At 37.4% G+C, this 138,154-nt stretch overlaps 19 protein-coding genes and 1 non-coding gene across 26 annotated transcripts in view; 11 read left to right on the top strand and 9 right to left on the bottom strand.

Moving 5' to 3' along the window:
• The window catches only part of LOC137709721 (putative S-adenosylmethionine carrier 2, chloroplastic), a 4,460-nt gene extending 2,867 nt beyond the window's left edge, over nt 1–1,593 (top strand). For both annotated transcript variants that reach the window (XM_088696181.1, XM_068448701.2), the window contains 4 exons: nt 168–213; nt 503–623; nt 716–788; nt 1,085–1,593. In XM_088696181.1, the coding sequence (XP_088552307.1) occupies nt 168–213; nt 503–623; nt 716–788; nt 1,085–1,319 (475 nt within the window). In that variant the 3' untranslated portion in view covers nt 1,320–1,593. The remainder of the gene's footprint in view (nt 1–167; nt 214–502; nt 624–715; nt 789–1,084) is intronic.
• A 745-nt stretch (nt 1,594–2,338) lies between these two features.
• LOC137711471 (serine/threonine-protein phosphatase 7 long form homolog) lies at nt 2,339–7,927 on the top strand. The gene is made up of 8 exons (XM_068450718.2): nt 2,339–2,620; nt 3,403–3,660; nt 3,751–5,031; nt 5,114–5,219; nt 5,368–6,563; nt 6,762–6,908; nt 7,326–7,433; nt 7,560–7,927. The coding sequence occupies exons 2-8, from the start codon at nt 3,448–3,450 to the stop codon at nt 7,638–7,640; spliced, it is 3,132 nt and encodes a 1,043-aa protein (XP_068306819.2). The 5' UTR covers nt 2,339–2,620; nt 3,403–3,447; the 3' UTR covers nt 7,641–7,927.
• Nucleotides 7,928–11,550: 3,623 nt separating this feature from the next.
• Nucleotides 11,551–15,827, top strand: LOC137711024 (uncharacterized). Of its 2 annotated transcripts, none has more exons than XM_068450218.2 (4): nt 11,551–11,790; nt 12,276–13,438; nt 13,869–14,299; nt 14,606–15,827. In XM_068450218.2, the coding sequence occupies exons 2-4, from the start codon at nt 12,550–12,552 to the stop codon at nt 15,638–15,640; spliced, it is 2,355 nt and encodes a 784-aa protein (XP_068306319.2). In that variant the 5' UTR covers nt 11,551–11,790; nt 12,276–12,549; the 3' UTR covers nt 15,641–15,827. The 2 variants fall into 2 exon arrangements, with proteins under 2 accessions (XP_068306319.2, XP_088551514.1); XM_088695388.1 differs by lacking the exon at nt 11,551–11,790 and having other exon boundaries at nt 14,606–15,170; nt 15,291–15,827.
• A 411-nt stretch (nt 15,828–16,238) lies between these two features.
• On the bottom strand, nt 16,239–18,898 carry LOC137710654 (uncharacterized). The gene is made up of 5 exons (XM_068449738.2): nt 18,761–18,898; nt 17,804–17,957; nt 17,642–17,710; nt 17,163–17,269; nt 16,239–16,868 (listed from the first exon to the last, which is right to left on the bottom strand). Exons 2-5 carry the CDS (start codon nt 17,946–17,948, stop codon nt 16,449–16,451), a joined length of 741 nt encoding a protein of 246 aa, XP_068305839.1. The 5' UTR covers nt 17,949–17,957; nt 18,761–18,898; the 3' UTR covers nt 16,239–16,448.
• Nucleotides 18,899–19,823: 925 nt separating this feature from the next.
• LOC137711017 (presenilin-like protein At2g29900) lies at nt 19,824–21,668 on the top strand. Its single transcript, XM_068450209.2, has one exon. The coding sequence runs from the start codon at nt 19,950–19,952 to the stop codon at nt 21,273–21,275; it is 1,326 nt and encodes a 441-aa protein (XP_068306310.2). The 5' UTR covers nt 19,824–19,949; the 3' UTR covers nt 21,276–21,668.
• A 547-nt stretch (nt 21,669–22,215) lies between these two features.
• LOC148696111 (uncharacterized) lies at nt 22,216–25,298 on the top strand. Its single transcript, XM_088696205.1, has 3 exons — nt 22,216–22,675; nt 22,997–24,141; nt 24,611–25,298. Exons 2-3 carry the CDS (start codon nt 23,048–23,050, stop codon nt 24,828–24,830), a joined length of 1,314 nt encoding a protein of 437 aa, XP_088552331.1. The 5' UTR covers nt 22,216–22,675; nt 22,997–23,047; the 3' UTR covers nt 24,831–25,298.
• A 1,424-nt stretch (nt 25,299–26,722) lies between these two features.
• Nucleotides 26,723–30,184, top strand: LOC137711384 (replication protein A 70 kDa DNA-binding subunit B). The gene is made up of 12 exons (XM_068450619.2): nt 26,723–27,008; nt 27,218–27,364; nt 27,458–27,706; nt 27,804–27,981; nt 28,097–28,367; nt 28,446–28,548; nt 28,638–28,762; nt 28,868–28,946; nt 29,060–29,204; nt 29,326–29,486; nt 29,579–29,699; nt 29,807–30,184. The coding sequence occupies exons 1-12, from the start codon at nt 26,878–26,880 to the stop codon at nt 30,002–30,004; spliced, it is 1,908 nt and encodes a 635-aa protein (XP_068306720.2). The 5' UTR covers nt 26,723–26,877; the 3' UTR covers nt 30,005–30,184.
• Nucleotides 30,185–30,486: 302 nt separating this feature from the next.
• Nucleotides 30,487–34,537, bottom strand: LOC137711385 (glycerophosphodiester phosphodiesterase GDPD6). The gene is made up of 8 exons (XM_068450620.2): nt 34,354–34,537; nt 33,231–33,412; nt 32,932–33,115; nt 32,619–32,693; nt 32,083–32,192; nt 31,612–31,830; nt 31,340–31,495; nt 30,487–30,909 (listed from the first exon to the last, which is right to left on the bottom strand). Exons 1-8 carry the CDS (start codon nt 34,367–34,369, stop codon nt 30,679–30,681), a joined length of 1,173 nt encoding a protein of 390 aa, XP_068306721.2. The 5' UTR covers nt 34,370–34,537; the 3' UTR covers nt 30,487–30,678.
• A 1,979-nt stretch (nt 34,538–36,516) lies between these two features.
• Nucleotides 36,517–39,466, bottom strand: LOC137710421 (uncharacterized). The gene is made up of 2 exons (XM_068449437.2): nt 38,950–39,466; nt 36,517–36,869 (listed from the first exon to the last, which is right to left on the bottom strand). Exons 1-2 carry the CDS (start codon nt 39,464–39,466, stop codon nt 36,517–36,519), a joined length of 870 nt encoding a protein of 289 aa, XP_068305538.2.
• Nucleotides 39,467–56,652: 17,186 nt separating this feature from the next.
• LOC137711463 (mitochondrial import receptor subunit TOM5 homolog) lies at nt 56,653–58,113 on the bottom strand. The gene is made up of 2 exons (XM_068450709.2): nt 57,925–58,113; nt 56,653–56,947 (listed from the first exon to the last, which is right to left on the bottom strand). The coding sequence occupies exons 1-2, from the start codon at nt 58,009–58,011 to the stop codon at nt 56,870–56,872; spliced, it is 165 nt and encodes a 54-aa protein (XP_068306810.1). The 5' UTR covers nt 58,012–58,113; the 3' UTR covers nt 56,653–56,869.
• Nucleotides 58,114–59,013: 900 nt separating this feature from the next.
• On the top strand, nt 59,014–59,956 carry LOC137710536 (uncharacterized). Its single transcript, XM_068449584.2, has 2 exons — nt 59,014–59,246; nt 59,399–59,956. Exons 1-2 carry the CDS (start codon nt 59,076–59,078, stop codon nt 59,765–59,767), a joined length of 540 nt encoding a protein of 179 aa, XP_068305685.1. The 5' UTR covers nt 59,014–59,075; the 3' UTR covers nt 59,768–59,956.
• On the bottom strand, nt 59,957–64,968 carry LOC137710534 (nuclear transport factor 2-like). 4 transcript variants are annotated; one of them, XM_068449582.2, is made up of 9 exons: nt 64,487–64,968; nt 63,182–63,367; nt 62,196–62,499; nt 61,862–62,112; nt 61,603–61,774; nt 61,243–61,367; nt 61,092–61,154; nt 60,597–60,660; nt 59,957–60,511 (listed from the first exon to the last, which is right to left on the bottom strand). In XM_068449582.2, exons 2-9 carry the CDS (start codon nt 63,359–63,361, stop codon nt 60,261–60,263), a joined length of 1,410 nt encoding a protein of 469 aa, XP_068305683.2. In that variant the 5' UTR covers nt 63,362–63,367; nt 64,487–64,968; the 3' UTR covers nt 59,957–60,260. The 4 variants fall into 4 exon arrangements, with proteins under 4 accessions (XP_068305683.2, XP_068305682.2, XP_088551513.1 ...); XM_068449581.2 differs by having other exon boundaries at nt 61,092–61,157; nt 64,487–64,911; XM_088695387.1 differs by having other exon boundaries at nt 63,182–63,363; nt 64,487–64,664.
• Nucleotides 64,969–70,234: 5,266 nt separating this feature from the next.
• Nucleotides 70,235–73,336, top strand: LOC137710624 (uncharacterized). Its single transcript, XM_068449698.2, has 2 exons — nt 70,235–70,719; nt 73,060–73,336. The coding sequence occupies exon 1, from the start codon at nt 70,319–70,321 to the stop codon at nt 70,712–70,714; it is 396 nt and encodes a 131-aa protein (XP_068305799.2). The 5' UTR covers nt 70,235–70,318; the 3' UTR covers nt 70,715–70,719; nt 73,060–73,336.
• Nucleotides 73,337–83,125: 9,789 nt separating this feature from the next.
• LOC137709772 (transcription factor TCP5-like) lies at nt 83,126–85,629 on the top strand. The gene is made up of 3 exons (XM_088695385.1): nt 83,126–83,389; nt 84,021–85,273; nt 85,357–85,629. The coding sequence occupies exon 2, from the start codon at nt 84,121–84,123 to the stop codon at nt 85,252–85,254; it is 1,134 nt and encodes a 377-aa protein (XP_088551511.1). The 5' UTR covers nt 83,126–83,389; nt 84,021–84,120; the 3' UTR covers nt 85,255–85,273; nt 85,357–85,629.
• Nucleotides 85,630–94,572: 8,943 nt separating this feature from the next.
• Nucleotides 94,573–94,644, bottom strand: TRNAT-CGU (transfer RNA threonine (anticodon CGU)). Its single transcript has one exon. It is a non-coding gene; the product is annotated as a tRNA-Thr (tRNA).
• Nucleotides 94,645–98,670: 4,026 nt separating this feature from the next.
• On the bottom strand, nt 98,671–103,708 carry LOC137711060 (uncharacterized). Its single transcript, XM_088696159.1, has 8 exons — nt 103,690–103,708; nt 103,118–103,328; nt 100,551–102,388; nt 100,384–100,465; nt 100,229–100,295; nt 99,842–100,027; nt 99,675–99,735; nt 98,671–99,292 (listed from the first exon to the last, which is right to left on the bottom strand). Exons 1-8 carry the CDS (start codon nt 103,706–103,708, stop codon nt 99,123–99,125), a joined length of 2,634 nt encoding a protein of 877 aa, XP_088552285.1. The 3' UTR covers nt 98,671–99,122.
• Nucleotides 103,709–104,514: 806 nt separating this feature from the next.
• LOC137709845 (protein SPIRAL1-like 3) lies at nt 104,515–106,143 on the top strand. The gene is made up of 3 exons (XM_068448826.2): nt 104,515–104,644; nt 105,328–105,619; nt 105,879–106,143. Exons 2-3 carry the CDS (start codon nt 105,353–105,355, stop codon nt 105,963–105,965), a joined length of 354 nt encoding a protein of 117 aa, XP_068304927.2. The 5' UTR covers nt 104,515–104,644; nt 105,328–105,352; the 3' UTR covers nt 105,966–106,143.
• Nucleotides 106,144–106,323: 180 nt separating this feature from the next.
• LOC137709843 (uncharacterized) lies at nt 106,324–111,590 on the bottom strand. Of its 2 annotated transcripts, none has more exons than XM_068448824.2 (11): nt 111,144–111,590; nt 110,339–110,488; nt 109,732–109,899; nt 109,010–109,162; nt 108,714–108,866; nt 108,369–108,533; nt 108,098–108,253; nt 107,526–107,715; nt 107,190–107,397; nt 106,914–107,061; nt 106,324–106,751 (listed from the first exon to the last, which is right to left on the bottom strand). In XM_068448824.2, exons 1-11 carry the CDS (start codon nt 111,346–111,348, stop codon nt 106,702–106,704), a joined length of 1,746 nt encoding a protein of 581 aa, XP_068304925.2. In that variant the 5' UTR covers nt 111,349–111,590; the 3' UTR covers nt 106,324–106,701. The 2 variants fall into 2 exon arrangements, with proteins under 2 accessions (XP_068304925.2, XP_068304926.2); XM_068448825.2 differs by having other exon boundaries at nt 107,526–107,709; nt 111,144–111,490.
• Nucleotides 111,591–112,179: 589 nt separating this feature from the next.
• Nucleotides 112,180–114,291, bottom strand: LOC137710225 (uncharacterized). The gene is made up of 2 exons (XM_068449162.2): nt 114,082–114,291; nt 112,180–112,778 (listed from the first exon to the last, which is right to left on the bottom strand). The coding sequence occupies exons 1-2, from the start codon at nt 114,209–114,211 to the stop codon at nt 112,180–112,182; spliced, it is 729 nt and encodes a 242-aa protein (XP_068305263.2). The 5' UTR covers nt 114,212–114,291.
• Nucleotides 114,292–132,806: 18,515 nt separating this feature from the next.
• On the top strand, nt 132,807–135,140 carry LOC137710226 (cytochrome P450 78A5-like). The gene is made up of 2 exons (XM_068449163.2): nt 132,807–133,872; nt 134,394–135,140. Exons 1-2 carry the CDS (start codon nt 132,886–132,888, stop codon nt 135,006–135,008), a joined length of 1,602 nt encoding a protein of 533 aa, XP_068305264.2. The 5' UTR covers nt 132,807–132,885; the 3' UTR covers nt 135,009–135,140.
• Nucleotides 135,141–138,154: the final 3,014 nt, after the last annotated feature.

The following is a 138,154-nucleotide window of genomic DNA, read 5'->3' as shown; positions in this document are numbered from 1 at the left end:
TCCAGTTTCACCATGAGCCCAATCGTAATGTTAGCTATTGCCTGCTTACCCCCATCCATCGATGCACCCGAAACACAACACTGATACCGGTCCACACTTCACACTCAAATTATGGTCATAATGTTCTTGCCTAATTGTGGATTTACTTTTTCTTTCATTTAAAGCAGATACTGGTCCACACTCGCAAGGGATGTGCCTTTTGCTGGTCTAATGGTAGGTTGGACAGAGATCGCTTGCATATCTCACCCTTAACATTTGGCTGTTGCTGCTTAATATTGGGAAAATGGGTTTGCAACTCATAATAACAAATTTTAGTCGAGTAGGGTCGCAACTCTTAACATGCGTTTCCCGACACTGGTTTATTTTTTATTTTGCTGATGCTTTGGGCCTCTAAATGATTTAGTTGCCATTGTTTCTACTGTCGCTCTTTTCCTTAAGAAGTCCTGGTTCTACCAGTAGAATAATAGTGTATCGTAAATTTGATTTCATGTGTGCTATGCAGGTTATGTTTTACGAAGGCTTGAAAGATTTGACAGATTATGGGAAGCAAAAATACATACGGGATCCAAATTTCCATGTTAATAGTTCCGTTGAGGGGCTTGTACTAGGAGGGTTGGCTGGTGGTATGTACCTTGCTTATTTTCCATTGTTCTGTAATCGAGTTTAATAATTAGTATTTTCCGTAGAGTAATTTATCTTGCATTGAACTTTTTAGGCATCAGTGCATACCTTACCACTCCCTTGGATGTGATCAAAACAAGACTGCAAGTACAAGGATCAACCTTGAGGTATCGGTTCGGTTTGTGGTTACTTTTATAGGAAAACTAATGAAAAAAACTTGGAAAACTTTGAGTTTTAACGATAAGGACAAAATAAAGATTGGCATTTTAGTGTAAAAATATGGTTTTTCGTTAAAGTGAACAGTACCAGAAGCTTTTCGTCAAAGTTCCCTACTTTTATTGGTACTATTATTTTGAAATTACCTTCCAAACCCGACCTGGTACATGTGATATGTTCCGCACAATATTCATGTTCAAAATTTGTCTATGGTTTGGTTTCATTCATATAGTGTATTGAACGTTAGGTACAAAGGCTGGTTGGATGCAATTCGCAGAGTATGGAGGGCCGAAGGTGCAGCAGGGATGTTCAGAGTTAGCATCCCCGGGATTACGTGGGATATTCCGGCTTCAGCACTTACGTTTATGGCCGTGGAATTTCTCAGAGAACATTTCAACGAAGGATTGAGCAACGGGAACACCCGAGAAGTTGCTAGCATGTCAGTGGAGAAGAAGGGATCACCTTTACAAGGAGCCGCTTGAGAACTGGAACCATATGCACAACTTCTTTTGCCCATCATGTAGTTCTGACCAGATTTTCATTGTGCTTTCATGTAGTTCGTGTACGCACACATATAAATTGCATTTTTTTCCAGGGAAAAAGAATAGATTTAACAACGACCGCCACCAAACGTCGGGCCAACGGCTTTTAGATGATATTCTAGTGCCGTAGGCTTTTCCATTTTGCATATTTTTTTCGTTTAAAAAAATATGTATATTGTAATTTTTCAAAAAATGAATTAGAGGATTAGTCTTTGAATTAAAAAATCGTTAATATTGGTTACTAAATTTATTACAATGTACATGAGTGGTCTTTTTAGGGTAATTTTGTGAGAATTTCTGGCCCTTTTTTTGGCCCGCTTAAACTCTTGAGAGCCGAAGCTCTGATTCCACCTAGTGGCCAATTCAACCAATAGAGAAAGCAACCCTAGCCCAGAAACACAATAACCTTTTCATTTTACAAAATCTAATAGTATAAAAGAATGGGAGTATTTCTTTTATTTATCATTTTTATGCAATTAAACACTAAACTCATAAGACCAAAACCGTCTCAATCTGTATCTATATCCAACCCAAAACCGAATTAAATATATATAGAGCTCGTTTGCATGTGCTTTTAAAATGACTTAAAACGTTTTTAAAGAAAATATTTTTAGGTTTCAAAAACACTTTAAGTGTTTTCTACAAGAAGTATCAGTTATATGCTTTTTCAAATAAGCATTTTAAATGTTTTTCCAGGATTTACTAGCATTTTGACTACAGATTGTTTCTAAAAATATTTTTACTAAAAACGTTTTCAATCATTTTAAAAACACGTTCAAACATATTTTTTAATAAATATTTTTCTATAATTTTTAATATTAAATGCAATATATAAAACCCTATTAATATTAACCACATGATTGGTTGAGATTTAATCTCAGCCGTTGGTTTGAATGGAAGAAACAAATATCTGAAAGTTTCATACAACATTTCTTGTCTACTTCGAAGGACCACTCGACTCTCTTCCTCGAATTCGAAGTACACCACCTCACTTCTCACTGCTTTCTCCGTAGCGTAGCCACCACGCACCACCCCGGACGACTCGATCGCGCAGCAACCACCAGGTCCACCACCCCGACTCGGTCTGGTCGTTCCAACACGGCGTTTGTTTCTTCTTTCTTCACACCTCAGCGGCTCAGCCACCACCACGTACCCGTCCCTTCCACCATCTCCACACTCCATCTCCCAACCACCACTCCCACGAGTCCACGGCTTCTCTCCGGTCGTCACTGATTTGATTGGTAAGTCTAATGTCTACGAAGGGGATGAATTTGCTCGCATCAGAGTTTGTGAATCAGTGAATGAGAATTAGAGAAGGGGATTAACATTTTCGAGAGGAAATTGTGACAATGGTTCCTTATCTTTATCTTAGTTGGAGCAATTGTTCTTCAACTATCATCACTATTGCCCCCTTCAACTCATCAAAACGTCATCAAAACGTCTAGTTATGGACCAATAAATTTTTTATTGTGACTGGAACACAAATGGTACATCACGTGTTTTCATATAAATGGTTGAAAATTGTATTTTATAAGTTATTAACATTTTAGTACATATATTCTACAATTTGTATAGTAACACGTGATGTACCATTCCGTGTTTCAGTCACATTAAAAAAATTTCTCATATGGATCATCAACTAAAAATCAATTATAATTAGTCCCTCAATTTTAATTTAACGGAAGAAATGATCTCTTAACTTTATCTAACTAGAGCAATAATCATTCAAATTTTAATTCAATTGTGACAATGACCTTTCCAACGTAATTTATTTTGATAATATTCTGACAAAGTTGACGAAAATGACTATAGCTATATATTTTAACGAATTAATAAACCCTAAGTGTAGCATGGTTATTTCAGTATAACTTATTTTGACAAAATTTCGACGAAATTGACAAAAATTACTATAGTTACGTTTTTTGATGAGTTGAGATACCAATATTAATGGATTTTTAATTGGGTGATCGTAGAGGGACATTGATACGATTTACTCCATTTTTGACTTGTCTGTTGTTTGCAGCTGCTGCGTTGTCGCATACGACTGAAGTGCGGGGATACTTTCCATATGGATGCTGAAGGTTCTAGTGGTAAGAGAACCACTGCCTCAAAAGGGAAACGGAAAAGAAAATCGTCCACAGATGATGATGCACAGCTAGATTCTCAAACGACTGTATGGGGAGACAAGATTTTGAAGGATTCATTTCCTGGAGGTCCGGAGGATCCGACGGTGCTTAGGAGTTTCCCGAGCCATGTAGCTGCTGCTATTTGGCACAATGTGGTATGATGTTATGATTGTTATCGAGTTTTTGTTTCATTATATTATGCATATGTTTTGAGGATCATTGATAATTCATATTTGTACTTGTAGGAACGTGAGCCCCTTAGGGTGTTCAATCACACTAGTAAGCTCCAAGCATGGAAATTTGACCCGTTAGTATCTAACTGCAAGTTTTGGAGATATATTGATAGCTCAGGGTTGCGGCCGCTTATTGATTGCTCATTTAGGACATCTAATAAAATTGTTGTATCCGCATTCTGTGAGAGATGGCAACCCGAGACGAATACTTTCCATCTACCATTTGGTGAGTTGACAATCACATTAGATGATGTGTCCAACATACTAGGAATTCCCGTGGATGGTAACTCTGTATCTGTTTGTGATGATGAGTTGGACAAGTCTGCCCTAGCTAGTGAGTGCCATGATTTATTTGTCACTGCATTAGGAGTTACCGATGATGAGGCACGAGCTGAGATGGGTCGCTTCAGTGGTAGTGCGGTTACACTTGAATGGTTACGGCAGAGATTTCACAAAGTATCTGATGACGAGTCTCCTGAATTTATAGAGCGTGCAGCAAGGGGTTACCTATTATATCTATTAGGTTGCACACTCTTTGGGGATAAAACAGGGAATAGGATATCTCTCGTATACTTACATTTTCTACGGGACTTGAATAGTGTTGGGGGATATGCGTGGGGTGCAGCAGGATTAGCGTACTTGTATCGGCAATTAGGACTTGCTTCTAGACTTGGATGTAGGCAAATTTCTGGATATTTGACTTTACTAGAGGCATGGATCTACGAGCATTTTCACAAGATTGCTACCCCCCATGTTAACGTTCATTACTCAGAGGATCAGCCGCGTGTGCACCGTTGGACTCCCCGGAAGGATGCTGGGTTATCATTACAGCATTTGCAGGCAATGCGACAACGACTCGATCTTATGCATGATACTGAGGTTGTCTGGGATCCATATCATAGTCAGAGAGGACATCATATTCTACCAAGGGTGACATTCTATACCGGTCTCCTCAAGTGTGTGGATATTGTGGAGCCTTACTATGTTGATAGGGTTCTACGACAGTTTAGCCTTGTTCAGACAGTTCCCCGAGTGCCATATACCCCTTCTCGAGTTCAACGGAACACTGATACAAAAATGTACAAGGTTGTGCATAAATACCTTGATGGGATTTGGCAAAGGCGTGTGGATCACCTATTGGCACCCGAGAACCGTAGCAAGAAGGTTACAGCCCCATCAGACTGTGAGCCTGAGTACCATTCATGGTATCGTAAAATCACCCATCCATACGTGCATCACCCTGATCGTAGGTCTGCTGCCATAGGGCCGCATGACATAAATGATCCACATCAGGTAATTACTTCAACGAACCTTTAAAAGTACTTGCTAATTATGTTGTGAATAATAAATATTTATGTAAATATTGTTTATGTAGCGCATAGCACTTGCATTAGCCATCATGGAGCCTATTTTACAGTCTGGTCTTCATTGTGCTGGTGGACTTCACGAGGCATTTGAGCAAGTCCGGTCAATTTTGCAAGGTACTCTCGTTCAACCAAATGTCATTTAAATATTCGTGTGCATATGAAAGTGGTGCTGGAAGAAGACACTTTCTATTACTATGTATCCTGCAAAATTCCCAGATGAATTCGTCTATAAACATTCACATTTAATTTGTGTTTCGGTTAGGGTCTGAAGCAGAAATCGCACCAACAGCAGCAGCTGCAGCTGCTCCATCTGCATCTGCTGCTCAAGTCGTTGCAGAACCAGCAGCAGCACAAGACATTGCAGAACCAGCAGCATCTGCTTCATCTGCATCTGCAACTCAAGTCATTGCACAACCAGCAGCAGCACAAGACATTGCAGAACCAGCAGCATCTGTTTCATCAGCATCTGCAACTCAAGATGTTGCAGAATCAGCAACAGTTCAAAACGTTGCAGAACAAGTCTTCGGTTCGCCTTCTTCCTTCGTCAACAGCTCTGAATCCAAAGATAACTCGTGGTTGCCTCCGCCTCCTCCCAAAACTCCAATTGTCTGGCCCCCTGACGGAAAGCTCAGCCTTGAATGGGTCCAGAACCTCATGTCTGTTTTCGATTGGGCGTCTAGAAATCTTGACCCAAACCAATTTCCAGACGTGTTTCCTGTGGAGGTTTTGTACAGCTTGATCATCTGCGCCTCCAAGATTCTCCACAAAGAGGCAAATTGCATTGTCGTCGACCAGTTAGGCCCAGAATCCACTGTTGTCGTCATTGGAGGCATTCATGGTCAGCTGCACGATCTCCTTTTCCTTCTAAAGGATGCTGGATGTCCTTCAGAAAATCGATTATTTGTGTTCAATGGCGATTATGTTGATAGAGGGGCTTGGGGGATCGAAACCTTCTTGATTTTATTGGCGTGGAAGGTATTTTTGCCCAAGAGCGTTTATATTCTTAGAGGAAATCATGAATCCAATTACTGTACTTCCATCTACGGGTTCCAGAAGGAAGTATTGACAAAATATGGAGACAAAGGGGAGGATATTTACCAAAAATGTCTTGGCTGCTTTAAGTGTCTCCCTTTGACATCCCTTATTGGAAAATATGTGTACACTGCTCATGGTGGGCTGTTTCGCAGCACAGCAGCATACCTCAAGAAGTCAAAGGGAAAGAACAAAAGGAAAATATCTTTCGACAGTACATTGTCTCTTGGAACCTTTGAAGAATTGAACAAGGCCAAAAGAATGGTACTAGATCCCCCGTCGCAAGGTTCAAACTTGATCCCTGGTGACGTGCTATGGTCAGATCCATCCATGGATCCCGGTCTATCTTTCAATCAACTGCGAGGTGTTGGTCTACTCTGGGGTCCTGACTGCACCGAGGACTTTCTCAGGAAGTTTCAGCTGAAGGTATATAAGATGGAACCTGCACTTCATATTTTATTTTTCATACGAAGTGGGTGAGTCGAAAACAATATCTAGTTGCAACCCTAATATAATGTTGACAGCAAATAGGTTCTTACAACGGCGTATTTTTGTGTCCTATTTACGTTTACTTCCTTGTGTTGTATTTGCAATACTAAGATTTGGATATTGTTAAAACTACAGTTGATTATTAGATCGCATGAAGGCCCTGATGCACGGAAGAAGAGGCCAGGTCTTGGTCAAATGGATAACGGGTTCACCATAGATCACGTTGTGGAGTCAGGGAAGCTCATAACTTTGTTTAGTGCACCAGACTACCCACAATTTCAGGTTTGTTTACAATCTTTTGATGCATGTATGGTTATGTTGATGGGTTTTACATGTTTCCCTCTAAGATCGTAAACTCAATTATCCTAATTGTAACTCAATTACCTTAATTGTTAACTTTGGTAAGTTTTATACGTTTGGAACATTCTTGTAGCCTTGTAAGCAGAAATATCGACCTTTGTTATCTTGCTTAGTTGAAAGTTCTATAATTGGATGATTCCACCAAGGAAACTTCTGTACAGAAATCGTTTGTGTGATAGAACAAGAGCATGGAATCAATATAAAATATATAGATGCAGCGCTTGAAATGTGTGTGTGTGTGTAAACGCATAGCTGTTGACTTACGGATTTTATCATATAGTTTGTGCACCTTTTTTTCGCGTTCTGTAAATTGACACTAATCTCTTGATGCACATGCAGGCGACGGAAGATAGGTACAGAAATAAAGGAGCTTACATCGTTCTAGAACCCCCTGCTTTTGATAATCCTGTTATCCGTAGCTTCGATGCAATCACTCCAAGACCTCAGGTACTGTACTGGTTTTTTTGCTGATCCGAGATTGTATAAGTCCCTGTCCCTGATAAGTTTTTCTTTTCGTATTGGATTTTACTGATCCGAGATTTCATATCTCCATACTCGTGGCTTCCATTGCAGGCAACCCCCTTTTATGATTTTGAAGACTTATCTGATTCTGATCAAGAGTCGGACTCTGGGGCGAGGGAGACTACCCCGTGAAGGCCTCGGTCATCAATCGCCAATCGTACATTCATGATTTTGTTGCGTCTCTCTATTTTGGAAACTGCATTTTCTTTTGCCTTGCCAAAAGCCATTCCAAAATGTACATGGTTCATCAATGAGATTCAGAAACTTAGTTATGTTTAACCCGAAGAACACAAATTCGACTTACGACGGAGATTAGATGTACACTCCTTGCTAAAGCAAGATCAAAGTTCAAATGAACATATGGAAGCTAACTGGCCTGATTGAGGTTGGGTAGGGAGTTTAAATTTCTTTCCACAGAACTGCTGCTACTAGTCTGACTACTAAATTGAACCCGAACAAAAAAATGTCCGCGCACAGGGGTGACCGCAGCTAATGTCCGTGTATCATGTCCGAGCGCGGGGGTGACCGCGTTTAATGTCCGTGTGGATCAATTTTTTACGGCGAGGTGACCTTTTGTTGGGAGAATACCACACCAATAACCTGGCTGGATTGACCTTTATGTGTGATTCCCATTTCCAATCTTCATCCCTTGATCATCTTCCTCAAGTTTGATTTCCAGAGAAGCTCATCTCCGTACATACATGTGGGATGTCACGGTAAAAGCAATTCAAACAAATTACGCATTTTTTTATATAACAAGGCGTGGTTGAATTTGAAATACCATGACATTCCAATTGCGTGGAAGTTGTTCGCATTGGTCCTAGAATATTTAAAATTCCATTCACACTCAGATATCAAATATCAAAGGACAACAACCTGAATATTCAAGTGCACTTTTTTTTGACAACGTTATTAATTAAACAGTTGCTTTCTATCATTTTTATTGGTTTTAGGGTGGAAAGTGAAGCAATTTTCAAGTGTGATGTGCTGTACTAAGGGCTCCATCCGTGTGGGATTGCTTGGTCTCAAACCAATCTTAATGAAGTAAAGGCTCGTTTAAAAGTGTTTTTAAAATGATTGAAAATGTTTTTAAAGAATATATTTTTTAATTCAAAAAGCACTTGAAGTTCTTCCTCAAACAAACACCAATTAGGAAGCACTTTAAATGCTTTTTCAGAATTCACTTACGTTTTTTCTAAGAATTGGTTTAAAAAACATTTTCACTAAATGTGTTTCAGTGATTATTTAAGCACTTCCGAAGGAACCCCAGGAGTCTACCTTTTATGTCCCTTTGACATAATCTAATCTAATCTAATTCTATGTTGTCCTATAAAAGGAGAATACTTTTCTCACCAACTTCAGTTGATGGTGATGTTCACCACCTTATTTATTATCATTAAACGAGTTTAAATTTTAAGTTATATGTAGTGGATAGACACCAATTTCAAATTTAAATTCATCCAACAATGATAAAAATGGTGATGAGCATTATCGTCACTAAAAGGTGATGAGCAAAAATACACTTAAAAAAACTTGCATTTCCCCTGACAAAACAAAAGTTTGACAACCTACAACCTTTAGCCAAGTGTGGCATGTTTTTTTTTTAGTACATCAATATTTTTACATTAGGAGAGGGGGAGTTCGATTAAACCACACAATGGACAACTTAAAAAAAATGGTTGGTATTTATTTTCATAATTCTATCAAAACGCATGGTTTGGTTGTCGTTGGAAAGGGCAGTTGTATCCAAGAGAAAGGATAGGAAAGCCGACCAATTTTTTTTTACCATTTTTTTTTTTCTCAAACGATGAAGAAGTTCATGCCTGAAATTTACTATTAAGAGAGAGGAATTTGCATATCTTTCTAGGCTCATTTTGAAGTGCTTTTAAAATAGTTAAAGCTGTTTTTGGCGAAATTGATTTTAGGTTTCAAAAGTATTTTAAGCGTTGTTTGAAAGAAGCATTAGATAGGTGCTTCATGCATGAAGCACTTAAAATGTCTTTTTAGGGTTCACTTGAATTTTTTCTAAGGAGTGATTTAAAAAACATTTTCACCAAAAATGGTTTAAGTCATTTAAAAACACTTCCAAACCAAAATCAATAAAGAGAAAAATAGAGAAGAAAGATAGATGACTATCTATCGCATACCCTATTTTCCTTCTTTCTAATTGTTGTAGGCTTCCCGCTAATAAGGAGATTTGCAAAAACTCTTACCATATCATATTATTTCTTCGGCTCAGAGTATGATAGAATTGTCCAATTGCAGCCCGACGCGCTGCTCCAAAGGCTCGATATGAAAAACGACCAACTCTCCAACTTGTAGCGCCATATGTTATAATATAAAAATAGAAAGCGTAAGGAAAAATCTCTAAAATATCAATTTTGTTAAAGCATCTCAAACAACCTAATCTAATGAGGTTTTATGGCTACTTCTAAAAAAATAAAAAAATAAAAAAAAAAGCTCTAAGGTCATCTCTAACTAAAGAATGTCCAAAAAGCTCACTTTAGCCTTATAGTCATTCAAGAAATTATATTTTAATGAATAGTATCATGCCATATTTTATACCATCTCCAACCGAGATAGTCAAAGGGTCATAGGTCAAACATAGCCCTTTGACAAAAACTCATCTCAAACTGAGGAGGCCAAATGACCATGGGTCAAACATAATTTATTATTTTAATTGAATTAATATGGTTACTTAAATTAAACTACCATATTAAAATAAGGTTTTCGAACATTTAAGCTTCTATATTTCTTATCTTTATATAATCTCAATAATTTTTTTGGATAGAATTTCGAGTGACACTTGTCGCTAACGTAAGTAGCTCTCCAGATTTCTTATCATTATGTAATCTCAATAAAATTTTCGGATAGGATTTCAAGTGACAAGTGTCGCTAAAGTGAGCAACTTTCCATATTTCTTATCTTTACGTAATCTTAATAATTTTTCAGATAGGATTTCGAGTGCCATGTGTCGAAATGTGATTAGTTGTGCAAATTTTAGATATGATTCTTATTTATGTGACACTTCTTATCTTCATCTTCCAATGTTAATAAATTGGCTGCATATTGGGGTAGAATTCACACATCTCCAAACACCTTCACTTGTTTGAGAACGACCCTTGACACTATCTTTCGACACCTATCTATAAGCCATGCAAAGAGCTTCATCTTCTTTTCGGGTCCAATCCCTTCATTTCATTTCAGAAGTGGTCATTTGAAAATTATTGAGAAAATTAAAGGAAAGATTATTGGAAGATGTAAGAGAATAGAATGTGAAGAATTGAAATAAAATAAGGTAAGATAGTGTGGAATGGTGAAAAGCATGTGAGAAATGGTGTAGGAATGACTTAGGTATTTATAGGAAAATAAATAAATTTGCCCAAAAAAATATCAAATTCCAACGGTAACCTAATAGCATCATAACGTTAGCTAGCCGTTGCTAGCTAGTGTCATGCTAACGCCAGGTAGCCGTTGACATTCAAATGTGTTGAGATGGGGCCCTGGTAAAATGTCAAACTTGACATTTTGGCGCTAGAGGGCTGGGCTATAGAGCTGGCAGGCTAGTTGCTCTTGGCCGGCCCTTTGGCCGATTCTCCCATTTTTGGCCGGGTGGGGATCACAAGTCTTTTGGCCTAACTTTCGGTTTGAGACGGTTTTCATGTTAAAACAGGCTATTTTAGCCTTATGACTCTTTAGCCAAATTGGTTAAAGATGGTCTAACAGGCTAACTAAATGACAAGCTATCTTAATTTTGTGAACGTTAACTAGCTAACATTTAGTAGGAGGAGAGAGGGATTTAAAATTTTGATTATAAAATAACGTAGTTTGTGCGCTTGGGCCTGAGTTGTTAAGTTTAACAAGAAATAATACAAAAACATTTTAACTTAAGCCAAAATAGTTAGTACCGTTAGAAGTGCGGGCTAGCCAAACATTTGAGTCGTTTGGCTAGATAACAAAAATTTAGTCAATATTGTTGGCGAGCTCAAAACAATTGCGAGAGATGATATTATATTATCATCAGAAAATTAGATTATAAACCAATCGACGCATTTAAATTTCTTTTTAGAAAAAAGGTAAGAAAAAAATATTCCCTGGTTTATCAAAATGTAAAGGGGTTGGGTTTGTGGGGTGTATCGCTGCGTAGATAACAGAGCAAACGGGTGGTTTGGTTATTGTTCCTCCGGAGCATCCAATTTCTTCTTCAAAAGATTCAGAAAATCCCTCTACCAAAAGCTGGGTTTCTCTCAGATTTTCCTCACGAATTCACTGCTTCGTTAAAGTAAGCTTCTTTCTCTCGCCTTTTAATTTTATTTTCTCTCTCCTCCATCGCCAAGAAGACAAGAGCTCCCAGCTGTTTTCACCTTCTTGCCAATGGTGGTCTGTAAAATGGGTTTTCTGCGGCTATAAGAACTTGCTTTCAATTGGGTATAGCTCAGATTTTCGATATCTTGCCATTTCTGGGATATTATTGCGTTTTCGGAGATATTGAGGTTTGTTCTTTGATGAGCTCTCAGTGTAGGTTGCTGACTTGCTGTTAGTAATTGGGTAGGGTTTAGATTTTTGGCATTCATCGAAAGTGGTTTCTTGCTTCTGATATGTTGTTGTTCTTGTAGCTCTTGGTTGATTATATTGTGATTTTTGAGGAATTTGGCTCTGCAATCGGTTTATTGCTGCAGAAATTGAGGTTTTTTTTTTTTTTTTTTTTTTTTTTTGGGTTTTTGGGACTTGCGTATTAAGCCTATTCACTGTTTTGTTCTTCTTCAGAAGTAGTATCTTTGTTATCTTCCGGATTTTGGATGCTGGGAATTCTGTTCTGTTGAATTGGGCAGCTGTTTTACTTCCACAAATCTGTGGTTGTTAGTTCAAGTATGCATTTTCATAACCGATTGCGCCAAAACTATAAAGGGTTTTTGATACTTAAGTTGGAACATTTCCCTCCCGCAATGTGGGCAAATTCTTGGTATTGGGTTGTTGGTACTGAGAACTGAAAGAGAGGAAAGTTTTCTTGGTGGAATCTGGCTTCGGAAAGAGGGAACATATGGACTTGTGGGTTGTTGCAGCAGCTGCAGGTGCCGGATATTTGACTAAGTATTGGCAGAACATATCCAAGAATGGGGACAAAGATGGCTTGTTAAATTTGCCTTTTGGGGATGCAAATCTCGACAAATCTGAATCCTCAAGGCATCCTTTACACAGACTAGGACACAGAAAGAAAGTGGGTGATGATGTTTCTACTGATAGAAAAAAGGCTTCGGATGCTTACTTGTTAGAAAGTTCTTGTGGGACAGAAGTGGCTTCTACTAGTGGGTATGATGGTGAAAAGCTGGGAGACTTGGTTAAGTACAAGGATTGCAATGTACTTTCTTTATCACACATGTCACCGGTATACTCAGGAAATGAAAATGAGAATGGGGATGGGGCTTGGATAAGTCATGATATTGATGACAGTACTGGTGCCACATTGCCTAAATCTTCGAGTGGAGAAAGGGGTTCTTATCATGTTCCTCTAAAAAACAAAAGTTCTATTAGAACTAAGCGTTCATATGGGCATGTGATTAAGCCAGTAAATTCCTTAGAGAGTTGCCTTGTGGCTCAGTTATATAAAGAGCGTGCTGAAGAGGAACATGTGCTTACCCTTCCATCACCATCTAGTCCAACTATGAGACCATTTTTTGTGACTGATGGAAACCGAATTATCAGCAAAGCAAGTCGGGGTCATTTCAGGTCTCAGATTGGAATCGAGGAAAATAAGCTGCATAAGGAAGCCTACTTGGAAACTAATGAAAATGCATGTGGGGTTCCTCCAGAACCAAAACTTGGTTATTTGGATCTGCCCAAGAAGATGACAATTAAGACAGGAAAGGGGCGGCATGGAAAATTGAGCAGTGCCAGTAAATTGGTCAATGGAAAACACTTACATTCTGAAGGTAATCCTCTTCTCATATTGTAGGGGTAATTTTATTCTGGGGTAATTCTCAATATTTTCCAGATTTTTCTCAACTAGGTTCCACTTCATAAGGGTAACCTATCTTCGTTTTAGACTTTAGAGGCTTTTTAAGTCAGTCTCCTTGCTTAATTTTTTTTTTGTGTCATGTTCTTTCCTTGGCATATTCAATTTCTTAGGAAACATGGTATGTATTGAAAGAGGGGAAAATTCATATTCTCTGGTGTTGTTAGGTTGCCAATCAAGGGAAAAGTCATTTGTTTATATGTTAATGCTCTATTAAGTCAATGTCCCAAATGCATATATGACTCCAATCGTAAAAGCTGAAAATTCTGTTCACCCAATATCCATATTTGCTATACAGTATTTCTAACTTATCTCAGTTCATGTCCTAATGCTTTTCCCTTCATCAGGTTCACTGGATGGAGCAGTTCTTCTCTGTCTTGGGATTTCTATTGGCATAATATCTTCTTTGATAGCAAATAAAAGAGAAGTTGACAAGTTGAAAGATTTGTTGAAGCAGACCGAGAACTTGGTTCAGGATCTAGCGGAGGAACTCCAAATGAAAGATTCAGTAACAATGAAGGAAATAGCTAATGAGAATTATGGTGCACAAGATACTTGTGACAGCTCCGTTTTTGATAAGGCACCAAATTCTTTTTCTACTGAACAGAATAAGGACAAATATGATGGTAAAAATTCATATAACTGGAAAGCAGAAGAGAGTTCAGAGTCCATGAGTAAAATAGAAGCAGAGCTTGAAGCTGAACTTGAGAGGTTGGGGTTAAACATGTTAAACATGAACACTTCTATTCCAGAGAGAGGATCGATTGATGTTGCTGAGGTCAGTTATGTTTATCTTTGTATTCTTATGTTTAAGCAGCACATCTTTACATTTTAGTTTAGCTTTGAATTCTTTGTTGATTGGGTTCAAGTATCTCACTTTAGTAAATATTCGGCCCTTTTCCTATTATGTAAATGATTTTCTGCACTGAAGTTTCAGTTCTAGTATCGTGTCTTTCTAGAACACAAATGCTAATTCCATAGGACCCGTTTATTACTGGCTTTCTATAATTCAAATGCGTTTTTTGGCTTATGTAGTGATCTCATCAGATTCTTTAAGTGCTAACGGAGATGATAATTTGTGCAGCTTGACCCAGACTTAATGGCAGATTTTGCTCAAGGCGAGCTGAGAGCTGACTTGGTTGGTGGGCTATCTGTTGCCCAATCCATGTCAAATGAAGAGGCAAGCAGTACCTCTACAGATTATCACTGTGCAAACTATGCAGTTTCTCCCAGAGAGCTTAGCTTGCGTCTGCATGAAGTTATCCAATCAAGACTAGAAGAACGTGTCCAGGAGCTTGAGGTGTCTCTACAAAACAGCCAAAGGGAGGTCCAACTCGCAGATTTGAAGCACAAGGATTCTTGGAGAGACTTCTCAGACAATCACATACATTCCGGAATCCATGAGATTACAAATTCTGCAGAAAATTGCAAAACCACGGCAGAGCCTCTAGTCATGAACTTATCGGGAGAAGCTTTAGATGCGTACAACGAGGCGTATGAAGAGTTGATGAAGATCAGTGAATCAGATGAGGAGGATTCACCTTGTCTGATTTTTGAAACATTCGGTGCTCAGAACCACAGTCAAACTCAAAATGAAGAGGTGAATGGTTCCGTGGGGAATTTTTCTTTCAGTAAAGAGGAAACCGCAGGTGATGATTCACTTTGTCAAGCTTTTGAAACATTCAGGCTTCAAAGCCCCAGGCAAACTCATAGTGAACAGGTGAATGGTTCCGTGGGGAATTTTGCTTTCAGTAAAGAGGAAACCTTAGGTGAAAACTCACCTTGTCAAGTTCTTGAAACATTCAGGCATCAAAGCCCCGGTCAAACTCAAAGTGATGAATTAGATGGTTCTGTGAATCATTTTGATTTCAGTAAAGAGGAAACCATAGGTGATGATCTCCTTTCATTCATGAGCAAAGCAAGTATCTCGGATGAGGAGCGCATTTCCAGGGTTCAGCGTTCAAATAAATCATCTGTCAGTGGGGAGAACAGTGATGATTCCGATGCTGAGATGGAGAAACAGTTGATAAGGCAAATTGTGGAGAAGGCCAAGAAAGGTTCTCCGGTAGTCCTGAATGCACAAAGGTGGTTCCGGTCAATTGATGAGAACGAAAGTTGAGTCGAAAACAGGAATGAAGTTTTGCAGTGTATAGATTCATAGAAAATATGAAAATATAGAAGGTGGTTAGGTGTTCATTCTGTAGCTAAAGCTAATATGCCATTCGTTTGTAACGTCGTTGGTGTTTACCGATTTCCGAAGCTTATCGAGGCTTTTCGTTATTTAATCATCAGAAACTTTTCTCCAATATTTTCAGTTTTATGTACTCTCCTTCCCATTTCTGCCTCGCCTTCCTTGTTTCTGTCCCTTTTTCCCACTTTTATGAGTGAAGTCAAAAACAAGTGCAAGGGGAGTTTCTTCCTTTGTTACGGGTTTTTGGACGAGCCAGTGCTCTATTCTAAACTACTGTAAGAGGTTGTTTCAGTCGCCAGACGCAGAAAGCTGCAAAGAGAGTTTCAAACTTGAGTGCAAGAAGACGGCAAAGAGAGTTTCAAACTTGAGTGCAAGAATTCAACACGCCGTTTTTCTAACCGTTAACACCCCGGACAGAAATAAACAAGAGCTTGCAAATTTCACTTTCCTTGAACACTACCTGGATAGATTTGACAAGGTCCTTCAACAAGGTATACATTTCAAGAGGGCGAGAACGAGTCGACAGTTATTTCCACAATTCAAGGTCCTTCATTAACAAAGCACACAGAAAGGTGCATGAAGTTTGTGACAGGCAAATACGGCATAAAATGTAATAACATGGTTCAGAGAGACAGGGAAGGGAACATGAGAAGGATGTAACATAAACAAAAAAAATCTATTTGTAGCACTGCCGGAGAAGCAAACTAAATTTGCCCCTGAAATCTAATAATTATTATCAGGCCCTCTTGGCGAAGTCACCCGCATCATCATCGTCCCTATCGTTTCCTTCCAGTGGATCATCCAGGCCAAAACCAGTTTTGTTCTCTCCAAATGGAGCACTAGCAGTGCCAAAGCTGTTGTCGCCACCAACACCGAAGTTATCAGCAGTACCAGCACCAAAATTGTTGCTATTGCCAAAACCTCCACCCGGAGCATCATAAGTGTTTGCACTTGGATAATTACCAGGACTGTTGTAGCTTCCTTGACCATATCCAGTGTTTCCTCTTCCATAGCTGTCACCTCCGCTGGGTCCATAGTTACCATAATTATTTCCACCACCAGATCCATAACTACTTTGACCGTCACCGTAGTTATTATAGCTGGGGCGAGGCCTGTCAGTAGCATAATTCACCCTTACACGGCGGCCATGAAGCTCCTACAGAATTTTCAGACAAAATTTAACAGTTGCCAAGGTATATGAAGTAACAGTGAGAATACATAAGACGACTATACTAATGCAATTTCATGTGACAAAACAGGTTTTCTATTATTTTAATTCTGCAAAATTGAATGTTGAAAACCTGCTAGTATCAAAGTTTTAAATCCCAGACACTAATTCAGTACTCAAAAATACTCCTCAAAGTATATAGTAAACAAACGAATTCAATAAACCACTATTATCCAATACCATTTAACAAAAATAAGAAAGAATATAATAACAAATAACCACCTGCCCATCCAAGGCCTGGATAGCACTAGATGCTTCCTCGCTAGAAGTGAAGGTAATGAATCCAAATCCCCTTGATCTACCACTTTCGCGGTCCATGATGATTCTTGCTGCAACATTTATCAGGTCAATCAGCATCAATCAGTTTTCTTTTCATATTTTACAAACAAACTTGTATTGAAACTAAAATGTGAGTTATCATCAGACAATGCAAATAGAAAGATGGAGAAACATGACGTGACAACAGAGGTTCACAATAAAGAAAAATCAAAGGGATCATAAAATAAGTGAAGCCCACATCCACACTTCACCAAGCCTCATAAGCATTTGACAGTCATCTGACCCATTTGACAATCCCGTTAAAAGAAAGGCCACTGCAAGTCTGTGTATAATCTAATACATTTTTGCCTTAGCTTATAAAGTCGCACATGTCTAATTTTGTCTAGAAGTCCCAAAGTAACACAAGCAAGCTAATTACATACCCTCAACAACTTCACCATATTTTTGAAAAGCCTCTCTCAGACTCTGGTCATCTGTCTGGTACGAAATGCCTGCATTACAAAAGTGGGAGGCATCTTAACACAAATTCAAGCAACATGAGAGGAGGAATATCATATTTGGAAATATTGAAGTCCTGAAATCACCTCCGATGAACAACTTTGAGCTTGCCATGGATGACATGCATCTTATAGCTTGATGGATGGACAGTTTGAGAGGAGATACTTCAGACCTGATCTGCTTGTTTGCAGTCTGCCTAAGTATGCTCCCAATTTTACTTAAGAAAGCCATCGTAATCACCTAAAAGAAAGCACAAGCACACAAGCTTCAATAAACAAGTACATATCATCAACAATCATCCTGTTCTTTAGCACAAGTACCGCAAAGTGGCAGAACACTAAACATGTTATAATCATGTTAACGCAAAGTCGTGATTATGTACTATGCATAAGAAACCTTAATCTAAATTGTGTTTATGTATTACTTAACTAATACATAAGATTAATTAGAGACCTACACAACGATCATCGAAAATAATTTCTTCACCTACTTCTGAAACAAAACAACCCAATAAGAACGTGATGCGATCAAGCAGTTCCACACTTCAAAAGGGTTACAAAATCACAAAAAAAAAAAAAAAAATTAATAAAATTAAAAAAAAAAAAAAATTTCTTGGTTCTTAAGAAAGTGTAGGGAAATGTTTCAAATGAAGTTGATTATAAAAACCCATTTCGAAGAATCTCAAGCAGACAACTTTATTTCCACCCAATATTCGATAAATCGAAAAAATACACCCCAAAAATTTCCCACCACAAACACACACAGGTTCTTCCGTTCCGCAGCATCCATAAACCCCACAAATCAAAACACTAGAAACTACAATCACACACGCACAGAGATACATCCACATACGAATCGTATACAAAACCCCCACATGCAAATATCAAAAACCCTAAATCCCTTCCAAACAAAATAAACAAAAACCCGAATAAAAAAGCAACAAAAAAATGGAAACAAAAACCAAATCAAACGGAATATCGAAAGCATCGGAAGCATAACAACAACGGACGTAAGATCGGCGCGAGGGTTCGACGGAGATTTACCTTGTCCGGTTCTCACTCTGTCACTCTGCTCTCAGGGGACCGACTACAAAACCCTAAGCTTTCTGATTTCGAATAGGGTTTATGAGGAAAAGGGAGGAGTTGGATTATATGGAGAGCTCTGGGAGATCTGATCCGTCGAGGTTGGGGCCGAATTTACAGCCGTTGGATTTGAGCCGTGACGTTGGGGGTTTGTGGATGTCCATTGAGCGGTGCTGCCTCCACGTGGACGTTTGTATTTGGGTTGTTTTATGGTTTCTGAGACGGCCAGGCAAGCTATCTTTAAAGAGCCTCAAAATATCTGTGGACGAAGCCCAAAACAACTAAAGCCCATTCAACTTTTTTAGGAAGTAAATAATTTTGACGGATTTTTACATTAACGTTAAAGTGCGACACGAGTTGAGTTTTAATTAATTAGAGTTTAAATGTAATTAAGCATATGATGCAATCCTATTCTAAACTGTTTTAGTTTTCAACTTTTTAACATTATTGTCACTTTTTTTGTTTTAGAAATTTTAACTTGATTTTATTTGTCTTGTATGATTGACTAAACCATTACAATTGTTTTTCACATAAATATTTCCCCTTCTTTCACGTTCAAAATTATCATTCAAATATTTACTACTATTACCAAGGTATGCACCGATAAGTGCTCCCCTCGACTCAAACCCATGGTTTTGATGCGATCGCTCACCCACCTATTCTTCGAAACATGGGTGCAATGAGGTAGCACAATATCTTTGGTCAAGTCACTTATGATCAGTTGGGTCAAATTGATTCCCACCATTTTACGTCAACTATTTGAAAATTATTGACATTAGTTTGTTATTTTGCTTTATGATATATTTGTATTTATTTTCAATTGTAAATGAAACGTTTTATATTTGACACATGTGATGACGGGTTTGATTAAATTATTATTGTTCACTTGTTATGTCTTGGAAGATTTATAATTCAAAGTGAAATAAATTATGTAAATTGTAGGGAAATTAGTAAAAAAAAAACTAATGTCATTGTTTGGTTAAACCAGCAAAAAGTCAAAAAGATGTGCGGCTAAGATTGTTTCCCAACGCCATCGACCAGTCCAAGCAGCTCTTCCACCAAAACACCCGAGAAGCATTTCTCAGCCGAACTCTCAGAGCCGCGACCAGATCTCAAATCAAAAATCCCAAATTCCGCCCCAAGATCCGAAATGGATCCGATTATCGAACACCCAATGGCCCAAAACCCAAGACCCCCAACAATTCTCGAATCCCTGGGTGAAGAACTGATCAGAATCATCACTCCGGTCTCCGTCTGTATGCTGCTGGTGGTCCTTCTGGTCACAGTCCTAAACGACGACGCTTCATCCTCGTCGGAGACGGTGAACTCAATCGCCACTATTGCCTACGACGAGACCGCCTCGGACTCCTCCTGGGACAAATTCGTGGGTGCCCTCTTAAACGCCCTCGTTTTTGTCGCCGTCGTCACGGTCGTCACGTTCGTTTTGGTGCTCCTTTTTTACCTCAGATGCACCAGATTCCTCAAAATCTACATGGGTTTTTCGTCTTTTGTTGTTCTGGGATTCATGGGCGGAGAAGTCGCCCTGTTTTTGATTGAGGACTTTAATGTTCCGGTCGATTCGATTACGTTTGTTTTGGTGTTGTTCAATTTTGCTGTTGTTGGGGTTTTGGCGGTGTTCATGTCGAAAATGGCGATTTTCGTGACGCAGGGCTATTTGGTTGTGATTGGAATGCTGGTTGCTTATTGGTTTACGTTGTTGCCCGAGTGGACAACTTGGGTGCTGTTGGTTGCCATGGCATTGTATGATCTTGCCGCGGTTTTGTTACCCGTCGGGCCGTTGAAGTTGTTGGTGGAGCTCGCAATCTCTAGGGATGAGGAGATTCCGGCTCTGGTTTATGAGGCCAGGCCCGTGAATGCTCATGATTCTCAGGGTAATGCGGGTGAGAGGAGGGTTTGGAGAGATAGGAGAAATGAGAATTCGAGTAATGGGAATGAGAATCCCGGGTCAAATTCTAATGTCAATGTCGATCACACTTCAGGTTTGAATTCAAGTTCGAATCTTGGTGAGTTTGGCAATGTTAATAATGATTCGAGTTTGGTTAGAGCCGAAGAGGGGTGGATTCCAGATAGGGGTCAAGAGCTATCTGCCCCATTACTCGAGCGTGTAGCAAATGTTCAGCCTCGCAGGCAGGAAGATGTTGTGGCGAGTGAAAGTTTGTTGCTTGAGGGCATCGGATTGGGGTCCTCCGGTTCAATCAAGCTGGGATTGGGAGACTTCATCTTCTACAGTGTTTTAGTCGGGAGGGCAGCAATGTATGATTTTATGACCGTGTATGCGTGTTATCTTGCCATCATAGGTGGCCTTGGAGTTACTCTGGTACTGTTAGCTTTGTATCAGAAAGCTCTGCCCGCTCTTCCCGTTTCAATAATGCTCGGCGTACTGATTTATGTATTGACACGGCTCTTACTCGAAGTTTTCGTTGTACAATGTTCTTTGAACCTCATTATGTTCTAGAAGTGGAAGTTTTATTGCAGAAGATTGACAGGCAGCTGCAGAATGTATATGAAGCATCGGAGCATACTATGTGACACCGGTGATTTCTCGTTGCAACCGGTATATTTCTTTTCTGTGAACTGGTTGCACGTCCGGAATCTACATTGTTTCGTAAAGTTCATTTCAAATAGGGTAAGATTGTGATTTTGAAGTTCCATTGGAGTCCAACAACTGCAAGTTTGGGAGAAGGGAGGACGGCGTTTGCATCGGAGCATCGGAGGAAGCCGGAAGGCCTACATATGTTTGTACCAATAACATTAAATGTTTGATTGTTTGTTTCAGCTAGATTCAGTTGCATATTGAAATCGATGTTCATTGTACCTAGCACATAATAAACAAAATAATTAAAACGAATTCGGCCTTGTATTAAAATGACCTAGCACGTTCCTCCTTCGGGGACAATAATATAGCCACAACGGAGTTTGATCATTCAGAACATCATCGGAATGTCCAACATTAATACAAAGAAGTTCGTGGCACGGCGAGGGTTCATGAAAACTAGGTTTTATGATTGTTTTGGTACAATTTGAAAAATCGACTAAAAACCGTGAGTAATTTTCTTGACTTCTTTTTGCAAAACGCCCGATTGTTGGATTTTGCCAAAACCTTTTTCTTGCCGGAAAATAGTTTACGCTATTTGAAGGCGGTCTTGCTATTTATCTTCCCACATAAGCGTTTTTTATTGAATTTTTGGACTTAAAAACATAAAAATATAATAGGAAATACTAGCAAGGACCCAACACGATCCTCTCCGAATCATTTTGGTGAGGATATCGTCAATCATATTCATTCATCGTACATCATGAACGGATATGATTCACGAATCTCCGGAATCCTCGTAAAGAGAATCTGGCAAGGATCCGTATTTACCGAGGACTAGACCGTAGCCAAATCAACTTTAGGGTGACTGTCACGCCCAAAATATTTCTCTAAACGACGTCGTTAAGGAGACATATTTGAAGATTGTTGTGTCTACTTGCTCTAACTCCGGCCAGGACAAAAAGGGCAATTACAGCCTTGGATTGCAAGAAATTAGTTAAGATGAGACGCGCTTGGCAAATTAAGTTTGTCATTAGATGGAAAATAGAAAGAGAAAGAAACCCCTAAGTCTAAGCAACGGCCTTCTAATCCTCCTCCTCTGGTTTCTCTCACTCATCCCCCCGTCAGTTTCTTTTTTCGGGTTTTCGATTTTGTTTGTTTTCTTGAATTTTCGGTCTTACCCCACCATTGCTCGTAGGTTGGCATCGCTGCGAAACTGATCCTGCTGATTTTCAGGCCGGTAAGGATCGTCGTCGATTTTTCGAAGGCCGGAAGGTTGGCAGTCTCTCTAAGGGCACGTTCATTGGCATTTGGTTTTGCATGTAAGTTCGAAGTTTTCTAACGTGTCTTTGTTTTTAATCTCGAATTCAAATTTCATGAACGATAATTGCTGAGGTCTTTCCAAATCATGTTGAGCATGCAATTCGAATTTTCAATTTAGAACACATGTATGAAAGTGTTCAAATCTTAGGGGCAACGATCGTGGAACATATTGTGATTTATGGTTCATATCGAATCTATGGATTTGAGGTTTAATGTCTCTAACAAAAAAATGAAAACAAAAAACGAAATGGTTACTGGACGAGCCTACTTTTTTCGCACATTGTTGTCCTTATGTTTCTGTTTCGTTTTTTGATTCCCAGAAACCTGATGGTTTTGGACTGCACTAGGCGGAACCAAGACAATTTTTAGTTATGGGATCGGCAGATGAGGGAAAAAGGTTAAGCCCTCCCTCCTCTTCCCCATCCGCCTCGTTACCAACATTTTCGGACACTCTCCACGCAGCGTCCACCACGGAAACAGCCCCCAAAACCACAACGACCTTCCAACAACCTGATCAGGACAACAATGTTGTGGAAACTTCGGATCCTGGATTCAATCAGACAATATTACCAGGTGTGGAACATGGAGATGGAACAAGAGACAGCGATACGAGGAAAAGCCCTGCAGCTACAACTCCCTGTGGAGTTGATATTGCAGGCAAAGGAAGCAGCGGGTCAGGCAGATTAGACCCGTCCAATCAGTTGAATGAGTTGAGGACGGATCCAATTACCGCTCTAGGCGAAGCTAACACTTCTACCGTAGGAGAAAATTTAAGTTACTCTCAGGTATCTGATTGTTCCGAAGCCTTTGAATTGGGTGCAAATGCAGCCACTGACGAGGATTTTGCCGCCTATGTGGGCACAGAGCCCGCACAGGACGTGCAACCTAGTGATGGACTAGAAGGGTCACCTTCTCAACCAGCAGTTGATGCAAACGGTTCAGCAACACAATCTCCGCCAACGCAGGTGATGGAGAGGCCAGGCGACCCTGCCTCCTCACCGTATAGGATTCCGGATTACGTGTTTGCTAGGAACAAATCAACATCCCCAATGGAATGGAGCCCCGCTTCCAACGAGTCATTGTTCAGCATTCAGATGGGAAATATGAGTTTTACCAGAGACGAGATTAACTGGCTGTGTAAATCCGGTGAATTGGGTTTACCTGGTGAGGTAAGTTACTTGCCTAGTGGTCCATGCAGCATTGACTTCACAAGCAACCAGCCTCCGGCTAAGCAAACGGCGCAATCAGCGGAGAATGCTTCCAATAAGAAAGGCAATGTGAAGGAGGAGCCGAGTCTGAGGGCAACCGAAGCAAAAGCTGTGGAAACCATGAGAGAAGTTATAAGGGAAAATGCAGAAAGTCGTGAGAAGGAGAAGGCACCCACAGCGGGCGAGGGCGGCAAGTATCATTCGGCTTGCCTCTCTCATGTTTCGGATGGAAGTACAAAATCTTTCGCATTCCCAATGTAAGTTGCTGGTAAATGTTAGCAAAATTGAAATTGCTGGTAAATGTTCACAAAGTTACACTTGCCACTGCATTTTACGTCGAATCAGGTCTTGTAGTTGCAAACTGTTCCGACTTCAGGACATTCGTCATGTTGATTTCTTGTCCAAAGTCCGTCAAATTTACCTTCCCGTGTAACACGTATGTGACGGATTGGTACAAGGAATTAACAGAAGTTGATGAGTGTCCTCGCGTTGGAACAAATTGCAAACTATAGGGATCAAATTTGACGCAATCCGAAATACTGGTAGAAATGGAACTTTGTGCAAACTACAAGGACTAACAATGTGTTTCGAACAATGACGGGATTAGCTTGAAATACTATCGTTTGAACAATCTCATACGAACAAATACCTACTTGCATTGCAACTATGTCTTTTTGCTCATTTGCATGTTGAGCAAACATCTGAACATTTTTCTGTTCCATGAAGATTGGCAGGGGACGGAGACATAAATGTGTCGCTACGGGGAGAAGGAGCGAAACACAAGCACCAACCGGGGTCAAAGCCAACGTCACAGCAACAATCGCGGCCACAGACGCCGGAAGAAACACCGGAAGCATCGTCTCAGGCCTCAAAACCAACCCCAATTGAACCCAAGTGCAGATGGGGGCTGTCTTGCTTCTCTTGTTGCCCATCATGCTGTACTTAGCGAGAGTGGGGAATTCATAATTTGAATGTTGGGGTCTCAATGGTAAAGGTCTAAGTTTTTTAAGATAGAAACATAGCTCAAGCGCAAACAAACTTCAGTTCACCCATGGAGGCATTTCATGGAACATTTGGTGGGCTTGTTGCCTAGCAGTGTCACATACACCAACATATATCGACATTTGCGAAAGCAATTGACGAGTGCTGTCGAGAGTAATTATCGAGTGTTGTTGACGTAACTTGACTGCTATCGAGATATGCCTAGCATGGATTACATCAAACACTTAGTGGGCACAAAAGGGGCTCGTACCATACATTCGGAGTGTCCTGAAAACCTTCACATGATTATTTTCTGGCACCCAAGTGGTCTCAGAGTGGTCCTGATACCACTTTGGTCCCAATGTACATCCGCCCTATTGCTTAGAGGGAAAAGTTATTAACACTTGCAACAAAAAGAATTGAAAAAAAAAAATCTAGATTAGGAGTTTATCTCTTGTTGTTGTACATTATATATGGTTATACGTATTCACATATTATTTTCTCTCCTTGGAGTTGTATGTGAGGTTAGCATGTTTTTTTTGCATTAATAGAGATTAATTAAACTAATTATTTAGGTATTTCCAATAGGGAAAGTAAATATTTAATCCATGTTAATGCAAGACTTCATCATGTTCCAATTTATTGTGTTATTTTCTTGTAAATTCACATGGACGATTACATACATTTGATTTGGCAAAAATAGTTAACATACCTGCGTTTTTTTGTTTAACAAGAGATGATCTTATAGTGACTTTGTTACAGTAGTCTACATTTTTGGGAGCCGATAAGGCTCAAAGGCATTTCAGCCTTTCTCTTAGTCACCTCGTGTGATTCACACAACATCAAAAATCAAACTCAAGACGTGCCGTATGAAATACGCGCCTGAAATTTTACCATTAAAACATCTTGTGGTAGTTAATGTACGTGTGTTTAGTGTCAGCATGTATGCAAAGACTCGTTAATTATGAGGAGCCAAATAGTATTCCTAACAATATTCATGTTGTAATTTACCAAAAACAAAAAGATGAGTCATGTCAAAACAAAATTTCATTAACATATACGGTACAACTTTAATGCTGTAAACTTTTTCATCATGCAAGACGAAATCACTTATTTATTTCTTAAAACTAACAAAATGGACAAAAGTGAAACAAATATGAAAGTTTGAGGTCTACAGATATCTGTAACTAAATTAGAGGTTTAAGCTAATCAATTCCAATAAATGTCCGCAGATGGAGCTTTATCCTTCCTCACAATTTTGGAGGTGGATCTGTTACACAATTCTTTTTTATACAACTTTTGGCACGAGTTTTTATACGACCCACTCTATAATATAGTTCAACGATATGAACTGTCTATTTTTTAGAACATCATTCACAGATCATCTTTATAAAAAATTAGACATATCCAAATCCATTAAAAACATTATTGGTAATGAAGAAAATGGACGAATACGTTTCTACAAAGAAACCCTAAACCCTTAGTCCAACAATCATATGATTTCAGATTTGGATGATTTTTAGTAGATATAATCTTTGAGAAAAGATTTAAAATGTAAATAATTCAAATCGTTGAAATACACTACAACTTAGACCCCAAATTTTTTTTTAAATATTATATAAAAAAAAAGAGGTGCCTCGGATCTGTCTCATTACTCATTTAACAAAATTTCAATAAAACTCTAATTATCTTTTGGATCCGGTTGTCGAGAAAGGCCCACAATATTCAGTAACCCAAGCCCGTTAGCAGCAAAACAACGGGAGGGTAAAATGGTAAAAGAACGAAACGAAATCGAACCGGCGGGGGCGCCAAAAATCCAAACCAAAAACCCTCGAAACCCGAAATTGGCGCCAAAACACGTAAACATTTTTTGGAAGCCTTGCGGGAAATAAAAACGATTTCAAAAAGTCTCCCGCCGGAATAAAGTCGTACAAAAACCCCCGACTCCAACACGCAGACACTCTCATTTCACCATCTCTCCGCCTCCATACATTTTTAGAGAGAGAGAGAGGATGGCGAAGTTAGGGCCGACCCCAGATGCGATTTCGACCATCTTGGCGAACAAGTCGCCGGACGAGTCCGTTGAGCTGCCGGAGATCGTGGTTCAGGTCTGCGATCTCACCCCCAGGGGCAAGTCTTTCATGTGAGCTTTTCTCTTTCTTTTTGTTTTTCCTTTTTTGATTTCATTTGTTTCTGGGTTTTTAGAGATCCCTTTTTAGATCTGGATCTGGTTACTTTCTTCAATTTTTGGAAATTTAAGTTTTGGGTTTTCTGAAGTGATTTGTGATGGTTTGGAATGTGAAAATTTTGGGTGTGATCGAGGTTCTTGTGTTTTGGAATTTGGTGTTCTAGGTTTACTGCTACTGATGGAACTGCGAAGCTAAAGGGGATGCTCTCCTCGCGGCTGGGCCCCCAGGTCACCTCTGGGGAGATTCAGAATCTGGGTCTCATTCGCGTTTTGGGTTACTCTGTTAATTTCAATTCGAACTTGTCTGAAAAGTAAGCGATTCAATCTCTCTCCCTCTCTCTCTTTCTCTCCCTCTTTTGAAATGTTGGGCATGGAATGTTGAAGTTTTGTTTTGTTGTTTTCAGCTATCTGCTTGTAACAAAATGTGAGGTGGTTTCGCCTGCGCTTGAGGCAGAGGTGAAAAATGAGGTCAAAAGGGAAGATGTTGGGATTATATTGAATCCCAAGCAAGAAATAGTTTCAGAATCTGCTGCCCAAATTGTGCATGAGCAGGCTGGGAAGGTCAAAAAGGAAGATGTTGGGGTTATATTGAAGCCCAAGCAAGAAATGGTTTCAAAATCTGCTGCCCAAATTGTGCATGAGCAGGCTGGGAAGTAAGTGTTTTGGTTTTGCTGCCAATCAGTTGTGACTGTGTATTTGAATTTATGATTGTGTTTGTTGATAGTTTGATTTTGTATGTATTGATTTCAGTATGGCTCCGTCTGCGAGAATGGCTATGACACGAAGGGTTCACCCGCTTGTTTCCTTGAACCCTTACCAAGGAAATTGGACCATAAAGGTTCGTGTTACAAACAAGGGTACCATGCGTACCTACAAGAATGCTAGAGGTGAAGGTTGCGTCTTCAATGTGGAGTTAACGGATCAAGATGTAAGCCAAAGACTCATTTGGTTTTGTTGGCATTCTTATAGTTTCCCAAAAATAATGGCTTAACGTATGCGGTGTGGTGATTCTTATGTAGTGTTACTTGTTTATGTTGGTTTAGGGTACACAAATTCAAGCAACAATGTTCAATGAAGCTGCAAAGAAGTTCTTTGAGAAGTTTGAGTTAGGGAAGGTTTATTACATTTCAAAGGGATCTCTGAGGGTTGCTAACAAGCAGTTTAAGACGGTGCAAAATGACTATGAAATGACTTTGAATGAGAATTCTGAGGTGGAAGAAGCTAGCAATGAAGCAGCTTTTGTTCCTGAAATAAAATTCAATTTTGTGCCCATCGATATGTTGGGTCCCCATGTTAATGGAAAGGAGCTTGTGGGTAAGCAACCACTCCTTGAATTTGTTTTGATGTGTATTTTCTGCTTTCTCAATTACTCATATCTGCTTTATATCTCAGATGTTATTGGGGTTGTTCAAAATGTGTCTCCTACAATGAGCATTAGAAGGAAGAGCAACAATGAGAGTATTCCGAAGCGTGATATCACCATTGCTGATGAAACGTAAGCTTACTGAACTTCTTGTTCAGTAACCGACTACAATTGCCATATGTTAATACTGTACATTGAATCAATTTGTATCTGAACTGCAGAAAGAAGACAGTTGTGGTTTCTTTATGGGGTGAGCTTGCAACTGGTGTAGGCCAGGAGTTGCTTGACATTGCTGATCAATCTCCCATAGTCGCTATCAAGTCCCTCAAAGTTGGAGACTTCCAAGGTAGCCTAAAAGTTTATATGACAGTTAAAATAATTATGCATTACTGAACCAACATGAACACTCAAAGTTCCTGATATTAATGTACTCTTTTATATATTGTTGCAGGTGTATCATTGTCAACATTGAGCAGGAGCACAATACTAGTTAATCCAGAGTTGCCTGAAGCACAGAAGTTGAGGTCCTGGTAAGTTATTTTTCATCAGGATTTAGCCTTCTCTTTCTTTATCTCCATGTGTTATCTATGATCACATTTTCTTGTAACCGAAAAAAAAATGATCAAATTGCCTTAATTGTTAGGTATGATTCCGAAGGCAAAGGATCTTCATTGGCCTCCATTGGCTCTGGTATGAACCCATCAGCCAAGAATGGAGGAAGGTCCATGTACTCTGACAGAGTCACCCTGTCTCATATATCTGAAGACCCGTCCTTGGGTGAGGATAAGGTATAACCACTTTTTATCCATGGCTCTTAATTACATAAGAATCTTTATTTCAATAGAATTGAAAATCTTGAAACTTTATGAATTGTGGTTGTACTGAATATTTTCTTTTTGTCCTATGCAGCCTGCGTTTTTCAGTGTTAAAGCATTCATAAGTTCGATCAGGCCTGATCAGACAATGTGGTACCGTGCTTGCAAAACTTGCAACAAGAAAGTAACTGAAGCTATTGGGTCTGGTTATTGGTGTGAAGGGTGCCAGAAAAACGATGAAGAATGCAGTCTAAGGTAAAATATGGTTTGATATTTCATGATAAGGATGCTATTGGCGTTTTTATACAGATTCCCAACTTCTCATATCCATTTTGTTCTCTTTCCAGGTATATATTAGTTGCAAGAGTTGCTGATGTAAGTGGGGAAACGTATCTTTCTCTTTTCAATGATGAAGCTGAGAGGGTCCTCGGGTGCTCTGCAGATGAACTGGACAAATTGAAATCAAAGGTACATCTTTACAATTCAATTCAGTGTGCTTATTACACATGATTAACTCGACCATGAAATATTAGCAGCTGGTTTCTGATTTTTATAACTTTTACATTTTGTTTCAGGATGGAGACGAGAATGAATTCCAACAGAAGCTGAAAGAAGCAACTTGGGTTCCTCATCTTTTTAGGGTCAGTGTTACTCTGAATGAGTACAATAACGAGAAGCGGAAGAGGATAACTGCCAGGGCAGTTGCTCCAGTTGATTTTGCTGCTGAATCTAGGTTTTTGCTTGAAGACATATCGAAGATGAAGGTGTCATAAGTTAATGATTTAGAAGGATGAAGGATGAAGAATGAAAATGTTATCTAGGCAGATCTAACTTTAATCTCTCTGGCTTAGGTTTTGTATGTGATTTTCAGATCAGCACACGTGGTTTTTGTTGCATTCCAGAAAAATGCCTGATAGTGTTTATCTAGTTGTATAAATGCACTTCTTTTATAATCCTTTGTGTGATTCACATTTTTTTATGGATGCTGATAAGTTTGGTATGAATGATTTATTGACTAAAAGCGATATTACTACTTTAAACTAGACTAGAAGGAAGGGTTTGAACTCGAGATGGGACACTGGGTTGAAGAGGAAGATTTTATTGTCCACTTGGATTAGAAATTGTAAGTTTCACTCGACTATGGTCTAAAAGGTTTCAACTTTTGCACGCCCAAATCAAATCCGAAGTTAGAAATTCTGCAATCTGATGATTTTGAACAAATATGATTGAAATATCCAAGAACGAAATTTAAAGATGAAATATCCAAGAACGTCACTAAATTGCTTTAACTTGGGATGAAAGTAGACTAATGGCAAGATACTAATTGAACTGAGAAAAGAAACGAAAAACGATCTCCTCTAAATGAATTTTACAGGGTTGTAGTCTGCAGAAATTGCACTTATGTAGTTTAACAAGCTTAAATGATACCTAAAATGTACTTTCGATCTCACGCCTTCTTGTAGGAAGAGACCATTGATGCTATTTTGTGCAATAAACTTGATGCATTCTTGTCATTGAAGGAGGTCCACTCTTGAAAGTTATGTAGGCTTCCTGTGAAGTCTGTAAAAAGTCCATCGACAACTATCTCGTTAATCCAGTAATTGTACTCTGCGTATGGATCTTGATGAAAGTTCAAGTGCAGGAATGAGTTCTCGTTTCTGTACGTGTAGGGGTGCACCTGCATTGGAATTGAAGAAGATGTAAGAACACGATTTACAGGAATTACGTCCATGCATCTGCAGCATTCGTATTTCAGAAGATAAATCACAGAAAACCAACGTGGGTTCCTCATATTTTTAGGGTGGGTTTACAACACGATGTATCTAAGACACCTTGGTTCACCCCATCTACATTATTATACGTATCTTACAATCCATAACGAGGTTTTGTGCCTGAACAGCTACAAATTAGTCTCTTACAAAAGAAAATATTTATCTTTTGTTCTGTTCTACAGTCATTCAACCTTTTACTAGTAGCTCTCGTCCAGCATGTTACCATATTTTGGCTTCTCAAATTATAGCAGAGACAACAATGACGCCAGTGGTCAACGAAACAGGACCCGATTACCCCAAATCAAACAGACAAGTGTTTGCAGAGAAGAAATCTACCTGAAGGTCATGTGCATGGGCTCTGGAGACCAAATCGGTAGGTGTTTGCAAATAATTGTTTACTACAGGAACTATAGTATCTTTCCATGGTCCAATGCCCACCACATAATCTTTAATGTAGTCAAGGTAAGGATCCGAAGTAATTTCCCAATAGGACTGCACATCATAGATTTGAGGTCAGTCAGCGAGGAATACAAATACTGCAAAGTCAAAGGAAGAACTATAGTGTGTAAGTCGTCTACTGGGAGATAAATGCTAGAAAGAACACAAACCTGATTAGTGTCTTGCGTTGGAATAGTAACATCGTCAATTAAGAAGATCTTGGGCAAGTCTGTCAGATTTGATACGTATACAAGTGAAGTTGGAGCAAATGACTGGATAAACGCAGGTTGTTTCAACCAATCTTTTGATAGGTATGAACCCTTGTATCCGTACTTCTTAAGTGTCTCCACAAATTTGTCCTCAAACCTCTTACCATCTGCCCACTTCACCTGTCATAAATTAAAACATCAGGTAAGTGTTGTACAAAAGAGAAAGATATCCATCAGATTCAGCACCCGAAATGGTGGCAGAGATTCCATGTCCTGATGCTTTCTTACATAATTAGTAAGTGCGAAACTTGAGTTGTTTCCATCCGTTAATAAAAAAACTCTAGAACTAGACCGTGACAGATTAGAATAAAATAAAAAATGCTAATCACATTCTGTGAAACCATTATTTGTGGTAGCTTTCAGGATACTTACATGTTGGTTGATCAATACTGGATTTTTAATCTCCGGATATATTCCAACAACTCTGGGTGCGTCCAGTGCGATTGAAATGTACTCTTCAAAAGTAATAATCGGATATTTTCCTGAGGAATGCATCAGAGAAGTATATCTCAACCATCCTTATATTTCCATCTATATAAATGAATATCTTTTACTCAGAATTCGGAAACAAAACATATGCTTTTTAATGCAAAAAATTACGTAAGTGTAGCAATATTACATTACATATAGCACGTTCTATACAACGACCTAGGGAATTAGCACTGTGAGTCAAGTGGTGAGATGCGTCGCAGTAAAGCTTAAGCACATGGTCTATCTAAATGCTCGATCAAGCTCAAAACATAAGCTAACAATATAGCGCTCGCATGATTTTAAAGCCACAAGATAAAGCTATTAATGGTTAGAAATCTGATACTGGAATAAGGTCTCTATCATCAAATAGTCAGTAACAGAAAGTAATAAAAGATGCATGCTAAAATGAAGAGTTATTTACCGAGATAGGTACTCACCATTATATTGTTGATCCCGAAATGGGTATCTCTGCTTCACTCGTAATGACTTCAGTTCTTTTAGTGTAAAATCAACTGCATACAGGTTAAGGTAACTTTTAATTTCGCAGTTGGCGATAAAGACATCACAAAAAGTAAAGATAGAAGTATAAGAATTTTGGGAGTTGTGGTAAACTAACAAAACTTATCACTTGGGCGTTCAACCGTCACTTAGAAGATGGGATGTACAAAGATACCCATCAACACAATGCGATCAATGTTCAGTGAGATTAACGATTTAAAAAAGTGTTGCAAGCAGAAGGGCTTCACGTACCAGTAAAAAAACCGGTAGTGTTGATCCCTTGAACTTCATAGGTTCTTTTACGATCTGCAAATTCCTTGTGTTTGGCAATATCAGTTGTATCATCAAGGGTCACATCATGAAAGCATATAAGAACACCATCTTTAGAAGATAGGATATCCGTTTCAATGAAGTCTGCACCCTCTTCAATAGCTCTCTGCAAGAATGAATGTTTTAGTACCCGTGTACCGGGAACAGCTTTTCATCAAGTGAATGAAGCTTAATAAAACGCATACAATATGTAACTATGCCCATATTTAGTGAATTATTACCATGTATGCAGCAGCAGTTTCTTCAGGAATCTCTCCACTTGAACCTCGATGAGCAATGTTGTATGGACGAGAAGTTTGTAGAGGCTGTCTATTGGTGGCATCGGCTGTTTTGCTAGGAAGCGGACAGATTGGCCTTCCGGAACACCCAACAAGGAGCAGTAGGAACACGAGAGGTGCAAAGCCTGTCAAATACAACTTATGAGTCTTAACACTATACCATTATCATACATACAAACCGAAATAATACCATCGCCATTTGCGCTACAAACTAACCTGTGCCTTCCCATATTTAGAAACCAATTGGCTCATTCAACTAAAAACGCCTACTTATAAATAGTATTAAAAAAACAACCTGACATTACCCCTACATCAAACAAATTTGCTAAATTAGGAAACACTCAAGGCATATTTCAACTAAATATCAATTTCCCAGAACTGCAAAACTGAAAAATATACTCCAAAATCACCAAATTTGCTTCAAACAAATTAAATGCAAGCTTCCCCCGACGCGGAAAGTCCACCTGGACACCCGACTTTTGGTGTCGGCCAGCACTCCTCGAATTCCGGTATTCACCTGGACATCCGGATCGGGGTGTGCCAGCCAAACTAATCAAACAGACCCGGTCACCCAGATAAGCAATTGCCAGGGGCAAACAAGACAGAACCAATATCAGAAGTTCATCAACCACCACCAAGGAAACAAAGAATCAGACTTTTTACAAAATTCAACAAAACCCAGTAATCATTCACATAAAAACATTGAAAAAATCACGTCAACAATTAAAACTCTAAAAAAAGAGCAAAAAGTTCAATCTTTGGAGCCAATTTTGCAGCTTAATTTCTACAAAATTGAATAAATAAAAAAAAAAAAAAAAAACAGTAATCATGCATTCACATACAGATATTGAAAAACTCACACGATCAACAATTAAAACTCTAAAGAAGGAGCAAACATTTCAATCTTTGGAGCCAATTTGCAACTTAATTTCCACAAAACTGGAAGAAAAAAAACCCAGCAACCATTCACATACAAACATTGAAAAAATCACACCATCACCAGAAAAAAAGACTAAAACTGGAGCAAAAAATTAATCTTTGGAGTAAAGTTGGGTTGTTAGCTTACAGTGTGAGGAAGCCATGGCGTTTTCCCAGAGCTTCTCTCTCTCTGCCTGGTTCCTACAGTGTTTCTTAAGCTGCAGAGCCTTTTATTCCTAAGGTGGTGAAATCCTGTGGGACCGAGAGTTTTATAGCAAGGAGGGACCAGAGAATTTGGCGCCGTGGATCTAGCTGTGAACCAAGGATATTCCCTCCAACAGATGAGATTTCACCGGGAAACTGATTTTAAAAATTAATTTATGTCTTTATATAAACTAAACTTTTTAGGAGTACGAGGACAAATTCAGTCGCAAATTTATGGATCGGTATCGGTTGCTTTTGACGGAAATTAGTAATGGGTGGATGTATCTAATTCATTCATATTTTAGTCTAAATTAGAGAATCAATTTGAAAAAAAAAAAAATTTAAAATTCGAAATCTACAATGAGTTTTGACAAATTTTTAGTAGTGAGGTAAATATTATTGATGTTCATTATTTTGAGTTTTGACAAATTTTTAAAATTTGAAATCTACAATGAGTTTTGACAAATTCGTAGACATAGGATGAGTTTTCATTTTGCCCACTTTTATATTGATCTTTAATTTTTTAGACATAAATATCGACAATTTCATGGATATTTACGTATTGGACGGCGATACTGGCTGACTTGTTTGATGGACACGTGGAGTGTGGTGATTGGGGTTTTTGGTCTTTGATAGTTGCCGGTTATCTTACTTAAAACACCAGTTGGCGTTGACTGAATGGTGACTTGTCGTATGCGTCGTGGTATAGACTTCCGTTTGGAAATTGACAATGGGGAACGGAGAATAGTACAGAGACATTAAAATAACGGTGTTTTAAATCTACGTTTCATAATTTATGTTAAATTTTTTATATTATAATGTCATTTTCGCATTAAGGATCAATCACGTGAAGAAAATACATGTGGTTGGTCCAGTGATAGATTTGGGCACTTGGGATCGAAACCGAAATCGAAACATGAGCAAATTGGACTGAAAGTTAAAATAACGGTTTAGTTTTGGATCCTAATATTTAGAACCGAACTGCATAATATAAAACAACATTTAATTTAATAATTAGCAAATTAAGTGCTGGAGTTATAGTCTGTTATTTGGTGGAGTTCATACATGAATTTTGATTTGGATACTTGAATTTTAGTACAGTGGTTATTAGTTGCTGGAATTTTTGTTTCCCTTTTGATTTGGAAACAAACCAAGAGATTTCCTTGAATTTTGCATGGTGGTTATCAATTTGGTTTTACAAACTGTAAATTGTTCTTTCCCCGTTTAGGAGCCAAAAACAAACTGAAAAAACTATTAAAAATAAAATAACAAAAATTGAAAACCCAAACCGAAACAAGCTTGTAAAGTAAGCCCAATTTTTTAACGGGACTATAAGTTAGGTCTAAACTGTAACAAAAAATGTTTGAAATTGAACCAAACCAAAATCAAATGGTTCGGTTACTTCGGTTCCCACTGTCAAACCGAACCAAAATCGAAGGATAAAGTTTCCCACTTGTAAAAATTAAGAGAGTTTTAGAACTTTATTGGAAAAAAAAAAAAAAAAAGAGATGAAGAAGAGATCCACAGCATTAAAAACTCAATAAAGAAGAAATATAGAACCTTGAGATTTTGTTTAAGAGTTTAAATGAATGAGATCTAAAGGAAAGGAGAGTAGAAAAAATAGAAGAGAATCCAACTATAAAAAGGAAAGCCCTAACCAAACAAATTCAAGTTGGATATAGTACAAAACCAACAAGTTATGAAGAGACCGAAAATTTGTAACAAGTTAGGAGGGGATCGAAAGTATATATCCTTCACATCCATAAATTCAATGTCCCATGAACTAAGAGGTGCTGAACTTTGGAAGTATCGCAAAATCGACAAGTTACAAGGTGATCAGAAGTCCGCTCGATATTCTTTGTCCGAGTGCTTTGGCGGAACTATACTAATCAAGAGGCAAGCGTTCATGTATATGTCCAAATGCACAAGCTTCAACAACCACACTTATACAAGGGACTTTATATATTGTAATATACGGAGTAAACATCATCATAAAATTAGAGCTAATTGCTCAAATGAGGGTGCTTATATTTTAATTAACATTCAGTTCATTAAAAAGTTGATATCAGTTACATTCCTAAGGGGTGACGTAGCCACCACCGTCAACCTAATCAGAAGAAGGGCGGACAAATATATGCCGCAAAGGATTGGCGACTTCCTTTCCACCGCCATGCTTAATGAATTCGGCAGGGGAGTGGAAGAGGCCATGACAGACACACAAAATGTGGACCTCGCCATCACGGGCATATAATATTCCTTCTATCTGTCTTCCCCCTTCTCCAGTGGTTCTCACTGAAACCATATCGTCCCCATCATTCTGGGGAACACTTCCAGTGGAATGTTTGACCCTCTTTGGTGTACTTTGTGAAGGGCCAACCTCTTCTGTAGTGGCCGCTGTTACAGACGTGGCTACTGGTGTAACATTCCTTTGGGAATTCAACGTCTGAACACTTACCGCACCTGCATGGAATTTACACAAGTTCAAATCTTTGACGAAGAAAGTACAATCGAAGAAAACCATACGAATTAGGTGAATGTCACAGGTCAATGAAAGTAAAATCCTCTATTCATTTCAGTCTGAAACTAGCAAGTTGTCTCAAAATGTTATTGTTCTTATTGCTATATATATATATATATATATAATGACATGACTTGGCTAAAGTCATGAATGCATTCTTGTAAGCAATTGGGATAGAAATTCTAACGAGTGGTTTTAGAGTACTTGGAATTGACTCTGCATAAACAATTTATTTAACAGATGTTGAGGAAAGCTAGAACGATATGCATCATGATATTGTACACAGATTTTGTTGATTTGAAATTGGATAAACATTTATGAGACGTGGATACGAGTTTTATTTAGAGAAATCAATCAATCATGCATGTCCTTTACCCTTTACGTTTCAAGTCAAAAACAAGAAAGAACCGAACTCCAACATATGATCACAGAAACAACATGCAGATAACATAGTTGAGCAAGAATTTGAATATAAAAACCTATATGTTGTCTCAAGGTATCAAGGTTCAAGTTCTCCAGTTTAATTATGTGTCTGTGCGTGTAGATCTATAAATTCCGTATACATCTAAGAAATTTACATATTAGGCTGATAAATCGATGTTTCCACTTCAGAAATTGGCATATTAGGTTGATAAACCGGCTCAGATCTATATCCCAAACCCACCTGAACTGAAGGAAAACTATATTTTTCTGGATCTATTTGAATCTAAAGATATATATCAACAGATTTGCCACAATGAAACTATGAGATTTCTAAATTCTAAGACGAGACTTCTACAAACTAATATTCCAAAAATGAAGAGAGAAGAACAACAAAACTCTTTCATCAAGCATGGTCAAAAAAGTTATAGTCACAATGCTGAACCGGAAGTTAAAAAACCAGCAAGTATATATATACAGGGGAAGGAATTCCTAAACTGTTGATCAAAACTATTACTTTATGGTGAAGAGACCAACTAACTCCGACTCAAAACATGAACTATTTTGTGTGACTTGCAAGTTTCCATAACAGTAAAGTTTTGGAATGTCACTTACACATTAAGCGCAACAACACACGTAACCCGTAACTAGGCAACACTACATAAGAAATTTTTTTGACTTAATTACTAAAATGGACTGTAAAGATGAAAGTTTTGATTTTGATTAGCTTCTATTGGTCTTATATGTAACGTTGTCAATACGTTGTTGGATAGACTTTTATTTTCATTTCTATCAATACGCAATTAATTAGTTTTATTTTTCCATTTGATTCATTATGCGATACAGTTTGACCTAATTTTTGTCGGCACTCGAATGTTTCTCATATTCGATACTCGTGTTCACCAATCATTGCCATCTTTAACATCGTTGACTAAGCAAAAAAAACTATAAATTGTCTTTCCTCGTGGGCGCCGTAAATTGTCGTCTTTGCTTCCCTAGTTGTTATATCATTTTGCTACACGTTTCATGATCAATTCGAATGTACCAACTACTGAATCTTATCAATTACCCTAACTACCGAATCGTATCAATAACCCTAACTACCCAATCATATCAATTTTTATCTTTTATTCTTCACATCCAGGATTACGTCCATAACGAACTGTATCGATTACCTAACAACCAATCATATTAATTACCCTAACTTACCAAATCGTATCAATTTTACCCTAAAAACCAAATCGTAACAATTTTATCTAATTTTCTCTTCCACGATCCAATTCCAAAAGTTTTAATCGTGACCTTCCACAGAGAATTAGGGTTTTCTACTTTCATTTTCAATTAGTTAACTAGTTCCTCTTTAATTAGCTATATAACACACCATGCATATATCTACGAAGTACGAACTAAAACAGAAAATTATATAAAAAAAACACACACACAAACATATACTATCTTTTTATTTCAACAGAAAACACCATGCTGCAAAAATCATATGACAAGATCAAACAATCGCAACTTAATCTCAAGCTTAACATTAAAACGGTAAACAAAAGCGAGCATAGACAAATTATCAGATTTGAAGTTTGATGTGTGGCTTACCCTCTGCAGCACGAGACACAGTGAAATATCCCTCCTCTTTGTAATGATAGACTGTATCCAAAGCCCCGGCACCGTTAGAAGCACAAGACGCACTACACACCACCAGATCTGCTGGAGCTGCCGGAGCTGCTAAAGCCCTAGCCACCTCCGGCAAAGCAGCTGGTTGCTGGCTCATCTGCCTCTCAGCTATCTTCTGTTTGGTCTCCGGCCTTCTCAAGGCTAGAACGTCCTTGTGCCGGATCGCCAACCTGGACTCTGATGGAAGAGAGCTTGCCCTTGGAAGCCGTATAGCACGAATCGGAGCAGCAGCCATCTGCGGCGCCTTTTGGGTTTCTTGAAGCCTCAAGACCCTGGCCTCCGTGGAGGACCGGTCGAGAGGGTTTTGGTTGGAATTATCGGTGTAAATCCCGCTGAGAGAGATTTCCAGGTTGAGGTCCGGGATTTGGGAATCGACGGTGTTGTTTTGAATGTTGGCGTTGTTGGGTTGAGAAAGGTTGTCTTTGTTTGCGGCGGCCATTGCAGACAGGAACTGAGCAGATTGGACTGAAAAACGATTTGTATAAGCTTCTTCTGCAGCAGAAAAAAAAAGCTAAAGTTAGGGCAAAACATGAAAATTTTCATTGCATGGTTTTTGACAGGATAAATTATAAGTACAGAAAACACAATGAAAAATGTAGTTTGTGACCCAATTTTTGAAACTGCATGCAGCAAGAAAATGAAGAAGAATGAGAAATTCAAAAACCCAGTAACCCCAAAATTTAATCTTTGACCCAATTTTTAAAACCCAGAAACGGTTACATGGGATTTTAAAGTTACCATGAAAAATTCAATCTTTAACCGGAATTTTTAGAAAATGAGAGAGAGAGAGGGAGATGAAGCAAACCCAGAAAGGATTAGATGGGTTTTTGAAAATACCATTAAGAATTAGAAAAGAAAAAAGAGACAACCACACATACATACATACATACATATATATATATATATATATATATATATATAGATCTAGAGAGAGAGAGAGAGAGAGAGGGGAAAAAAAACCCAGAAAGGCAGGCTTACAAGGGTTTTGTGACAAGACTGATGCTCCTGCAACCAACTATTCTCTCTCTCTCTCTGTGCAAATACAGAAATGCAAACTGATGTGTGAAATTTGGAGCTGGGTAGGGGAGATATATATTCGAAATCGGTGAGGAAAAGGGTTTGAAGGTGTTACAGTTGCTGCATTTCTCAATCCCCACGTGGTTACAAGAGAGCACAGTGTTGTAATTAAGGAGAATGGTTCACATTTTCTACGGTTACTCTTTTCATATCTCTCTCTCTCTCTCTCTCTCTCTCTCATCAGCATTTGCAATTTGCAGCTCCATGACTTTGCTCCTTTCCCACCACCTGTGACTCATCTTAGCTGTTTCTGCGTTTTCCTCTTTCTCATATGGATTTTTGTTTGCAATTGTGAGGAAAAATGAGGACAATTTTGAAAACGTTCAGGATTATTGCCAGGGCGACTATATTTTTTGGGAGTAAGATTCTCTCCCCTCCTATTACCATCTCCTTCCATCCCATCCTCTCACACTCTTCTTTCTGTCTTATTCTCTATATAAAAAAAATTCAAAACAAAATGTAGACGTGACATAATCGCAACCGTTTAAATAGGAGGGGATACAAGGGGAGAGAGAGATAGGAGGGGAGAGAATTCTACTTTTTTTTTAGGGGCTTTTAGATCCAAGTCCAAAAACATAGATGATTTTTAGGAGTGAGTCCAATTACCTAATTATATATATTTATTTTTTTAGTGCTCATTTTATATTTTCTAAAAATATTAAAAATCAATTAAAATCTTCTAATATTATGCATTTTCAACCCCAAAAAAATATAATTAATATCATATAACAAAAAAAAAAAAAATATATTGACATAAATCTATATGCAAATCATTCTACCCTAACTCAATATGAATGTATATCATACATATAAGTAAGATATGAAACCTAACTAAAAGGTAGAAAAAAAACATAATATATCTACAAGCAAGACACATGAATCTTACTTGATTATAAAAAAAAATATGTCATATAGGTAGATAAATATAATTAACCTATGATATAGGTTGATTATAAAAATAAAAAATAAAATCTATAAATGGGGTTTAAAACGGGGTAAAGAACAAGAAAGAACAAAAAAAAAAAAAATAATAATAATCAAAGAGATATTTAGGAAGAAATTTGATTTTTATAATAAATCTTATCATTGAAGAGATAATTATTGATAATAAAATAATAAGATTTAAGGAATTGGACTTATTTTAATAAATTTGAATATTCCTACTATTGGCTCAAAAAATTGGACATATATCAAGTTGTTCCTTTTTTTTACCACTTTCATGTACTAGGTGATGTGGCAATTGACGCATAATCACATTTAATGAGATAAGCGCATTAATTAACATGTCATATACACATCACTTGTCATGTCACGTGATACCTGAATGTAGTAAAAAAATATGCAGGTCTTCCTAGCATTTCCCTTGTGTCCTAGCACATAATGCTATGGTTGTAGTCTATACGTGCCATGTTAATCTTTCTCGTCCTTCAAATAAGAGCAACTTATATAGAACGAGTTTACCCGTCACCATATATGACTACTCGTTGACAAAAACTTACACACATCTTTCTATCACTAGCACATGACGCTACGGTGGAAGTTACTTGTGCTATATAAATCTTTCTTGTTCTTCAGATGAGAGAAACTTGTATAAAACAAGTTCACCATTAAGCGACGTTTCAATCCAATATATCTTGTTATGAAAAATATTTATCCGCGACAATGCTTAATTGTGACTACGTGAAGATAACCCATTTTACATAATAGTTTTCCTTTAAGAGGAGTGGAAGGAGTGAAAGCTGGTACGGAAACATTTTTCTGTGTTGGCTTTGCAAGAGGGACTTGTAACGCATTTCGTAATTCCCGATGCCCTAGCAAAGCAATCCCCACTTGAAATTTCACTATTTTTAAAAGATTTGTTCACACTTGTTTGCACCTCTTTAGAAAACATTAAATCAAACTCTTTCAATTCAATTTAATCTTATCCATGAATTTTTTTTCACAAGTTAATTAGATTTTAAAATTTCAAAAGAAAAAGAAAAGTCTAATTACACAAAAAAGAATTTGAAACACGGTATGAAAGTGCTAAAAAATTGTCTGACCAATTAAACTAACTCAAATTTATTATATACCGATCAAGACGAGAGCTACCAATTGTATTTGACTCATTTAGCATCTCTAAAATCATTTTACTAATTAATTAGAATTCACAATTCTATAAATCTTTACACTTTGTGCAAGGAAATCCAACACCAAAAACTCGGTGAAGACTTTCAGATTAAAACCCGCGGCGAGGAATTGAGGGAAGAGTCTCTCTCTCAGATTCGATGTGACAAGTGTGGGCCATGCAGCAGCATTGCAGCAAGGTGCCAAGTCAGCGAGGCGGGACCTGTAACTCCCCACAAGTTGTAGGCCCAAGTGTTGCACCCCTCGTACGGACGACGTCGTGGGTTGTTGTGTCGGTGCGCTTCACTGTCAGGCTGCATGCACGGTGGGCCAAGATCTCGCATTAGGCGTCGGGAACACTCAGAGTCTCAAACCAACGGCTGCCAAGTGGAGATAAAAACTCAATGGGGGAACAAGGCCTTGTTTCGAATTTGCATGTAGAAGGGTGAAAACGCTTTTTTGATAGCATGAAGTGCATTTCAGAGAATAAAGAAGCTAAAGTACAGTTGGTTAAAATTTGTTAGTGTCCTTTTTGTAAATTGCTATTTCAGTTAAGGGTATTAGTGCAATTTGTTAGAAAGCCCAAGATTATTTATAACAAATTTGTTGTAATTATTCATTGTATTGAATGAAACAGTAATCCTTCAGTTTCTATATGGTATCACACCCGTCTCACCTCACGGCTCCCTCTCCCTCGATCCTCTTCGCTCTTGCTCATAATCTCTGATTTTCTTCATCAATCTTGCTGAAATTGTTCATCGTTCTTCTTTGATCACCACCTTTGTGCTGTTGATTGGTGTTTTTCTCTCTGCAATCGCCATGGCATCACCGTATGCTTCGTCTTCTCCATGTGAGTCGATGCAAGCTCTAAACCCTAATCCCTCAAATTCTTCATTCTTTTTGGATTCATATGCCTCTCTTATGATCCAAAACATTGGAAGCATAGTGCCAATCAAACTCAAACGCTTCAATTACCTCCCATGGTGTGCTTTATTTGCTCCTATTTTGCGCATATATAAGCTTCTTGGCATTGTTGATGGTACTGAAGTCTGTCCATCGCCTCTCCTTCCCGATCGATCTCTCAATCATGCATTTGAGATCTAGTATGAGAAATATCAGAACCTTCTGATCTAGTTGAACTCTACTCTATCTAAAGAAGTGATACCGTTCACATTTGACGTTTCGTCATCTCGGGATCTATGGCTCAAACTGAGCAGTGCTTTGGAGGAGTCTCTGATGCTCACATTCATTAGTTACGATCTCGTCTCCAGTCAATTTAGAAAGGTTCACAGTCGATTTCTAATTACCTTCAACAAATCAAGGAAATTTCTGATGCCTTGATGGCCGCCGGTGCTTCTGTCACTGATCGTAACCTAATTGTTGTTACACTGGCTGGTTTACCTGATAAGTTCGAGTCTTTCACTGAGTCAATTCTTTTTCGTATCTCAACCATTACGTTGGATGAATTGCACAAATTATTACTCACTAAAGAGTTGTCAATCTTTCGAAGGAAGAAACTTGCCTCCTCTAGCATCACAAAGCATTTTCATGCCTTTGCTGCTTCATTATAGCCTCCTCTCTTGCCTACACCACTGCACCATCAAGCCTTTGCTGTCCAGCCACAACCTTTTCGTGGTAATTACAGAGGCAATCATCGAGTAACCTACAAGGCACTGCTCGTGGACATTGTGGTAATTACAAAAGTAACAACTTCCGTGGTAACTATCAAGGCTCTCGTGGTAATTCTCAAAGCTCTTGTGGTATTATTTGTCAAATATGTGGATTAAGCAGTCATGAGGCTATTGATTTTTTTGATCGAATGAATCCAGATATCTTTGGCAGGGTTCTTCCTGCAAAGTTAACTGCTATGTGTGCTCATTTCTCATCAAAGCCCTTTCATTCTTGGATCATTGATTCAAGTGCAACCTCACACATCACCAATGATATTTCTAACATTTCATCTACTACTCCTTATCGTGGTGAGGACAAAGTCTACATTGGTGATGGTAAAAGTTTGAAGATTAACAACACTGGTTCTTTCTTTTTACATACTTTATCTACCACATTTAAACTACAAAATGTTCTCCATGTTCCCCAAATGCAACATAATTTACTCTATGCATATCAATTTCTCAATGATAATTACTGTTATTTGACACTTAATTCTGATGGATCCTTTGTAAAGGATCGTTCTACGGGGAAGACACTTTTGCTAGGACCGGTTAAGGGTAGTTTCTATCCACTACATTGTTCATCTTAGTCACCTCAATGCTATGTTGCTTCATCTATTGCCTTAATGAGTGTCAAAACACCAATTCGAGTATGGCACAGCAGACTTGGTCATCCATCTTCATCCATCTTCAGGCGTGTTCTTTCACAGAATAAGCTTGCACTTCAAGGAAGAACTTCATTGGACTTCTTTTGTTCCAACTGTGCTCTTGCAAAAGTCACAAGCAACCGTTTAGTAATGTTAGTTCTAATTCTTCTTCTTGTTTAGAACTTTCACATTATGATCTCTGAGGACCAGCTCATATCATGTCAGTGAGTAGTTATCAGTATTATCTGTTGATTGTTGATGATTTTAGTAAATACAGTTGGTTCTTTCATTTAAAGTTGAAACCTGAAGTGAATTCTATACTTGTTGAGTTCAAGAGTTATGTGGAAAATCTTCTTGGAAATAAAATCAAAGTTCTTCATTTAGATTTAAGGGGTGAATTTACTAGTCATGTTTTACAGTCAGTTCTCAAAACATATGGCATGATTCAACAATTTAGATGTCCACATTCACCTGAACAAAATGGTTGTGCAGAAAAGAAACGTTGTCATATTGTAGATACTGCTCGAACTATCTTGGTTGTTTCTAATGTTCCTCATGTTTTCTAGGTGCATGAATTTCCACTGTAATTTACTTGATTAATAAACTCTCTATTTCTGGCATATTGTAGTCTCCTTGGGAATTGTTATTTCATACTTCACCTGATTATAATAGATTGAAGGTGTTTGGTTGTAGTTGTTTTCCTTGGTTTAAGCCTTATACAACTTCAAAACTGGACATCAAGAGCAAGTATTGTGTGTTCTTGGGGTATAGTCTCCAACATAAGGGATATCGATGCTTGGATCTATTGACTCAGAGGGTATATATCTCTCATCATGTAGTTTTTTATGAATCTACATTTCCATTTCATCATTCTCAGCTCTCTTTCCTACAAGTGCAGCTTCTATGTCTACTACATCCATCCATGCTACTTCCCATATTGATTTGCAGTTCACTATTCCTCATTCTTCCAGGTTCGAGGCATCTTCCACTATTCCAACAACTACTCCAAATGCTGATTCTCGAGTTGGTTCACTATCCTCTATTCATAGTGTTTCCAATGCTACTTCATATGTTCCTTCTGTTGATGCACACGTTAATTCTCCTGCAACAACAATATATGCGCCAACTGTTGATTCATATGATGCTTCATTAGCTGCAATTATTAGCTTTAATGCTGCTGATCCCACTATCTCCTCCACTGCAACAAATATTCACCCTATGATTACACGGTCAAAAGCAGGGATATTCAAACCAAAGGCCTTCTCAGTAACCAAGCATCCTCATCCCTCTTCCATAGACTTTGTTCCATCCACTTATTTGCAGGCTTCAAAGCATGCTCAGTGGAGATCTGCTATGCAAGAATAGTTAAATGCTTTGCAATCTACACGCACTTGGACTCTTGTTCCCTCTTCTCAAAATCAAAATGTTGTTGGTTGTAACTTGTAAGTGGATGTTTCAGATTAAGAAACATCTTGATGGTTCTATCGAGCGCTACAAGGCTCGGCTCGTAGCAAAAAGGTTTCATCAACAAGAGTGCATCGACCATAAGGAAACCTTTAGCCCTGTTGCTAAGCTTGTCACCCCATGTTGCTAAGCTTGTCACCATTAGGATCTTATTATCTCTTACAGCTCAATTTAAGTGGTTTTTGAACCAATTAGACATTAGTAATGCCTTCTTGCATGTGGATTTACAAGAAGATGTTTTTATGCAGCAACCTTATGGGTCTTTCTTTCCTAAATCATGTTTGCAAACTTAAAAAGTCCCTATATGGCCTTAAACAGACTCCCAGAGTTTGGATTGACAAATTATTCCAAGTATTGCATTCTTTTGGTTTTCAACAATCATCATCGGATGCTTCTCTTTTTGTCTTACAAGCTCCAACCTTGGTTATCATTCTCGTCTATGTTGATGACATTTTAGTCACCGGCCCTAATGTAACACTCTATCAACACTTTATCCAGAAACTGAGCACTATCTTTCTAGTCAAAGATCTGGGTCTTTTACACCATTTTTTGGGACTTAAGGTGCACAGATCTTCTGAAGGCATATTACTACATCAAGGCAAGTACTTACTTGACCTTTTTCAGAAACCAAGATGGATGAAGCTAAACCAAGTTCAACTCCTTTAGGCATAACCAAGCTTGATCACACAGGTTCATTGTTGTCTAATCCTACAGAAAATAGATCCATTGTTGGTGCTTTGCAATATCTTACCTAGACTCGACCAGACATATCCTTTGCGGTTAACCAAGTATGTCAGTTTATGCATGCTCCACGAGACTCTCATCTTCAAGCTGCCAAAGGGATTCTCCGATTTTTAAAAGGTACTTTCACACATGGGTTAAAGTTCAAACCAAGAACTTTGCACCTTACTACGTACTCTGATGCCGATTGGGCAGGGTGTACCTTTGATAGAAGGTCCACCAGTGGTTATTGCATCTTTCTTGGTTTTAATTTGATTAGTTGGAGTGCCAAGAAGCAGTCCACAGTTGCACGATCTTCAACTGAAGCTGAGTACCGGTCTTAGCTCACACTTCAGCAGAAATCACATGGATATGTAAAGTTTTTAAAGATATTGGCCTTCCATTACCACAGATTCCTCATCTCTGGTGTGATAACATTTCTGCAATCTCTCTACCTTATAACCTTGTCTTCCATGCCCGGACTAAACACATCGAAATTGACTACCATTACATTCGTGAACTTGTTCTTGCTCACCTTATCAAGATTCAATATGTTTGTAGTCAAGATCAACTAGCAGGCATTCATACAAAGTCTTTGTCCCGGCACATATTCTTATATCTTCAATCCCAACTTTCCTTGGTCCATTTGATGGTTCCAAGTTCAGCTAGAGGGGGTGTAAAGAAGCTAAAGTATAGTTGGTTAAAGTTTGTTAGTGTCCTTTTTGTAAATTGTTATTTTAGTTAAGGGTATTAATGCAGTCTGTTAGAAAGCCCATGACTATATATAACAAATCTGTTGTAATTATTTATTGTATTGAATGAAACAGTAATCCTTCAGTTTCTATAGAGAAAAGTAATCCCAAACGTGTCATATTTTAAAGGGTAATACCATCCGCACACTTATTTTTACTTTGCACACTTTTTTCAATTTTCAATCGTTGGATATAATGAATTGAAGAAGACTAATGTAGGAGTTTTCAGTGTTTGCGTACCTCTCAGACAGCATCGGCAGTGTACCACCCATGGGCAAATGCCCTAACCAAAATGGCTCATACTGTGTCGTTCTCTATTCCAGGTACAGCCCTCTGGTTTGAACTGAAACTGAAAGACGGTATTAGAGGCCCCGCTGCCGAGAGAGATCCCCGGCCAGGTTGAGTTCTCGGTTCTCTGAATTAAGTTGCTGTTTTAGGGCATACACATGCAGAGGAGATGAGGAGGAACTGGTTACTTAGTAGGGCACTACAACTAAATCCTAGGCGGAACTGGTTTTGTTTTGTTTTTATTCAAATTTTAATTAATCTTTTATTTGTTTCATGGTGATGTGCATGGATTATTGGAATAGTCCAATTGTGGTTTCTCTATTCCAAGACAATTCTATCTCAGGTGGAAGAGTGTTAATTAGGACAACACAGTGCACTGGATTTATTGATTTATAAGCTATTTTCTATACCAAAATTCTTATTCTACACTCCTCATAAATGTAATTTGTTTTAAATATACTAATAACAGTTCCCACAAATTAGAGTATTCGTGACAACACTTTAACTTCAACGTGTTTTATAAATTTATGACAAGAACACTTCTAGAAAAGCGCTCATGAACAGAAGTTGTTTCTAGAGAAGCAATCCCAAACATGATCTAACCTTGTTATTATGAGAAACTTTGTATATTATTTCGTAAGTTTACTAATTCGCGTTTTATCGTCGATAAGCTTAATTTGTTATGAACTAGGATATAGATCAAGTTGTTATAACATGAGTGAATTAGTAATAACACGTGAAAGTAAGACAATCTAAGAGTAAGCAGCTCAAAATGATAAAGTTATCATTATGAGAGTTTTAAAACAATAGTGGAAAGAAAAAAGAAAGGAAGACGAGATACACAACATTAAAAACTCAATCAAGAAGAAATAGAACCTTGAGATTTTGTTTGAAGGAGTTTAAATGAATGAGATCTGAAGGAAAGAAGAGTAGAAAAAATAGAAGAGATTCCAACTATAAAATGGAAAGTCCTAATCTAAAAAAACTCAAGTTGGACATAGTACAAAGCCAACAGGTTATGAAGAGACCGAACATCTGTAACAAGTTAGAAGTGACCGAAGGTATATATGCTTGACATCCATCAATTCAATGTCACACGAACTAAGGTGTGCTGAATTTTGGAGCTATTGCAATATCAACAAGTTACAAGGTGATCAGAAGTCTGCTCAACATCCATTGTCAGTGCTTTGGCGGAACTATACTAATCAAGAGGCAAGAGTTTAATTATGTATATACATGTTCAAATGCATAAGCTTCAACATCCACACTTACACAAATTACAAAGGACTATATATCTGGTAACGGAGCAAACATCATCATAAATTAGAGCTAATTGCTCATATGAGGGTTTTTAATATTTTAATTAACATCCTGTTGGATAGAAAATTGATGTCAATTACATTCCTAAGGGGTGACAACCACCATCATCAACCTAATCAGAAGAAGGGCGGACAATTATATGTTTCAAAGGATTCGCCACTTCCTTTCCACCGCCATGCTTAATGAATTCGGCAGGTGAGTGGTAGAGGCCATGGCAAGCGCACAGAATGTGGACCTGGCCATTGCGAGCATAAAGAATTCCTTCTATTTGTCTTCCCCCTTCTCCGGTGGTTCTCACTGAAACCATTTCGTCCCCATCATTCTGGGGAACACTTCCAGGGGAATGTTTGACCCTCTTTGAGAGATTTTCAGGTGTACTTTGTGAAGGGCCAGCCTGTTTTTTAGTGGTCGCTGTTGCAGAGGAGGCTATTGGTGTAACATCCCTTTGGGAATGCAACGTCTGAACACTTATCGCACCTGCATGGAATTTACACAGTTCAAATCTTTGACGAAGAAAGTACAATCGAAGAAAAACATACGAAAATGAATGTCACAGGTCAAAGAAAGTCAAATCCTCTGTACATTTGAATCTGAAACTAGCAAGTGGTCTCAAAATGTTATTGCTCTTGTTGCTATATAAAATGGCATGACTTGCTAAAGTCATGAGTGCATTATTGTAAGCAATTGAGATACAAATTCTATCGAGTGGTTTTAGGGTACTTGGAATTGACTCTGCAAAAACAATTTATTTAGCAGATGTTGAGGAAAGCTAGAACGATATGCATCATGATATTGTGCACAGATTTAATTTGTTAATTTGAAATTGGATAAACATTTATGAGACGTGGATACGAGTTTTATTAAGAGAAATCAATCAATCATGCACGTCCTTTACCCTTTACGTTTCAAGTCAAAAACAAGAAAGAACCGAACTTCAACATATGATCACAGAAACAACATGCAGATAACATAGTTGAACAAGAATTTGAATATAAAAACTATATGTTCTCTCAAGGTATCAAGGTTCAAGGTTCTCCAATTTATGTGACTGTGCGTGTAGATCTATAAATTATGTATACTTCTAACAAATTTACATATTAGGATGATAAACCGACTAAGATCTATATCGCGACCCCGCCTTAACTGAAGGAATGGAAACTATATTTTTCTGGATCTATTTGAATCTAAAGATATCAATAGCTTTAGCACCATGAAACTTTGAGATTTCTAAGACGAGACTGCTACAAATTAATATTCCAAAATGAAGAGAGCAGAACAACAAAACTCTTTTATCAAGCACCGTCGGAAAAGTTAAAGTCACAATGGTGAATGGAAGGTGACAGGAAGTTAAAAAACCAGCAAGTATTTATAGGGGAAGAAATTCCTAAATTGTTGATCAAAACTATTACTTTATGGTCAAGAGACCAACTGACTCCGACTCAAAACATGAATTATTTTGTATGATTTGTAAGTTTCATAACAGTAAAGTTTTGGAATGTCACTTGCACTAATACATGTAACCCGTAACTAGGCAACACTACATAAGAATTTTTCTTGAATTAATTGCTAAAATGGACTGTAAAGATGAAAATTTTGATTTTGATTAGTTTTTATATTGGGCTTATATGTAACGTTGTTATATTATTTTGTCTATACGTTGTCGGATAGACTTTTACTTAATATGTTTCAATATGCAATTAATTAGTTTTCTTTTTCCATTTGGTTCATTGTGGGCCGGATACGGTCTAACCTAATTTTTGTCGGCACTCGAATGTTTCCCATATTCGATACTCGTGTTCACCAATCATTGCGATCTTTAACATCGTTGACTAAGCAAAAGAAACCTAGCTAGATCATCTTTCCTCGTGGACACCGTAAATTCTCTTGTCGTTATATCACTTTGCTACATGTTTCATGACCGATTTGAATGTACCAACCACTGAATCGTATCAATTACCCTAACGACCAAATGTTATCAATTACTCTAACTACCGAATCATATCAATTACCCTAACTACCCAATCATATCAATTTTCCCCTAACGAATTGTATCAATTACCCTAGAAAAATGCTAGGCGGACCAAATTTATAGACCATTTTTGTCGACCACATAATGTGGCGGTTGATGTTTGGACTCCTTTTTTAATGGTGTACATAAGGAGTCCAAACATCAACCGCCAAATCATATGGTCTACAAAAGATGGTCTAAATTTTTTCTCTTTATAGCATCACTCATTACTCTTACAATTACCCTAACTTACCGAATCGTATCAATTTTACCCTAACGACCAAATCGTATCAGTTTTACCTAATGCCCGAATGGTATCAATAACCCTATAAATACTGAATCGGATTAATTGCATGCACAACATTCTCTTCCATGAACCAATTCCAATACTTTCAATCGAGACCTTCCAAAGACAAATAGGGTTTTCTACTTTCATTTTCAACTAGTTAACCAGCTCCTCTTTTAGCTACCTAGCACACCGTGGATATATCTATGAACCAAACAGAAAATCATATAAAACACACACACACACAAACATATACTATCTTTTTGCTTCAACAAAAAACATGCAAAAATCGTATGACAAGATCAAACAATCACAACTTAATCTCAGGCTAAACATTAAAACGGTAAACAAAAATGAACATAGACAAATTATTAGCTTTGAATATTGATGCGTGGCTTACCCTCTGCAGCACGAGACACAGTGAAATATCCCTCCTCTTTGTAATGATAGACTGTATCCGAGGCCCCCGCACCGATAGAAGCACAAGACGCACTACACACCGCAAGAGCTGTTGGAGCTGCCGGAGCTGCTACAGCCCTAGCCACCTCCGGCAAAGCAGCTAGTTGCTGGCTTATCTGCCTCTGAGCTATCTTCTGTTTGGTCTCCCGCCTTCTCAAGGCTAGAACGTCCTTGGGCCTGATCGGCCGCCTGAGCCTTGGCTCTTTTAGGAGAGACCTTGCCCTCGGACGCCGTATGGAACGAACTGGAGCAGCAGTCATCTGCGGGGCCGTTTGGGGTTCTTGAAGCCTCAAGACTCCAGCCTCCGTGGAGGACCGGTCCAGAGGGCTTTGGTTGGAATTCTCGGTGTATATCCCGCCGAGAGAGAATTCCAGGTTGAGGTCTGGGATCTGGGAATCGGCGATGTTATTTAGCATGGCGGCGTTATGGGGTTGAGAAAGGTTGTCTCTGTTTGCGGCGGCCATGGCAGATAGGAAGTGAGCAGATTGGACTGAAAAACGATTTGTTTAAGCCTCCTCTTCTGCAGCAAGAAAAAGCAAAAGTTAGGGCAAGGCATGAAAAATTTGATTGCATGGTTTTTGACATGAGAAAATTAAAGATACAGAAAACACCATGAAAAATTTAATTTTTGACCCAAGTTTTGAAACTGCATGCAGCAAGAAAATGAAGAACAGTGAGAAATTCAGAAAACCCAGAAACCCCAAAATTTGATCTTTGACCAATTTTTAAAACCCATAAACGGTTACATGGATTTTTGAAATTACCATGAAAAATTCAATCTTTAACCGTAATTTTTAGAAAATGAGAGAGATGAAGCAAACCCAGATATGATTACATGGGTTTTTGAAAATACCATTAAGATTTCAATCTTAACCTAAGTTTTAGAAAAGAAAGAAAAAAGAAAAAAAAAAAAAAAATATATATATATATATAGAGAGAGAGAGAGGGGGGGGGGAGAGAGAGAGAGAGAGAGAGAGAAATGGAAAGAAAAAAAAAACCCAGAAAGGCAGGCTTACAAGGGTTTTGTGACAGACTGGTGCTCCTGCAACCAACTACTCTCTCTCTCTTTCTCTCTCTCTCTCTGCAAATACAGAACTGCAAAACTTATGTGAGAGATTTGGAGCAGGGTAGGGGGGGATTAATATTGGAAATCGGTGTTTGAAGGTACTACAGTGACTGCATTTCTCAATCTCCACGTGGTTCCAAGAGGTGAGCACAGTGTTGCAAAGAGACTGGTTCGCATTTTCTACGGTTACTCTTTTCATCTCTCTCTTTCTCTCTCTCTCTCATCAGCCTTTGCAATTTGCAGCTCCATGGCTTTGCTCCTCTCCCACCACCTGTAACTCATCTTAGCTGTTTCTGCGTTTTCCTCTTTCTCTTATGGATTTTTGCATGTAATTGTGAGGAAAATTGAGTGCAATTTTAAAAAGAGGATTATTGCCAGGGCGACTATATATTTTTTTTTTCATGTACTATATGATGTGGCAATTGACATGTATATATATCAACATTCAATGAGATAATCTCATTAATTAACATGACATATACACATCATTCACCATATCATATTACATGAATGTGGTAAAAAAATATTCATGTCTCTCTAGCATTTTCCTTGTGTTACTAGCACATAATGCCATGGTGGCAGTCTTCACATGCCATGTAAATCTTTCTTGTCCTTCAACTAAGAGCAACTTATATCAAACTAGTTCACTCGTCACCATGTACGACTATTCGTACACAAAACTTCCACACTTTCTCTCACTAGCACATAACGCTACAGTGGTAGTTGTTTGTACCATGTAAATCATTCTTGTCCTTCATATGAGAACAACTTATATGGTACGAATTCACCATTACCGTGACGTTTCGGCCTAATAATGCTTTGTTATGAGAAATATTCATCTATGACAATTCATTATTGAGACTTTACATGACGATAAATCTGCTTTATGTAATCGTTTTTCTTTAAGAGGAGTGGAAGGAGTGGAAGTTGGTATGGAAATATTGTTTCTGCGTTGGCTTTGTTTGCATTGTTATGAGGCACGTCTGAAGTGTAAGAGGAACTTGTAACGCATTTCGTAATTCCCAATGCTATAGCAAAGCAATCCCCACTAGAAATTTCACTAATTTTAATGGGATAATGTTATTCACACACATTTTTTTATCTCTCACACGTTCTTATCAGTTTTTTGCCATTAATCTTGTTTAATTCATTTGATCCGATCGGCGACCGAAAATTGAAAGGGACCAGGTGTGTAAGAAATAATAATGAGTGTGGATAACCTTTCTCCTTTTTAAGATATTTGTTCACACTTTTTGCACCTCATTAGGAAAAAATTAATTCAAACTTGTTCAATTCAATTTAATCTTGTCGAAAAAAAGAGATTTAGACAAGTTAATTAATTTTCAAAATAAAAAAAAAAAATTCTCTAATTTACACCCAAAAAAAAAAGGTTTGAAACACGGTATAAAAGTGTTAATAAATTGTCTGACCAATTGATCTAATTCAAATTTACTACATAATGGTCAAGACGAGAACTTTAAATTGTATTTGACTCATTTAATAAGTCTTTTTAGTTTGAAAATTTCATCGAACCCAGTTTCATTTATTCATTCAACAATAACATACCTTTGATATATTAAATTGTGAATTAAATCGTACATCTTTTCTTCTTCATGTAGCAATATTCAGAGAAAAAATTTTGTATTAAGGCACGCAATGTTAGTAATTATCAAGTTAAAACGCAATAGCGTAGTTCTAATTAGAAAAAAGGTCTAAAATCTCTAAAATAATTTTACTAATTAATTAAAATTCACAATTATATATTTTTTTTTGAACAAATAAAATTCACAATTATATAAATCATAACACTGTGCAACGAAAACACAACACCAAAAACTCGGCAATCGATGACTTTCAGATTAAAAACCAGCGGCGAGGAATTGAGAGGATTCTCTCACTCTGTTTCTCAGATCCGATGTGACAAGTATGCGCCATGCGGCATCAAGGTGCCAAGTCAGCGAGGCGGGTCCCGTAACTCCCCAACAAGTTGTAGTGTCCAACTCACCCCAGGAACGGACCACGTCATGGGGGTTGTTGTGTCGGTACTTCGCTATCAGGCTGCATGCACCATGGGCCAAGATTTCCCGCCATGCGCCCGGAGCACACAGAGTCTCGAACCAACAGCTGCCAAGTGGAGATAAAAAGTGAGGGGGTAGGATTATTTCCCGTCCTCTCATATTTTTCATTTTGTCTTTCTTCTTTTGTAAAAAATTAATATATAAAATGTTGACGTGGTTTAATCGTAACCGTTCAAATAGAAGTGGAGAAAAAATGAGGAAAAAAAAGAGACGAGACTCATACTCAAAAAACTCAATGGGGAACAAGGCCTTGTTTAGAATTGTATTTAGAAGGGTGAAAACACTTTTTTGATAGCCTGAAGGCGGCAAATCACTCTATTGAGTTGTTAATGAGTGCCCGTTAAGATCCATTCAATTTGATATCACCGTAATATAGATGTGAAATTGGTAGTGGTGATGATGGTGTAAGGTAAAATCAAACTAGCCCAATAAGTTGATTTATCGCCTACAGCCTTAAGTGCATTTTAGAAAAGTAATCTCGAACGAGTCCTATTTTAAAAAATGCTTGCAAAAATTGAGATTCTAAGTGCATACACAAAACCCACCAATTAACAATACGATTTGGTGGTGAGTATTTTTGAGATACTAAGAGCATATACGAAACCCACCAATTAATAATACGATTTGGTGGTAAGCAGTGAACTGCCTTGGTGGTTAAGACCATCTTCTTCAACTCAGTCCAAACCCTCATTCTCTCCTTAAAGTAGAAATATCGCTTGTATACATGTAAATGGAATATCCAAAGTTTGACTTCCTTGAATGGCGACAAATTTCTTCCCCCTCAATTTAACTTGGATTACCTATTTTTCATATTTGTAAATTGGCCCCATAATAAATGACCCAATGGGCCTAATTTATATGTTCTTCACCTTCTAACTCACTTGCAATGGCACTCGGACCACTCAAACCCCTAATGCAAACCCTAAAGCCCATTGAAGCCAAAGCCGACGCCAAAGATGAAACTATCTTATAACATCCAGATATTCTGTGTTCAAAATCTCATCCACCAATATTGCTTGTATCAAGCTTCTACCAATTTATGAGAGTCGTTCTCTCTTCTGAGAGTCTTTCTCACCTCTCTGTGTGAGGGGAGAGGTGCGTAGAGTTTTTACTCGAGTGTACACACCACCACCTTCTGTTTGTTTGCCTTTATTGGCACTATACTCGGTGGCATCTCCACCAGGTTCTTTCGTCTACTGGTTGCGATTGGCACGGGGTTGTTGCAGGTTGTAGGAGTCACCAAATTCTTCGTTTCTGGGCAGTGGCTGCTTGATGGCGGTTCGGGGCGTGGGTTTGCGCTGGTGTGGATGCTCTGCGGTGTTGGAGCACTGGTTGGTCGGAGTGCTGGACGGATTGTGATGGTGGCTCTCGACATTTCAGGCAACGGAGCTCTAGGGAGCTCTGTAGTTTTGTCTGTATTTGTCTTGGGCCCCAAAACTTGTTTTGGGCTCTTTTGTATGTACCATTCAAGTCCACTGTTTTGTTTTGTACTTGTGTAATTTGTTGACCTCTTTGTATCTTTGTTTGGCCTTGTGCCCTGGAATACAATGTCCAATTTTCCAAAAAAAAAATATATATATATATATATATCTCGCTTGTATCATCAAAATTCTATTCACCATCTAATGGTGAATAAGTTGCATGGAAAATCAAATGAATAAGCACTCGATAATCAGCCATCCAGTATATGAAAGTTGAGTAATTTCATTCATCTCAAAAACTCTCCAATAGAACCACATTCTTATGTTTTTGGAAACACATTTAGGTTACTAACATCGACACGATAAAAGTAAACAGGGAAATCCTGAAACTTAACAGAGTGCTAAGCAAATCTGCAAAAGCAACAAAAGGAACCGTACAGAACTTGCGAAATAAGATGGCCTACGACATATTGGTAGAGCTCAAATAGCCATCAGATCACCATAACTCCTCATTAGAAGAATCGATCCTGCAAACAGCCCTGCAGCACGCAGCAATTTCTGCAAGATAGACACACTTTTAATTCTCTTGCCTTATCATTTTCTAAACAAAAAAAAGATGAATTTATGACTTGTATGAGTGACATAACCATCCAGCATCTACGCAAAGCAAGTAAAACTCGCAGTTCCGAAAGAATAGAAAGGTTTATCTACAGTATAACAAGGCTAAAAATATATAAGGCAACTTTCCTCATATCTAAAGTATGTGAGGAAAAGCTTTGTTTGGCCTCAGGTACAAATTTTCCACCATACAAAGATCAAACATAAAAGAGACGGTGGGACATGCGTGACCTAAAAGCGCATCTATCGTTATAGGCAAAAGGCATCATAAATCGATTCGTAAATTATCCCATCCATGTACCATAATGTTAACTAAATTTCATGTCTTTCCTGATCTAACATAGAAGGCACATTTTCTTCCACTTCTAAAGTTCCTAAAACTAACATATTAAGCTTACGCAACAACAAAATGCACGACACGATCATACAACACTGATTAGTCATTTAAACGAACCGTTAGTAACCCCTGTACTTGAAAAACCAGCTTTCCATTAATAACTTCGTAACAATAGGCACATAACAGACTAAGTTTTTTTCTCCAATGCGGGATAAATCTTGTGCGATAGCTGCAGGATGCGAGTGGCCAATCAATCACGCAATACAGCTGGTTGCACAGCCACTCGCATCCTGCAACTATTACACGATGAGTCACACAGTGGAGGATTTCAACATAACAGAGGTCCCGAGAACATCCATGAATCGCAATCACAAGTCATTGTATAGCTATAACTTCTAATCCAAACAAATATAAACTTTCCCACATCCTATGGACAAAACATACAAAATCATATACATATATATGTAGGAAATTATGCAGAAATTGAAGCCAAAAGAGAAATTAAAACCAAGAGATTGCAGAAACAAATTCTTGAAGCTTCGATCAAAATTGAAAAGTAGGAGAGTATTTGAGAGATTACCATGTTAAGAGCCCACTTCTCCTCGTCGTGATACTGCGACTGCAAGAAAAATTTCGCCTTTTCAAGTGAGACGTTGAAGTCCGCCATTGATGTGTGGAGAAGGAGAAGGAGAGGGAGTTTGAGCGTTAGGGTTTAGGTTTGGGGGTTTCGAGAATTGGAGGGTGCTCGATGGTAAAAGAATGCGACCGTGCGAAATCCCGTTAAAAGGGAGAATGCAAGTGACGAAATTACCAAAACAACCCCACTCACTCAGTTACTCATTGCAAAATTAAAATAAATAAATAGAGCGGCATTAGTACTACTGTCTAGTAATACTCATTTCGCATATAAGTGAGCGGTTTTGAGTTTAATTTTTATAAAATGCGAATTTGAAATACATTATTATAGCTCGCCCATTATGAGGCATATCCCCTCCCCCACTCTTTAGTGTAAATAATATCGTCTGCTAAAAATAAATAAATAGATAAATAGGGTAATATAAAAAAAGGTTTGGTACCTGATTTGATAAGACGATTAGATGCCTAGTTGATCAAGTCAGTGTGTATGTCAGTTTACACTCGAGAATAAATATTTTTTATCATTTAATTCAAGTGGTTAAGAATAAAATATCGCATTGTAAAGATACGATCAATTTTGGTTTAACTCTCTCAACTTTAACTCATCAATTTTTCAGTACCTATGTTTTGGATTTAACAATTTAATACAACAAAACTGGGGAATCTAAGTTCAATGTTAGGTTGTCACAATTAAATCCGTCAAGAAATGATGTATCATTACACAAGTTCAAACTTTTTATAATATGACAAAAAAAATCAATAAACATACATTTTTCCCTCTTCCTACATGCCATTGTTTAATTTTATTAGTTGTTTTTATTTAATTTATTATTTGAGGACTATAAATCATGTGAAATTAGATTCAAATAATAAATATAAAAACAAAAACCCATTTTAAAGATTAAAAAAAGAAGAAAAAAAAAAGGTAGAAAGCTACTGTCTACCAGCCTCTCTCTTTCCATCCAGCGATCCACATAGTGACACGTATACAACGAACCTGATCTTCCTTGTCCACTAATTTAAGCCCAAACCAAAGCCTTCCTCAAGGATTCAATTATCGCCCTGAGAGACACTGACACAGAGCGTGGGAGAAAAATGGAGGCCGGAGCATTTTGCAGCAGCGCAGGAGGCGTGCCTTTCACTTTCAGAGCAGCGGCGGCGGCGGCAAAAGGGGGCAACTTTGCTTCTTCCCCTCCCCTCCTCATCCAATCCATGGCTGCCCAGAAACCCATGCCTTCAGCTACCAAAACACTTAGCTCCAAGAAGGTGGGTACTTTTCTTCTTCTCTTCGAAATATGTTTGTCGGGTTTTATCACAAAAAGCCTCGGCCATCGGTGGTATTAGAATAGAATTATTCGTTATATATATCGTAATTTCTTTGGTTGGTATTCCGACGTGGGATTGTTTTTGCATTGCAGAATTCATCTGTGAAGCTACTAACAAGGGTGGAGCAACTGAAGCTACTGACCAAAGCGGAGAAAGCCGGCCTGCTATCCACGGCAGAGAAGTCCGGGCTCTCATTGTCGACGATAGAGAAGCTAGGGTTGCTCTCCAAAGCGGAGGAATTCGGAATCCTGTCAGCGGCCACCGACCCGGGAACTCCCGGTGCGTTGTTGAGTTTAAGCTTAGGACTGCTGGTTTTGGGTCCATTTGTTGTTTTTCTTGTGCCGGAGGATTCTCCTTTGGAGATAGGGTTACAAGCTGTTGTTGCTTTGGCTGCAGTAGCTGGTGGTTCAGCTGCTTTTGCTGCATCAAATCTTGTATCCAGCTTGCAGAAATCAAATTGAAATTTGATGAGCTAGGTCTATCTTGGGAGAGAGAAAACTTGCTTGCACCGAGATGCCACAGTGACGATGTCCTAAGCCAGTCATGCACCATCGTGTGTTTTAGCTTGGCACTTATTATTTTGGCCCTTTTGTGTAAGTGTAACTGTGACTGCTTTAGATACATCTATGACAAAAATGGAGATGGAGAAATTTCATGACCAAAATAACATAAATATATAGATCTGGATTCATAGAAGTACATTGAACTAACACAACTTACTCACGCCGTGTAAGCTCTACGAAAATAATCTAAAGATAAACATAGGTTATCCAAAAAAGGAAGGGGAAAAAGCACGAATCTTCGCAGAAACTCGAAATTTAACAAAAAACCTAAGTTTCTAATAGCTCAGTACAGCTCTTTTATCCGACAAATAGCAATTGAAGGAAAAGGGAAGAAAAAGTGACCCTCTTGTGAGCAAAAAATTGTCTATCCGCCACCTTCTCTAAAAAAAACTTATGTAGGGGGAATGGCAATGCGGTTTCCCCCACCTTGACGCCCACCTCTTCCACCGGAACTCCCCCGCTGATAACCATCTGCACTACGTCCTCCCGAGCCCCTGGCTCGCCCAGAAAACTCACCCTGGTTTCTGAATTCATTCCTACCAAAGCTACGGCCGCCACCACCATAGTTCCCACGACCCCTGAAATTGTCATTCCGGTAGCCAGCTCTTCCTGAAGTGAACCTCCCTCTCCCACCACTGCTAACTGAACAACCAGAAGTTTCGTTAGCTTAGCATTATTTAAGAGGAGTTATCTTTTACCTAGCTACCTTCTATAAACCCCAGCTTACCTCGAGTTGAGGTTCTCTTTTCCTCAATCACTGCTGGGCGATCCCCGATGGTGATAGGTGAGGCCTGCAACAATTTTCAAATTGTTCAAAATTGAATAAAATACAATGATACAAGATACGTAAACATACAGTGGCTCCCACAACTATGAATAAACACGTTACAGTATGAGAATCCAATCAAACTGCACTTATATCCCAGTGAGGTTGTAAACACAAAACACACTGGAGATTATAATTTTCTATCACTCAAACAACAGATCTAGGATTCTAGGGACACCAGTAGATATTCACGAGGGACAATACCTCCATTTTCGACTCCAAATAAGTGTCCATGCTGTTTTTTATTGACAAAACAAAATGTCCTCGAGCCAATATAAATGACTCATAATATATCTACAGTTTTGAACTAAACGAGCCAAACTGTAACACTAATTGTATGCTAAAAACCAGGCCCTTGGAATTTGAGCAGTGGAATATGAAAGTGAAGCACATTACCTCAAGTGCACTTTGCATGGAACTCAAGCTTTCAAATTCAACAAAGCCAAAACAGAATCCTTGCTGCTAGAAAGACAAATATATGAACTGTAAGGTTACACCAAAAAATTATCAGTTGGATCAGGAAGTGAATTATACAAATGAAGAATACCTTACTACTCCTGACTTGGATCCCATCACGCTTAATAGGCCCAAACTTCTTGAACTCCTTCTCAAGTTGTCCTACCGTTGCATCATACGGCAAATTCCGTACATGTATGGAGTAACCTTCAGGTGCTGTAAAGAATAAATTGTAGATTAGATAATAACCCATAACACGAATAAGTTTGATCTTGCTGTTTGCATGACAATAAATAGCTAACAGATCATGCATCATTCATGCAAGAGTAAATGCAAGTCTAAAACTCAGGCAAGTGTTACGGTAGTTAACTGAGCAACCCAACCATTGAAAGATGAGTACTATTTTTGTTTTTTGAGAGTAAACAAAGGCAGAAAGCTGAGTACTATTTACCTTCCTCGTGAGTGTTGCTGCTTTCAGGGGCAGCATCACCTATAGGAGCTGATGCCTCTGGCGCAGGAAATGGTTTTGCAGGACCAGTGGATTGATGATCACTGTTTGCAGATACAGTCCTCACAGTGCGGGGAACCACGCGGACAGGACTGGCTGTGCTTTTCTCCAATAGCTGAAAAGTAAAAGCACGCCAAAATCAGTTGACACGAAAAGTAAAAATACTTTCTCCTAAAAACATCAACTATGAGCCTTAACGCACAATTGATGCATATGATTTCTTTGGAGCATCCTCCTGAGTTTCAGGGGCAGGATCAGGGGTTGGATCAACTTCTGCAAGACCTCTATTCTGACTTGCAAGAGCTTGGGGCTCGGGTTCCACAAGCTCATCTTCAACAACCGATCGTTCGTCATTATCTGAAGGATCACAAACTTCAGCACCATTATTGAGATCTTCTTCCTCAGAGGGAGTAGCAGGGTCCACCACAAGATGATCGGGAGCGTGAATAGGCTCTGGACAAACATAAAAGCAATTTGAAAATGACAGGCAAAGCAAATCACAAAAAGGTATAGGAAGAAAGAAAACTAATGTTAACCTGGTTCTGCTGTCACAATAGCTTCTGGAGCACTTTCATTGATGCCATTGACTGAGGCAGTATCAGTCGGCAATGATTCGTTGTCCTCAATATACCTAAAAACATCATTCAATACGTAGTACCCTTTTTCCTGTGGAGCTAGAAAGAATGTCTGCGCGAATTTTCTTCCCACGTTGTCCTTTCCAGTCAAGCATCCAGTCACAAGAACAATCACCCCTTTCTCATAAGACTCTTGAGAGTCTGCTGTTTTTATTTCTGCTGTATAGTCTCCATAATTTAAGGACTGAATTTTTTCACCTATTGCCTGTTCCAATAGATAGTGCAATGTTAACAAATGTAATATTTATCATCAATAATTATAATTTACAATAAAAATTCAGGATTCTCAATTCAGTTTATATCAAGGCCAAGAAGTGATGCATAATTTTTCGATTTTTAAAACAAAAAGTTTGGTCCCAAAAAGGTCGTGAATTTGATTCATTAAATGCCTCACTTTTTATACTGTAACATTTTCAACATGCAATATACCAAAACTTTCATCATTTCATGACTAAAGCACTGGCCATCTGAATCAGCCACCCAATCATATAAAAAATGTTACCATTTAGGCCGGTTATAATTGGTCCATACATTTGGAAGCATCAAATAGACATCCTGTCCATGTTTTTCAACATACACTTAAAGAAAAGTTTAATACAACAATGTATTTGGAAAAGCCGCCAAATTCATGTTCAACCATTGTAAAATATATATTTTTCTACATGCTTGCTAAAAATTAAACTTCTTTAATGCGTTAAAGTGAAAAACTGAATTGGAAATGTAAAGAAAAATGTTTCCCAATTCATGTTAAGCCATACAAAAATGAAAAGTCAAATCTCGAAACTTGTTATGAAAATAATCTTTCTGTGAAAACCAAACCATGAGCATGTTCCAGGCCTTGAAGTAGAAACTGTGTCGTGAACATATATGAAAGAACGAATACATACTTGCATGGTCGTCACTGTTGTCATATTGCCCTTGGTATCCGGCCTGCTTAGAGAGCTCGAATCCTGATAAAACCTATGCACTAGCTGTGGAGATTGGTGAAGAATATGGTAATATTGCTCTACGAAGGCATTGCCAACAAGTTGGGCACTGGGAGCAGGGGCAGGAGTCTCTTCCTGCATGACTATCTACAGAATGTTTAAAATCAGTACTTGTAGTAAAAGAACATATTGACGAAACTACTAAGATGTTAAAAGAAAATTACAATAACAAGAAGAGACCAAAAGCAAGAGATACATTGTGAATATCATATATGTAACAAGAGAATCAGCAAAGTAGCAAAGTAAAACTACAATATGAAAATCTTATAACCGGATAAGCATACAGGAGCATTGTAAGCGCCAGATTAGAGTGCAAAGGCTTTGTATTTGAGCTCATAAGTTAAATTACTATGTGCTAAATGCCTAAAACAGTTTTGGAGATTCAATCACAAGTACAATATCACAACCACACATTAGAATCATAACCAACCAATAAAACAATCAATACACTGAAAACATAAGACAGATTAAAGCAGTAAAAGGTCTAGTAAGATTTGATAATGAATATACGGGCATAACCAATGACACATTTGGGATATCGTTTTTGTAACAAGAGAATCAGAAAACTAGCAAAGTAGTCGCTACACTACGAAACTCTAATAACCTGATAAGTACGCACGACACGAACACTTTAAGTCCAAGTACTACAAGCACTTATAGCAAAAGGCTTTGTCTTTGAGCTCATAAGTCCAAGTACTACGAGCTAAACTTGTATCGAGTAACGAGTATTCAATAATAAATGTAACATCACAATAACACAAACCACACATTAGGAACTAAACATGCTCAAATTGCGGAAATTCGCAAACTGATTACAAGCAATTTCGAAAACCCAGAAGTATTTATTCATGTTATGGTAATCCCAATAAAACCCAAATGGAGCAGACCAAGTGAACTTGACCAAACAACAAAAAGGGTCATCTGAAAAACTGAAGCAGCCCAGAACTTAATAACCATATTGATAAACAAAACAATATCTAATTACAACCTCATGAACCCTAATTTAGAAAAATACGAACAGCACAGAAATTTATCAGCACCAACATCGAAAGCAATGATGAGATTTAATTGCGAAAACATGATATTAACAGATCAAATCACTATAATATGTTGACAAACAAATAAAATAAAATATGAAATTAACCAGCAGAAGCAGTAAACTGTAAACATAAAGAAAGTTGGATTCGAGAGAGGAATCTGGAGTACCTGCTTGGAAGTGATCTGAGCTTTAGAGAGAGAAAGAGATCTGTGGGCTGAGAGGAAGCAAAGTGAAGCTGCAGAGAGAGAGAGAGAGAGCAGTCCTTGTAGACAGGAGGGCAATAAAAAGAGAACAAATGGGAGAAAGATGCTCAAGAGTCAAGATGCCCATATTTGGTCAGATCACAAGAGAAAGAGTACCTTCAGGAATAAATAAATAAATAAATAAGGAAAATTGTTTTAATTTTGGAATTGTTGTAAAGTAGACATACAAGATTCGGTAAGTGTGCCTACGTCCTTAGGGTAGCAGTAGTACTTTATTTCATTATCTGAAATAATTAGAGTACAAAATAACACTCACTATTTTTTCTTTTCTCTCTAGCCTGGCTCACGAGTAATTTATTCTGCATCTCTCTTCTTTCTTCTTCTCTTCCTTTTCCTCCATAACTCCTCTTTCTTTCCTGTACGTTTTTCTCTCATCTCTTTCTTCTTCTTCTCACTTCTTCCTTCCTTCATTTTATAAGCAAAAGATTACTATAACAACACTATTTTTTACAAACTTTCCTCAAATGAATAGTGAAATAGTGTGCATGAATAGTAACTCATCTGTTTTTCTTCATATGAATAATAAATCATCTAATTTTTCTTATAGTGACAAACCATTTATGTGGGCCATCAACATCTCTATTAATCTTTACTAATTAATAAAACACTTATTGTCAACCAAAATTTTATGAAATTACTAGTTTAACCCTCTAATTAAAACAGAACATGAATAAGAAATATGGGGCAAAAATGTAATTTCACACAATCAAATTTTGCTGTTTTTTTTTTCAAAGCCTCACCTACATGTAATCCTAACATATATCTAATTATAAAAAATAAAAATAAATAATAAATAAAAACTTTCCACCCCACATTCTCTATCATTCTCTTCCTCTCTCCTTCTATTTCAAAATTAAAAATTAAAAATTTTCTCACACACTTTGTGTGTGCCCATATACTAGTATTATATTACAGCATGAATAAAATTATAATAAAGATTTTTTGGATCATTTAATTTCAAAAAAAAAATATCACTTAGTATTACGATGTACCCGTATTTTTTAAATTTAATTTATGAGGAATTGGCTGGCTCCGCTTATTTAAAGAGAGACGGATAGGCAAAAAGAGAGGAGAGAAATTGAGAAACGAAAGATGACTTTTTTGGCCACAAGGAGCAGCGTCGCCGACGGGATTGTGTGGTTGGGGTGCGTGGTTGTTGGCATCGTTTTGCCTTGGAGTTTGGATGGCTGTTTAATGCTTGTTTTCATTTGTTTTTTATGTTTTATTTTTGGTTAAACGATAGATTTTATTAAAGGAGTTTTTTGAAATAGATTCAAAGTAATTAAAAATTGGACCTATTTCAAAATGTAGTCTATAAAATTGGACTTATTTCAAATTTTCCTTTTATATTAAATTAGATGTTAGATTAGTTACCGATGAAGTTTGAATCCACATCATTATATAATAACTCAACATCTTACCATCATTGTGCGAAAGTATCACTTGCCTTTACTTTGTGATTTTGAGTTGGTCAACTTTTAACTTTTATAATTTAGGGATGGTAGGATAATTTACCAAATTTAGGGATGGTACAACGTACACTATTGACCCCTTTCTATTTTCAGTTTGCTTGGTTTTGTATTTACACTATATTTTTTACATAATTTTTTACACACATTTTCCTGAGGTCCATCTTATAATGCATTTTAAAAATCCGAACTGTTTATCTTTTAAATCTTCATATATCATTTAAGCAAAAAATTAGACAATTCAAAAATCATTAAGACATTTATTTATAATGAAGAAAATAGACGAATACGGTTCTACAAAGAAACCCTAAACTCTTAATACAAGAGTCATATGGTTTCAAATTTTGGCAATTTTTTGTAGACATAATCTTTGAAGAAAGACATAATAGATAGACATAATCTTTAAGGAAAACTAATAAAAAGGGCATGAAAACTTTGAATTTTAACGATAATGACAAAATAAAAGGTAAAGTGCATAGTACCAGGATTAACTTTTTAGTGTAAAAATGTGATTTTTTGTTAAAGTGAACAGTATCGAAAACTTTTTGTTAAAGTTTCCTAATCTTTAATGATAAGGTAATTAAGAACTAAGTCCAAAACTTTGGTAGATAGTAGAATCGAAGGATATTATATTTTTTGAGAACTTTAACAAAAAGCTCTCGGTACTAGGGGTGGGCACGGGCCGAGCTGGGCCCAAAATTGGAGGGATCGGACCGGACCCACTTGAAAATACAACGGGCCGGGCCAGGCCGGGGCGGGTTTGGCTATTTTGAAACTGAGAACTAGACCTAACCCGGCTCGTATAAAACGGGCCGATTCCTACGGGTCCAACAGGTACCCTTTTTTTTTTTTTTTCCCTCTCTCTCTCTCTAATTTTTAGTATCCCACCTAGATTCCCAGTCGAAAAGCCGCCGAAGACAAATCAGAAAACTGGATCCATCAGTAACCACGGCTTGGAATTATTCAAGAACAACAAAATAAGTAGACTAAATCTAAAAGTATACATCCGCGAGATTATGAATCACATGCATTTAAATCGGAAAACCTCAAAAATTAAGAAGAAGAAGAAAATCAACAATTGAGTAGTTAAAATAGCCCTACATATTTCTTCTTCAATTTTTCCTTGCTTTAACAAATTAACCTGCAACTCCTAAATATAACTATTAGTCTCATCCCCTCAAAATTACCAGAACAGTCGCACTAGCCCCATAAACCCTAGCTAAGCCTCCACCAACCACCCCAAACACTCAACCCAACTGCACCACCACCCCCAAAAGTGAGTACCTCGTGAATGACGACGGTGAGGTTGGTGGTGTTGGCGATGATGTTTTTGACTGTGCGCTCCAATCCAACTTTGAGGAAGAGCTTGAGGTTCTTCTCCTTCTCAGATGAGAGTTGTCATTCCCAGGCATGGCTGAACACAGGAAAGGAATCTGAAGATCGACGGACCTCCAACGACTGGAGGCGTCGAGATCTGGATTCTATAGGCTGGAAATGGTTGTTGAAACAAAGAATTCGAGGTCGAGGTCGAGGTAGAGATCAAGGTCAAGATCGAGGTCGAGATTGAGATTGAAAGAAGCCAGGGACTCGAAATGAGTGGGGACTCGGGAGGACTCTGGAGAATTCGATATAACCCATGTGGCTGTGTTAGAAATAAACGGTGGAGATTTAATCTCCTTATAATCAACGGTGGAAAAGGTTCGGGTCGAAGCCCCATTTTCTCTGAAATTTGTACCCGCCCCGCCCTGTTGTGAATTTACAATATATGTACCCGCCCTTACCTGCGGGTCCAGGACCCGTTTGCCCAGCCCTATCGGTACTGTTCATTTTAACGAAAAACCACATTTTTACACTAAAAGTCAATCTTGGTACTATTCACTTTACCTTTTATTTTGTTTTTATCGTTAAAACTCAAAGTTTTCAAGTCATTTTTATTATTTTTACTATATTTTTTTAGTGTTCTTGTAGTCTGTTGCCACTCTTTTGCTAGAGTGGCACAAGTCAAGATTCTTTCCTAATCTCTTCCATTCGGATCTTCTGAATTCTTCGATTTTTTGTGTTCTTCGATGGGTTCTGGCTCCGACTGCTGACCCACCACAACCACACCGTCATTTTCCGACCTCTAGTTGCCCAAAACTGGAATCAAGTCCTCCCATATAGGGAGAGAAGAAAGTGGCGAGCAGAAGAAAGAAGATGAGCAAAAAAAAGTTAATTAATTCTTGGCTTTTCATTTTCGATTGAATGGACATGATTGAAGGATCTAAAAAATCCGAATGGAAGGGATCCAGAAAGGATCTTATTTCGACTGGCACGACCACCTAAATAGTTCAATCATATTTAAGTTTGAGAAAATTGGAATCCTCCACTCTTTTTTTTACATAATTTTTATTAAATATTTGTTTCTTTTAAAATTTTGATTAAGATGCTTTATCTAATATCCACCTAATCATTTTTTCTTTTCTTTTATTTACATGTCATTAGTTTATTTTTTTTTAAATAAAAATGCTATATGTTGATTTTCCACTTTATCCTTTTAGTTGATAAGGGGAATTTTTTTGGCTTGTCAGAATTTATACCTTTTTTTGGGGATATTATTAATGGCTATTAACTAAATCACCAATATTATTAATAAATTTTGAATTTTTTTTTGCCGTCAGGGTTTATACCCCTTTTGTTGGCTCGTTCACATCATAAAATTATTATTGAAATATAAAAGTTGTTGATAAAAAGGATGAGGTTGGAGTGTTTGGACTGAGATTAGTGCTATTCGGTATGAGATATATAAATGCAAATTTTAAATTGAAATCAACTTGAAACGTACTCAGATCAATTTGAAACGTACCAATAACAACTTGAAACGTACCCATTTCACCTTGAAATGTTCAATAACAACTTGAAACGTACTGATGCTAAATTGAAACGTACCGATTCTAACTTAAAACGTACCAATATATCAGTTTGAAACGTATACTAATGCTAAATTGAACCTACCAATACCAACTATCCTTTAAAAGAAAATGTACCAATAAATTCTATTTCCCCAATGTACCATGGTACGTGAAAAAGATGGAAAGATAGGTAAAAAGTATGCTAAAACAAAAAGCATACCCTTTGATATGGATACTCATATCAAGAGGTGTGCATAAAATGAAATATGAAGGAAATGAATATGATCGACAAAGGAGAACGAAAGAGGGTTTGATCGGTCGATCGAGGAAAGCAATGACATGAAAAAATTGCTAATGGTTGTAGAAGAAGATAGCATGTTAGTTATGTGTATGGTGTGGAGTCAGGAATAAAATGCATGTTAGAAGCATAATTAGATCAAGTTTGGTGTGTTAAGATTTTTAAAACTAATCTACTACATTTTGGGAAATTTGGGATATTAACATGATAATTATTAATTAATTAAAGGTACATCATATGGCAAATCGTGTAATATGGCATTAAAAAGATGTCACTTATAAAATAAGTGGCATCTTAAATGTAGGAATAATGTTTAATCAAAATTTTGAGCATATTATTAATTCAAGAAATTAAAAAAATATGCACCTATATCAAAACTCCTCTTTAAGTTTTTAATTCGTTAAATTTTAAGTTTACTGATAAAACAATCAAGAACTAAGGACAAAAGTTTGGATGAGAAAGTTTAAGATTACTAAAAGAATTTTAAAATGATGAATTTTTTTTTTTTTTTTTTAGAATTTGTGAATTTTTTTGTTTGGTTAACTTAAAAGAACAATGAAATTTGAATACGGAATTTGTTATTTTTAAACTCTCACTCGTCACTCACATAAATTGAGAAATGACACTTATTTATATGAAATTTAAACTTAAAAATTAGAGATCCTAAATTTCAAGTTTATTTTTCCAAGCAAAAATTCTAAATTTTTATATTTTTGAATCCAAACTAAAGAATTTGTGTATTTCAATTTATAAACTCTTACTTTTGTCCAAATTTCAAGTTTATTTCCCTCATCCAAATATAGTGTTAGTGAGATTAAAATATCTGCAAAATTAATAACTAAATATGGATGCCACTCAATACAATGGATGACAAATTCAATACCAAATTAAGCTGTCTATTTTATAGCTTAATTGAACTAAAAAAAAGAAGAAAAAAACTAAATATGGGCATGGAAATTCTGATATTACGAATTTATCTCTAAAGAAGACACGTGCACATCGCGTAACTTCATTTTCCAACGAAAAAAAGTCCAAATCTTCGTCTCAGTATCTCGCCTGACCTGCATCTCAAATTCTTCCAATGGCGAAACCGGTCTCAACTGCCGCGTCATCCCTCTCCCAAACCCTAAAGCGCTACCTCAAGAAACCGTGGGAGATAACCGGTCCGTGCGCGGATCCGGAGTACAAATTGGCCGTACCCGGCGCGCTCGAGTACCGGCTCGAGTGCCCTGCCACGACCAAGGTCCAGGCATGCGTGCCCACCTCCAACCCGGAAACCGTATACGACATCAAGTATTTCGCCCGCGACCAGCGGCGCAACCGGCCCCCGATCAAGCGCACTGTATTGAAGAAGGCCGATGTGGAGAAGCTGATGAAGGAGAAGACGACCTTCGACGTCTCGGAATTTCCGCCGGTTTACTTGACCGATTTCGTTGAAGAGGATTACAATGCTCAGGGTGGAGGCTACCAGAAATGAATTGGGTTCGTTTTCCTCCTCCAATTTTTCATTAATTTGATAATTTAAGGGTTTAATTAATTTAATTTAGGGTTATTTTTTCGGGCATTGTGTAAATTGTGGAATTTTGTTATTTGTGCTTGAATCTTTTTGTGAAAATGTACTGATGGAGTGATATATGTGCAAAAGTAGGAGTCTTTATTGAGTTTTGGAATAGAATTGTGCAGGAAGTTTATCCCTTTAATTTTGTTAATAGCTTGACAGCAATGAGAAAGGTTTTTTATGTTTCGGGTTTTTCGCATTGAAGGTTGTTTTGTTGGTTTTGAGTTTGCTGAGCTTGTTTTAATTGTGAGTTGCTCAGGAAGTTTGTCTTCCGAGGCTCGATTGGTTAGGAATTGCTGCTTTCAGTGGCAGTTTGGCTGTAACTTTGGATTAGTGCAATTTCAGTTTCTCTAATACCGAATTAGGTTGTATTTTGCTTCACTGGACCTTTCCGGGTGCTCCATTGTTGTGGCTTTTATTGCCGTGGGAGACTGAAAATCTTCGATCCAATGAGTCTTAGTCGATACAAATTTGATATAGTAAATGCACCATAAACACTGTAGTTTACACCTTAAACCTTGAGGCATACTCAGTACCTGATTCGAGGATTGAAAATATGGATCTTTTGCTTGGCTTTGAAATGGTATACTGTTATATTTATCTTCCATTTTGGGAAAGTTAATTGAAATAACATATATTCTTTACATAGTACAAAATCTTTCGTCCATTGCCATGAGTCATTTGCCCATGGTTTTAGGATCATGTTGTCTGCATGGCTTGAAAGGCAGGCTGGAGGCCTTAGTGCTGATAACCTTGTATGTAGATAAAAAGCATCCATGGGATCTGACCTTTAGCTTCCTTGAACTTCTCGTAGCTAGTCTAACATCAATTTGTTGTGTATGCACTTCCTGAACCTTTATATGGATATTAGACAAGATACTGTGTTCCAATAACTTCAATCTCGTTGAAACTTCAATTTGTTTGTCGGCGATGCATCAGACAAAGTCTGCCACAATCCATGCTTTGGCTGGAGTTTTACAGGCATACTCTTGATATTTGGCTGTGGTGAGTGATCACACTTGGAATTATGTTTTGATCTGATGGAAGGGTTGTTAGGTTTTGGCTCGTCAATTAGTGTCCTTTTCTGTTTAGGATTGTTTTAGGGAAAAAAAGGGTGCACCGATTCTTCTCCTAAAAGGGCTAGGAAAGAATCTTAGTTTCCTTATTCAATTTAGATTAGAAATCCTAGAAGTCTATTTGGAATTGGAAAGGAAGTCTAATTTCCTATTCCACTTAGAATAGGAATTATAATCTGTAAAGGGCATGTAAACTGCACTCTATGCCTATAAATAGGGTGCGGCAAGGCTTAAATTTAAGAGAGGGAGAACTGTTGACAGCCAAGACAAGAGAGAGAGATTAGTTCTAGGGTTTTGCAAAAGTTCTGTAATTCTCTATTATTAATCAAAGGAGCGGTGATTTCTCTACCAACGGGACGTAGGCAAAAGTTCTTCCGAACCAGTATAAGTCTTGTGTGTTTCTAAGTTTTCTATATTTGCTAGTTTAGTCTATTGCCGTTGGTTACATTAAAGAACAAGGTCTAGTGTGTGGTTTTTCAACAAAGGTCCATGGGGATTTTTTTAGTTCCTTCGGGAAGAACTCATGGAAACATGCCATGGGGAGGACTAGAGAAGAAAAAGAATATTTTTGCTTATTTTATTCTTGTTTGGACGGGCGTGAAAGAGACAAAGAGAAAAGTCTTTAATTGAAGACATTCGAAAATTAAACCACAAAGTTTATTTCCTCTTCAAATGTGCAGATAAATCAAGTATTCTGTACTCATCTCTTCATTTCTATCTATAGTGAACCACCCATATGAGAGTAATTTTAAAAATTATTTGAATCCAAACATGCTATTACTGGAATGCCTGCTTTCCACAGCTGGTATCTTCCTTTGAATGATTTGATATTGAAATCCTCTGTAGGAATTGCTTTAGTTTCATGGACGTCCATAAGTTGACCGATACGATCTCTTCTACCGATGGTTCTCAATATCTTTTTAGCTATTTGGCTGCATCCTGGATGTGCTAATTTGTTTCCATAAATGATTGGGCCGTTGAAGATACATAGAGATAGAGGCTTCTACATGCTCTTTCCTAATTTTTAGTTTTTCTTTTCCCTGTTCCTCTCCTTGGTTCCTGTCATTGTGTTTGCATATTTTACATCCTTTGGTTTCTCAGGTTATGTACTTATGTTTGGCGTTGCTTGCTTATTGTTTCGTGTTTATATTGTATCAATGACTCTTAGCTTGTTTTGGCTTCTTGCAGGCTTACGGGATTCTGGAACAATATCTGTGTTATTTTGTTCCTCTCCTCGAACTGAAGAGATGCTGTTCATGTTAGCATGGATGTTTGTCTAGTCTCCTCACGTAATGAAATGCTGTGCTTGACATGAATAAGGGTACTTGATACAACCATTTTTTCCGATTTTGTTTGGCCAAGAATGTCTCTGTATAAAAACCAAATGCAACCGCAGTTGGGTGATGGATTACATTATCGCTTGTTTCTTTAACTTCTAAGATTTCTACCTGCGATAATTTTGCGATATCTTGTCTGTCATTGTGATTTTCTTTCCCTGATTGCAACCATATGAAGACTTAGGTTTAGGATTAGAACGAATATTAGCAAGCTTCTCTTATCTATACTGTTAATTTGTGATAGCCTAGAAAGGATGATCATGACACACCCTGTTTATCATTATCAGTGTAGCATACTCTACGCTGATGAGAGTTTCGTTCGAAGACTAAATGAATAAGGTTGTTATTAGAGTTAAATGCCTTAAACCTAAATTGCGAGGTTTGCCCGAACTCTGAATGTTCCATGGGGACCTCGCTTCTCATCCCTCTTTCCCTTAATCGTTAGTTGTTTCTAGCTTGTTTTGTATTCTGCTGACGTTTGAGAGAGGAAACTGCAATTGACATGGAAGGCAATTGAGTTTCCGGCAATTTGGCATAAACGGTAGTTAAACAAGTTTTGACGACAGTGAGCCGGAGTCTAGCTGAATGTCCCCGAGTGGATCAAGGGGATGAACATTTTATGCACCCATTGTTGTTCCAAGTCTACAAAGTGAGCCCCCTGGCCTCGTGGAAATCTTAATATGCATTGTTGTTTGTGATTCTTCCGTAGTAGCTCCAGGCCCTCCCAGATTTTGGAAGACCAGGGTTTTCCTGTACACCGGGATCTTTGGCTGATCAAATCTTGGTCATTGAACTTTTGGACGCACATCCAGTAATTCCGTTACCCGGGGCATCTAGCATTCCATTGCTCGGTGCAGCTATGCACCGGAGCATAATAGAATATTCGCACAACAAATGGTTATTGTTGTGATTGTTTAATTTCGACCTGAAACATTTCAGGTCTCCTTGATTGCTAGCTAAAGGCTAGAGCTTAATGCGGATGTTAATTAAAGTTCACCGTCATTGATTAAATTTAAGAGTCTACGTGATTGCCAAAGTTGGGCGACTTTTTGGTAATTAGATTGATTAAATCTTCACGGGCCACCCTACCCAGCTACTTAGTAGTTAATCCTAGTTTATTTCTAATTAGCGCCATAATAGCCAATTAACAGCCATGCAAAAAATCCCCTATCACTGTTCCTTGCAGCCGCATAAAGTGTTAATAGGCGTGATCAACAATTTTAATTAGCAAGTTGAAAGTGATGTACTTTTGCTGGAAAATATTAGTATTTAAGTTTAATATTTGGTTTTCTGGATTTAGTATAAAGGTTTTAATTTCTTACCTTTTAAAGTTAGGGTTAGTTTATTATAAATATCATGTTTGTTATTTCTTTGAGAATATGTTAATCACGTTGTAGCCTTTTGAAATTTTGTGACCGTTTCGGTATTTTTGTTTGTTTAATAATATTCTTATTATTTTGTAGTTTTATTTGTTGCACACTCTCATATTCAATTTGATATTAGAGCATGTTTGATCTTTCGGGATTTAATCTGTTCTTGATAGGTAACATGTTGTTTGTTTGATATTAGTTTTGAAAAAAAAAAAATTTGAATATATTTGCTCGGAACCACTCCCAGATCCCTGCATACCCGAAACCCCAGCCATTAACCGCCGCTTCAAACTTGCCGTACCCAGTTTTTCTGCAACCTGCCTCTGCTGTTGACTGAAGCCCAGAAACGTACCCACATCGCCGCCATGCCCACCATACCTGCCTATCGCCCAGATTGCCATCCACTGCTGCACTCCCTGTACACGCATCCTCGCCGCCGCCGCTGTCCCATCAGGCACAGAATCCGCAGGTGCTCCTGCCCACAGACCCATGTTCTGCAAACCAGCCCGTGTTTTGTAGAAGTCAAGGAAAGAAAAGAAGAAAAAGAAAAAAGAAAAAGAAAAAATGTTTGGTGTTTCGGCCCAGACGGGCAAAGAGTAAAAATGGGTTGTCGGCTGTTTGCCAGCCATTTTTTGGTTTGATGTCTTTGAGGCCCACATAAGTTGTTGGCTTATTTGAGATTGTTTTGTGATCATCATTCGAGTACTAAGAATTGTGACCACTCAAGTGATAGTGTTTGTGTTTGTTCATTCGTTGTTACAATTGAGATACAGAAATCTCGTCCGTTTAGTAACGGGTTCTTTTTATATTTTCAACACTAACCAGTCTGAATCAGAATCAGTTTGCCAGCCAGAATTAGCTTGCCAACAAGAATCAATTTGCCAATCTGCCAATCTAGTTAAGTTCGCTAGTCAAGTCAAGTCCAGTCAAGTCTAGTCAAGTTTGCATGCCTGCCAGTCTGCCTAACAGAGCTAGTCCGCATCTGCTTGTTTGCAAACTCATGTCGTATACCGCCATGAGTTTGACATGGGTGTTGGAAAATATTAGTATTTAAGTTTATTTTAATGTTTGGTTTTCTGGGCTTAGCCCGTTAGCATTAGGGTTTCGTTTTCTTTACCTTTTAGGGTTAGGGTTAATTTATTATAAATAGTATGTTTGTTATTCATTTAAGAATATGTTAATCACGATGTAGCCTCTTGAGATTTTGTAGCTGTTTCGGCATTTTCGTTTGTTTAATAATATTCTTATTATTTTGTAGTCTTATTCGTTGCACACTCTAATATTCAACTCTTTCATAATCCTCTCAGCTGCCCACGCAAACCTTTACTTTTGGGATGCACTAAGCCAAGTTTCGAGCTGTTGCAACTCTACCAAGTTTTGGTGCTTGCCTAGATTTCATTAACCCACATTTAGTGGGCTAATTAAATCTAGTAATTATTTTTTGTGCAAGCGATAGTGGTCAAGAGGAGAAAAACTTGTGTGGGCTTGGCATGTCACTAGACTTTGCTAAGTGGCATTACAATCCACTCAAAAATCACCACGTGACAAGTCTTAAATATAATTTTTTTTCTCATTCTTTTATATTTAAAATTCTCATAATTATTTTTTTCACTAATGAATATGCATCAATTTAATGGCTTATATTTTGTTCTCCCCCCCCCCCCCCCCCTTTTTTTCTTTTCCCAAATATTCCCTCCAGTTTATGTTGCAAGGCATGCCTGCCTTCTTTAACTTCCCAAACAATCTCATTGTGTAATATTATTTGATTTATCTCTTCAAATATGCTCTTTACGAAGATTGAACCCTTTCCTCATAGCATAAGCATTGCGTACTTGAAAGGCTTCAATGTCAAAATTCACCACCATTCTAATTTTTACATCTTAAAACTCCATTGTCTCAGCAGCAACCTACCAATTAAATTAAAAAAAAAAAAAGGGACTACCACATTAATAAAATACTCATAGTAAAGAACGGAAAAAACTATTGTACAAATAGGGTAATTCGTATCAACATATTAACCATAACATTGATTAACATTTGAGCCCAAATATTAGATTAACATGTTAATGAAAACAAATAAAAAATTAGGCTAACCCTAATACACCTATATATATGGGTTATTCATGTCAAGTTCACATGATCAAATCAAGTATTGTACAAATAACGAAAAAACTTAAAGATTATTGATTGATTTCCATGACAAAAGTTGGAGAAAGTGATTTTGTTTAGGGTACATAATTTTTTTTGAAGAACAGTGAGAGAAAAAAGTCGAAAAGACAAAGAAGTGGGAGAGAGAAGAAAGTGAAAGAGTCCTGCAACATAAATTGGAGGGAATATTTGGGATGGATAATCGTATCTTGCCATCAATTGTCCCTTTTAAAAAATAAAAAAAAAAGAAAACAAAAAAAATATCCATTAGATTGATGTATATTAATTAGTGAGAAATATAATTATAAGAATCCTAAATATAAAAGAATGGGAAAAAAAAAAAATTACATTTAAGACTTGTTACGTGGCGATTTTTTAGTGGCTTGTAGTGCCACTTAGCAAAGTCCAGTGGTAAGCCAAGCCCCACACAAGTTTTTCTCGGTCAAGAGAGAGACTTAATCAAACTCGGATTTTAAGTGCAAAAGGTCAGTAATCATCTTAATCCATTGAGTTACAAATCTTGCATAAGGTCACCACGCTTCATCATGCTCGTTACATAATTGACTATTATTTTGCAGCAGGATTAGTTTATTATTATATCCTATTATTTTACAATCATGCATTTATGCATTTCCTTGTTGGAAATCTTTGTTGGAAAGTGCTATTCACACACCTATTTTAACCTCTCACACTCTCTTGTTAATATGTTGCCATTGATTTTTTTCAATTCATTCAATACGACGGCCGAAAATTGAAAAAAGGTGTGTGAGAAGTAAAAATGAGTATTGTGAATAGCACTACCCTTTCTGGTTTCATGTATGTATCTTGTATTAAAATTGGGCTTTGTTCCTATGAATAATAATCTGAATTGCATCCAAATTACAACCCATTTCACCAAACCCTTCAACACTCTTATAATTAACAATATATTTGCATGCATGCTATATATTATAACTGACATTGTTTGTTACTTCACTTTCACCTTCAGGGAAGTTTTCATGTTGGGCAGACAGTGATGATAAGTCTGTTGGAAAAGCATTAGGCACGAGTAAGAGAAAAAGAAAGCTCCGTGCAATGTCTATGAAGTATAAATCAAGCAACAAGAAGAATATTGGGGTGTGCTATCCACACACCCCAAATTACTTCTCACACACCCCTTCTTAATTTATGTCCGTTGATCTTCTTCAATTCATCCAATCCGACGGCCGAAAAGTAGAAGGGTGATTGAGAAGTAAAATGGGGTGTGTGGATATCACACCCCAGAATATTTAGTGTACAATGATCACTGTTTATATTGTTGTCACTTACTGCAAAAGGTCTAAGGAGGCTCTACTTTTGACTTCACTGAGAGATCCAGTTCTCTTTTGGTCTGAGATGACAGAAGGGAGAATAATCATGGCAACGATGCACACCCTCAAGAACTTGTGCATCTAATCTATTTTTAATGATCAAGTTTTTATATATTTTATTATACAAGTGATATAGGATACATTGAAATTGAACATAAGACATCAGTGCTGGACGTATAAATACTTTCTAAGAAAATGCATCCACCTATTACTGTTTAAAGCAAATGAATTAGCATTATTGCATTGAATATAAATGAATAGGACTTGCTTAAGTGGTAGATTAGATCATTTTCCTACTTGAACTATAAGACTTATCCAGTAAATACCAAGAAAATTACCCTTAAACGTTATATTCCAAATATAATGCTAAGCTTTTTGTCATAGGAGTTTAGTATATGTATTTCGCTTCCGCCCTCCCACAAATATGGATTATGATGCATGAACTACCTTAATCCTTATTTTTACACTCTCTCTCACCACTTGAGCTAACGGTTAACCAAGTAGGCAAGTTCGCCCTCATAGCCGATGAGAAACTATAGCAAAATATATTGCATTCAATGTAAATCGATTTTGTACATAATTTCTATCCTAGTTAAGCCTTGATGGACTTTACCAATTGTCACGTACGTAAGAGAAGCGAAAATTGGACACTCAATTAAAGTTTATCAATTAGAATGACGCATTTAGGAGTTAATGTTGTCATGACTCTGCTACTTAAAATCTGACACGAATTAAGGGAACATATTTTCATCTGTACGTACGGTAATTAGGGTTTTGGATTTTTTGAATTGTTTTCTTGATTAATTCTATTATTCTGCACCTAAGTGCTTAACTATAAACTAATGCAGAAGGAGCATATTACACGAGAGAGAGAGAGAGAGAGAGAGAGAGAGTCGACGGTGAGAGTTCACAGGGCGAAATGCAGTTTACTTTCTGTTGCAGGCTGAGAGATTGCAGGGTTTGTATTATTTACAGAGACATGCAGTGGCAGAGAGAAAAGGAGAGCACGCATTTATTTTTGTTTTGGGGCCATCGTTCGCTATATACCTTATTTTTTCTTCCTAGGGTTTGGCCCTGTCACTTTCAGGCGTCAGAACGAAAGCACCAAGATGCTTGCGAATTAGATCAAATATAATCCCTTATATTTCACACTATAGTTTGAGGATAATATTGGAAAGGAGGACAATGAGAGGAAAGTCCTACTTTTTCGTTAACATTTATATCATTTTACGGTATAATAAGTGCAATTAGAATGGTTCATTCTCTTTGTTGTTATTTAAAAATTATCTGAAAAGTTTATTCAATTCGGAGAAGGTTTAAACATTCATATGTGTCATAAGATGGACGGTTATAGTAAGAAATGATGAATTGTCAATCTTTGTAAATTCATACGAATGATTAAGTAGCCTTCAAATCTAATAATTCTTTTTTTATTTTATAAAGATGATCTTAAAGTGACGTACACTAGAGAAAATAAACATTAGCGGCTATAATGTTTGAACTATAAAATACTATATATTATTGATTCTTCCATCTCCTACTTGGTTTTCTATCCACAGTCCCCCTCCCAACACACACGCAATACATATACACATTAGACATTAGAGTTTTGGATGGGTATATATGGACCATACTCGTCCTCTCTCTCTCTCTCTCTCTCTCTCTCTCTCTCTCTCTCTCTCTCTCTCTCTCACACACACACACACACACACACACACACACACACACACACACGCTAATGTTGTCATCATGACATGATAACTGAGATCATATTGGTGATGGCGACACATATTTTTCTCTTGAATGATATTAAGCATCAGTCATAACAGTTAATTTAATTAAAGCATGTTAATTATGTTGCATAATATTAATTATATGAAGTAATAAAATTAAAAATTCAATCATTTACATAATGTATGTTGCATAATATCATTTTTTACGAAGAAAAGTCGATATAGTATTCTTGAAGAACAGAAAATAATTCGTTTCATCTTTTTTGATTGAAATAATTCGCTATATCATAATATTCGTTTTAGTTATCATTTTCATCTTCATTTGACTGATGACGAATCATTATTATTCTAATCACTGTGAAGAAGCAATTAGATTCTTATCAAGTATCACTGGCTTTGGCCATTCCTTTTTGCAGCTCTGCTCAGATCTGCAGCTGCCTGCATATTATATATATATTTAAACAAATTAATATGGCAGCAGCAGGAAATAATTTTTACCCAAAAAGTGATCAGGAAATTTAGGGGTTCCTGAACAAAGTAAAACTGCAGTCTTGGTTGGAGGAGCAATGTCAATGTTGAATTTAACTCACTTGATGAAAAACCTGTAACTCCCTATTTAACTCACTTCTTCTTTTTTCTGCTACTTTAGGGCAGATATTCAGATAACTTATCTGCTCTCTGTGTATGATGAACTCTGAATATAGCTTTCGGTTTAATAACTTAAATTGTTCAACTACAATCTCTAAAATTGGTAAAATCCCTAAATAACTGCTGCCCCAGAATTGGGTTGATGCCAACAATAAAAAGCATACTAATTTTGAGTATAATATTATGTAGATCTTATCGTTATTCTTGTACTGAGGAGACAGGAGCCTTTGATATCACACACACATATATGAGGAGCTAGAGAAGGCTTGCTAGGGTTTATGTTTCTGCAAAAATATATGTTTATTTAAGTATATCAGTTTCAGAGGGTTTAAACCATATAAGGCTATGTTAAATGTTGCTTAAAAATTAGTTAAAATGGAATGATGATCAAATTGTTACTTATTATTATGGAGAAGTAAAATTATTTGTCTTGGCCAGATATCAGAGTGTCGGCCGGTTTATTTCTTGTCTTGAATGTCTGTAAAGGGAATGGATCCCCTCCTAATCAAATCACACAGACCGTTGGATTTTAATCCAATGCGTATAAATAGGAAGCCTTTCTAAAAGTTATAATAATTGTATCTATTTGATCAAAATCTAATGGTTCGTGTGATTTGCTCACGAGGCTTAGCCTGCTCAGGAGGGGATCCGTTCCCGTCTGTAGTAGGACTTCAGCTTTTGAACTGCAACTAGTACAGTACTCGATCTATATTAGCGTACGTTCTCAATTATTTTGTTGAAGATTATTGAGGTGCCCTTTTATGCACACATTTGTTGAAAGATTCCACTACTTTTCTTGATTATTGAGGTGCCCTTTTATGCACACATTTGTTGAAGGATTCCACTACTTGTCTTGATTATTGAGGTGCCCTTATGCACACATGTATATATGAAGATCTCTCTCTCTCTCTCTCTCTCTCTCTCTCTCTCTCTATACACACACACACACACACACACACACACACACACACATCAAACTGCTACTTGAAATAAAGATGCAAAGAGTAAATATATGTGCAATTACGTATATATTATTTTTCATTCATGTACGTTATATTAGCGAAAACTAGTGCAACTTGGGGTTGTGAAAATCTCACTGCATTCTGTAGATATGTAGTGGTCCAGTTCCCCTCTCTCTCTCTCTCTCTCGATGCATTCAGTGGATGCCTTAAAGAACCTGTACTTTGGTCCCTCCTCTACTCTTCTCTAAAGGGTCTAACCCTTCTATCCTTGCTCTCTAAATTGTACATATATATATATATATATGCTGCTGATTACGTACATACATACATATACATATACATACATACATATATATATATATATATCCCAACTGGTATACTATATACAGACGATAGCTTGCATACACCACAATTTTTGGGAGCCACATGACTGAAGATTACTGTTATGTAAGTATATATATAGCAAACTCTAGTATCTTACTAACTATTCAGACTTACTAATTATAAATATGCATGCCCCTTCTTAATCTTAAATTTTGCTCCACACAAAATGAAGAAGAAACTAAAACTGTTGCTAAATATTAAAAAATGAGTACTTACAATATAGTTTTTGGTGAAGGAAATGTTAGCAAGTTAGTAAATTTGGTTTATTATCCGTAATTTTGTTAGGTTATTTTGGTATTTTTATTAGGGTTTCTAGTAGAATAAAGTATATTAAGATTGCTTTCTTGCTTGTTGCTAGGGTTTAGTTTTGTTTTCTTGTTTGTTTCATGGTTTAAGTTTTTAAAATTCACATCTTGTACTTTTATAAGAATTACGTCTAGCAAAATGTAAATCTTTTCAAGTTGTGTAGTTACTTTGATAATTGTGTAGTGTTTTTTATTTTTGTTTGTAGAATAAATCAGATCGTTTACAATTTTTTTTTCTCTTGTATCATCCTTTGATTTGTCAAGATTCTTTTTGAAATATTGATATGTTTTATATAACTAAATCACTTATAGTACTATTTAGTTTATATATATATATATATATATATATATGATTTTTATATGAATATTGCACTACAAATTTACATGTAGGGGAAAAAGATCGAAGAAACATTATCTCCAAGGGATTTATATATAGATTTTTTTTTTCTTCTGCTTTCTTAATTAAACTGGTAGCTAGGCATGCCTTCTTCAATTGATGCTATGTGGAAAAAGCTATTTGTAGTTGCCGATAAGTGTGAGATGGTCCCCCTTCAAAATAAGCCAACATCTATACCTAGAGAACCTATTGCATAATATTATACGGTAAACTGCGACCAAACTTATTCATTAATTAAGTAGTGATGTTCAGTCTGTGGTATGAACAAATTGATGAAATTTTTATACTGTGGCTTGACAGATGGACGAGAAAGTATAGGTATCGTGAACACAAGTTATGTAATGTATAAATTTATGTGTTATAATAAGAGAGGACAATGGAGTTGATATGTCCTATATTTAGGACATTAGTAAAAACAAATTCACGTGTTATATTATATAATTTGAGTAGAATGATGATAACGCTATGTTGTCTTATTTCAGATACATAAAAGATTGCTCTAAATTAACGTGTTAGCATATTCAGATGCCACGTGGCCATAAATGTGCCATACCTTTTCCTTTTTCATTCCCATGCAATATGGTGTGGTAAATTCTAGTTAGCATCTTTTCTTTACCAAATGGTCGATTATTATTTCTGAAAGTTTATATTCTCTCTATCTCTCTCTGCAGCTAAGAGCCTCTAAGATGTTGGATTTGACAGGCAAATGAAGTACACAGCTTAGTAAGAAATTCAAGAGAGAGCATCATATATACTTTAGCAAGAGGTTTGAAATCGCACTGTTGCATCCTGTTGGTCTGTCCTACTTCTTCTGTTTCTTTTTAATAAGTTTTCGACATCCAAGAACTAAATCTCAGCTTCTACGACCTCGGTTTTCAATCTGATGTGAGTACAGTTCATCTTATGATCCTAATTATATCTTTCAAAATAGATTGATAAGAGGTAAAGGTAATTTAGGGTTTCCGGTAGTTTGAATTTGTATGATTTTGTGAGAGTAGATCAAGAAAAAAACCTCATTGCAAACTCTGATTTTCTACTAGCTTTTGCTCATCCTGTTAACTCTCAATTTTAAACAATTTATAAGCTCTTTAACTTCTTTGACGATTAAAATGGTTCAACTCATTAATCATATATATATGTGTGTATATATTTATCTTCTATAGTAGTTTGTGACCATTCTTTTTAATGCAACATCTGCTCAACTTCTCAGCACAATTTTCAGATTTGCATATGGAGGATCTCCTTAATAATTAGGGGAGCATATATATATATATATATATATATAGATGCAAATAAATACTAATATTGGAAACTTTGATGAGAAAATGTTTTCTTTCTCATCTATCGATCAGGAACTGAACAGTGATTAATTTAATTAGTTCATGAATCAATTTTCCATAAGATATAAACCCATATGGATTCCAAAAGAAATTAAGAATAATCATATGAATTCATGTAGTATATAACAGTTTATTATTTTTCCCCTTTTATTTTTATTCTTGTTTTTTTTTTTCAGTTGGATCTTTGGAGTCGAGCGATCGGAGAATTTCTTTCCATATCCGCAAAAAAGGAGCACTTGAAAGAAGGGCGAGATTACTATAATCAGAAATACTACAATGATAACAAATTCAAGGGACAAGGGTTTCCAAGCCAAGCAAGAGGGCCACAACAACAACAATAACAATGATGGGAACAACAATAGCAGCTTTCATAAGGCATCATCATCAAGTACTACTACTTCAAGGCAATGGTCTGGATTTAGAAATCCAAGGATCGTACGTGTTTCGCGTACTTTTGGTGGGAAAGATAGGCACAGCAAGGTTTCCACAGTGAGGGGATTGAGGGACAGGAGAATTAGGCTTTCAGTACCAACAGCCATTCAATTATATGATCTTCAAGATAGGCTTGGTCTTAGCCAACCTAGCAAGGTAATAGACTGGCTGCTTGACATTACGGAACAAGATATCGATAAGCTCCCTCCACTTCAAGTTCCTCATGGATTTGGTCATCAATTTCATCAACCAATGCTAAATCCTCATAAAGCTGGTAATTCTCTTGTTGCTCCTTTCTTTGATGTAAATTCTACTTTTATGGAGGCAGACCAAGTTGATCATCAAGAAGTTCATGATCAAGCAAAAGGCAAGTCGATCAGGACAAACGACGGACAAGATGATCAAAATCGTCATGATCACGAAGGAAATGTTAGTGGACAACTCTTAGCTCAAAAGCTATTTCCCATAGGCAATCATCCTTCTTCCATACCTGGCTTGCTAAACAATGCAATGGCATACAACTACTATCACAACTATTCAGAGCCTTCAACGCTATCTCTAGCGCAGTTTGGTAGCCATGAATTTCCACAAGTACCACAAATAGATCAGCATCATAGTCACATGATGAGTACTAATGCCTTGTCATTTTCAACTCCAATGCCATCTGTTTCTCAATTATTCTTCTGTCCACCTACAGCAACACCGACGCTTTTCGGTTCATATCCTCCATATATTACCAATCCAATAGTGGAGGGTACTAGTACTGCTACTGATCAGCCTCGACGAGCCAACCATTTCCAATTTTTGAGCTCACCAAGTAATTCACAAAATTTCCTAGCTAGCAATGCTCTCATGCCTCCTCTTCATTCAGTTAGCTCATCCTTGAAATCCTTTCCATCATTGGTTCATCCCAAGCAGCAGCTCCATTTGAATTCACAAAATAACAATGGAAGCCAACCAAATAAAGACGTTCCATAACTTATTAGCCTCATTGCAAGTAAGTTCGTATACCTTAGTTGTTGATCTCTCGTGATCTTGGAACATCTATCTCTTTATATCATGCATCGATTTGCACAACAGACGGGAGATGGAAACTGATGAACATTGACATGCATGGATGTGTTGGCTGGAGGAGCAAAGCAATTGATTATTTCGGCACAAGCTATAGCTACAAGAAAAAGTCAATCTCCTCTGGTTGTATTTCCTGCACTACTTTCCTCCGTCTCCCTCTGCAAAGGCGACAAGAATTAATAGTGAAAAACTTTGTAAGTATGGCAATGTTATATGTAGACATTTGCGTACTAGTGATTCATTAGAGTGCTTATAATCTTAAATACTATACTTTATCCTATACACAGTAATCCATCGATATATATGTGTGAGGTCAGATATCCACAGTGTTGCATTCGTATATATTGTGTGTGTGTGTGTGTGTGTGTGTGTGTGAGAGAGAGAGAGAGAGAGAGAGAGAGAGAGAGAGAGAGAGAGAGAGAGAGAGAGAGAGAGCGAGCGAGAGATCCAATGAGATTATAATTATAGTCTCAGTGCTGGGGATCATATGCATGAGCAATGATTATTAATTAAGTCATGGTAAGAAAAAAAAAAAAAAAAAAAAAAGAGATATAGAACATGAACTTCTCAATTTATTGGGGTATATGTATGTGTGTGTTGGTACGATTAGGCACTAGTTTGGTACTGAGGTGATTCTGAAAAAAATGGCCATAATTTATGTTTGGTAAACATTCAGCTTCAGCTTTTTTCCACAGTTTTGGGTGAAAAAAGCCAAAAACACAAAGCTGCAAAACCCAACTTTGAAAAACCAGTTTTTTTTCACATCTGTTTTTACATAAAAATTTATCAAACACTATAATACTGCCTTTTTTTTTTTTTTTTTTTCAAAAGCACTTTTACAAAAAAAGTTTACCAAACACTCTACTGCTTTATTTCATAGCTGCTTATTCTCACAGTACAGCAGAAACAATTTTTTTTTTCAAAGCACAGCAATACCAAACCAGCCCTAGGTCTACTATATTCTTAGTTTTCTGTTGATGAAAGATTGGGATTTTATATATTAGATCATCAACAAATAATAACTATAGTAATGTAAATTACAGTGGTTGTGGTAAGGTTATATATTGTTGATTTAGAAGGTTTCCCTTTGCCAGTCTTGGACATGCGTATGTTTGGTCCAATAATGACATGAAAGAATAGAAAGAAGTAGTGAACATAAATTTAAAAAAGTTGGCCAAGAGTGGAATGGTGTTTTATATATATGGGTATGTGTGTGTATATATATAGATATATATATATATATACACACACACTCTACTGTGTACTAATATTCATACTACGTACTACATATAATCCACATTCAAGATGTAGTTCCTTTCAGATATATACATTACTAAAGAACTTGATAACTTGGGAAGAAAAGTGATAGAAAATCCGCCGATTTCACACATAATTTGGTGGATATCTAAGCAACGTATGAGTAAGAATTTAATTATATATTCTTCATGTGTTCTTTTAAGTATGCAATGCCAAAGGTATCAAATTATTAGTTGATAATCTATGGTTTAGCTACTAGCAAGTAGCTGCGGGATTGATATTAATATAATGTTGCCCTTGTCATCCGTGTTAGGATTCATATATCAAGTATGTTATAAAACCTGGAGAGAGAAAACATGTTATATAAGCTTGATCTGCATAAGTAAATCTGTCAAAGTGATGTGTTTTTAGCTTGATATTGGCTAGGAGTATGAACTATGATATCCACATCTCTTCAAGAGCCAATTAATACAAAAGACCACGTTTAATAAGAGCTAAGGTTCTACGTTTATTAGAGAGGTGGTACAATGTGATGATACACAGTAACACATCTTGAGTTCGATGGGATGATCAATTAGCTTGTACGTACTCTATATGCCAACTGCCCTACCCCTACGTAATGCATCATATGCTCGTTAATTAAGATCATATACGTGCTTGTATATAATACAGCAAAGCAGAATCATATTTGTTGGCTGATTTTGGTTAATTATATACAGGAAATCTTGGAGATGTTGGCCATGGTCATATATATGTATTATGTATTATGTATATATATGCCGCGCTGACATGCTATGCTGTAATGTTTATATATGTGGGTGTGGAATGATATATAAACAACACGTAGTCCTAGAGCCAAAACTGTGATCGCTATTCTTAAGATCTGCTGCTAAAACTATAGCTCAGTCCCCATGAATCATGATGACCAACGTACGTCCATTAATATTGAAGGATTCTGATTACTAATTGTGAGTCCTGACATATCTACTTAATCTGTATGAACATATTATAAACGTATGCAGTGTACGTATTATATAATGCCAGAAACATGTACCACTGTTTGCCTCTATACGCATGTGGGTGCATGTTTAATTGTATTGCACTCAATAATATATTAAGGGTAATGTTAGAGAAACTAAATTTGTAAACTAAACTAAATAATATGTCGTCAGTAAGAATGAGCACGTTTATAACGTTTAAGTAATAATCCAATCATCAACTTTCATGTCGTTTAGTTTACAATATTTTGTCTACAAATTTAGTCTCTCTAGCATTATCCATATATTAATGCTTCCAAAAATGAAGAAAATGTAAACTTAGAACGAATGGAAAGTGGCATGCATAATCTAATTGAGGAAAGAAACTTGTTTACGACGGAAATGTCATGTGATGTAGAAAAAGGTATGTAGGCTAAAAAATATATTTGTTATTGATACGTGAATGTGGAAAAATGGAAGAGAATGCAAATGGAAGAGAATGCTTATGGAAGAGAATGCAAATGGAAGAGAATGCTTATTTTTTCATTATGTTTCTCTACAAGATTACAAGGATATATATACATGATACAAATGTGTAGGTAGGACAAGGTAGCCGTCCTAGTGTGTAGGTAGGACAAGGTAGGACGGCTGTAGGACGGCTTGACGGCTGTAGGACGGCTAGTGTGTAGGTAGGACAAGGTAGGACGGCTGTAGGACGGCTTGACGGCTGTAGGACGGCTTATTCTTCCAATAATAATATTATATACAATTACACAAGGACTCCAACCATATTCCTTATTTGTCTAACACTCCCCCTCAAGTTGGAGAGTGGATGTCAAGAACTCCCAACTTGCGTAACATACCCGAAAACTTTTCTTTCCCAAGAGGTTTGGTAAACAAGTCTGCCAACTGTTGTGCCGTACCCACATGCTTGGTCTCTATTGTGCCATCTACAATCTTATCTCGTATAAAGTGACAATCCATCTCAATGTGACGAGTTCGTTCATGAAAAACAGGATTGGCAGCTATATGTAACGCTGCTTGATTATCACAAAATAAAATGGAAGGACCATCCAAAGGAATGTTCAAATCCTTCAACAAAAAACGAAGCCAAACTATCTCGCAACAAGCACCTGCCATGGCCCTATATTCCGCCTCTGCTGAAGAGAGCGAAACGGTTTTCTGTCGTTTCGTCCGCCAAGAAATCAAAGAACCGCCCAAGAATACACAATACCCAGTAGTCGAACGGCGAGTGATAGGGCAACCTGCCCAATCAGAATCACAAAACGCAGTTAACTTGGTCTGGTTGTCAGAACGAAATAATAAACCTTGACCTGGAGTAGCCTTCAAATAACGAACAATACGAAGCGCAGCATCCATATGAGATATCCTTGGCTCGTGCATAAAACGGCTTAGAACATGCACAGAATAGGTGATATCCGGCCGAGTGATAGTGAGATATATTAACCGACCTACTAATCGTCGATACTTTTCAGGATCCTTGAGAAGTTCTCCTTTATCAGATAATTTTGTGTCATCCATAGGAAAAGCAATGGGTCGTGCTCCCAAAAAACCATAGTCCTTGAGAATCTCTAATGCATACTTGCGTTGAGAAATATAAATCCCTTGTTTGGAACGAGAAACCTCAATACCCAAAAAATATTTTAAATCACCAAGGTCTTTTATCCGAAAATGATCACGAAGAAAAGACTTCAGAGAATTAATGGCACTAGCATCATTGCCTGTAATCACAATATCATCCACATAAATGAGCAAAGCTGTGAAAGAAATACCAGACTTTTTAGTGAACAATGAATAGTCAGCTTTGGATTGTTGAAAACCGGCAGAAATGATGGCACTAGTGAATTTGGCAAACCATTGGCGAGAAGCCTGCTTAAGACCATAAAGTGACTTGTGAAGGCGACACACAAGATTCTCCCCCTGTCGCCGAAGACCAGGAGGAGGAGACATATAGATTTCTTCATGTAAGTCACCATGTAAGAAAGCATTATTAACATCAAGCTGATGAAGAGACCAAGACTGACTAGCAGCAAGAGCAAGAAGACAACGCACCGTAATCATCTTAGCAGTAGGAGAAAAAGTGTCATGATAATCAATACCTTCAGCCTGAGTGAAGCCTTTAGCAACCAAACGAGCTTTGTAGCGGTCAATAGAGCCATCGGAATTGTGCTTGAGTTTGTACACCCACTTACAACCAATGGGAATTTTGCCAGGGGGCAAGGAAGTTAAAGTCCAAGTATCATTAGCATGTAAAGCTTGAAGCTCCTCAGTCATAGCATGTTGCCAATTGGGGTCAGTGGCAGCCTCGGCAAAGGAGGAAGGCTCCACAGTCCGACTGATAGAGTTAATGTAAGAAAAATGCCTGGGAGAGTAACGGTGATAAGAGAGAAAATTACAAAGTGGATATCGCGTACCTTGTATAGAACCAGGTTGCGAAGTCGAAGATGGGTGGGATGGCAGAATCACCTGCGAGCAAACGTAGTCTTTTAAATAGGATGAAGGTTTATGGGCACGGGAAGAGGTGCGGGGAAGGGGAGGATTGGTAGGTAGTGGGGGGGTAGGGATGTCCGTGGGTAAAAGGGTGAAAGGTAAGGAAGTAGCGGGGGGGGGGGGGGGGAAGGAGGGGATACCGAGAGGGCAGGGGCATGGGGAAGAACGGGTAATGGGGCAGCAAGGGAATCTGTGGGAGGCGTGGAAGGGGAGGAAGGTGGAGGAGGGTGAGGCGTCGGGGCAGGAAGGGGTGGGTTATATGTAAAGTCCAGAGGGGGTGGGATGGGTAGGGTAGGCGAAGAGGATGGGATAGGAGGGTGAGAAACGGTATAAGGGAAAGTAGTTTCGTGAAAGATGACGTCTCGACTAGTGAAAATGCGGTGATTGTCGAGATCGTAAAGGGTATAGGCCTTTTGTCCATGAGGATAACCGAGAAAAATGCAACGATGAGCCCGAGGGGAAAATTTGGTGGTGGGAGTGACAGAGGTGGCATATGCCAGACAACCAAAGACGCGGAAGTGGTCATAAGATGGGGTTTTCGAAAAGAGAACCTCAAATGGGGATTTATGATGGAGAAGACGGGTAGGGAGACGATTGATGAGATAAGTAGCGGTAAGAACACATTCCCCCCAAAACTTGATAGGAAGATGGGATTGAAAACGAAGGGCGCGAGCGGTTTCAAGAAGATGACGATGTTTTCTTTCAACAACGCCATTTTGTTGGGGGGTATAAACACAAGAAGTTTGTAAAAGCACCCCATGATCAGAGAAAAAACTACGAAGAGATAAAAATTCACCACCATTGTCAGTACGAATGCATTGGATGGTAGTGCGGAATTGGGTAGTGACATAAGCAAAAAAATCCTTAATTAATTGTTGAGTGTCGGATTTATGTTTCATGAGGAAGACCCACGTAAAGCGAGAAAAATCATCCACAATGGTTAAGAAATAATGAGCACCAGAAAGAGAAGAGGATTGACGATTCGGGCCCCAAATATCACAATGAATTAAAGCAAAAGGGAAAGTGGATGAAATTGAACTCAAAAGAAAAGGTTGACGAGTTTGTTTTGCCAACGGACAAACATCACAAATATGACTAGAATCAAAAGTGCAATTAAGAGAGCTAGATGCTAAAGCTTGCAAACGAGTGGAGGAGGGGTGACCAAGACGCCTATGCCAGAGGGAGGAGGGGATGGTAATGATGTTGCAGAGAGGTTGACGGGTGGGGAGAGAAGAGGTAAGGGCCACAAGGTAATACAGATCGCCACGTCGCTTACCCACACCAATCATCGCCTTCGAAACCAAGTCCTGCAAAACACACTAAGAAGGAAAGAAGGTTATGGAACACGATAATCCATCTGTAAGTTTACCAACCGATAAAAGGTCCACTCGGAAATTAGGGACACATAAAACATCCTTCAAAGTAACTGATGAATTTAAAGGAAGAGTGTCGGTAAAAGTAATGGGAGCGGAAGCACCACTAGGCAAAGAAACAGGCGGTAAATGTGAAGGAGAACGATTAACCAAACATGAAGCGGAAGAAGTAATATGATCCGTAGCACCACTGTCAAGAATCCATTGACCATGACGAGAGGTGACAGGTAACAAACCTTGGGCAAAATCAGTAGTGAGCACGGCATTGGCCTGAGGAGGGGTGGTGGTGTCACGTAGAGCAGCTAGAACACGGGAGTGCTGCTCGGCAGAGAGGTCAGGCATGGCAAGCTGCAAGTCATGCAAAGTGGGCTGGGCCCCGTGCACTTGGTGGGTCGCTGGAGTAGAAGAGGAGGCGGGGGCCTGGGTGCCTTGCACGTGATGGGCCTGGGTGAAATTATGGGGCCGGGAAGCAGAAAACCGTGGCTGCCGGGGAGGACTGGAAGGTGCATGGCTGCGGGAAGAACTGGAAGCAGTGGCACGGCGCGGTGGTCGCCACGGTTGGCCATGGAGGGGATGGCCAACGGGATAGCCATGAAGTTTATGGCAGGTGTCTCGGGTATGATAATCAAAATTGCAGTAGGTGCAGTGGAGGGGAGGACGAGCAGAGGAGGGACGGGACGGGCCACGAACAGCCATGGGAACCGCAGAGAAAGCTGCCGAAAAAAAATTAGGGCTAGGGTTATAAACCTGCTCTGTATGCCATGTAGAAAAAGGTATGTAGGCTAAAAAATATATTTGTTATTGATACGTGAATGTGGAAAAATGGAAGAGAATGCAAATGGAAGAGAATGCTTATTTTTTCATTATGTTTCTCTACAAGATTACAAGGATATATATACATGATACAAATGTGTAGGTAGGACAAGGTAGCCGTCCTAGTGTGTAGGTAGGACAAGGTAGGACGGCTGTAGAGGACAAGGTAGCCGTCCTAGTGTGTAGGTAGGACGGCTGTAGGACGGCTTGACGGCTGTAGGACGGCTAGTGTGTAGGTAGGACAAGGTAGGACGGCTGTAGGACGGCTTGACGGCTGTAGGACGGCTTATTCTTCCAATAATAATATTATATACAATTACACAAGGACTCCAACCATATTCCTTATTTGTCTAACACTCCCCCTCAAGTTGGAGAGTGGATGTCAAGAACTCCCAACTTGCGTAACATGTGACGGTATTTAAATCATATTATGTATTGTTATGTGTTATGTGTTTAAACTTTTTAATATGACATTAAGTGATTAATTAACATCGAGGCATCTCTGTTGCACATGAACGTCGAGCTCTTCTTAAAGATCTCTCTCTCTCTCTCTCTCTCTCTCTCTCGGGCATTCTGGAATGCATGCCAAACTACTTCTTTAGACTTTAACCATATGCATGCATTAACTATATACATGTCTAAAGCAGAGCTAGCAAACTACATTAGCAACTTAACTGCAAGAGTATATATAATCCATTTCCTATAACCTACTATTGGTGGTTTTTCTTTTCTTTTCTTCTTTTCAAATTAATTGCATGAATGAATGTGTAGTCTTAATTTTGGCACACGAGAGCCGGGCAATATCTGCTCCCTCCTTTTGAAGCAATGAAGATTATAATAACAAGCATGGATGACTCCGCACAAATGAAAAAGGAGAAACAAGAAAAACACTGGTTAATTAATTATTGTTCAAATTAGTTTCGAAAATAAATCTGCAGTTCTTTAGAGAATGAAAAGGAAAGAACATGAGTCCACAGGCAGAGAGGACTGAATTAGAAGGCAGACTCTGTGTCTCTCAGGCTCAGCGCAGCAGCTGCAGCTAGCCATGTTAGAAGATCGAAGAAGCATTAAAGGACACCCAACCCTAGTTCCCTGCCTTTTATATTATGTAGGACCGTAGGTGTCATGCCATCATGCAAAAAGGCTTTCCCAGTACCAGTTGTGGTCCTCTACGCTTAACAGTGTGGGGCACGAGTAAAAATTCTACTACATTCCCGTGTATGGTATGCACCAGATAAATAAAGTGTTGGCTATGTAGCTAAAGGTCCAGCAGTCAAGGATTCAACGGATGTTGGTGTATAGGATGGTGTTCAGGGTTTCATTAGCGCATAGGGTTTAGGGTTATGAATACAAAATCAAAAAGAGACAATTAGTAATCTGGTTAGTCCATCCCACTAAAATAGTTCGTACAATGTACCAGACGAGGAGTACATATATCTAGCATGCATGCACATGAATACACAAGAAACTTTTCTTCTTTTCTAATTATTATTTTTACTGTTGGAAATACATAAGGGTCGAGATGAATGGAATGTGTGTACACTGTACAGGCATGCTGATAGGTACTCCCACTAAGATTTATGGAATTTTTTGTGGTCCTCAACGTTCTACACGCTGCCCTAGGTCAAGGACCATATTTGATCTATGGTCTCTTACTCAAATTCTCAAATTGGTTTTTAACTTTCCCTTTTCAATTTGGGTATTATTTGAACGGCTGAGATTCAAAATAAATTAAGCTCAATCCTAGCATAATATTTGTCAACTTTTCTTTTGTAACCAATATTTTTTGGTTAGATTTGATAGAACTGAATTCTAAATTTCTTGTATTCTTAGCTCATTGCTCTTGTATTCGAAAATCGAAATATGTAGACGGTTAATTCACAAACAAAATAATTTTTTTATATGTAGGTATCACTTAACCACATTATACAACCTCTAATACAAAAATCACACTTCTTTGTTAGAGGTATAACAATCCACCTGGTTCGACCGTCGAAACTCAAGATTTCTCCATTGCTCCACCTCCTTGATCACCATTTTTCTTCTTTATATTTGATTGCAAACAAGAACCAATAAGGCAACAAGTAAAACAAAAAAAAAAAAAAAAAATATATATATATATATATATATATATATATAAAATAAAAAAAAAGGTGATAAAGTTTCATAGTTAGGCCCAACTTATGCTCAAGTTTACGGATAAACATTCTGGATTTGGGTCAAATGTGGGAACGTTCCTCAAAAGTCCAGCCCATTTGAAAAAAAAAAAAAATTTTAAAACTGTAAAAATAGAAAGCCCCCGGCGAGGATCGAACTCGCGACCTTTCGCTTACGAAGCGAACGCACTACCACTATGCTACGGAGGCTAATTATTAATCTTCTACTTTATAATTAATTTATCCAAATACACAATCATTAATTTGCAAATGACTTTTTTTTTTCCTTCCAAACTATGCTATCATTAGTTGACCATTAGAAAAATTAATTTTCCGGATTTAATCGGTAACCTAATGTGCAAATGGTTGTATTAGAAAAATAAAAATAAAAGTGCAAATGGTTGGAAAATTGTTGATTAGATTGTGCAAGGTTAGATGGAACATGAAAGCTATGCAATGTTTTGCTATTAATCCTTTGAATCCAATACCAACGGCTAATAGAACAACGTTCATTTTCAAACCTTTCAACCAATCAATACAACCCCAGAGACCGATTTTAGTTAAAACTCGAGCAGTTTCTTGAAAACTCATTTTCGGATAAGAAAATATGATATGATCAAACCCACACATAGCATGTTTGAAAGGGAAGTGGAAAGTGGAGAGGGAAGAAAAAACAGGATCTTATATGTTGATTTCAAATACAAGTTTATCTTTTTAAGGACTTTTACAAGTTAACTTCTTTACAAAACCCAGCATTAAGAACTGTAGATATAATACACAATTTAGTATGCTGCTTTGCTCGCGAGCTAGCTGCTGCCTCACCAATAACGATTTCGTTAACCAGGTCCTTGAAGATCAATCGTTCAACATCTAACACTACTCCGGACGTGTCACCATGGAAAAACTGTCCAGCTTTCTGACCGGTTTGCATCATATCCTCCCACAGTATGTTTTTCAAACCATCATCCTCGTCCTCTAAGCTGCACTCCGATTTCTTGGCTTGCAATTGTTCTATCTCGCTAGACAGTTCCTTCAGAAGCTTTTGTGCGTTGAGGGTCTTCTTTGCGGGCTTGTCAGTCTTCAACCATGGCACGGGGAGTAAATAATGGGGTCATAATATCAACCAAAAAGCTTCATTGGGCCATCTCGTCAAGCACCTAGTAGGTACCTGCCAATTCCTGTTAACATATGCCGAAAGTTTATGCCAACATATATCGACAACTATTCTTACTTGCAGAAGCTTGCGAAGGGTAGGTGCAGGATATTATGGAGTAATGTTGAAAACTGCCAAAACTTTTTAACTAAAGTATTTCATGCATGAAGAGAAAAAAGAAAGACAAATGTGATAGAAGAAAATAGAAGAAGTACAGGAAAAGAAGGTTGTGATTTTGTTTTAGTTGTCTATACGGGTCAAATACAATATAACAACAAATATACATGAGATTTTTGAAGTTATTGGAGACAAGGACAACCAATGACCCCATGCTGGCTTCGCCATTTACGGGATGGATACCAGCTGAATCCAACTTGTGAACAAGAATCTCATTGACAGCGTAAAATATGAGTTTTCGATGATATTTCTCTCTCTTGCTTCGCAAGGGTTACCTTATCAGGGCTGCATTCTTCTTTTGCAAGCAAACTGCTTGCCTTGGTTTTCTCCAAAACATAGAACAACACAGGGTTGATGGGGATGGCCTAAGGGATGGAGCTGAAATGTTGTCAAGCTGGAGCCGAGGTCTCTGAGTAGGAGGCCTGAAGCTAACAATATCTCAGAAATGTATCTATGGTCTGGATTTGTGTTCTGGCAGAGCGATGCAATATAGTCTGTTCTTGCTTCATCGTGATTATAGTTCAATCGTCTAAGCTTCTGAACTAAGTTTTCAAAGTTCTTCAATTTCATGCGAATGATTTCCGATGTAAGACCAGATCCCTTGCTGTCAAGCTTATCTGCAGGATTCCATTGATCTTCACCTTCGCTGTGGTTGGCATCTTCTGCACCATTGCCTGTATTCCAAAGAAGTATTTGAGAATCCGGGTGGTCCTGAAACCAACCAGGTCCCTTAATAAATCCACCCCTGGATGGAGGAGGCTTTTGGTGACGGCAAGTACAAGTAAGGGTAGCCGCTGGTGCATGGGGAAGCCGGCATGGGTGACTCCTTGGGTTGTTGGCGCACGGGACTGCATGGATCGGGGTGGGTGGGGACACAGTGGCTGCTAGTTTCTTTGTTTTTGGGTTTTAGTTTCTTAGTTTTATTAAAAAAATTAATGGGGTGAAGGCTAGGTGAAATGGATGGTACACGTGATGAGAAATTAGAGAGGAGATGCCACAATTAGGGATAACAGACCCGCGATCGTGAGAGGGGAAGGGGACGGCAGAGAAAGAGTGGCTCACGTGTATAAGAATGGTGTGTTCACCCCCAACATGTGACTTTTTAATACTAATTATGATGGACTTTCTTACCTTAGAAGTAATACAAAGCCTATAATTATTTGATCTCTAAATCCTTGTGGAATTTTACTTTAAGTTTACACAATCACATTCCTAATTAATGATTCTATTCACTCCTACTTAAGTATGTACAACTTAAAAAGTAGCTACATCAATTCTTCGTGATTAGATGATGCGGTTGTTGTCGTTAGCTATCAGTAAAAACCTTGCTCTGACAACCAATAGACTTATGGAGAAAAATTGAGTTAATACAAGATGTTGATATTTCACATATTCAGAATGATTATTAAAATACACAAACGTATGACCAATCAAGAGTAGGTACTTCATCAAAAAATTTCGTTACGTAAATAAAAATTCAGTAGGAAAACTACTCTTGAACATAAGGAAAAAAGTGTGTTAAGATCATGTAAGTATACTATAAGATTTCTCTTGAGTTCTATAAAACTCCCCAAAATGACTATCTGTGACATAATTTTTAAAGTTTATATAGTCTAATTTCATAAACAAGCTTTTGAAAAGTAAACTTTTTATTGACTTCATGAAGAGGTCAACATAATTGTCTTAAGATCGGATTTGCTTAACTTTGATCTCCTGATACTCTTGTTGCCAATGAGTGAAGAAAAACTTCGTGACGGTATTCTTTGTTAAGTGAAACTTGGGCCGTAAGGAAGTTAGAAACATCAAGGACCCGAGGCACAAGATTGGCTTCTGAAGAAGGAATGATACGGGATAAACTGAAGATTGAGTGGTCTCTCTCTCTTCATTTTTTTCGTACATGAAGCAAATCCTCTTGCTGTTTTTCCTTTCCTGAATTTTGAGTGCATATTTCAGCACTACACTCCGGGCATGAATTCAATTCAAATTCCGGGGCAGCAGCACCTTTCGTATTCTTCTTTCTCTTCCTATTACTCAATTCTCCATGAGGCTGTGTGTGAGAGATTGCAGCTTTTGCTAGTCCTTCAAGCATCGGACCAGCTCACAACATATCTTTTTGCAACATGATCTTCATGCCGAAGCACTCTGTGCAGTCCCGCGTATCCCTTACCCTCTCGGGTGGCAGTTGTGCTACATTTTCTACCTCACTCTCACTGTCCTCTTCATGCAGATTTCTAGCCTGTGGCCCCGATGTGAATCCACCATCAACTTCGAGCCAGCCCCACCGTTACTCATCTGAGAAGCATGTAACAACGGTGTATTTTCAGGTCTGGCCAGGGCCAAAAGAGGACTGCGGACAAACTGATTCGCTGAATCTTCTTACGAGTCCATATCTCGTTCTCGTACTCACTGAATAACAACCTCCAAATGAAAAGGGCTTTCCTCAATGCATATAACGGCAACGAGGTACGGTTTTTCATTGAACAATTGTCATATCAAAATTTGAAACCATACATACGATATGAACACTTTATGTGAATTTCTGTAACCAATTGTGATCATCTAGGGTTTTGGTGACATCTCGTTCGACGACTTTGTGCAGATGGAACAAGAGTTGAACAATACGATGGAAGATTTGAGCCGGATAAGGGTAGCAAACAGCGATCTAACGACGAGAGTTTGTGATCTTGATGAGAACCAAGGCAGTAAGTCAAGCTACGGATTCTGATACACAAATGAAGGTCCTTGGGTCCATGATTGCATAGTCCAAGAGATCCATATTCCGGGAGGAGGAGATTCAAACTCGCCATCCCGGGTGAGAGGTAAATGTTCTTCACCGCGTGAGTTACATACGCGGTGAAGAAACATCCACACATTAGCACACTATGAAACATATAACCAACTAATCGAACACAAAAAGAATATCGCTTATATATAAAACCGGTACATAACTAGAACGAAGAATTATGCCAACAAAAATCAGTAGCAAACTCTTTGAAGATATCGTATTTCTTACCTAAGTCGAATAAAACGCCATATCCTTCTAGCTCTGTGTGCTTGGTAAACAAAAACTGAAACAAAACAATGAATCATACTTTTACACGTTAGAATTGCACCGTTAGGAAGCAAAAAACATCGAAGGATCCAGGGTACAAGAGAGGCTTCTCAAGATGGAGCTGCCGAACAATTTTATCTTGGCTGGGAGCAAAAAGGTTCCATGTGGGTTGCCAAAACAACATACACAATTATTCATTGCCATATTTTGGTACAAAAAGAGGTGAATTAGAACTGAAAAATCGACCCACGAACCCGTTTCCTGGGTAACTTTAGCCAACTGCAACTCCGCCTGCCAGTAATGGTATCAATTTTTGGGTGACACTGCTTGATCCTCTATAACTTGACGATAAAATATCCATGAACGACTTTTTGTTGTTATGGGGCGTTGACCAAATGGATGCTGCTTCACGTATTCTTGAACATTTTGAGCCTCAACTAATCTTTCCAGATAATAACGAATATCGCCTCCTTCCCCTGTGATGACAAATGAGCAAAAGACAAGAAGCCGTAATAAAACACCTGGACGCTAAAATTTGACACCACTAACATTGTAAATACTTAGAAGTACAAGCAAGTACTACTTAGAGAAGTAAACAAGAACGTTGAGGTTGAGGATGGATAAACTGAAAATTACGAACTCAAACAAAAAGCTGTGAAGCCACACAAACGCGCATAATACTTGAAAGACATAATGACAAGAATAGGTCCAAACCTGAATCAAATTATAACCTACGTAATTATTTTAACTGAGATCGACCATGTGTAATGCAATTGTGAATGAGGCTAGAATGTGTGATATAGGTGCATCCAATGATCTTACATTTACAATACAACAAAAACTTGAATGGTATCTCACCTAGTGATCTATCTCTTCGATCCTTGAATCGAAAGGGGTAGGGAAATATTGCTGTGTTCTCCTAAGCAATCAGAAACAAAAGTATTAGTTTCAGGTTGTAACCCTTGTACCAAAACCAGTAATGTCCATGAGTGAAGAAATAAGGAGGAACGAGTTAATCAACTAACTGGATTGCATAAAGCTTTGTATGGTGAATCATCCACTAATAATGTGTTTGTCTCGTTGTACTCTCCCCTCGCCCAAGGAAGATCAGGATCATGCTTCTCCCATAACTTTTTAAGTTCTTTCAAAACAAGGGGTTTTTCCTCGTTGTCAAGAGTATTGAACTTCGTAGTAGTACAGTGGGATTGATTCTGCACACGCCAATCACCGTAAGAATAAAGCAATAGAACTGAAATTCAATGCAATGATGAATTGATTGCATCCAAAATACAAGTTCTACAAATTGCTAAAGTAACACTGAATTACTTTACTGAGTAAGTTAGATTACAGAAGATTATCCTAACTCAACAAACTATACTGAATAAGTCCTTAAGTGGTTAAGATGGTTTTACCCAGCAAAAAAGCAATTTCTTTCTGGAATCTCCCCAAAGATAATCTACCACCATTTCCACGTTCTTCCTGAAAAGGCAAGTGTAAAAGATCATAACCCAACCAAAAAAAGAAATGAGAGAAGGAACAGGTGTATCAGTCCTAGAATGAAGTTTACTCGGTTCTTGAAGACCAAACACCCACGTTAAAATTGTCAAAGCAGAATTGTAGAAAAGAATCACAACACGGCCTCTTAAAAACTGTGAAAAAAACAAGTGGGGATTAGATTTCAGTAAGGGTAGAAAAGTATCTCTCCAGATACATTCAAATGTAAATTATCATCACCTGATTTCCTCGATATTGTTGTGTCTGGTCTATATAATTTATATTGCTCGGAAACCAATTGAACAATATCAGCAAGAAGGCCGTTTACATCAAGAATGAGAAGCTTTTTCTTAGAAACACTAACAAGAGGTCTTTCAACAGCAGAGTTTGATATCTGTGAACGACTGCCCTCCTTCGCGACAACAGCCAAATCAACATCAACTTTTACGGACAAAGATGGCAAAGAAGGAACTTCAATTTTGGTTTCCGTGCGTTCTGTATCAGTAATATTGTCAGATTCAGGAAAAGCATCTGAACAATATGATTTAGTGCCACTAACCTCCATGTCAATTTTATTCCTTGAACCAGCATCTGCACTCTTTTGTAGACCATTTTGTTCCTTGAGGATAGGAGAATATTCTTTTATATCAGTAACATCGTTTACAACTTGGCCAGGAAAGCCAGTGCAAACTTGGTGGTTAGTGTCGTTATTTCCTGAGGCATTACAGCTCTTGTTCTGATCCTTGTCCTCATTTTGCTCCTGTAAAGTCTTTTCCTCCAAAAGTAATTGAGACACATCTAGCTCTGGGTCTGATACTATTGTAAGCGGAGGCTGTGGAGATGGATCTGCTCCTCGAATAATCTTCTCCACTAAAGTACCAACAGAAGGATCACAACTTGTATCATTACTCCCACCCATTTCAAGCCTTTTCTTCCGACACTCTCTCTTTTGTGAGCAACTCAAAACTTCAAAGGGTTTGGTACTCTCAGAATTGGTTCTCTGTCTAATTCCCTCCACAAGTGGTTGTTCCACTTCTAGATCTTGTTCCGAGAACACTGCAACTGGAGGCCGTACAGTCAGATCTACTCCTGGCATAGTATTTCCTACTAAAGAAGCATCAATAGAAAGATCACATCTTTCATCAATACACTCATTGGTTTTATGCCTTCTCTTTCGATTCTTATTCTTCTGTTCTTGTGACCAATTCAAGTCCACAGTAGGCGACTTGGGACCTTCTGAGCTTACTGTCGTGCAATTTCCCTCCACAAATGCTTGTGGCAAATCTACTTTTTCATCTGAGAATTCTGATTCTGGAGGCTGCTGAGCTATTCCTGGCAAAATACTTTCCACTAAAGAAATACCAACTGAAAGCTCACCACTTTTGTCATTACCACAACTTTCATCATTAGACTTTTTCCACCGAGGCTTTTTCTGCTTTTTGCTTGAGGAACTCAGATCTTCAATAGGTTCAGAATTTTCTGAATTAATTTTCGTGCTAATTCCTTCCATAAGTGGTTGGGTCAATTCGAGCTTTTGTTCCAATGATTCTGAGACTGGAGGCTGTTGAGACGGATCTAGTCCTGGCATAACACTTTCCACTACAGAAATACCAACAGAAAGCTCACAACTTTCGTCATTACCACAATTTTCATCATTACCCTCACGGGTTTTACTTTTACAACTTTTCTTCTTTTTCATTGAGCAACTCAAATCTTCAATAGGTTCAGCAATTTTTGAGTTTTCATCTGTGCTACTTCCCTCCATAGGTGGTTGTGACATTGCCACCTGTAGCACTTGTTCGGAGAATCCTGCAACAGAAGGCTCTACAGACTGGTCTACTGTTGGAATAATAGTTTCCCCTAACGAAGTATCAACAGAAATATCGCAACTTTTATCATTATTCTCATGGATTTCATGCCTTTTATTCTGCTTATTTCTCTTCTTTTTTTGGTTGTGAAGCAAATCTTCTTGATGTCCTTCCTTTTCTGAAACTGCCGTGCAAATTTCAGCACAAGACTCAGGGCATGAATCTTCAGATTCTGGGGCAACACTGATCGTATCCTTCTTCTTTCTCTTCCTAGTTCAGTTAAAATCACTATCGTCATATAAATTAAACAAGATAGCAAATGATAAAAGGAATAAACTGAACTAAAGAATCCATGGAGCTGATAAACTTCTACCTGACGACCAACTTCTGCTACTACTAAGAGACTTAATTCTTCAGCAGTCATATAACAATGGGATTAAGTAATTTGCTTCACATAAAAACGGAATTAAGTGTTTGCTTCACATTAACAAAGGGATTAAGTAAATTGCTTATTCTAATAAAGAATTTGAAACTTTGTAACATCGAAAGTCCGAAAATTGCACTCAATCAGCTGATACACACAGGAGTGAGATTGGATTAAGTAATTTTCTTCATATAGCAATGGGATTAAGTAATTTTCTTCATGTTAACATTGGGATTAAGTACTTTTCTTATCCTAATGAAGAATTTGATCCAGATTGAAAACCCGAAAATCGCATTCAGTCAGCTGATATGCCCAGAATTGAGCACCCAAGAAAATGCATTCACAAACAATCAATCAATCAATCAAATCAACAGTTCAAAATTCGTTTCAAAGCAATAACAGAATCACCATTCAGAAGCTAATCAACAGCAGAGAGAAATAAAAACAAGATAATCTGACCCGAAGAAAACAGGATTGGGATTAGTAAACCAAAAACGCAATTAATTCGTCAATTAATTAAATATTTATCAGACATCTCAAAATATGAAGAAAATAGTAGTCAACGGAGCACCGACCTCTGTTCAATCGGCAGTATCAGTACGAAGCAGATCTCTGACGGCGGAATTAACGGAAGCCACGGAGGAGCAACCGAATTGGCGGCGGAGAGAAGAAGCAGAAGAAGAGAGGAAAATGAATGAGGCGGCGGAGGGAGTTGAAGCGGCGGCGAGTTGGGTGATGAGGTGCTGGTACAATTGGCAATTGGACTTCCTAACTGCTTTTCGCTTCCTTCGACGCGCGGTTACCTATTGTCCTGTTCGCATGGGTGGGTAATTTCGTCATTTTACTCAAAGTTAATTTTTGGTTTTATGGGGCCTAATTAATTTCTGCACCGGCCATATTTATTGTTGTTTTCAGCCTAGTTTTCTGCTAATGGGCTGCTGATAAGGTCTCATTTGGCCCAAATTGTCATTTGGCCCAAATTGTTATTTTTATGGCAAGGGCCCAAATGTTGATACATTCCCACGAGTTTCTTCTCACCCCCCCTAATTTTTGTTTTACGTGTGAACGGTTGAGATTTAATTAATTGAGTGAAGAATAATGTGCGGGGAAGAATTTCCATATTCCCTATATACCACCCGAAACTAACCATGGATGGTAATACACATGGTGTTGAGAGTCAGATTGAATAGGTGTAAAAGTAATACATTTGGCAGATTATTATTGGCCAAACTTGAGAAATCCCCAACAAATGGATCGAGGTCCAATCCGAATATATGTATCCTTATTAGCCTATCACATTGACTCACTTCACATAAACTCAAAAACTTAAACTGCCCAAATATATTTTTCTCTCTTGAACGGGCTTGATCTTTCGATCCACAAACTCTGCACCTTGAGATTTGGATTGGAACTCATTCCCAACAAATGGGTCCTTGCTGCCAAGAAGGACGAAATCGTTATATTACTTGCCACGTAAGCATGGTTGCCATCTTTTTAATAGAATTATGTGAGATACTAAATATGAGAAATTTTTCAATATGCTAGGAATACGGTTTGATACACAAAATGTCATAATACAATTGGTCAGAAATAATTTTTCTTAAATTTTCAAGTAACTGTATTATTATACTTGTACCGAGCCATATTTCCTGCACACTAAATTTTTTTACAATAAATTCACCTTTTTTTATTAAAAAAAAAAAAAGAAAAAAAAAAGAGACAACTGAGTTATCCACCCCTTCCAAGGCCAAGAAGACTCACAAAGGCATTTCAACATCCCCTGGCCACAAGTCTGGCTTCCAGCCTAGCAACAAGTTTCGGACCCAAAACCTCTAATTTTTAATTTTAAAAAAGTTTCGTAATTCGTCATTTACCGTTGAGCTACCAGCACGTGTTACAATAACTTCTTTTAAGTAATTTGAATTAAAGTAAAATATATAGCTTAACTTAGAAAAACGAATCCATTCCGAAAATATCTTCTCATTGTGGGCCCCAGCGCATGCGATTTGAATTTCAGTATAAATATAGAAAGTTGCCGCTTGCTCTACTACTCAGTGCTCTTGCGACTCAGATCTGAAGTCCAAACAACGCAACGCACCCAGGTAACTCTCTCTCTCTCTCTCTCTCTCTCTCGCTACCTACTGTTTGTTTCCCGAGAAAATGCAGGAAAATGTGCTATGAAATCATCTGAAATTAGCTAATTGGAATAATTTACTCTTGATTTGGTGAATCTGCATCGGAATTTTACATTTGTGCTGTTTATGTTTCTGTTATGATCTTCTGAACATTGTGCATTTCCTTTGCTTACTTTCGATTCTTATTGATTTAGCTACAACTTTTCAGATTGCAGATGCGTAAGTTTGTTTAATTAAGCTGATTAATTTCAAATTTTCAATAGCTTGAATCGGTCTTTCATTACTGTTTTCGGGTCAGATTTCGCACTCGGACTTTTGAGTTCAATTTGACCGAGAAATGGAATTTCGTGTTCAATTAGTAGTTTGATATGAGATCTCCGAGTTGCATTATTAGCAAGGTTGGGTTTTAATCATTTTTAATTTAATGAAAAATATGAATTTCTAGATCTGGAAACATGAATTGTGGCGTAAAAGCACAAATTGTATCGGAGATAATCCCCGGAAAATGGAAATTGATTTGAACGGTGTAACGTGAGATGGTATTTTCTTGCTTTCTTTGTGATTCATGCGATCCCGATTACATTTTGGTTGGTATTGCTTTGTGTTACTTTCATTCGTTGTTATATAATTGGCTGAGAAAATGTGTGCAGTATCCATTCATTCGAGGCGAGGAAGATGGGTCGCGGAGTCAGCAGTGGAGGTGGGGAGAGTTCTTTGGGCTACCTGTTTGGGGGTGGAGAAGAAACTCAGACTCCTGCCCCGAAAAAGGTTACAGCTCCTCAGAACCAGGCCCCGGTTCCAACCACTGAATCACCTGCTCAGAAGCCTACTGCTTCCGCACCACCTGCAGAAGTCAGTAAGGAGATTCCTGCTGGCGTTCCTGGGAACACCTCGAACAACTATTTCCGAGCTGATGGCCAGAACTGCGGGAACTTCATCACAGTATGATCTTTGTTCATAGTCATGTTTTGCTCTAAATCATATATCAATGCATGAAATTTTATAGATTCTTCTGTCTCCATTTCGGTAGAAATTTATTCGCCTACATTTTTGTTTCCCTCGTGAATAGGTTGTTCGCAGTCTGTAATTCGCAGATTTGCATACTTTCTGATGTTAGAAAGGAAGTTTAAATGCTCTTTCTCTTAAACTTTTACTACCCCTTAAGTTTTGGTATTCACGGTTTCAAAAATTTGGTTGACAGGATCGCCCATCAACAAAAGTGCATGCAGCTCCGGGTGGTGGATCATCCCTAGACTACCTGTTTGGAGCTGGTGGTGGCGGCAAGTGAAACCTCACGCCGCTGAAGTTGGAATCGTCAGTTTGGCAGGGATTTGGACCCTCTGTAGATGATTTCTCCTGTAACATTCTGGCATTTCCTGTGGCGGGGATTTGTTGCGTTTAAGATTTATGCTGCTAAAATTTTCGAGTTAAGTTGGCCGATAATATAATCGTTCCCAATTGCACTACATGTTATACAAGTTTCTTAGATTCTATTTGGAAGGAAAGAAGCACACGAGATGCGTTTCTCCATTTTTGTGCTCAAAATTTGTTCAGGGTTCTTGAAAAACCCCTACTCTTTCATATTGGATGAGATCATATGGGGTAAATTCCTGTCCCGAAAAAGTACAAATATAAAACCAGAGAAATTATCCAGGTAACTAATTTCCATCTAACAGAGACTGTAAACGATAACAAGAAAAGTAAAATTTAAGCTAAATTTTGACATCTCATGGAGATTAAACCTAAAAGAGTCGCCAAACTTCTTATAAGCAAAAGCCGCCTCTCCTTTTCCCTTTCAATTGGGAGAAGGGCCTAATTGAGAATTCACAGGAGTTTTGATGAGCACTATAAACTAGAGTTTTTGACCTACGACTGTTATAGGAGGTTTGCAGATACCACCGGTAGGAAAATTCTGTATCTCCCGTCATAGGCATCTATGATCTCCTTCACATGATGAATGTACAGATAGCCGGTGGCTTTTCATTTCTGGTTATGTTCAGAAGCCAATCCTCAACCAAACTCTTTCAAATGGATGCCGCGTCATTCTGTCCATCCGGTGTTAGTTTCCCGTCACCTGCCAGCAGAACATTAGACGGCCAAGAAGATCAGTAAGAGAAGATGGTACAGGTTGCTTTGGCAATTGGCATTACTTGTTACAGTAATCATAAGCATTTGCATACAATGCTAATGAACCCGTAGCAAACCAAATACGTCATAAATCTCATTACATTCCTACCTTGGTTTAGGGATGAAGCAGCAGCAGAATTAGCTGAGGCAGACAAACTTTCCTTTGCAACTTCAGAGTTGAAATTTGGCGCATCATCATTGGTCTGATTTTTTCCCAGATTCAAAGGAACCACTGACTGCTCAGGGTTTCCAGTAACCTGCATAAGAGTCCAGGGGTTTAGGTCGAAAATATATCCTACAACAGATAGCATTCAGTGTGCACAGGACAAACAAAACAAATTTCTAGCCCTCTATCTGTTCAAGACACGGGAAAGAAGGATCAGACCTTATGCAAATGAGAAGGGGCCGAATATGCTTGATTGTTTGAAATGGAACCTGCACCGGCTTCTGTCTGCTCATGCAATATGGGCGCCTTTCCATGAACATTATCCCTTAGATCTATTATTTCTTGCCTGATACCTCTAGAAGTTTTTGATTTGCTGCTGTAATCACCATTTGACATCAAACCACCAGCTTCACCGGCAGCCCGCTTCCTGATAAGGGATTTACATGATCAAAGTTGAATCAAAATATTCTAGGATAATGCCGTATAGTGATTGATATTCAAGTATACAAGTAATAATCCTCAGCAAAACACACACAGAGATCACCATTTTCTTACCTGCTGGAACTAGGAATATCAATGTTAAACCCTGGCTGGTTGGGAAACACTATACCACGAAGAAGCTTTCCATCCATAACAGTTTCAATTGCGTATCCATCAGCAAGTTTGTCAGTAACCTTTCCAACAAATGTCTTCTTCCCCGAATCAAGCTCGGATTGATTCGATGGGATATCCTGTCTGCCTGCAGCTATAGCACAAGATCATTTGTGAAAGACATCAAAGCCCTCCTCAAAGTATATATTCAACCAGTGATTTTTTTTCTTTTTTCTTTCGGTTACATTTTTTTCTTTCATTTTTCTGTTTGCTGAATAAATTAACTTGGTCACAAAGACTGCTTTCATTAAAATTATGAAATTTGTATTCATGAAGAATATTGGATAGTGACAAAAAAAAAAAAAAGAGTGAGCGAGAACTTCTTAGGGTTAGACAGCTTTCCCTGCCTCTAAATAACTTAGGAGTTTGCAAATTTGAAAAAAAAAATATATATATATATATATATGTAAATTTTGATACATAAAAAAAAAAGAAAAATGAAAACAGGACACTTTATCTTAGTAAATATCACTTACATGGTCGGTCATATGGAACTGGCATGGGTTGGCTCATATCAGCACTATTTCCAACCAGACCAAGAGCTCTGTCGTGAACAGAGGCGAGATTTTGCTCTTGGCACTTTAGCTTCAACTGCTTCCTCAGCGATAATTTCTCTAGCTTCCTTTCAAGTCCTAAAATTAGAAAATATATCAGGCCAGTAAGACTCAGATTCCATACACATGAAATTTTACCCTAATTAGACTATATTGATACTTCAGGGAGGTGGTGGGAAAGATGATACTTAACCTGTGTTTAGGTAAAACATGTCATCCAGTGCCTCAAGACCTTTATTGCAACCACCAATAAATACAAGAACACCTCCCCTGACAGGATCCAAACAGTCCCCAGCAACGGAAAATCTAGCAGAAGGCCCATCACCAGCAGTTAGCACCTTGGTCCACACAGCAGTATCTGCACCACAGTTAAGATAGAGTGGGTATCTAAGGATACAATTCCAAAAATTAGAGCAACGGAAAGAACATAAAGTACATGTAACCGAAGGTGGGTAGACAAGAAGGTTGAGAAGCTTCAAACAATCCATAAAAGTAAATAGCCAAAGGTGAATGTTTCCGGGAATTTCTTGAAACTTACCAACATCAAGCATGTAAAGGTCACCATATAGATTTTGAGAGTCTGTGAATCCCCCAAAAACAAATAAGTTCTTCCCAAAAGCAATAGTACAATGACCCGCTCGGGGTGTCATAAACTGGCCAGTAGTTTTCAGCTCCCTCCAAATTAGAGTATCTAATGAAGTACCATAATACAGGAGTTACAGAAGGTATATATCATATACAATATCCAGAAGCTAGGTACTAGTGGTATCTAAATTACGTAAAAACTTTAATAAACTTGCAATTGGGCAAAGAAATTTCAGAAAATAATGATACCTGTATCAAGTATATGGACATCGGACAAATAGTAATTGTGCGCATCTTCACCACCCATCACAATTAGTTTGTTCTTCCAAGATGAACAAGTATGGCTATCACGCAGAGATGGTGGGTTGCCTGATGTTGTAGCACGTTTCCATACAAACGTCTCTACAAGATAGGATAAGAAAATGGATTAAACATGTCTTATGTGCTATCTGTATCAATGAGTGACCTAGTTAAGTCGAGTGGTCAGGTTCTAGGTAAATGTAGACAAGGCAATTAAAAACTTAATGTGATGTCCTACACCTAGAACACTCCCTCTCTTCTTCCTCCCACTCTAGATTCTAAAAAGAACAAGGTGACAGAGATGACCCTGTGCAATCCTATAAACTCACAGCACGACAAGAGAAAGAGGACATGCAAATAAGTCAACTCATAAGATCAATGCGAGTGGTACCATGCAAATGCATAATCATTATATTTTAACAACAAAACTGTTAGCAAGATGCACATAATAGTTATAGACTTGACTGAAAAGCACTCCAACAACTTCATTCCCTAAGAAGTCCCACATGCTATCCAAAAACCTATGCTAAAGTGAGATGTATCAAGCAAATAAACTCGTAAGATCCGTGTGATGTAAATGCACAATTACTGTCAGAAAAAAGTGTGATGAAGGTAATTCAAACCAATCATCACCTAAGTGATGAATGTACTAACGTTACTTGGAAACCTACCTGTATTCAAAATGTAAAGATCATTGAAGTACACTTCATTGTCACTACTAGCATATTTTCCACAGCCACCAAATATAAATAACCGTTTCCCAACAAGGGCAGCACCATGACCATCTCGTGCCTCTGGTCCTTCGCCTCTTAAACTTGGAGATATCCATGTATGTAAAGCTACACAAACATTAAGAACATAAGCGGGCACATTGGTGGTACACATAGTTCAGAAATCAAAATAAAGAATTTGATATAAGTCTTAAAAGGTTGCAGTGTCAATAAGTGTTGAGAATTGAGTAAATCTGGTTACATAGTTCGAAAATCAATAATAACGAATTCGATATAAGCCCTAAATGGTAACAGTATTAGTAAATGTTGAGAATTGAGTATATCTAGTTTCAACTCTTCGATATACCAATCCAAAATGGATAAGGAAATAAGTCAACTGTCACGCTGGACTTAGAATCGTCTAATTGAATTATTTATTTTCCAAAAAGGAATCATCTGATTGAATTACTTGGCCCAAAATAACACATATAAGGGTGAGCATGCTATGTAGTCAAGAAAAGATATCATTGCTAGGGAAAAAGAAAAAATATAAGAGAAAGTCACTCACAGGTGTCTAATATATGCAAATCCCCAAGAGGGTTCATCCCATCCGTACCCCCAAAGACGAAGAGATTATCACCAACAGTGGTGCAGCTGTGGCTGTCCCTTGGAGTTGGCAGGGTTCCTTTGATCGCTGGCTGGCTCCATGAATGTGTAGCTGCAGTCAGCAGAATAAGAGAATTAACAATCTCAAAAACAATCTCCATATAAAATGCAACAGCACACGGCAAAATGCAGAGTGCTAGTTGTTAACACCTACAGGAAAATTTGAAACAAAATTAAAGAGCTCATCGTAGCACTATTCGAAATTTTATAACAAAAACAAATAACAAACAGTAAAGATACAAAGAAAACCACCTTGGGATGTTACCAACCACCTAATACTACGCAGGCTCATCAAACGACGGTTTTTAGCTGCCCCAATGTAATGTCCTTTAAAATGTAATAGCAGAAAAAAGCTTATAGCTTAAGTAAAACCCATGAAACCTCTAGCAATCAAAATTCAACAGCATAACCCTATCAAGCATTTACTCAAGAATTGTTGCAGAACAATTAACCCATCACAAAATTTGATTCCAATTTTCCAAAACAAGACCAAATTTTACGAAATTAAACCCCACAAAACCCTAATTACAAGCCAACTAAAAACCCCTTAAACATTAATCAACATGGTTAATTACATAAAGATTCAAACTTTTTCCCCAGAAAATCACCAGCAACCAACATTACACAAACCCACATGGAAAAAAAGGGTAAAAACAAAAATTAAACGAATAATCTAGGCAAATTTTTAGCATTTGGGGAAGACCCACCAGTGTCAAAGACGTGAACTTCATTGGTTGGGCAGTTTTCTCTGCCATAGCCACCGATTACATACAGAAAACGCCCTTCGTTGATTGCATTGCAGGTGTGGCCCCACCGCTTCCCGGGGCCATGCACCTCCGCCGCCGCCGCCGCCACTCTTTCTTGCTGCAGGTGAGCTTGCTTGGGCTGCAGCTGCACCCTCTCCCACTTCATTATCTTCTCTGGGTAAAAAATTTGGGAAGAGACCCAATTGGGTTAGAAAAATGGGGAAGCAGTGAAAATGCTGAATTCCAGAGAAGAATTTTAATTTTGGGTTAATTTTTTTTTTTAATTTGGGTTTTTGTGTTCTGGGATTGAGCTGATTTTATTATTCGAGTTCATGCAAATAAGGACATTGAATAATTAAAAACAATAAAAGAAAGGGTCCAAATAAGAAGAAATTTTTTATTGTGATTAGAATATAAGCAGTATATTAAGTGTTTTTATATAAATGATAAAAAAATTTATTTTTTAAGTTATTAATTTTTTAACACATATATATATATCAACATTTGTATAATGACAACACACATGTAAAACTAGTTACTTCATATTTTTATTAATATATGTTTTGTAAATGATAATTTTTTTAAAATGAAAGATAAATAATGTAAGTTGAAATCTTCTTTTAGAATATTTTGAAAACTTTATTTCCATATGTAAAGATAGTTGAGCAATTTGATGAAACATTCAAACTTATATGAATTGCCCTTTCTTATTAAATTAATAAGGGCTAAACATTAAATAAAAAAAATTAAACGATCTTAAAATTAAGAATAAAAATGCCACGCAATGGGTGTTTTCATGGGTTGCTTCATTTCATTTTCAAAATAATTTTTTTAATATTCATAAAAAGAAATTTTTAATAAAAAATTAGAAAAAAGTAATTTTCTAAATTAATATATTTTTTAACTTAACATAAGAAGGGCAATTGTGTGTGGCATGGGGCTAATTTTTATGGTAAATACATATGTTTGGAATTGTTTATTTTATGATAAAATAATATTAAATTATATGCAAATCTTTGAGAGGGTTCGTATCATCGGTACCTCTAGAGGCGAAGAGATAATCACCGCCAGTGGTGTAGTTGTGGTTGTCCCTTGGAGTTTGAAGGGTGTCTCCGGTCACCGGCGTCGGCTGCCTCCATGAATGCGTAACTGGTGCGGTGCCTCTTACCACCGGCGTTGACTGTCTTCTTGAATGTGTTCGTCGTTGTACGAAGATATTATCACCAGCCGTGGTGCAGTTGTGGCTATCCCTTGGAGTTGGTAGGGGCCCTCTGATCACCGGCGACGGCTGCCTCCATGAACTTGCAGCTGGTACGGTGCCTCTGATCACTGGCTCCGACTGCCTCCTTGAATGTGTTTGTTGTACGAAGAGATTATCACCAACAGTGGTGCTGCTGTGGATGTCCCCTGGAGTTGGTACGGTGCCTCTCATCACTGGCGCCGGTTGCCTCCATGAATCTCTGATCACAGGCGCCGGCTGTCTTAATGAATGTGTTTGATTTACGAAGAGATTATCACCGGCAGTGGTGCAGTTGTGATTGTCCCTTGGAATTGGTAAGTTGGCTCTGATAAAGGGTGACGGTTGCCTCCATGAAACTGCAATCAACAATTCAGAATAAGCAAATTAACAATCTCAAAATTAAACAATCTCTATAACATGCATTAATACACAGACATGAAAAATAAATAACTCACTCAAAGCAGTGTTCGAAATTGTATAACAAAAACAAATAACAGACAACAAATATTTCAGTAGAACGATATCTTAGTGCTTTACTTAGTTGTTAGAAGCGAAAAAAATCGGGCGCATAATAATGCATAAGCTAGCATGATTGTTTTCTGGTACTGTGTTGAAGTATCATATGATAACCGATGAAACCCTCTAAAATCAAAACTCAACAGCTTACCCTACCCTATGAAGCATTTACAAGAATTGTTGCAGAAAGTTAATAATAATACTTGGCTACTTGTGGGATAAGTAAGAGTTCCTACTTAAAATTGATCGTTACCGATTCACAAAATTTTGTGTTTATGATTAAACCATTTATATTACAAATTACTAGATCGCCTTGCAAAAATCAATTAAAACTAAGGTTGTTTAGTCATCGATCTATATAAATTAAAACAAATGAATGGTAAAAATATTACGAACCGTTTACGTATTTGCCACAATAGATTGACTAAACAACCTTAGTTTTAGTTCATTTTTAATTGTTAGAGATAATCTTTACAGAGTGATCTATAAGATGAACGGTTATGATCATAAACACAAAATTCTATGAATTGACACGAAAAATTTTGAGTAAGAGTTCCTACTCATCCTTGATTAGCCAATCATTGTTCGAAAGAAAAACTTCACCCAAAAAAAAAACGAGCACGGTTCGAAAATCAACCCATCACATCGGTTGATTCCAATTTTCCCAAACAAGATGACCCATGAGTTTACCAAAGGGGTATGCATCCAAACATCCATTTTTACTTCTCAAACACCTTTTTAATTTATAACCGTTGGATCGAATGAATTGAAAAAGATTAAATGACAGAAATTAATAAAGAGTGTATGAGAAGTAAAAAGGGGTGCGTGAATATCACATCCCATTTACCAAATTAAACCCACCCTAGCTACTTAAAAGACCGCAGAACCCCCCTTAAAAATTAATCAACATGAATAATCACAAAAGGATTCAAACATTTCCCCCAGAAAACTCACAACCAACCCTGCAAAACCAAGATTACACAAAATCGACTTGAAGAAAATAAAACAGAAAAATCAAACAAAAAATCAGGGGATTTGTTTTTTATTATTTTTTATTTTTTTCAGAATTTGCAAAGACGTGAACTTGTTTGGTCTGTCTGGTAGTTATCTCTGCCATAGCCACCGAACACATACAGCACCTACCTTCTCTGACAGAATTGCTAGTCTCACCCCGCCAGTTCCCGGAACCAGATGCCTCCGCCGCAGCCGCTTCTTCTTCTTCTTCTTGCCAGCCAGCTTGTCTGGGCACCAGCTGCACAATTTCGTACCTCATTTTTTTCTACAATTCTGAAGAGACGCCCAGTTGGGGTAGAAAAATGGGATCGAAAGATTGCGAATTACAGAGAATGGGTTATTGTGTTCTGGGATTGAGCAGATATTATAATTGGAGTTCATGCAAATAAGGACAATGAATAATTAAAAAATTAATAGAAAGGGTCCAAATAAGAGAGAGAAAATATGTTTTTTCACTTTTTATTAATGAAAGAGAGAAAATAAGTTTACGTAGGTGATTTTATTTAAAAAGTTAAAAATATAATAAAATGATATACACTGCATTAAACTTCAACAAAATTTGCTTTCTCATGTTTATTAAAATAAGTTTTGTTTTCTTTTAGCGAAAAAAAAAAAGGTTTAAAATAGCACATCACATGTCCGAACTCCACATGATTTTGATTTAGACGTACTTATGATTGATATGTCGTACAGAAGTTATAATGTGATTTAATCAATAAAAGGATAACTAAGCGTACAATTAGTTTTAAATGAATACAATATTAGTTTCATTGATACAAATTTGGTTATATGATGACACGTTGTGTGTTTTCACTTTAGTTGTGTTCCATACAGTTGGACTTCAGTAGCAATATCGTTAGATTAATTGTTACGTACGTTGTTTTGTACAAATGTAGAAGTACACGAAGCACCTTCACGTGCAAGAAACTCAATTCATATTTAAAAACAGCAACCCTTTCGCGCGCTAACGCGGGTATGGATAGTATTCCTTTTACTTTTTGCACACAGGCTAACACACGTGCAAACATGTTTATTCTATCGTGAATCTTTTGTTATATTTCTTACCAGTAAAACTTGTTATTCAATTAATTTCTTTGGCAATATGATATTACATTCTAAATTGTAATAATTTATTGAGAGGGGATTCAAATATGAATGCAAAAGGATAAGCACATTGCCCTAGTCAATAAACTTAACTCACATCTAGAGAATCGTTATACGATTTTTGAAGTACCAAAGTTAGGGATGTAGGGTTTAGTTGAACTATTGGTAATCGATGGAGAGAATGTGAGATAAATAAATGAAGAACTAGTTTAAAAGGTGATGCTACATTTATCATATTTATGCACTAAATGATGTGGCACATTCTATACTTTATAGATTTTTATTACAATTATTAGTCAACTTCCAATTTAAATTAAAGTACAAATTTAATTTGTGACATATCATTTAGTGTACAAATTCGGTGCACACAACATTATTCCAGCCTAGTTAAATTAGGTAGTTTGAAACATGGTTTTTTAAAATGAAAGATAAAACTCATAAAAAATGAAGGATAAATACTGTAAACTGAGATCTTCTTTTTAATATTTTTGAAAATTTTATGGTAAATAAGTTTGCTTGGAATTTTTTATTTTTAGGTAAAATACTAAATACATTTTTTGGGTATTTAAAACTTTTATGGTAAAATATATATTTTGGTATTTTTTAATTTTTATGGTAAAATATTAAATAAGTTTGTTTTGGAATAGAGGGGATATAATCCTGTTTCAGTAACGGATATCAGAGATTGTAAAAACATGCATGTGGGCACCACTTTCATCAGAGAGATAGAGTCCGACCGTTACAGGTTTAGGTGGACTAAAGGTCAATGCTAAATCATCGCTAATGACATCCAAAAGCCCAAGAAAAATGTGAATGTCTGAATGCATTCGAGAAAATTTGCGGAATGAAAATGTTAAGAGATATTTAGACTTTTGACCACATTCATGTATCATGTGAGGTGGCAACTGAGGTGTGTATGTATGTCAATTAATGAGTTTCCATAGGAGGAAGAGTCTGACCGTTATAGTTACAGTTACAGGCCTATGTGGACTAAAAGTCAATACCAGATCGTCACTGATGACACCTAAAGCCCAAGAAAAAACATGAATGTCTGTATATAAGTACTCAAGAAAAATTTCAAAATTAAAATGTTAGGGAGATTTCAACTTTTGACCACATTCATGTACTATGTGATGTGGCAAATGAGGTGTATATATCGTGTCAATTAATGAGTTTCCATAGAAGGGAAAGTCCGACTGTTACAGCTACGATTACAAGCCTAGGTGGACTAAAAGTCAATGCCAAATTGTCATTAATGACACCCAAAGCCCAAAAAAAATTGTGAATGTATGTAAGTACTCGAGAAAAATTGGAAAAAAAAAATGCTAAAGAGATCACAAATTTTTACCACATTCATGTACCACGTGATGTGGCAAGTGATGAGTATATGTCATATGAATTAAACAGTTTATCTCATTGGATATATATATATATATATCCTTATCTCATTGGATATTGCCATATTGACTATATTTGTCATTCGCCATGTCACGTGGTACATAAATGTGATAAGAAAATGTCGTTTTTCTAACATTACTCATCGCAAATTTGTTTTATTTAGCGGGAAAATGCTTGGAAGACCATCTTTTTAGACTATATGGTATAAAACAAATGATATGGCGGTTGATGGTTAGACTATTTTTTTAATGATTTAAAAAAAAAATCCAACAATCAACCGTTACATAATGTGATCCACAAAATATGGTCTAAAATATGGTAAAAAAGATAGTCTATCTAGTATCACCCAATTTAAAGGTATATTAATGCGACACCTTCAAGATGGATTAGTTATGGGATTGGGCCTTTCGGCCGACCTCATCGCTTGGCCCACATACAAAAAAAACTCACTCAGGCCCATTCCCATGCATTCTGTGCATTATGCTTTAGGATACTCGCATATGGCTACCAGGTGTAAGTACGTCTTTCTCATAATAATTGACCATAAAGAATGTAAATGCACAACTTCGAAAAATCTTAGGTCAGACCATCTGATCACATGAATAGTTCAACCAACCTAACAAAGACAACAAAACCCGATTTAAATTCCAACTCACATACCAATAGTACCATAGAGAAATATATTTAATTTGTATAAGTATTGTAGTTTTTTTTTTTTCACAAGAAAGATCCTCATATGTGCTCGAATCATCAGAATTTTCACATTTGATGGGATTTAGAAGAGTTCAGAACATCTACTACGAGTTGTACAAGTAATCCATGTTTAGGGGAAATGAGAGAAAATATGTTTACGTAGGTGATTTATTTTAAAAGTTAAGAGATAAAATAAATGATATATACAACATTAAACTTCAACAAATCTGCTTTCTCATATTTATATAAGTAATGTTTGTTTTTTTAGTGAAAAAAAAAAGGTTTAAAAAAGCACTTGGCATGCCTGAACTCTAAATGATTTTGATTTAGACTTACGTATGATTGATATGTTGTACTGAAATAACAACGTGATTTAATCAACAAAACAATAACTAACCGTACAGTTAGTTCGGAATGAATACAAAATTAGTTTTTTTTTTTTTTTTTTTGAACGGGATTGAATCAAGTTTGGTTATATGATGACACGTTGCGTGTTTTTACTTCAGTTGTGTTCCTTACAATTGGACTTCAGTATCATCATTAGATTGTTATGTCAATTATGACGTTATTTCATAAAAATGTATAAGTACACGAAGTGTTAATCTTCATGAATTGCAGTATATATCTGTCTATATCCTTTCTATAATATGCAAGAACTAGAGAGAGATTAGAGAGAGAGAGAGATTAGAGAGAAGAGGAGAAGATATTATTTCTGTAAAGTATTTCTTACACATTAAGTAATCCAACAATATTGCCTTATATAGGCAGTTACACATCTAGTTACTAATGAACCAAAACACCAAGATTGTGACAAGTGTCACAATCATGGACCATTGACTATATATTCTAACATCCCCCCGCAAGCTCATGCTGGGATGAACTGAGCATGAGATTGAGACAATGAGTTCTAAACAGAGGACCACTTAACCCTTTGGTCAAGATATCAGCAAACTGTTCTTGGGATGAAACAAACTGCACTGTCAATTGTTTCGTGGCCACCCTTTCGCGGACAAAGTGGACATCGATTTCAATATGCTTAGTCTTCTGGTGTTGGACAGGATTAAAGGACAGAGCAATAGCCGACAAGTTATCACAGAAAAGAACAGGTGGTATGAGCACTGGAATACGCAGAAAGACAAGCAGTTGCTTAATCCAATCCAATTCTGCAGAAGTAGAAGAAAGAGCTCTATATTCTGCCTCAGTAAATGAACGAGACACAGTTTGCTGTTTCTTAGAAGACCAAGATATGGGATTGGATCCTAAAAATACAACCAACCCTGTAGTGGACCGTCTGTCATTGGGATCGCCTGCCCAATCTGCATCACTAAAGGCCTTGAGGTGAAGATCTCCGCGAGCATAGGTAACTCCCACAGTCATAGTACCTTTTAAATACCTGAGAATACGTTTGACAGCAGTATAATGAGTGACCATAGGGTGCTGCATAAACTGGCATACCTGATGCACTGAAAAGGCAATGTCTGGCCTGGTGAAAGTAAGATATTGTAATGCTCCCACAATGCTCCTATAGGTACCAGGATTGGAATAAGGATCACCATCATCCTTAAGAAGTCGACTATATGGGAGGCAGGGTGTATCACAGGCCTTGGCATCAAGCATTTCAGTCTTTTCTAACAAATCATGAATGTATTTAGTTTGGGACAGAAACAAGCCACTGGGAGTCTTGGAGATTTGAATGCCTAAGAAAAAATGCAACTGCCCCAGATCTTTGATATCAAACTCAGTAGTAAGAGCACTAATAACCTGTGGAATTGAAGTTGTAGCACTCCCAGTGATGATGATATCATCCACATAAAGCAACAGAATCACAACATGATGCTCAACATATTTGACAAACAGAGAAGAATCTGCATATGTATTAACAAATCCTAGCTGAGGCAAGAACTTGGTAAAGCGATCATTCCAGGCCCTAGGAGCTTGCTTCAAGCCATAGAGGGATTTATGAAGTTTGCACACTAAATGAGACTGAATTGGATCCTGAAAACCAGGGGGTTGGGCCATATACACTTCTTCTTCCAACACTCCATGCAAAAATGCGTTTTTAACATCCAATTGTCTAAGATCCCATCCAAAATGTGCAGCAAGAGCAAGTACTAACCTCACAGTAGTCGGCTTAACCACAGGACTAAACGTCTCACCATAATCCAATCCCGGTTCTTGACTAAAGCCTTTAGCCACTAAACGGGCTTTATGGCGAGCAATAGAACCATCAGAGTGTCTTTTGATTTTGAATATCCACTTGCAGGCAACCAGATTTTTAGTAGATGGCAAAGAGACCAGAGTCCAAGTACCCTGAGCTTTGAGAGCAGCCAGTTCCTCTTGCATAGCTTGGAACCAAATAGGACTTTTAAGAGCTAACTTATAAGAGCTGGGTTCAATGAGAGACAAATCAATCTCTGCACAAGGTTGAGCAGATGCAAGGAAAGCCTTCTTTTTACAAATACCATTTTTGCTCCTAGTTTGCATTGGATGTAAATTGATGGGAGGAATATCCAAAACTGCTTGCAAAGAATCAGGATGAAACTCAGTGTTCGCAGAACTCAGTGGAGGACCTGGATCAAGAACCACAGGGAGCTGAGAAGAGAATGCAGGTGCACTAGTAATGGACTGAGGATAAGGAACCACAGGGAGCTGAGAAGAGGATGCAGGTGCACTAGTAATGGACTGAGGATAAGGAACAGGGAGCTGAGAAGAGGATGCAGGTGCACTAGTAATGGACTTGAGAAGAGGATGCAGGTGCACTAGTAATGGACTGAGGATAAGGAACCACAGGGAGCTGAGAAGAGGATGCAGGTGCACTAGTAATGGACTGAGGAGGAAGGGAAGAATTTGCAGATGGGGGGGAGGAAGACACAAGAACATTATTTGTATTAACCATTGCCATGGGAAGGAAGGATGAAGTGGGAATGGATGAATTAGGTGAAGGAATGGAGACTTGTGACATTAAAGCTGCATATGGAAACTGTTGTTCATCAAAAATAACATGCCGAGAAATGTAAATCCGTTTCTTAAGCACATCATAACATATATATCCCTTATACTTAGATGCATAACCAAGGAAAACACACCTGGTGGTTTTAGGTTGAAGTTTGGTGCTGGTGAATGGTTTTAACAAGGGAAAACAGGCACAACCAAAAATTCTAAGATGAGATAATAACGGAACACTACCAGATAAGAGTTCAAATGGTGACCTGTCTTGAAGAATAACAGTTGGCATCCTATTGATCAGATAGACAGCAGTTTGACAGGCATAAAACCAAAATTGATGGGGCAATGTAGCAGTTTGCAATAATGTCACAGTGGTTTCGATAATATGTCGATGTTTACGTTCAGCTAGCCCATTTTGCTCATGTGTGTACGGACAGGACTTATGATGAACAATACCTTTATCCAACAGAAAAGATTGCAGCCTATGACTCATATACTCTCCCCCACCATCACTTTGTAAAATCTTAATCGAAGTAGAGAATTGATTAAGTATAAAAGAATAGAATGCAACAAAGGTAGAGTACAAATCTGACTTGTTTATTAATGGAAACAGCCAACAATGGCGACTATATTCATCAATGAAGATTACATAATATTTGTAACCATCAACAGAAACACAAGGTGCAGGACCCCACAAGTCACTATGTACAATTTGAAAGAGCTTAACAGACTTATTGACATGAGCTGGAAAGGGTAATTTGCTAAATTTGCCTTCAAGACAATGAGAGCACAAAGCAGATGACTTAGAAGGTGTAACAGGGACATTAGCTTTGTGTAACATAAGAGAAACAACATGATTGGTTGGGTGTCCTAACCTATGATGCCAAATCTGAGATTTAACTAGTTGTCCCAGAAATGCCGTCGCAGACAAAGAACTTTGTGAAGAACCGGAGTTGAAATGGGAAAAGGAATGAAGAGGATAGAGTCCATTACTACAGAGCCCTTTGTAGAGTATCCTCCCTGTGGCCTTGTCCTGAATCAAAAAACACAAGGCATCAAAGATTAGCCAACAATTATTATCAAGACATATCTTATGTACTGACAATAAATTGTGTGTTAGCTTGGGAACATATAGCACAGAATTTAATTTGAGTGGTTTGGCTGAAGTATGAAGAATAGAATTCCCAACATGAGAGACTTGTAAACCTTCACCATTGGCAGTTTGGATGGTCTCACTGGTAGGATAAGGTGAAGCCAAGGATAAGTTGGTCATGTCAGCAGTCATGTGATTGGTGGCGCCAGAATCAGTCAACCAAACTTGGGGAGGTGCTGATGGAGGAGCTGGTTGAGATGTAGAAGGGAACACAGTGTGCATAGCATGCATTGAAAATTGCTGTAACTGATGTGGTTGTGGAGGCGCTTGATATGAATACTGAGGTGAATGAGACAGTATGGGAGCAGAAGGAACCCCATTGGAATGTGACCAACCAGGAGGGCCAATGTAGTTAGGTCCTTTATCATTGTAGAAACAAAACTAGGTCACATGATTCATTTTGCCACAGATTTGACAGCCAAGCCTCTCGGAAGTCTTTGCACCACAGAATGGAGCAGTGTGACCATCAATGTTACATAACTGACAGACAGGAAGCATAGAGGTAGAGGAGGAACCCACTGAAGAGAGTGGAGAGGGACCAAGAATTCCTGATGCAGAGGTAGGGGCCTGAGTGGAGTATACTGGTCTGGGATTGAAGAATCTGTGTCCCTGATACTTTCCTTTACCCTTATGTTTATTCCCATTGTAAGCTTTGTAACCACCAGAGGCAAATGGGGATTGACCATGAATATGACCAAATGTCTGCGAGGATGACACATTTTTAGGCTGAGAATTAGCAACCATAGCAGTCATAAAAGAGGCATTCGAATGATTCTCAACAATGATTTCTTCAGCAAGTAACTGTGCCCTAAAGTCTTTGAGGGTAATGACACTTTCACGACCTCGAATCACACAGTGAAAAGTATTGTATTCAGAAGGCAAGCCATTAAGAGCAAGAATTACAATATCCTCATCTTGAAAGAACACCCCAGCAGCTGACAAATAATCCCTAGCTTCTTTAATGTGTTGCAGGTAAACTGAAATGGAATCAGACCCCTTTTTGATTGTCTGCAAATTCGACTTCATCTGAAAAATACTAGTTTTGGATACAGTGGAGAATTGTTCCTTTAAACGAGTCCAAAGATCTCTCGAACTTTGACTCCCAATAGCACAGGACATAGCCACAGGTGATAAAGTCGTAGTAATCAATTGCATTATAGCCCTATCATGCATTCTCCAAATCAAAACAGCATCAGTCTCAATAGACGTAGAAGAATTAATACCAGATTCACCAGTTTGTGAGGGACAGGAGGTCGATCCGTCCACAAATCCCATAAGCCCATTGCTTTCCAGTAAGAGTTGCATCTGAAAATGCCAATTAAGATAATTGGAGTCATCAAGCTTGATGTTAACAGAGATCGAAATCGACGAAATAAGATTCGTAACCGGAGATTGAAGTAACTGTAGCTGAGACGCAGTCACCATATTGCACACTAGATTGCAGATTCTTGAAACACAATCCCAATGTCAGTCAGAAATTTTCAAACACGTAGTGTGCAAAGATCACAGACAACAAATCGAACCAGAAACTGATCCAGAAACTAAACCAGTAATCAATCTCAATGAATAAGCACCAAGAAAACCCTAAAGCAAACCAGAAAAAGAGGAGCCCGATCAGAAAAAGAAACCGAGAACACCACAGAGGAAGAAGCGGAAGCAAAAGCAAGGATCGAAGATCACGCGTTAGCAACAATGGCGAGTGATACCATGTTAATCTTCATGAATTGCAGTATATATCTGTCTATATCCTTTCTATAATATGCAAGAACTAGAGAGAGATTAGAGAGAGAGAGATTAGAGAGAAGAGGAGAAGATATTATTTCTGTAAAGTATTTCTTACACATTAAGTAATCCAACAATATTGCCTTATATAGGCAGTTACACATCTAGTTACTAATGAACCAAAACACCAAGATTGTGACAAGTGTCACAATCATGGACCATTGACTATATATTCTAACACGAAGCACCTTCGTGTGCAAGAAACTCAATTCATATTACAAAAAAAACAGCAACCATTTTGCGCGCTGATGCGGGTAGGAATAGTGCTCCTTTAACATTTTGCACGCATGCTAACACGTGCAAACATGCTTTTTCTATCGTGAATCTTTTGTTATATTTCTTACCACTAGGACTTGTTATTCTATTTCTTTGGCAATATGATATTACGTTCTAAATGGTTATAATTTACTAAGAGGGGATTCAAACATGAATACAAAAAGACGATCATATTACCCTAGTCAACAAACCTAACTCACATATGAAGAGTTGTTATACGAATTTTGAAGTACTAAAGTTAGGGACGTAGGGTTTAGTTGAACTATTAGTAACTGTATTTAGAGTGTGAAATTGAGAGAATGTGAGATAAATAAATGAAGAACTAGTTCAAAGGGGTGGTGCTACATTCACCATATTTATGCATCAAATAATGTAGCACATTCTCTACTTTATAAACTTTTATTACAATTATTAATCAATTTCCATTTCTAAACTACAAATATGATTTGTCACACATTGTTTAGTGTAGTGTACTTAGCATTATTCCTGCCAAGTTAAATTAGGTAGTTTAAAATATGGTTTTTTTTTTTTTTTTGCCACTTAGGACTACGGTCTAATGATATTCCTCTTCACTTGTAAGTGAGTGGTGTCAGGTTCAATTCTCACCAAAGGCGAATTTGAACCGCATTATTGCTAGCCTATTGTGAGGCTAAACTCACTCCCTCTCCCTTTAGTGCAAATAATATCGTTTGTTAAAAAAAAAAAATTTATTTATTATTATTTTTTTTTAAAATTAAAGATAAATAGTGTAAATTGAAATCTTCTTTTGGAATATCTTTAAAATTTTCATGGTAAATAAGTTTGTTTTGGAATTTTTTATGTTTAGGTAAAATACTAAATACATTTGTTTTGGAATTTTATAATTTTTATGGTAAAATATTAAATACGTTTGTTTTCGAATAGAGGGGCTAATTACTATATAATCCCAACATGTTTCAGTAACAGATATTAGGGATTGGTAAAAACCTGCACATGGGCACCACTTTCATAGGAGGGAGAGTCTGACCATTATAGGCTTAGGTGGACTAAAAGCCAATGCAAAATTGTCACTGATGACACTCAAAGCTGAAGAAAAACGTGAATCTCTAGAGTACTTGAGAAATTTGCAAAATGAAATTGTTAGTGAGATTTCATATTTTGACCGCATTCATGTATCATGTGATGTGGCAAATGAGGTGTATATGCCATGCCAATTAATGAGTTTCCATAGGAGGGAGGGTCTGACTGTTACAATTACAGGGTCTGACTGTTACAATTACAATTACATGGGTAGGTGGACTAAAAATCAATGCCAAATCGTCATCGATGACACCCAATGTGGTAGGAAGAAAAAGAAACTAACTTGGGAGTGTGACTAGACCACCTTAAAATTACCCCAATTTCTCAACTCATGATTTTCTCATTTTTAAAATTTTGGGATGATTTTGGGTCGGGTCGTTTGATCAAGTGTCTAAGTCCGACAATTAACAATGGGTGCTTTAATAAGGAAGGGGACTTGATATACGAAAGTACTCCTCTCTTTTTTGCTCAATGAATGCCACATCAACAATATTCTTTCCATGCGAGCAGATTAACCCAAACTTGATAGAATCTCGTCGAAGTGGAGTGAATTCTGAAAGTAAAGTGGTGATATTTTAGTCCCAAGAGTACAGTGAGATTAAAGTTAAGTTTCATGGAGCATTTTAAAAAATAAACATTGTATGTTCTGTGCAGAATTCAATTTTTTTTTTCACAAAATTCTAAGGATTTATTAATTTTTATTGTGAATGTAACATTTTTTTTAACAAATGATATTATCTACATTAAGGAGGAGGGGAGTAGGCTAAACCTCACAATGAGCTAGCAATAACATGGTTCACATTCGCCCTTGGCGATAATCAAATCTAAGACCTCTCACTCACATGTAAAGAGGAATACCACTAGACCATAGTACTAAGTGGCGAATGTGCACTTTGTTGACTTCTACAGTTATACGTTCATAAAAAGTTTAGGTTAATGAAAATTTACAAACTTAATGATATGTCATCAATAGAAAATAAGGAACTTCAACGAAAAGCTCCCGGTACTGTTCATTTTAACGAAAAACCACATTTTTATACTAAAAAGTCAATCGTGGTACTATTCATTTTACCCTTTATTTTGTCATTATCGTCAAAACTCAAAGTTTTCAAACTCTTTTTATTAGTTTTCCTTAGAAAATAAGCACGTTGATCAATACTTAAGTAATAATCTAATTGTCAACTTTCATGTCATTTAATTTATAAAATTTAGTTTCCCTAGCATTATCAAAAGTTTGTACATGGTGTATGTAAGTTATACGGATGAACTTAAGGGCTAGGGATTTCTTTGGATTGTGTTGTGGAAACTAGAATTGATACCAGTCAACCATCAGCCCCTTCTTAAAGTGCATCTAGCGTCCGATATCTGCTTGTTGCAAATAACTTCGAGTCAGCATGAACTTTTCTGATTCCTATCGATTGCATTACCTCGGCAGCGTTCATCTGCGACTTATATTACACTATTACTTATCATCTGTTTTGCATTCAAGGTGACATATATTGAAGAAGCTGGCTCAAGCATCAAATTGAATGTCCGTTTATACAAGTAACAGACTGAACGATCACTTATACAAGCTCAATCAACGCTATGGGATTTGGCTACCGTGGTTGGCTTCCAACATTCCACGAATCTTGAGGAGATATTAGGAAGAGAAACTTGTGCGACAGCCAACAGCTGTAATGCTCAGTCTAATATACGTCTTGAAAACCTTGTTTCGGGCGAGGGCTGCAAATGGGGGCCGGGTTTAGAAGAAATGGACAAAACAACATCAAGGACAAGCAGATGTTCAGACTTGCTGATGGAATGGTTGAATGCGGCTATTATTTCCACGAGATTCCTCCGCAGATGGATGCTGATAATGTATGGAATCGTTTCAAGCCCTGCGGTTCGGAGTGTCTTTGGCTTTGGTACTTTTATCAATGCCTGTGATTTTTTATGGACCATTTCTTGTATTATATTTCTGCTTTGAAAATATTACACATTTTGCAGTTGTACTTCTGTAGAATGTAGTAAACCGACTTGCAGTTGCATCAATCTAAATATGAAAGATCAGACAAGCGATATTGTTGGCAAATTACCACAAGATGGGCCTCAACATGTATATTGAAGGCAACATTGTCTCCCAGTGCAGGAACTGGCCCTATGCCTGTGCGGCTGTGCCTTGTATTGGATATTCTCTAAAACCCAAATAGATGTTACCATCTACTTAAACTATATTTTGTAAATGACATGATGTGGTAGTTAATGGTTGTATTTCTTATTTAAATTGTTAAAAAAGTATCAAACCATCAATCACCACATCATCTGGTCTACAAATATAGTATATAAGAACATGCTCTCCTTAGCATTTTCCAACCTAAATTAATAGATAATAATAAGAGGAAAATTATTTTTGCACTCTCAAATTTTTTTTGCCCTTACACACTCCTCTCGATATTTTGATTTTTGGATTGAATAAATTAAATGAAATTCAAGGGACAAAAATTAACAAAGTATAACAAAAGTGTACAGAAGGTGAAAAAGAATGAAAATAAACCGGATTATAAGGCATAAGGCCTTTCACAATCAGCTGGAAATTTTAAGCTTGAATTCTAAACACTAAAATCAAAATCACGTAGTGAGCTGAAAACTATGAGGTTATTTCAATAGTTAATTCAAAAAAATTACTATAGAGAGCGGATGATTCAAAATTATTAGAATAATTTACGAAGATGGAGAAGTTTCAGACTAACACATGGGTTTGGAAACCCAATACTCTATCCATTGAGATATTGAACCAAATACTTCAATAGTTAAAATCTTAGTTTAATGATAAAAACTTACCCACACCATGTATACAATTATGAAAATATTTCAAGTCAATCATATACTACTCTGTGTTTAACTTCTCCATATATTGGTGTATAATTAACTTGAAATATAAGATGCAGTATGAGCAAGTGTGCCCTGAATTTATTGTTCCTTTTCCCCCTTTTGTGCTGAGAATAGGACGATTCTCTACAATATTATCGATTGTTATATATATATATACGTCATGCAAATATCAAAACCCTAATAATTAACAGAATAAAGATCTAATGAACAACTTGAGATATGCATATGATACCTTGTAGGTAGGCAATTTGCCTGGTCTTTACTTAGAAAGGAAGTAAATGTCCCCACGAAGATTCTACCAAAATCGAGCTGTAAAGATCCTCTTATTTGACCCAAAAGTAGCACATCGATGAACACGGTTTTCAACCTTGTTCAACATTTGGTCATACAGATATGCATACTGTCTGTAGGTTGTTTGTATACAGAATCTATACATTTACATAGGAAGAATAACGCAGCTGCAGTCTAGTAAATCCATATTTTAATAGACTGAGATTAGGGGGAAGATGTGCTTTCGGTTATTATATATAATTATGGATTACCAAGTTGGTGAACTTTGTCTGTCACAAAACTCCACGTTAAACTGGCTAAAGTGATTAGACCAATCAAGCATTAACAACATAACAATTAGATATCAATAACATACTGAAAAATTGATCATATAGAATTATAGTGGTGGAGTCAAAATTTTACAATAATGAGGTCACGGTTTTAATAAAATAAAATAAAACACTATTGCACTATTTCGTCAAGCATCTGATGGACACCTATCAAAATTTATCGACATTCGTTGAAAAATTGTGATGACATCTATTGACAACTTCTATGTTCTAACATCTGCATCTATCAAGGTGTGCCCAAGTTAACAGATTGTTAGGATCCACCTGTCTTTGTGAGTGAAGTATTACATCGAGCATGTGGTGCGCACCACTGGGTTGCACACAAGGAAAAGGAGGACGAAGACACGGGAAAGAAAGAAGAAAATTGGAGAAGGAAGAAGGAATAAAAGGTTACAATTCAACCTTGTTCACTCTGTCTTTAGTTGGAGTCAAAGATAAATCTACCAATAAATATAGATGCGGTTAGAAAGCTATTGAAGTCATAAGCAGTCATTGACATCAAGCTGGCTTTGCTACTGTATAGAACTAAAAATATTTGATTATTTTGACTAAATCCCCAAACTCCAATTCTTGAAATTGTAAAAAGCCTCAAAACTTTCACATTTCTGTCTAAATGTTGTCTGCCAATAAGCTACATTTTATAGAGCAAGGAAACCCCACTTTTAGGGTTATTGTGCGACAACGTAGGATCAATCTTAGTACTAAAGAGGCAAAACCCTATTCACATTTATTTAGGACTAAACAAATCTCAATATACGACTTGGAAATTGCATTCACATTGACCAAACACATTACCGTCCACCAAGGGTTAGTCCACTCAGTTAGTATATAATATGCATGCAATGTGAAACTAAAAGAATTAAGCATAGCATACATGCAGCGATGGTTGGCTAAATTTTGTTTGGCAGACACGATCACTGGCTGTGGCTCTCTCTCTCTCTCTCTCTCTCTCTCTCTCTCTCTCTCTCTCTCTCTCTCTCTATATATATATATATATATATATATATATATATTAAACCAGTCAGTTTCTTTGTTTTATAAATTAAGAGGAAATTACCAGTTGGGGTTAGTGTCAATTTGGCTAAATTCTAGCCAGGCGACAATATATGAGTCAATGACAATATGTTTTGCATTTTTATAAATAATTAGATATGCAGTAGCTATAGGACTTGGGGGTGGCAGAGTATATATATTTGCCGTCAAATGCATGCAACGGGGTATTGTGTCGTAGGTGGAAAGTGATATATATATATATATATTATAGGGTAATACTAGATAAATTAAATTTATAGATTAAATTTGCAAACAAAATAATATGTCGCCAATAAGAAATAAGCACGTTAATAAATACTTAAGTAATAATCTAATCATCAACTTTTATGTCGTTTAATTTACAAAATTTGTTCTGCAGATTTAGTCTCCTTAGCAGAATCCTATTTATACATGGGTAATGCTAGAGAGACTAAATTGGTATACTAAATTTTATAAATAAAATGATATGAAAATTGATGATTGGATTATTATTTAATTGTTAATTAACGTGCACAATTCAGGCTCTTGAAATTTGATCCAATGATTAAAATTATTATAACTTTTAAAGTGGGCCCTTATTTATAGCCGTTGGATCAAATTTTAAAAGTCTGAATTAATTAATGAGGAATATTTGGCAAAAGGGATCCGGAGATGATGCATTTCTAAGTAGTAGGTAGTCTCTAGTGAAAAACTGTTTGCGCCACAAAACAGTTGGCTGCAAGTGATAATAAAATAACACATGTTTTTCCATGCTAAGCAAGAAATGTTGAACATTAACGTGTGAGGTAAAGAAGAAGTGCCTTCTTCAAGTTATACAAATGAGTCTTCAAGTTATACATATCAGAATCAATACTATGATATTTAAATAAATAAATAAATAAAAATCTTCGATACTACATAATATTTAATAATACGGAAAAATATATTGTCACTGTCTTATGAAATGCAATGTTCTCCACTTTATTTTTTAATAGGCTTTTTAGTCAAAATGGTTCTTGAGATTGTTCACCATCCATTATTTTGGTCATTCCGTTAAAAACTCCGTTAAGTGTCCCGGAACTCTTGGCCGAAAGTTTGGACAATTTTCAAAGCTTCATAATTCAATTGTTTCTTAACCAAATTCGACCCATAATATATCAAAATGAATATAGGAAAGTCTAGAACAAGATTATACCTAGTTGGAAGCCCAATGGTTATTGGAGATGTCTGGAAAATAGCCTGAAAGGTGACTGGTCCATGGGAAAGCTGGAAAACTCTCCAGAAACTGGGTAAACTTTAAACGTTTATAACTTCTTCAATACTCAACAAAATCTAGTGATTCAAAAACGAAAATCATACTTCTCGACAAGATGAAGAGAATGATACCTTTATCAATGGCTAAATCTATGTGGTTTCGCCGGAAAATGGCTCAAAAGTGGCTGTCTTGGTCTCGAGTTAGCCACTTTTGAGCTGTTTTTTCGGCCAAATCACGACGAATTAGCTGTCTAAAAAGGTACCATTCTCTTCATCTCATTGAGAAGTATGATTTTAATTTTTGAATCACTCGATTTCGTTAAGTATTGAAGAATTTATGAATGTTTAAAGTTTACCCAGTTTCCGGCAAGTTTTCCGGTTTTCCCCTGGACCAGTCACCTTTCAGGCTATTTTACGGCCATCTTCGGCAACCATTGGGCTTCCAAGTAAAAATAATCTTGTTCTAAACTTTTCTATCTTCGTTTTGATATATTATGGGTCGAATTTGGTTAAGAAACGATTGAGTTACGAATAGGGGTGGGCATAAAAACCGCCAAACCGCAAAAACGCATCGAATTGTAAGAAAAAAAAATCGAAAAAAACCGTGTTGACCGTAAAAGTCAACTTTGAGTGAAAAACCGAACCGAACCGTTCAAACCGGTTCCGGTTTCGGTTTCGAATGACCAAGAACCGGTCGAACCGAACCGAACCGTTTTATTAATAATAAATAAATAAATTATATATACACACACATGTCATGGTATAATAGGTTGAAAAATAGGTTGAAAAATTGTGTACAGGAGCTGCTGCTTCTTGCTTGCTCTCTGAAGTCTGAAAACCTGCAATTTGTTTCATCATTTTTTTGTTTGTTGACTGATTGACCAGTGCATATGTATTTTAGTTGTCTCTTTTTGTTGACTTGGTGCCACTACCAAAGACATTTGCATTAAAAAAGATGTGTTGTATGCAACTTTATGTAATCAGTTTTAGAAGATGTATTTGAATGCATAATGATTTGGTGTTCAAATAATTTATTATTAGGAACCGTAAACCGGCAAGAACCGAATCGGAACCGGTGTAGACCGAACCGTAATGTTCTAGTCATAAATTTAAGTGGAACCGCACCGAATCGAACCGTTAATATATTTCGGTTCCGGTTCCAGTTTAGGGGTGGAACCCCACCGAACCGCACCGTGCCCACCCCTAGTTACGAAGCTTTGAAAATTGCCCAAACTTCCGGCCAAAGCTCCAGGACACTTAACAGAGTTTTTAATGGAATGACCAAAATAATGGATGGTGGACAATCTCAGGGACCATTTCTATTGATTTTCAATCTCAGGGATAAAAGTGATGTGTTATGCAAATCTCAAGGACCATTTTGGCTAAAAAGCCTTTTGAATATTTTTGCTTACCACCCTCAAGTGATGGTGATACTCACCACCTTATTTAGTACTGTTAAATAAATTTAAATTTTAAAAAATGTGTAGAAAAAAAATACGAATTTGAAAATTTAAATACATCTAACAATATTAAATAAGATAATAGACATGGAATTGGATCCTCTCCGAGGCAATGCCTCAGGATCCCACCGACCGAACAACATCGATCCTTGGATTTTGATCCAATAACTACAATTATTATAACTTTTAGAGAGACATTTTGTTTGTAACTATTAGATCAAAATCTAATGACCCATGTTGTTCGGTCAGTAAAATTCCGTGGCATTGCCTCGGAAAAGATCCAATTCCAATAGACATTACCATCATTTAAAAGTAATGTGCAAAATGTACCATCTCATCTCATATCCTCCAACTGTAGCCTTTCCACGGTTATATAAGGCATCGCAAATTGATTTTGACATACAGACCTCATCATGTGCCATATGGGCTCCATCATGTCGTCAACTAGCTTAATTATTCCAATGTACACAATATTCCCCAATTCCCTACATTTAATATCATAAAGTAAATTAAGGAGGGTGTATTCAATTAGGAGTTTTAGAGATCTTAATTCTTTTTATAAATTCAGGGTATTCAATCAAGATTTTAAGTGATTCTTTAAAGTTTAGACGTATTCATCCAGGATTTTAAAAGAGTTTATAATATTCCACGTGTATTCAATTAGAAATTAATTTTTAAATTTTTTTAAAAAGTTGGTGAATTAGTTGGAGAATTAAAGAGAATTAGAAAGATTTCGTACGTATTTAAAGTATTTTCAAATTTCATCTCTTCCCCTAAGAATTTGAGGAAATTCACTCAAAATTTTGCATGAAATATCTAGAAATTAATTAAACTCCAACAAAACCTATTAATTTATAAATTCATTTAAATCCCTCAAAATTCAAATTAGAAAAATTTCGTAGTGTATTAGAAGCATTCTCAAATCTTACATCCTTCCTGAGAATTTGAGAAAATTCGCTCAAAATTTTGTACATAATATCTAGAAATTAATAAAACTTTATCAAAATCTATGAATTTATAAATTCATTTAAATCTCTCATAATCTCAATTGAATAGGCAAAGAAATATGAAAAAGCATACAACTATAGAAGAATGATAATTTCTTTTTCAAAAGAAACCACAGTAAAAGCAAATGTTTACGGCGATTACAAATCGAAGAGACACCTTAACTCTCTATATAAACTCAGTCTCATTTCACTTCTCCCACCACTACCATCCCTCTCAGCTTTTAATTTCCCACCACTTGGGTTTCTTGTTTCCTAAGCTTTGCCTTTTCGTTTTCTCGTTCATTTTCCGAGTAACCATGGAATCCAACCCTCTCTTGATTCCACCAACTGGGTTATCATCATTTTTGAGCTTGGAGTTGTTCATCTGTCTCTTGCTCTTCGTCTTTGTTTTTGGATTTTGGCTCTCACCCGGTGGATTGGCTTGGGCATTGTCCAAATTTAAAGGTCAAATCCATTCGAAAACCACCATTCCCGGTCCGTCCGGCCTTCCTCTTCTAGGGTTGGTCTTGTCCTTCACTGGCTCTCTCACTCACAGAGTTCTAGCCAAGCTTGCTGAGACCTCAAAGGCCAAACCTCTAATGGCGTTCTCAGTAGGGTTTACTCGCTTTGTCATCTCCAGTCACCCTGATACAGCGAAAGAGCTCTTGAACAGCTCCGCCTTCGCTGACCGACCCATCAAAGAGTCGGCTTACGAGCTTTTGTTCCACAAAGCAATGGGGTTTGCCCCTTTTGGTGAGTATTGGAGGAACTTGAGGAGAATCTCCTCCACCCATTTGTTCCACCCGCAGCGAATTGCTAGTTTTGGGTTGTTTCGCGAGAGTATCGGGCGAAAAATGGTGGGGGAGATGAAGAGATTTATGAAGAGGAGTGGTGAGGTGGAGGTTAGGAAAGTGTTGCATTTTGGGTCTTTGAACAGTGTGATGATGAGTGTGTTTGGGAGGAGCTATGAGTTTGGTGGAGAATTAGGATGTGGAAATGGTGAGGGTTTTGAGCTTGAGGGGTTGGTTAGTGAAGGGTATGAGTTGCTTGGGATTTTCAATTGGAGTGATCACTTTCCTCTTTTGGGGTTTTTGGACTTGCAAGGTGTGAGGAGGAGGTGTAAAAAATTGGTGGCAAAGGTGAATGCTTCTGTTGGGAAAATCATAGAGGAGCATAGAGTGAAGAGGGATGAAAATAATGGAGTTTTGAGTGCTGATCGTGAAAGTGGTGATTTTGTTGACGTGCTTCTTGATCTGGAGAAGGAGAACAAACTCAGTGACTCTGATATGATTGCAGTTCTGTGGGTAAGTTAATTTGATTTTTTTGAAAAGAAAAACCCAATAGGTTTATTAGTTATTTGTAACGTTTGCTCATTAATTAGGTTTTCTGGTTTCAACAATTACTCTCTTTCATTGATACTAATCTACAAAGTTTAGAATCTATACGGTAGAAATAATTTTATGGAATTATTTTTATAAGGCTTTATGTTGTTGCCACTCCAAGAACGTTATTCTTCTCTCTTTTCTACACCAATTTTTTTTATTAGTTTAGAGTGCAGAATAACAATAACGACTTCATTTCTTTTTTGTAAGAGAACTTTATTCATTTATTGTTTTCTAAATTCCTTAGTTTGAGCTTTTATTCTTGACCTTTTATGTTTTTATTTATTTATATTCTTGTTCAAGATTGAAAATATTTAATTTTCTCTTTTGTGTATCCAATCATAAAACTCTCATGTTCCATCAATTCATTTATTCAATCCATTTAAAAGCACATAATTAATATGATTAATCATATAACAAACGTTTTTCTTTCATGATTCCAGGAAATGATCTTCAGAGGTACTGATACAGTGGCAATACTCCTAGAGTGGATTCTAGCAAGAATGGTTCTCCACCCAGATCTCCAAGCCAAGGCCCAGTCGGAGATCGACGCCATTTTAGGCACTCCAGCACGATCTGTATCCAATTCCGACCTCCCCAAGCTTCCTTACCTCCATGCCATAGTCAAAGAAACCCTAAGAATGCATCCACCAGGACCCCTCTTGTCCTGGGCCAGACTTGCCATCCATGACACTCACATAGGCCACCACTTCATCCCGGCCGGCACCACTGCCATGGTCAACATGTTTTCAATCACACACGCTGAGGAAATCTGGTCAAACCCTAATGAGTTCAAACCAGAAAGATTTGTTAGTGAAGATGTTCTAATCATGGGGTCTGATTTAAGGCTGGCTCCCTTTGGGTCTGGAAGAAGGGTTTGTCCTGGAAAAGCCATGGGATTGGCTACTGTTGAGCTTTGGCTTGCTCAGTTGCTTCAGAGCTTCAAGTGGGTCCCTTGTGATGATCAGTCAGGTGTGGATTTGTCTGAGACCTTGAAGCTTTCTTTGGAAATGAAGAACTCTCTTGTCTGCAAAGCTGTTCCTAGGGTTGTGATTTGATGATCAATTTCTATTTACTTTTGTTAAATATGGTCAACCCTGTGGTCAATATAAGATAAGTTGGTCACTAGCTACACCCGAGTGAATTTATCACATGAGTAAAGAAATGATAATGAAGCGTTCATTATTTAATCCAGAGTACCTGATCATATATATAATATATTTTAGAAGGGAAAGGCTAAAGAAATTCCCTTGAAGTGTGACTCTTCATGAACTTTTTGATGTTTTGAATGCGAAAATTAAAGATGGAAAATAATTCACGGCTAAGATTCCTTAATTAAGGGCTAGCTATATGTGTTAAAAAACAATAAAATTAAGGAATATTTCCCTAGAATTTTTTTTATTAATTTGATCTTTTTTTCAATACAGAATTGCTTTTAAATGATTGAGGAACAAGAACCTAGCTGAACCAAACAATGATATGGCTCAATTCTCACCCTTGTTTGTGAGGTCCAAATCCTTCCTAAAGAATATATTTTGGTGAAAGATGTGCCTGTGAAAAGCCTTGCTCCCTTTTTCCAGCTATAAAGAAAGAAAGATGCAAACAGATTTGAATATCCAATTAAGCTAACATATTTTTTTTCTTTTTTTATCTTCATCATGCATGCAAGTAGATTGCTTTTTTGGCCTTCTTCCATGAACTGATTCTGAGTCACTTACACCGCCATATCCCGACCTATATATATATTCCTTTCCTCCTAGTCCCTATTAATCTTAAGTCTCACGATCAATAGTAGAAAAATAACGCAAAATATAGCAGCACGCTTAATCAAGTTGGCTAGAGTAGTGTACTCTTTCATCTTCATCTAAGATAGGATCCCTAATCGCTTTTTATGTTTGTATATATGTGTGTGTCTATATATTGTATGCAATATGCTGATTTTATGGATAGTGAACACTGTCAGCAAATGGCATATACATCCGTGCAAAGGATCCACACAATGCACACGATAATGACATGAGAAAATGAAAGAAAAAGAATATAGGATGATGAAATGAATTTCACTATCTATTGCACATAATGTATTGGTTCTCATAGTTCAGATAATTATATGCCTCCAGCCACATGTTTATATCTTTTTATGTCCTTAAAAAAAAATAAAAAATACTGTAGAGGAACCCCTTGAGATTCCAAAATTCCTGTTATCATACAACGTATAAATTATAAAATCAAATACAAAGACCAGACTTAATGGCCTCGTTTGATACAAATAATTGATTTGAGTATGATTATTCACTATATTGAAGATATTTTAAATGAAGAGATTGATAAAAAAAAATTCTTATTTTGTTCAAGTTGAAAGTAACTCATGAAGAAAAGATATCTCTACTAATCCCCATAAAAATGGTCAGGGACGGGACCATGAAGGGACCAGAATGGTCCCGGACCTACCCTTGCATTATTTTCGTAAAGAAAAACTAGATTTATCCCAACCAAAGAGAGAGGAAGTAGGCGAAAGATCTTGTCCTTCTAGAGTTTAATTTTTTTCACATGGTGTTGGTGGTTGTTGACAAGCTTGAATTCTGCTTCCATCCATATGCGATTTTCATGTTCTCGTTAGCCCTTTCTATTAGATTGTTTTCTTCCCAATTTTACACAGCTCCCAACTGGTCGGAACATACTGATGAAAATGAGTTGAATTGTACAATCAACACGATCATCACCTGGCAAACATCAAAATCGGACCAAAATCTAAAGTAGCAAAGTAATGGCTGAGAGAAAATATATCTCTACTAATCCTCATAAAAATGGTCAAGGGCGGGGCCATGAAGGGACCAGAAGGGTCCCAGGCCTACCCTGGCATTATTTTCACAAAGAAAAACTAGATTTATCCCAACCAGAGAGAAAGGAAGTAGGCGAAAGATCTTGTCCTTCTAGAGTTTAATATTTTTCACATGGTGTTGGTAGTTGTTGACAAGCTTGAATTCTGCTTCCATCCATGTGTGATTTTCATGTTCTCGTTAGCCCTTTCTATTAGGTTGTTTTCTTCCCAATTTTACACAGCTCCCAACTGATCGGAACGTATTGATGAAAATGAGTTGAATTGTACAATCAACACCATCATCACCTAGCAAACATCAAAACCGGACCAAAATCTAAAGTAGCAAAGTAGTGGCTGAGATGATGACCAGACGATGGCTGAGAAATGAATTCGTGAGCGTGTTGCAGTGCTGGTGTTGTTGATAGTGTTGCAATGTTTTTTTTTTTTTTTTTAACATTTTTTAGGGGTCCCTCCTAATTCGAAATTTTGGCTTCGCCACTGAAAATGGTAAGATTAAAAAGGACAACTAGTGTTAATTAGTAACCTTCAACTTGGACAAAATAAGAAATTTGTAAAACCTCTCTATCAAACGAGGCTAATGTGTTCTAAATTAGCTAAAGCGTTACAGATGTATTAGCTTCTAAAAAAAACATGTCTAAATTTGTTGCAGTTTTGGAAGTGTTGTGACAACTTCATGATATCCAAATACAAATTAAGCGAGGAGTTGTGACAGGTTGCTCCCTTGGATTCGAGTTGTGGAAACAGTTACTTTACAAAGTAAAAGTAAGGTTACGTACGATAAACGTTTCCAAATGAAAAACTTTGTTTGCTTGGGGTCACCCTTTTACCAATCTAGCCACATGTATGTTTGTGGTATCATGTCAATAAAATCACAAAACATTTCCGCATGTGATCACGCAAGGATCTATACCAGAAAATATTGGATGCCAAAAGTTTGAAAAAGAATTATGTGAGTCACTACTTGGCATCTATAGCAAAGCTAGCTAGTATCCCAAAGCCTAAATTTGTGGGTTGCAAAGCGAATTTAGGTTATTGTGTTGATGCAAAAAATACTCGTAAAAGGAATCGTTCTTTAATTTATCCACCAATAAACGTCAGGCTTTGAATCCCAGTTTTCCATCTTCTTCTCTAAGCCTTCCATATTTCTGCATCTGAATATTACAAGACTGAATATTGCTACTGCCTTTGCTTGCATATAGTTCATAACCATTTTTTCTTATTTTTCCCCCATAACCTCTAATTCTATATAAAGCTTTCTAACTAGATTGTTAATTTGTTCTTGGATTAGTCAAGCGTAACTACACATCAGGGTTTGATCGTGAGATAACTACAACTCATGCCTACTCTCCACTCGCAAAAATG

This window comes from Pyrus communis, chromosome 6 (assembly GCF_041283825.1).
Source record: "Pyrus communis isolate YQ-2024b chromosome 6, ASM4128382v1, whole genome shotgun sequence".
Lineage (NCBI taxonomy): Eukaryota > Viridiplantae > Streptophyta > Magnoliopsida > Rosales > Rosaceae > Pyrus > Pyrus communis.
Note: the sequence above shows the minus strand (reverse complement) of the source record. Positions and strands in the feature narration are given on the sequence as shown.

What these genes read in the sequence shown, in the direction of transcription:
- LOC137711471 (XM_068450718.2), top strand. Translation starts at nt 3,448, where the DNA reads ATGGATGCTGAAGGTTCTAGTGGTAAGAGAACCACTGCCTCAAAAGGG. An exon ending in CAGACTACCCACAATTTCAG is followed by an intron (nt 6,909 to 7,325) that starts GTTTGTTTACAA and finishes ATGCACATGCAG; the next exon opens with GCGACGGAAGATAGGTACAG. An exon ending in CAATCACTCCAAGACCTCAG is followed by an intron (nt 7,434 to 7,559) that starts GTACTGTACTGG and finishes CTTCCATTGCAG; the next exon opens with GCAACCCCCTTTTATGATTT.
- LOC137711024 (XM_068450218.2), top strand. Translation starts at nt 12,550, where the DNA reads ATGGACTTGTGGGTTGTTGCAGCAGCTGCAGGTGCCGGATATTTGACT. An exon ending in AAAACACTTACATTCTGAAG is followed by an intron (nt 13,439 to 13,868) that starts GTAATCCTCTTC and finishes TCCCTTCATCAG; the next exon opens with GTTCACTGGATGGAGCAGTT. An exon ending in GATCGATTGATGTTGCTGAG is followed by an intron (nt 14,300 to 14,605) that starts GTCAGTTATGTT and finishes TAATTTGTGCAG; the next exon opens with CTTGACCCAGACTTAATGGC.
- LOC137710654 (XM_068449738.2), bottom strand. Translation starts at nt 17,948, where the DNA reads ATGGCTTTCTTAAGTAAAATTGGGAGCATACTTAGGCAGACTGCAAAC. An exon ending in CTCAAAGTTGTTCATCGGAG is followed by an intron (nt 17,711 to 17,803) that starts GTGATTTCAGGA and finishes TTTGTAATGCAG; the next exon opens with GCATTTCGTACCAGACAGAT. An exon ending in TCCAGGCCTTGGATGGGCAG is followed by an intron (nt 16,869 to 17,162) that starts GTGGTTATTTGT and finishes AAAATTCTGTAG; the next exon opens with GAGCTTCATGGCCGCCGTGT.
- LOC137711017 (XM_068450209.2), top strand. Translation starts at nt 19,950, where the DNA reads ATGGATCCGATTATCGAACACCCAATGGCCCAAAACCCAAGACCCCCA.
- LOC148696111 (XM_088696205.1), top strand. Translation starts at nt 23,048, where the DNA reads ATGGGATCGGCAGATGAGGGAAAAAGGTTAAGCCCTCCCTCCTCTTCC. An exon ending in AAATCTTTCGCATTCCCAAT is followed by an intron (nt 24,142 to 24,610) that starts GTAAGTTGCTGG and finishes TGTTCCATGAAG; the next exon opens with ATTGGCAGGGGACGGAGACA.
- LOC137711384 (XM_068450619.2), top strand. Translation starts at nt 26,878, where the DNA reads ATGGCGAAGTTAGGGCCGACCCCAGATGCGATTTCGACCATCTTGGCG. An exon ending in ATCACCATTGCTGATGAAAC is followed by an intron (nt 28,549 to 28,637) that starts GTAAGCTTACTG and finishes TCTGAACTGCAG; the next exon opens with AAAGAAGACAGTTGTGGTTT. An exon ending in CAAAGTTGGAGACTTCCAAG is followed by an intron (nt 28,763 to 28,867) that starts GTAGCCTAAAAG and finishes ATATTGTTGCAG; the next exon opens with GTGTATCATTGTCAACATTG.
- LOC137711385 (XM_068450620.2), bottom strand. An exon ending in TCGGGATCAACAATATAATG is followed by an intron (nt 32,193 to 32,618) that starts GTGAGTACCTAT and finishes TGCATTCCTCAG; the next exon opens with GAAAATATCCGATTATTACT. An exon ending in CAGTATTGATCAACCAACAT is followed by an intron (nt 31,831 to 32,082) that starts GTAAGTATCCTG and finishes AATTTATGACAG; the next exon opens with GTGAAGTGGGCAGATGGTAA.
- LOC137710421 (XM_068449437.2), bottom strand. Translation starts at nt 39,466, where the DNA reads ATGGCCGCCGCAAACAAAGACAACCTTTCTCAACCCAACAACGCCAAC. An exon ending in TGTGTCTCGTGCTGCAGAGG is followed by an intron (nt 36,870 to 38,949) that starts GTAAGCCACACA and finishes AATTCCATGCAG; the next exon opens with GTGCGGTAAGTGTTCAGACG.
- LOC137711463 (XM_068450709.2), bottom strand. Translation starts at nt 58,011, where the DNA reads ATGGCGGACTTCAACGTCTCACTTGAAAAGGCGAAATTTTTCTTGCAG. An exon ending in AGAAGTGGGCTCTTAACATG is followed by an intron (nt 56,948 to 57,924) that starts GTAATCTCTCAA and finishes TCTATCTTGCAG; the next exon opens with AAATTGCTGCGTGCTGCAGG.
- LOC137710536 (XM_068449584.2), top strand. Translation starts at nt 59,076, where the DNA reads ATGGAGGCCGGAGCATTTTGCAGCAGCGCAGGAGGCGTGCCTTTCACT. An exon ending in AAACACTTAGCTCCAAGAAG is followed by an intron (nt 59,247 to 59,398) that starts GTGGGTACTTTT and finishes TTTGCATTGCAG; the next exon opens with AATTCATCTGTGAAGCTACT.
- LOC137710534 (XM_068449581.2), bottom strand. Translation starts at nt 63,361, where the DNA reads ATGCAGGAAGAGACTCCTGCCCCTGCTCCCAGTGCCCAACTTGTTGGC. An exon ending in AGAAATCATATGCATCAATT is followed by an intron (nt 61,775 to 61,861) that starts GTGCGTTAAGGC and finishes TTTACTTTTCAG; the next exon opens with CTATTGGAGAAAAGCACAGC. An exon ending in CAGCAACACTCACGAGGAAG is followed by an intron (nt 61,368 to 61,602) that starts GTAAATAGTACT and finishes TATTCTTTACAG; the next exon opens with CACCTGAAGGTTACTCCATA.
- LOC137710624 (XM_068449698.2), top strand. Translation starts at nt 70,319, where the DNA reads ATGGCGAAACCGGTCTCAACTGCCGCGTCATCCCTCTCCCAAACCCTA.
- LOC137709772 (XM_088695385.1), top strand. Translation starts at nt 84,121, where the DNA reads ATGATAACAAATTCAAGGGACAAGGGTTTCCAAGCCAAGCAAGAGGGC.
- LOC137711060 (XM_088696159.1), bottom strand. An exon ending in AACAATATCGAGGAAATCAG is followed by an intron (nt 100,466 to 100,550) that starts GTGATGATAATT and finishes TTTTTTTCACAG; the next exon opens with TTTTTAAGAGGCCGTGTTGT. An exon ending in TCGAAGAGATAGATCACTAG is followed by an intron (nt 99,293 to 99,674) that starts GTGAGATACCAT and finishes TTGTCATCACAG; the next exon opens with GGGAAGGAGGCGATATTCGT.
- LOC137709845 (XM_068448826.2), top strand. Translation starts at nt 105,353, where the DNA reads ATGGGTCGCGGAGTCAGCAGTGGAGGTGGGGAGAGTTCTTTGGGCTAC. An exon ending in ACTGCGGGAACTTCATCACA is followed by an intron (nt 105,620 to 105,878) that starts GTATGATCTTTG and finishes TTTGGTTGACAG; the next exon opens with GATCGCCCATCAACAAAAGT.
- LOC137709843 (XM_068448824.2), bottom strand. Translation starts at nt 111,348, where the DNA reads ATGAAGTGGGAGAGGGTGCAGCTGCAGCCCAAGCAAGCTCACCTGCAG. An exon ending in TGTCCATATACTTGATACAG is followed by an intron (nt 108,867 to 109,009) that starts GTATCATTATTT and finishes GTACTTCATTAG; the next exon opens with ATACTCTAATTTGGAGGGAG. An exon ending in TGCTTCATCCCTAAACCAAG is followed by an intron (nt 106,752 to 106,913) that starts GTAGGAATGTAA and finishes TTCTGCTGGCAG; the next exon opens with GTGACGGGAAACTAACACCG.
- LOC137710225 (XM_068449162.2), bottom strand. Translation starts at nt 114,211, where the DNA reads ATGAGGTACGAAATTGTGCAGCTGGTGCCCAGACAAGCTGGCTGGCAA. An exon ending in TAGCAATTCTGTCAGAGAAG is followed by an intron (nt 112,779 to 114,081) that starts GTAGGTGCTGTA and finishes TGTTGATTGCAG; the next exon opens with TTTCATGGAGGCAACCGTCA.
- LOC137710226 (XM_068449163.2), top strand. Translation starts at nt 132,886, where the DNA reads ATGGAATCCAACCCTCTCTTGATTCCACCAACTGGGTTATCATCATTT. An exon ending in ATATGATTGCAGTTCTGTGG is followed by an intron (nt 133,873 to 134,393) that starts GTAAGTTAATTT and finishes TCATGATTCCAG; the next exon opens with GAAATGATCTTCAGAGGTAC.